Genomic DNA, 144,179 nt, shown 5'->3' with positions numbered 1-144,179 from the left:
AGACAGGGGCAGAGATGGGGGCTGGCCTCCCTCATCAGGCTTGGCGTGAGGGCCTGATTGAAGGTGTTATTCATGCAACGTATGCATATCCTGAACCAAAGCCAGGCTGATCCCACACCCCTGTCTGTGAGTCATCCCCCCAACCACACTGGGGCCTCGACTGCCTGTGAGAGTGCGGAATACACAGAGACACCAGCAGATGATGGGAAAGGCTGCTTCATTAGTGAGAGGGAGGATATGCATCACCCAGCGAGACAAAGGTCGTTAGATATTTACACTGCAAGTGAGAGAAGAGATTCTTGGCCACTTAACTAAGCAAGGGGGGGGGGGGAGAAAGGAAACACTTATTCAGCACCAGTCTCTTCATGCATGAGGATTTTTGCAAAGAAAGACTCAGTTTTACCCTGCAAGGCCAGGATGGATTCCAGCCTTACCCAATCCTTGCGGCCCCTTCCCTCAACGATTATCTGTCCCACCTGTGACAGGGACTGTGGTTCTCGTATTGGACTGTTCAACCACCGAAGAACTCATGTTAAGAGAAGAAGCAAGTCTTCCTCGATTCCGAGGGACTGCCTATCATGATGATGACATTGAGGTTTGCCGTCGGTTGTGTGGCACCTACACTTCCTTGCGCAAACTCCCCCCCTCCCGACACGGCTCACATCATAACTGATGAGGGTGTTCCCCCCCCCCACCCCACTTCTCTTTCCCTGTCTGCATTCTGCTCCGCTGAATAGCCAATACACACAGGGGGAGGAATTCAGTCGCACCTCTGCTGCGCCGATAATCCAGGTGGAGCGTTACTTTTAGCTTCTTGGAAAAGTCTGCGCCTCCCACTTGACAGAGCTAGGTCTTGGTCCAGTGGCAAGGATTAACCAAGACGACTGGAGACCAGCTCTGCTGCACGGACCTATCGCAGTGTGGGCTGGCCCGTGCTGCCCCTGGGCCCTCGCCTCTTCTGGGACCCGAACTCGCGCCTCTCCTGGGCCCCGATCACGTCGCTCCATGATCACTTGCCGCTCCTTCGCCCCGACCTCGCCGCTCCTGCTGTACCTGCCCCGCGCTCCAATCAGCGACCTGGATTCGGGTGATGTCAAATCGAATTGCTCCACCGTAAACCCTCTCCGAAGCACACACAGCGGGACGTGCTTTCAGCTACACGACAGAAACCCCCCACCCCCCCCCCCCGGTCAGGGCTACTGAAAGGGACACACTTTGCTTTTTGCTTTCGTACTGGTGCCCATGCAGTTTATTTGAGTAGCGGCTCGGTGTCAGACACTTAAAAAGATGTTAAAGTGTGCAAGGAGGGCTGCTCGATGTTTGCAAGGCTTGGTTGTGAACAGTTTTCCTCTGAGATGATGACTTACTCCCGGTCCTGGGGCTGTGGCTGCAGTCTTCTTGGGCTGCAGCTGGACACGGAGATGGAGCAGAGGTGGCAAAGGGGATAAGCTGCTCACAGAGGGAGGAGGAGGAGAGGAGGGAGGTGCTCTCAGCAGGGGGCCTTACCCACCTAGGGTCTTTAGGGAGTACTTGTCCTAACTATAAAGAGAGATCGAGTAGATTGGGCCTATAATCTTTCGAATTTAGAAGAATGAGAGGAGGTCTCATTGACTCTAAGGGGCATTGACAGGGTAGTTGCTAAGAGGTTGTTTCAATTGGCTGGAGAGTCTAGAACTAGGGGACAGTCTCAGGATATTCAAGGCGGAGGTAGACAGATTTTTGAATTATAAGGGAGCCAAGGGTGAGGGGGAACATGCAGGAAAATGGAGTAGAGGCCAAGATCAGATCAGTCATGATCTTATTAAATAGTGCAGCCAGCTTAAGTGGCTGAATGGCCTACTCCTGCTCCTATTTCTTATGTTGTTATGATAAAGCATTGGCCTTTTAAGACTGAGACGAGGAGAAACTTCTTCAGCCAGAGGGAATCTTTGGAATTCTCTTCCCCAAAGGGCTGTGGATGCAGAATCGTTGAGTATATTCAAGGCTGAGATTCATAGATTTTTGCTCAGTCATTGAGTATATTCAAGGCTGAGATCGATTGACTTTTGAACTCGAGGGGAATCAAGAGATATAGAGATTGGGTGGGAAAGTGTTGAGGTCAAAGATCAGCCATGATCTCACTGAACTGCGGGGCAGACTCGAGGGGCAGGCCCAGGCGACTCCTGCTCCTAATTCTTATGTTCTTATGTACCTGCACCTAAGCCAGGAGCATGACTGTACTTCATGGGACCCCCAACTTCTCTTGCTGGCCTACAGAGAGATGCCGAAGGAGTAATGTCCTGAGATGAAAGACTTGACACAAGGGGACTGGCACTGGAAGGTGTGAATGTCAACAAATAGCACAACATGGCTGATGCGCAACGCTGACAGTGACAGAAGTTAATCTTTCACACATAACCGTGAGGCGTGAGACAGATCAAGCTGATTGAGAGCAGAATGCTATTTGAAAGAGCGACGTGTGAGACAGCCCTGACACTACGTTCCATTCATGCTGCTGAACCGGCCGGTTCTATGAATTGGCAGGGGGGGGGGGTTCCTGGATTTGCCTTGGTGATGTCAGGGGAAGAGCCCCTACAGACGTGCATCTTGTGGCAGCCTCCTCTGCTGGCTGTGCTGCCAATCATCATTATCGTCGTCATCATAGGCAGTCCCTCGAAATCGAGGAAGACTTGCTTCCACTCTTAGAATGAGTCCTTAGGTGGATGAACAATCCAATACGAGAACCACAGTCCCTGTCACAGGTGGGACAGATAGTCGTTGAGGGAAAGGGTGGGTGGGACTGGTTTGCCGCAATCTCCTTCCGCTGCCTCGCTTGATTTCTGCATGCTCTCGGCGATGAGACTCGAGGTGCTCAGCACCCTCCCGGATGCACTTCCTCCACTTAGGGCGGTCTTTAGCCAGGGACTCCCAGGTGTCAGTGGGGATGTTGCACCTTATCAGGGAGACATTGAGGGTGTCCTTGTAATGTTTTCTCTGCCCACCTTTGGCTCGTTTGCCGTGAAGGAGGACCGAGTAGAGCGCTTGCTTTGGGAGTCTCGTGTCAGGCATGCGAACAGCATCAGTGAATGTCATTGCAATTTCAGGAAGAACTACAGGTAGTGGTGCTTTGAAGCTAGATGAGTTTGTGGGCAGCTGTTCCCCACCCCGCTCTAATCTTCCCTCCTCCCCTGCTCCCCTGAAAGTGTAGTCTCCTTCGTTGCCTCAACGACAGCAGTGATTCCTGAGATGAAGGTGTTGTCTTTTGAGGAAAGATTGAGCATGTTGGGCCTGTACTCATTGGAGTTTAGAAGAATGAGAGGTGATCTTATTGAAACGTATAAGATTCTGAGGGGGCTTGACAAGGTGGATGCAGAGAGGATGTTTCCCCTTGTGGGGGAATCTAGAACCAGGCGGCATAGTTTCAGAATAATGGGTCGCCCATTTAAGACGGAGATGAGGAAGAATTTCTTCTTTCAGAGGGTCGTGAATCTTTGCAATTCTCTGCCCCAGAGAGCGGTGGAGGCTGGGACATTGAATATATTCAAGACTGAGATAGACAGATTTTTGAGCGATAAGGGAGACAAGGGTTTTGGGGAGCAGGCAGGGAAGTGCAGTTGAGGCCAAGATCAGATTAGCCATGATCTTGTTGAATGGTGGAGCAGGCTCGAGAGGCCATATGGCCTACACCTGCTCCTATTTCTGATGTTCTTATATCCTGGGAGTGGGAAAAGTGCTAGTTAAGCGCAGACTCTTTATTTTGATGTTATGTGAGTCATGGCACCAAACCGACTGACTACATTTAGTGGGACAGGGCCAAAGGTTGATCTTCACAGGTACAGTAGAAGTTGGCTTGTTTATATTCGCCAGTGCAAACGGTAGCAAGGCAGGCGTGCGTTTGGGGTCGGCTACGCCCTTTCAACAGAAAGTCAGCTTCAATGGAATTTGAGCTTCTGATCAGACAAGGCCTTGTGGCTGTACAGTGTCTATTCATTGCTGGGGAAACGGTGTGAGTATTACTGAGGGAATGAAAGGGGACTGGTGGCCACCTGCCTCAGGGTGCCAATGTTTACAGTAGTTAGTGCCTCACACTGAATATGAAAGGTGATAATCGCTCACACAAAACTGTGAGCCGTTAAGTGTCTGAGATGCCTCCTGCAGTCGCAGACTGTTGTTACACCAGAGCTTTTCCACCTCGGCCTCCCCCCGACTCGGGGGTCCCCAAAGGTCCGGCCACACTTTGGGTTTTTTAATTCTTATCGTTGTTTTCAAATCCCTCCATGTTCTCGCTCCTCCCTATCTCAGTAGCCTTCACCAGTCCTACAATCTCCATGTCAGCCATGGCTCAGTGGGTAGAACCCTCGCCTCTGTTAGTCTGAAAATTGTAGGTTCAAGTCCCACTCCAGGGATTTCAGCACTCGAGTGCTGTCTTTTGGATGAGACGTTAAATCGCGGCCATGTCTACTTTCTCAGGCGGACGTAAAAGATCCCATGGCACTATTTCGAAGATGGGCAGGGGGAGTTATCCCTGGCGTCTTGACCAATATTTATCCCTCAATCAAAATAATAGTTCATCATCACATTGCTGTTTGTGGGAGCTTGCTGTGTGCAAATTGACTGCCGCGTTTCCTACATTACAACAGTGACTACACTTCATTAGCTGTGAAGCACTTTAAGATGTCCAGTGGCCATGAAAGGTGCCTTAGAAATACAAGTATTTCTTTTTTTAACCCTCAGCTCTGTGCTGGGAGTGTTTGACTAGATTCCTGTGCTTGAGTGGGACTTGAACCCATAACCTTCTGACACAGAGACAAGCGTGCTGCCCACTGACGCTGCAAAGGGACAAGAGATTGGGGATCAGCGAATGGACGGGAGGTTGGAATTTTACCCCAACCTTCCGGTTGAGAAGCTGACGGGATCAGATGCAATGCTGCTTTCACAGCCGGCCTGACTTTACTCTCGATTTGAAGTCAGTGGTGAGTATTATTGGTGCGGGGCTTAAAACTGGCGTTACACCTGATCCTGTGGGTTTCCCACGGGTGGGCGGGGGCTTAGGATAAAATTGCTTCCCTCGGCCTCCTGATCTAAACAAATGACAGGTGGGGGAATAAATGACTAGAGTGCCAACAAGTGGACCTGCTCACTGCAGTAACGTTGCTGAAAGCAGCTCCTTTAATCCGGGGGCCCGTTGACAGATTTATGTTTCCTGGACTCAACGATAGTTCGGCTCTCGGAGGCCTGGGGCAGAGTCGAGAGTAGGGGACGCACGTACCTCCCGTCATCCGGGCTGCTATTATATAAAAGCACTTCAAAAGCCTGTGGGAACAGTTCCATTCAAATGGGCTCAGTAACCCACGGACAGGAAGGGACTGGGAGGAAGGCAGTTGCTAAGCCTGCATGGGCCACACTCGCATTGTCCTGCTCCCATTGTGGCGCAGGAAATTAGTGTAACAAGTATTACAGCTCCTAAGCTGTGCTTCGTTTTTTTAAAATTATTCAATCAGGAAACTGGCAGGACTTGGAAAACACAAAATAATGCTTCCCCCTCAACACCAGTGATTAGAATGCAAATGGCCTTCACGCACTCTGGTGTCGAGTGGCTGAGACGGTTAATTGATGGTCGTTATTGAATTATTCTCAATGTGCTGCACAAGGACTGGATGGGGACAAGGCTGCCTGTTTTCAGTCGGGCTGGCTGGCTCGGGTCTCATTGCAACTTCAGGCCGGATTCTGTGGGAGCTGCCTCCTCCGTGAGCCAGCGTTCCGACTGTTAGATCTGAATTGCCCGCACTGTCGGGCCACACACAAAAAAAACACAGGTCCTACAATTCAGGATAAGGGAGAAAGGTTTAAAGACAAAGTACAGGCGTGGAACTGGCTCATTACAACAGTGGCTACATTTCAAAAGTACTTCATTGGCTGTAAAGCGCATTGGGACGTCCGGTGGTCTTGAAACATAAGAACATAAGAAATAGGAGCAGGAGGAGGCCATTCAGCCCCTCGAGCCTGTTCCACCATTCAATGAGATCATGGCTGATCTGCTAACTCCATAGACTTGCATTTTCTCCAAATCCCTCAATACCTTTGGTTAACAAGAATCTCTCAATCTCAGATTCAAAATTAACAATTGATCCAGCTTCAACTGTCATTTGCGGAAGAGAGCTCCAAACTTCTACCGCCCTTTGTGTGTAGAAGTGTTTCCTAATTTCACTCCTGAAAGGTCTGGCTCTAATATTTAGACTATGCCTCCCTAGTCCTAGACTCCCCAACCAGCGGGAATAGTCTCTCTCTATCTATCCTATCTGTTCCCCTTAATATTTTGAAAGCTTCAATCGACTCACCCCTTAACCGTTAATCTGTTGGTTTGGACTACTTCTATGTTGTTTATCCATGTCTTTGTTACCTCTAGACTTGACTATTTCAACGCACTCCTGACTGGCCTCCCACATTCTGCCCTACGTAAACTAGAGGTGATCCAAAACTCAGCTGCCCGTGTCCTAACTCGCACCAAGTCCCGCTCACCCATCACCCCTGTGCTCGCTGACCTACATTGACTCCCGGTTAAGCAGCACCTCGATTTTAAAATTCTCATCCTTACTTACAAATCCCTCCATGACCTCGCCCCCTCCCTATCTCTGTAATCTCCTCCAGCCACACAACCCCCCGAGATATCTGCGCTCCTCAAATTCTGCCCTCTTGAGCATCCCTGATTATAATCGCTCAACCATTGGTGGCCGTGCCTTCAGCTGCCTGGGTTCTAAGCTCTGGAATTCCCTCCCTAAACCTCTCCGCCTCTCTACCTCTCTTTCCTCCTTCAAGACGCTCCTTAAAACCGACCTCTTTGATCAAGCTTTTGGTCACCTGCCCTAATTTCTCCTTATGCAGCTCGGTGTCAAAGTTTTTGTCTTATAACACTCCTGTGAAGCATCTATACTTTAAACGCGCTATATAAATACAAGTTGTTGTTGTTTTCCAATGTGTACTCGACGGATTAGAAACTGATCACACGAGGTCAAAGTTGGCGTTGTTTCAAAAATAGGGAACGAGATAGTAAATCGCATGTCTGGTTAAAGGATCACCATTGTCATCCTGGGAGTGAGGGTGTTGGGGCGGGGTGGGGGGGGTTACGGGGGAGGGGGATGTGTCAGACCAAGAACAAACCCTTGTCCCTGTGATGTCGTCATAGCCAAGTAAAGAAATGAGGGTTGCATTCTGTGAGATAAAATATAGTATGTGTCAGGAATGTTGCCATGGTTATAAGGCACTGACTCATGCTGGGCTTGGGATTCGCTGCCCTCGGCAACCCTTTGGTACTCCCACCCAGGTGGTCATTCTTCGAACACAAATGGAGACAACAAGTGTCGCTAGGTTAATTAACTGGGAGCATTACAGCTGTCCCCTGCCAATAGCCACGCAACACAGCTCCAACAACGTGCATTCGTGTAGTGCCTTCAATGTAGAACCTGTATTTCCTTTCCCCCATCCCCATCATCATCATATACAGTCCCTCGGAATCGAGGAAGACTTACTTCCACTCTCAAAAGGAGTCCCTAGGTGGCTGAACAGTCCAATACGAGAGCCACAGTCCCTGTCACAGGTGGGACAGATCTTTGGTCAGGAACTCTCAGGTGTCAGTGGGTGTGTTGCACTTGCTCCTGGAGTCGCAGTGCGGATTTCGTCCGCTACGGGGCACAACGGACATGATTTTTGCAGCGCGACAGCTGCAGGAAAAATGCTGGGAACAGCACCAGCCCTTATACATGGCCTTCTTCGACCGTACAAAGGCTTTTGACACCGTCAACCGCGAGGGTCTATGGAGCGTCCTCCTCCCCCATCCATCAGGACCATCGCTGGCCTCTATCCCCAGCCCACTTCATGCACCTGGTGGCCACAGGTCCTGCGTCCCTGATGGATTTCTCTTCCAACGGGGCGGCCACTTGGTAACGATCAGGAGAAGGGGCCCCAGCTGCTTTCCTTTTCCTCTATAGTCCAAGGTGCGTCGTAGTCAGTTATAGTTCTTCTGCTTTTGTTCTGCAGCCGAGGCCCCAAGCTCTGGAACCCCCTCCCTGAACCTCTCTGCCTCTCTACCTCCCCATCCTCCTTTAAGACGTTCCTTAAAGCCTACCTCTTTGATCAAGGGTTTGGTCACCTGCCCTAATTTCTCCTTACGCGTCTCGGTGTCAAATTCTTATAACACTCCTGCCAAGCGCCTTGGGACGTTTCACTACTTTAAAGGCGCTGTATAAATGCAAGTTGTTGTTGTTGCTGTGACCGGGGCTGAGATCTGCCGACTCGGCGCCAAGTGGGGAGTTATACCGACAACGTTCCACTGCTTGAGAGTCGAAGCAGATCAAGCATTTGCAAACAACAACAAAAAGCGTGCTTGCAATTATATGGTGCATATAACACAGAACGATGTCCCCAAAATACTCCACAATCAAAATACAAATTGGAGGCTTGGTCAAATAGGTGGGATTTATGAAGGGTCTTAAAGGAGGTTTGGAGGGGGGGGGGTGGGGGGAGTTTAAGAGACGGAGAGGTTTAGGGCCTGAGGACTGAGCGGCTGAGGACATAGCCACCAATGGTGGGGCAAAGGGAGTGGGGCGCACAAGAGGTCAGAGTCAGTGGAACGGAGAGTTTGGGGTAAGGGGTTGTAAGGTTTGAGGAGGGTACAGATATAGGGAGTTCTGGGGCAGTTCCGTTGTCAATACTGTCCTCGCTGTATGATGACGAAAGAGGAAACATGTTATCTGAACAACAGTCGGTCCTGAGGAATTGTACAACCTGCGACTATCTTCAGCAAAATGAAACGGAGTTTGAGGAAATCCCTGAAGTTATTTCTTTCCTTGTAACTTGCTTTCCTGCTGCATGTGCCGTGTCATTACAAATAATCTCCGTGAAGCAATGATCTTTATCACCCCCACAATTAGCAGCCCACTCCCTGCTTTTGCCTTTCATCGCTGCAGGGAACAGCACAGGAATCTTCTCTTTTATGTCGGACCCCAGGGCTTCTTCACACAGTCTCAGGGAACGGCAGCATCCCGAATGTCACGGCACCATAAAACGCCACTCTCTGTCTACAGGTCCGAGCTTTCAGTTTCGACGGGTCAAGTTGGTGCAAAGACCAGCCCAAGCCTTTAGTGGGACATTGATTCCAATCTTCTGCCCCTTTACGGTAAGTACAGGAGGTGGAATGAAGGGAGCGAATGTCGTTACGAGACCATTCCATCGATGGGAGCACCCATGGGCCATGGTTGCTGCTTCCCGGGACTTATTATCACCTTCCCCATCTTATTCTTTTATTTGTTCACAGGATGTGGGGGTCACTGGCAAGGCCGGCATTTATTGCCCATCCCTAATTGCCCCTTGAGAAGGTGGTGATGGTGAGCCGCCTTCTTGAACCGCTGCAGTCCGTGTGGTGAAGGTGTTCCCACAGTGCTGTTAGGGAGGGAGTTGCAGGATTTTGACCCCGTGACGATGAAGGAACGGCCGATATATTTCCAAGTCTGGATGGTGTGTGACTTGGAGGGAAACGTGGAGGTGGTGGTGTTCCCATGAGCCTGCTGCCCTTGTCCTTCTAGGCGGTAGAGGTCACGGGTTTGGGAGGTGCTGCTGAAGAAGCCTTGGCGAGTTGCTGCAGTGCATCGTGTAGACGGTACACATTGCAGCCACGGTGTGCCGGTGGCGGAGGGAGTGAGTGTTGAAGGTGGTGGATGGGGTGTCGATCAAGTGTGCTGCTTTGTCCTGGATGGTGTCGAGCTTCTTGAGTGTTGTTGGAGCTGCACTCATCCAGGCAAGTGGAGCGTATTCCATCACACTCCTGACTTGTGCCTTGCAGATGGTGGAAAGGCTTTGGGGAGTCAAGAGGTGAGACACTCACCACAGAATACCCAGCCTCTGACCTGCTCTTGTTGCCACGGTATTTATGTGGTGAGCCATGACTATCTGGGAAGCAGCCATAACACAGGGCAGATGGGAGAGTAATCCATCAGGGACACAGGCCCAGTGGCCGTTCCCGCCACCAGTTCCATGAAGTGGGCGAGGGAGAGGAAATACAGGTCGGACAGTAAGATGGCTGTGTGCTTCCCCATAACCAATTTCTTTCATTCTTCGCAAAGACCCCACCCAACTAGGTGCAGGATCATGAGGCAGAGTCCCGGCCATTGTATAATACTCCTATGAAGCGCCTTTGTACTTTTTACTATGTTAAATAAATTGTTGTTGACGTTTTTTTGAATGGGGTGGCCGATGTTGCTCGTGATTTGTTCCAGCTCACGGAGCCCGGAGGCCTCGCGGTGAATGGCAGGCAATGTGGGACAACACCCGGAGTCACTCAGCTGGAGCCCATATCACTCCCGCATGGCTCGGTGAGATCAACAAACTCATCCGAAAGTATTTTACAATCTAGACGTGGCTGCCTCTCATTCCTTGCTTTGAGTGTGCAGTCACTGCACTGAAGTGATAGCTTCTGATTAATGAATAAAAGTTGGAAATTCCAAACGCTTCTCTATCTACAGCCATTGTATTCATTCCTGTATTAACAGTTGAGTAAATTCAACAGTTAAGCCTCTCGGAAGAATGTTATCCTCTCCCCTGATAACAATAAACAATTAAAAGGGAAGCTAGAAATAATTTATTTGCACAGGAAGTGAATAGAATGTGAAAAACTTTTTTATATTCGTTCCGGATGTGGGCATCGCTGGCAAGGCCGGCATTTATTGCCCATCCTTAATTGCCATTGATAAGGTGGTGGTGAGCCGCCTTGTTCAATACAACTGAGTGGCTCGCTGGGCCATTTCAGAGGGGCAGTTCAGATTCAACCACATTGCTGTGGGTCTGGAGTCACATATAGGGCAGACTGGGTAAGGGCGGCAGATTTCCTTCTCTAAAGGGCAAACCAGATGGGTTTTTACGACATTCCAGTAGTTTCATGGTGATCAGCTCTGCCTTCTTGAACCACTGCAGTCCGTATGGTGAAGGTACTCACACAGTGCTGTGAGTTCCGGGATTTTGACCCAGCGACGATGAAGGAACGCACGATATATTTCCAAGCCAGGATGGTGCGAAACTTGGAGGGGAACATGGAGGTGATGGTGTTCCCATGCACCTTCGCCACAAACCGTCGTTGTTGGAAGTTGGCTGAAAAGGAGAAACATGAAAAGGCCACGGGCAATTAGTAGCTGAGTGGGATTAGACTGGGTGGTTCAGACTGGGCAGAAAGACACTGACACAGACTTGAAGAGCCGAATGGCATCCTTCTGTGCTAGAACATGCTGGATTCAATAAGTAATTATAAAATAAATAACTTGTATTTATAGAGAGCTTCAGCACACCTCTGAGAAATATCTCAATACAAGGCATCACTTTGAAGTACATTAACTATTTTTTGAGGCAAATGTGGCAGCTATTGGGTGCACAGCAAGATCCTACAAAGAGCAATACAAACCGATTGCCGGCTCGGGCGGTGAACGCAGATTGGCTGAACTCATTCTAGAGAGGGCTGGACCTGCGACCGGCTGGGGCGGAGATCAACTCGTGCAAGAGGGAGGTTATCCCGCAACCTAAAGCAGGGCCGCTGTGATCTTCTGGACTCGTTTCCATCGTCTATAAAGGTCGGTGTAATGTATGCGCCTGCGAGTATGCTCACAGGTTTGTTGTGTTGGGAGTGGCTCAGTCAGTCACATGATGGTCACAAGGCTCAATAAAACCCCAGCCAATTGGGTTCGGGGGATCCGCGATGAGGCAGGTGGTTGTGAGCCTGCTGGATGAACTGGTCTCCACTCAAAGCCTCCCTGATAAAATGCAACATCCCCACCGACACCTGGGAATCCCTGGCCAAAGACTGCCCTAAGTGGAGGAAGTGCATCCGGGAGGGCGCTGAGCACCTCGAGTCTCGTCGCCGAGAGCATGCAGAAAACAAACGCAGGCAGCGGAAGGAGCGTGCGGCAAACCAGACTCCCCACCCACCCTTTCCCCCAACCACTGTCTGTCCCACCTGTGACAGAGACTGTAATTCCCGTATTGGACTGTTCAGTCACCTGAGAACTCACTTTTAGAGTGGAAGCAAGTCTTCCTCGATTCCGAGGGACTGCCTATGATGATGATGGATGAACTGGTAATGTGTAGTGTGATTTTTTATTTTTTTTTTAATCCAATTTTGTTCCAGATCAACTCTAACGCCAAAGATCACTTTGCGCCAATGTGTTTGATCTTAGGCCAAAAGGCCGAGAGGCGAAGTTGCACCGTTTCTGGAAATATTGCAATACCAGGTCGGTGCATGGAGTGGACAGGGCATGCCCCTGATCCAGCTCCCTGTCCAAAAATCAATTCAATATCATGTCCCCATAGGGTATATTAAACTGATAAGAACAGATACTACACTTGATCTTAGCCAAAAGGCCGAGAAGATTGCTAAACTTTTTGCTAATAAACCAACTAGTTCTTAATAGCAATTGCTATGAATTCTTAAGCAAAGAACCCATGAAGCTAATACATTACAGTCAGAGAAGAATTTTACAATTTCCCCCACCCCGCCCCCCCCTCTGCTAATTGGTTTTAACTGGGTTTCTCGCCTCTCCCAGGAGATTGCATGGCTCTGGACTGGGTGACGAGTGTCTGCCTTGTGACATCACAATTATACGGGACAGGCTGGACGGACCAGTGGTTTTTTTTGCTCTCCGACATTTCCGTACGTGTGACCATTCAGTTTAATCTGCTTTTGTTTGGTTGGTCTTGGTTGAGACAGGAATACTGGCTGGGACACTGGAAGTACTTTCATCAGTCAGTCATAGGCAGTCCCTTGAAACGAGGATGACGTGCTTCCACGCCTAAAAAGGATGAGTCCACAGGTGTTTCATGAAGGGAGGAAGATGCCTGTGCGTGAATTTTTTTTAACGTGGGGTGGCCGTTGCACACCAGCCACCACACGGGCTCGACAGAGCTAGGTCTTGGTCCAGTGGCAAGGATTACCCAAGGCGACTGGAGACCAGCTCTGCTGCACGGACCTAGTGCGCACACATATCGCAGTGTGGGCTGGGCCCGTGCTGCCCCTGGGCCCCTGGTCCTGAACTCGCGCCTCCCCTGGGCCCCGATCACGTCCCTCCACAGTCTCTCGCCGCTCCTTCGCCCCCTGACCTCGCCGCTCCTGCTGTACCTGCCCACGCTCCAATCACCGACCTGGACCTTGATGACGTCACTCTTCGCTGCCGTCGCCCTCCTGCACCAGCTCACGCTGCTCCCTGGAGTAGTACGCCTCCACGCCGCTCCCGAGGCCGCTGCTCACCGCTCCTTTTATGGCCCCGACCTGCCGCTGGTGTTCTCACGCAGGTCGGGGCCTCCACTGGAAGAACTTTAATGTCCACCTGAACAAGCGGACGAGGTCTCGATTTAAGGTTTCATCTGAAGGACAGCACCTGCAGCACTGCAGCGCTCCCCAAGTACTGCACAGGAATGCCAGTGGTGTAAATGTTCAAAGCTGGCTCTGCGGAATATTTTCCCCCAGGAGTCCCAAATTCTTTCGTTAATTGGTTCGAGTGGTGTGGAAAACCAGTTCTTCCATGAACAGGAGTTGACTGTACAAACAAATGCGTTCCTGCCTGCAGGGATTCGAAAGTTCATTATAACACATGCCTGCACACACTCCCGTGGAGCAGCAAGGCACGAGAATGCAGGAAATATAAATATAAACATCTGTGATTAACGGAAGTGGTCCCAAGTGAACTGTTGCCATAAAACAAGCCTTCAGAGCTGCTTACTCACGCCAGCCCAGTCCTGGTGCAGTCGATGACACTGTTGTTTGGCTGGATGATGGATGCCGTTCCTAATGCCGTGGTTACGGTGACAAAAGGAGGTCAGATCTGCCTCCAAAACTGTAGATCCCACAGTCACTATACAACAACAACTTGGTATTTATAAGAAAGAAAGACTTGCACACATAACGCCTTTCACGACCACCGGATGTCCCAAAGCGCTTTACAGTCAATGAAGTACTTCTTTGAAGTGTAGTCACCATTACAATGTGGGAAACGCGGCAGCCAATTTGCACACAGACAGCTCCCACAAAGAGCAATGTGATAATGACCAGATAATCTGTTTTTAGTGATGTTGATTTAGGGATAAATATTAGCCAGGACACTGGGGATAACTCCCTTGCTTCTTCCTCAAGATAGTCCCATGGGATCTTTTACATCCACCCCAGGGAGCAGACAGGGCTTCAGTTTAAAGCCTCATTCGAAAGACGGCACCTCTGACAGTGCAGCACTCCCTCAGCACTGCACTGGGAGTGTCATCCTAGATTTTTGTTTTCACACCTCTGGAGTGAAACTTGAACCCACAACCTTCTTGACTCAGAGGCGAGGGTGCTGCCCACTGAGCCACAGCTGACACGCAGAAAGCTCCTCTCAACGTACTAAAGTGTATCACAGGAGCATAATCATACAAGAGTTGGCACGGAACCCAAGAAGGAGATATTTTGACAGGAGTCCAAAAGCTTGGCCAAAGAGGCAGGCTTTAAGGAGCATCTTAAAGGAGGAGTGGGAGGCAAAGAGGTACAGGGAGTGATTTCCAGAGCTTAGGGGCCTAGACAGTTGAAGGCAGGACCGCCAATGGTGGGACAAAGGAAGTGGGAATTGCACAGAAGTCCAGAGTTGGAGTTAAGCAGAGATCTCTGGGGGGGGCGGGGGGGGAATTGTGGGGCAGGAGGAGGTTACAGAGATAGGGAGGGGGCGAGGCCACGGAGGGCTTTGCACACGAGGATAATCATGTTAAAATCAAGACGTTGGTCGACCGGATGCCAAGGCAGGTCAGCGGCCACTGGGGTGATGGATGCGTGGGGCTTGGTACGAGTTAGGACACGGGCAGCAGAGTTTTGGATGAGCTTAAGTCTACGGAGGGTGGAAAATGGGGTGGTCAGCCAGGAGAGCGTTGGAATAGAGGCACTCTAATATTGGCTTTTGTTTAGTTTCAGAGTAAGGGAGATTATTGCCCATGTAACAGCTTTCAACATTTACAGTGCTTCAATCAGTTCTTTCAGCAATTCAGAGGGAGAGGCGCCTTTGTTGGAGGTGCTGTGTTGTGGATGAGATGCAACACTGTGGCCACATACGCCTGTTCCGACGGATGTTAAAATTGGATGAGCGGGGAGTTCTCCCGGTGTCCTGGCCAACATCACCCTCTTGACCCCGGCGTTACTCTGGTCTTTGTGAGAGGAATGTCGGTCAGGATTCTGGGAGAATTCCCTGCTCTTCTTCGTGGGATCTTTGACGTTCTGCCTGAACCGCTGGAGCAGGGAGGCAGCTGATGTGGGAGACTTGGGGCCGATCGCACAGTCGTCATGCGAAGGCACTTACTGCCAACTGCCGGCACGCAAGCAACCCTCCCTCTGTTGGCTGCTCTCCAAAGTGTAGAGAGGTCCAGGAACCAGCTGCACTCTAGACCCCACAAGCCAGTTTCAGTTAGATAAACACAGAAAGCTGTTGCTGTCAGCTTGTTTGCAATGCTCTTATAAGAAAGAAAGGAATTGCATTTCTATAGCGCCTTTCACAACCACAGGACTTCCTAAAGCGCTTCAGAGCCAATGAAGTGCCTTTGAAGTGTAATCACTGTCGTAACCCCTGTGCTCGCTGACCTACATTAGCTCCCGGTTAAACAACGCCTCACTTTCAAAATTCTCATCCTTGTTTACAAATCCCTCCATGGCCCTCGCCCCTCCCTATCTCTCTAATCTCCTCCAGCCCCACAACCTCCCCGAGATGTCTGCGCTCCTCTAATTCTGCCCTCTTGAGCATCCCTGATTATAATCGCTCAACCATCGGTGGCCGTGCCTTCAGCTGCCTGGGCCCCAAGCTCTGGAACTCCCTGCCTAAACCTCTCCGCCTCTCTACCTCTTTTTACTCCTTTAAGACGCTCCTTAAAACCTACTTCTTTGACCAAGCTTTTGGTCACCAGCGCTAACTTCTTCTTATGTGGCTCGGTGTCAAATTTATCCGTTTTGCCTTATAGCACTGCTGTGAAGCACCTTGGGACGTTTTACTACGTTAAAGGCGCTATATAAATAAAAGTTGTTGTTGTGATGTCGGAAACGCGGCAGCCAACTCGCGCACAGCAAGCTCCCACAAACAGCAGCGAGATAGTGAGCAGGTAATCTGTGTTTTTTTAGTGATGTTGGTTGAGGGATAATCTTTTTAAGCAGTCCCCTCGGAGTCGAGGATGACTTGCTTCCACACTACTATGAGTTCGAAGGTGACTGATGAGATCGATGTGGGACCTACAGTCTCTGTCACAGGTGGGGCAGACGGTGGTTGGAGGGACGGGTGGGTGGGGGGCTTGGGTTGCCGTGCGCTCCTTCCGCTGTTTGTGCTTGGCTTCCACTTGCTCTCGGCGAAGGGCCTCGAGGTGTTCGGTGCCTTCCCGGACACTCCTCCACATTGAGCGGCCTTGGGCCAGGAATTCCCAAGAGGCGGTGGGGATGTTACATTTTTTCAGGGAGGCTTTGAGGGTGTCCTTGAAGTGTTTTCTCCTGGGACTCACTTGCCGTGACGTAGCTCGGAGCAGAGCGCTTGTTTCGGGAGTCTTGTATCAGGCATGCGCACAATATTGGCCCCAGGACACTGGGGAGTACTCCCTTGCTCTTCTTCGAAATAGAGCCATGGGTTTTTTTTTTTACAATCGGTCAAATTTTGGGAGAGCAGACCTAAAAGAGAGCGCCGCTCTGCCTCGCTGACAGAGCAGCCACGCCGCCGGGTTACCTCTGAACCGGCGGCAGAGTGCCCGTGACAAATTGGGCGTTGACGGTGCAAGATGCTCTGGTCCGCGTGCGATCGTGTCCCTGGGCGTCTCCGAGTCCACGAATCTGCCCAGTTCCCACGCCGTCAGTGACAGACTGTTGCACCTTCTCCTGACTGCCTCCTCACACTTACTGTGTGGATTTGAGTGACCCTTAATGTCTCACACGTTTGCTGCAAAGCACTCAGCCCCCTTTTCAGAGGCGGCTGACCGTTTCCAACACTGCCTTATGCACCAGCTTTCCCCCAGCCGCTCGCTTGCATGTTAATTTGACCTCCCCACCCATCAAATGATTACTTAGCGCCCAGTGATGACGGCCTACCCAGCTTCGAAACCACAAGCACGGCCTGTTTCACTACAGATAGCCAGAGGCAGCCTTATCCAGGCAGCAGAATCATAGTCCCTGCTCCGGGATCTAGCAATATAAGCACGGGCACATGGACACCATTCTCCTCTGAACTCCTTCTCTTCTGAGGCAGTCCCCCCCAGAGTCGAGGGTGACTTGCTTCCACACTAAAATGAGTTCTAAGGTGACTGATGTGACCAATGTGGGACCTACAGTCTCTGTCACAGGTGGGGCAGACGGTGGTTGGAGGGACGGGTGGGTGGGGTGCTTGATTTGTCGTGCGCTCCTTCCGCTGTTTACACTTGGTTTCTGCGTGCTCCAGGCGAAGGGACTCGAGGTGTGCGGTGCCTTCTCGGACACTCCTCCACTTTGAGCGGTCTTGGGCCGGGGATTCCCAAGAGTCGGCGGAGATGTTACATTTTTTCAAGGAGGCTTTGAGGGTGACCTTGAAGTGTTTTCTCTGCCCTGCCCTGGGGCTCGCTTGCCGTGACGTAGCTCGGAATGGAGCGCTTGTTTCGGGAGTCGAGTATCGGGCATGCGGGCAATGTGGCCCCGTCCATCGGAGCTGATCGAGCGTGGTCAATGCCTCCATGCTGGGGATGTTGGCCTGAGCGAGAACACTGTCGTTGCAGGATTTTGCGGAGGCAGGGTGGTACATCTCCAGTGCTTTGAGGTGCCTGCTGTATCGCAGAAGTGCTCGGTGCGTAAGCACCTCAGGAAAGCCCCAGGTTTGATCCCGTGGCTCTGCTGCGTTAGCTGATAGTGAATAATCCCTAGCAACCCCGATTTTAATCGATCCACCATTGGTGGCTGTACCTGTCTTAAGCTCTGGAATTGCCTCCCTAAACCTCTCAGCCTCTCTACCCCTCCCTTCTCCAGTAAGACACTCCTTGAAACCAACCTCTTTGAATCAAACTTTTGGTCATCTGGCCTAATTCCTCCTTATGTTGCTCAGTGTCAAATTTTGTTTGATGACTCTCCTGTGAAGCGTCTTGGGACATTTTACTACATTAAAGACGCTACATAAATTCAAGTTGCTGTTATCGATTTCAACCTGGGAATAGAGCCATTTGGCCTCAGTACCCTGGTTTAGTGTTACCCACTATCAGGCACCCTCCCTGCTATAAGCGCACATGCTTAGGCAGTGGGTGAGGACAGGATCAGAGCCAGCAGTGAGTGCCCTTGTGAAAGAACAAAATAAAGACTTGCATTTATATCATCATCGTAGGCAGTCCCTCGAATCGAGGATGACTTGCTTCCACGTCAAAAAGTTCACAGGTGTTTCAATGAAGGACCTAAAACTCCAGGTCCGAACTACATCCTGAAGGGTGGAAGATGCCTGTGCTTGGATTTTTTTTACCGTGTGGTGGCCGTTGCACACCAGCCACCACACGGGCTTGACAGAGCGAGGTCTTGGCCCAGTAGTAAGGATTAACCAAGATGACTGGAGACCAGCTCTGCTGCACGGACCTAGTGCGCACACATATCGCAGTGTGGGCTGGCCCGTGCTGCCCCTAGGCCCTCGCCTCTTCTGGGCCCCTGAACGATAAGGGAGTGAAGGGTTATGATGAGCAGGCAGGGAAGTGGAGCTGTGCCCAAGGTCAGATCAGTGATGATATTAAATGGTGGAGCAGGCTCGAGTGGCCAATGGCCTACTCCTGCTCCTATTTCTTATGTTTTTTTAAAGGGTGAATTATGGATGCAAACACAATCAGCATTATTTTTGTCTGACCATTTTCCCGTTGATTAATTGGTCAAATATCCACAATATTAAACTCCAGCAAAGTTCTAGGGGGAATCAATATTAGCAGAAAGCAACCCCAACTTCATTCAATCTGGGATAACAGCAGAATCCATTCCCTGCAATCACTTGTGAACTCACTGGTGTGGCATAAGAACATAAGAACATAAGAATTAGGAACAGGAGTAGGCCATCTAGCCCCTCGAGCCTGCTCTGCCATTCAACAAGATCATGGCTGATCTGGCCGTGGACTCAGCTCCACTTACCCGCCCGCTCCCCATAAGCCTTAATTCCCTTATTGGTTAAAAATCCATCTATCTGTGATTTGAATATATTCAATGAGCTAGCCTCAACTGCTTCCTTGGGCAGAGAATTCCACAGATTCACAACCCTCTGGGAGAAGAAATTCCTTCTCAACTCGGTTTTAAATTGGCTCCCCCATATTTTGAGGCTGTGCCCCCTAGTTCTAGTCTCCCCGACCAGTGGAAACAACCTCTCTGCCTCTATCTTGTCTATCCCTTTCATTATTTTAAATGTTTCTATAAGATCACCCCTCATCCTTCTGAACTCCGAGTAAAGACCCAGTCTACTCAATCTATCATCATAAGGTAACCCCCTCATCTCCAGAATCAGCCTAGTGAATCGTCTCTGTACCCCCTCCAAAGCTAGTATATCCTTCCTTAAGTAAGGTGACCAAAACTGCACGCAGTACTCCAGTTGCGGCCTCACCAATACCCTGTACAGTTGCAGCAGGACCTCCTTGCTTTTGTACTCCATCCCTCTCGCAATGAAGGCCAACATTCCATTCGCCTTCCTGATTACCTGCTGCACCTGCAAACTAACTTTTTGGGATTTTAGTGCCCAAAAAAAAACCAAAAAAAAAAAGGAAAAAAGGGCCTTGTAAATGTCTGGTGTGTCACCCAGGTCGGGTGGCACGGTTTAATGTTTTATGTTTTGCAGATAAACTCCAAAAAGAGTTTCATGCATAAGGACCCCCAGGTCCCTCTGCACCGCAGCTTGTTGTAATTTCTCCCCATTCAAATAATATTCCCTTTTACTGTGTTTTTTTTTCCAAGGTGGATGACCTCACATTTTCCGACATTGTATTCCATCTGCCAAACCTTAGCCCATTCGCTTAACCTATCTAAATCTCTCTGCAGCCTCTACACAACCCGCTTTCCCACTAATCTTTGTGTCATCTGCAAATTTTGTTACACTACACTCTGTCCCCTCTTCCAGGTCATTATGTATATTGTAAACAGTTGTGGTCCCAGCACCGATCCCTGCGGCACACCACTAACCACCGATTTCCAAACCCGAAAAGGACCCATTTATCCCGACTCTCCTTTCTTGCAGCCAGCCAATTCTCTATCCATGCTAATATATTTCCTCTGACTCCGCGTACCTTTATCTTCTGCAGTAACCTTTTGTGTGGCACCTTATTGAATGCCTTTTGGAAATCTAAATACACCACATCCATCGGTACACCTCTATCCACCATGCTCGTTATATCCTCAAAGAATTTCAGTAAATTAGTTACACATGATTTCCCCTTCATGAATCCATGTTGCGTCTGCTTGATTGCACTATTCCTGCCTAGATGTCCCGCTATTTCTTCCTTAATGATAGCTTCAAGCATTTTCCCCACTACAGATGTTAAACTAACTGGCCTATAGTTACCTGCCTTTTGTCTGCCCCCTTTTTTAAACAGAGACGTTGCATTAGCTGCTTTCTTAACTTCTCATCCGAAAGACGGCACCTCCAACAGTGCAGCGCTCCCTCAGCACTGCCCCTCCGACAGTGCGGCACTCCCTCAGTACTGCCCCTTCGACAGTGTGGCACTCCCTTAGCACTGCACTGGGTGTGTCAGCCTAGATTTTTGTGCTCAAGTCTCTGGAGTGGGACTTGAACCCACAACCTTCTGACTCAGTGGGGCATTTAAAATTATTTTATTTTAATTTTTATTCGTTCACAGGATGTGGGTGTCAACGGCGAGGCCAGCATTTATTGCCCATCCCTAATTGCCCTTGAGAAGGTGGTGGTAAGCTGCCTTCTTGAACCGCTGCAGTCCGTGTGGTGAAGGTGCTCCCACAGTGCTGACTTTGTCGTAGCAGTTTGGTACAACTGTGTGGCTTGCTGGGCCATTTCAGAGGTTTCATTAAGAGTCACCCACATTGCTGTGGGTCTAGAGTCACATATAGACCAGACCGTGTAAGGACGGCAGATTTCCTTCCCTAAAGGGCATCAATGAACCAGATGGGTTTTTCCGACACTCCAGTAGTTACATGGTCACCGTTACTGATACTAGCTTTTTATTCCAAATTCATTTAATTAACTGAACTTAAATTCCCCAGCTGCCGTGGTGGGATTTGAACTCACGACTCCAGATCATTAGTCCAGGTCTCTGGATCACTCGTTCAGTAACATAACCACTATGCTACCGTACCCATTATCAAGGGACTTGATAGGGTAACCGGAGAAACACTGGCCCAGAAATCCCGGTCGGCTGTTTCCCGCGGGCAATCAAGGGAAAAACTTTATAAAAAGAAGCGCACTTACCTGAAGCTGCTGTGCCCACGCTAATTCCCGGTCCTGAGGCCTCCACTCATTGCGCTTCGCAGCGCGTGCACGTCTGGACACGTGCAGGGCTGGAGCTGCAGTCACATGGCTCTGGCAGCCAATCCAGGTAAAGTATGTTCTCATTCATAATAATGGGAACTCCATAAGTTGGAATTCCCATTATTATGAATGGGAAATCCCCTCAAACACAAAAAACATCAATAAAGAATAGAAAAAATACACCACATATTTTAATTAAAATTATTTATGTAGTATTTTTCCAATTTTTAAAAAAGTTTTTTTAATTATGGTTTGTAATAAACTTTCCGTAGTGGGGAGGGTTTTTAACAATAAAATGTGCTTTTAGAATTTTATTTTAAAAAGTTTTTGTGTGTTTTAAAATTCTTACGTCTGTAACAGTCGGCTATGTGCCTGCTTTTATCAGGAGCAAGAGTTTTGAAGACATTTGCCGGGCAAAATATGGGAAAATACCGCAATCTTGCCAGTGCTAATGTCCTCGCACCCGAGGTATGGAGCTTGACAGATCGGAAAAGCCGGTTTTCAGCGCATGCGCATTGCGCGCTGAAAACCGGCTTTTGCGATGCCTTCCCGGGTCCGTACACGCTCCGTACACGCTCCATATGGACCCGGGGCGGCCATGATTTCTGGGCCACTGTTTCCTCTGATTGGGAGTCAGCGCCAAGGGCCGTTATCAAGTTAAAACCTTGACTAAGAGAAAGGTTAGGAGGAAGTCCTTCATGCAGAGCAGTATTGGAGCATGGAATGTTTTGCCACAGGGAGAGACGACTGCATATTGTTACGGGAAAATTGGATAAATATTTGAAGCAGAGGAAGATATGGGGAGAGAGCGGGGCACTGGGATTAGTTGCGGATTGCCGTAATAAGGAGCTGATGAGATGCTATAAACTTCTGTGGTTGTATTTAGATTTGTACGGGCCAATATTATTTGAAAGCAAAACAAAACTTCAGATTGCGCCAATGTATGATGGTGATCTGATTACTTCAGGTTAGCTTTTCCGTGGTCAGTTTATAGTCTTTGTTTCCCTTTCTTATTCGCAAAGCTTTGAATCCTGCCTTCTTTTTTCATTCCTTTGCACTCCTGGCTAGACTTTAATCTTGGTGACTTTTGTTTAGGGCTCTTGCCTCCTACCAGCGCCTGAGCATTAAGACAAAAGGTTGTTTACACTAATAGACTCCGGGCCTTTCAGGCCAGAAACAAATAGCACAGTGGTAACCGAATAGAATTGAACATTTCAACATTTTTCCATCTGTTCACAAAACCAATATTGACCCAAGCCCCCCACTGCATGTCTGCCTTAGTCAAAGTTTTACCAGACAAATAAGGTTTATAGAGAACAGACCCCGGGAGGTGAGGCTGAAGGAGAGAGGATAATAGAATCCCCAGGAAGGCTCTCTCCCACCAGCTCAGTGGATGGGCCAAACTTCCTTGTCTTAGCCCACAGGAGTGTGGCTGATTTGGAAAGGCCGGACGCCAAGCGGCCTGTCTCAGTGGGCCTGTCTGAGGACAATCATTGTTCTTCCCCCCGAAGGAGAAGGCTGGCCTAAGGTGATGGTGATCGTTTCTATCCAGTTAGCTTATGTTATCTGGAGAATTAGGTTTTAACAAAGCAGATCACGTTTAATTAGAATCCAATTCAAAATACCTCAAGTGAAATGGTCTGGGATGCAAACATATAAGGTCCATACAGGCCTCAGCTGCAAAAACAAGATTAATTCCCCTATTCAATATATATTATTTAAAATATATGTAATAATTAGATTTTTAAAAATAATTTTCGTCAGCAACTTACAATTATATAGCGCCTTTAATGTAGTAAATCAGCCCAAGGTGCTTCACAGGAGCGTTATCAAACCGAGCCGCATAAGGAGCTATTGGGACAGGTGACCAAAAGCTTGGTTCAAAGAGGTAGGTTTTAAGGAGTATCTTAAAGGAGGAAAGGGAGGTAGAGAGGTTTAGGGGGGGGCAATTCCAGAGCTTGGGGCCCGGCAGCTGAAGGCACGGCCGCTGATGGTTGAGCGAATATAATCAGGGATGCTCAAGTGGCCAGAATCAGAGGAGCGCAGACATCTCGGGGGGGTTGTGGGGCTGGAGGAGATTACAGAGATAGGGAGGGGCGAGGCCGTGGAGGGATTTGAAAACAAGGATGCAGAATAGCTGCTTAGGACAGGCAAAGGAGGGATGGGAACACCTATGGAATGGTAGCTGAGCTGGGATCAGAGTCTCCAGGAGAAGAAAGAAGAAAATAAAATTGTTTGTTCACTACTCTATTATGGCCTTATGTGGTTCGGTGTCATTCTTTGTCTGATAATCATTCCTGTGAGGCACCTTGGGATCTTTTACTACATTAAAGGCGCTATATAAATACAAGTCGTTGTTTGAAGTTTCTTCATCGTGTATATTGCGACAATCTAAACGCATGAGGAAATAAATGATTCCGCTGCATAATCTTTGCCTCTTGTAAGTTCGAGTGTGACACTGAAGTCCCACACTGCAGACAGAGCCCTCTATTACATGTTGTAAACTTAAGTCACTAATGCAAAATCCAAGGCTATAAACTAAGGCTCCCGTACATCAAATGCACCATCATTAGCTGGTAATGAAAGTGTTTTTAGTGTTTTATTACAGGCACTGTCTGGCCACGCTAATAACATCACCCTTTCAGAGGGAGTGCACCTTCCATTCATGGTCCGAGCACTACTTGCAAGCCTGCAGTATGTGTGGATAAACGCACTGCTTTTGTTGGTTACTTCAGTTATTAAAAAATCGCTCCCCTATTAAACAATTCGCTAGAACTCCTTTCTGATTTTTGCAACGGTAACCATTATATCGGTTAATAAGAACATAAGAACATAAGAAATAGGAGCAGGAGTAGGCCACCTGGCCCCTCGAGCCTGCTCCGCCATTTAATATGACCATGCCTGATCTGATCATGGACTCAGCTCCACTTCCCTGCCCGTTCCCCACAACCCTTTAATCCTTATCGCTCAAAAATCTGTCTATCTCCGCCTTAAATATATTCAATGACCCAGCCTCCTCAGCTCTCTGGGGCAGAGAATTCCATAGATTTACAAACCTTTGAGAGAAGAAATTTCTCCTCATCTCAGTTTTAAATGGGTGGCCCCTTATTCTGAGACTATGTCCCCTAGGGGTTTTAGTTTCCCCTATGAGTGGAAACATCTACACTGCATCCACCTTGTCGAGCCTCCTCATTATCTTATAAGTTTCAATAAGATGTTGTTTGAGGGATAGATATTGGCCAGGACACCAGGGAGAACTCCCCTGCTGTTCTTTGAAATAGTGCCGTGGGATCTTTTACGTCTACCTGAGAGAGCAGACGGGGCCTCGGTTTAACGTCACATCTGAAAGACGGCACCTCCAACAGTGCAGCACTCCCTCAGCACTGCACTGGAGTGTCAGCCTAGATTTTTGTGCGAAAGTCCATGGAGTGGGACTTGAACCCACAACCTTAAGACTGAGAGATGAGAGTGCTGCCCACTGAGCCACAGCTGAGACATTACACTTGTGCTGGATTAAGCGGGGGAAATAACCGCATAGCATTCAGTTCTGGCCACTGCACCTCAGAAAAGATTTAATGGGCTTGGAGCGAGTGCAGCACAGACTGACCAGAATGATAGCGGGGTGAAAAGGGTTAATCTCTGAGGACTGGTTGCATAGACTAGGCTTGAATTCCCTTGAGTATAGAAGATCTAATTGAGGTGCGCAAGATGATGAAAGGATTTGATAAGGTAGATAGGGAGAAACCATTTCCTTGGTGGGCGGGGGTCCAGAACAAGGGGGCGTAATCTTAAAATGAGAGCCAGGCTGTTCAGGGCTGATGTCAGGGAGCACTTCTTCATACAAAGGGTTAATGGGAATCTGGAACACTCTCCCCCAAAAAGCTGGGGGTCAATTGACAATGACGACAGTGACTACACTCCAAAATTGGCTGAACAGCGCTTTGTGACGCCTGGTGGTTGTGAAAGGCGAGCCCAGATGGGCAGAGGAAACGTTACAAGGGCACCCTCCCTGATAAAGTGCAACATTCCCACCGACCTGGGAGTCCCTGGCCCAAGACCGCCCTAGGTGGAGGAAGTGCATCCGGGAGGGCGCTGAGCACCTCGAGTCTCGTCGCCGAGGGCATGCAGAAATCAAGCGCAGGCAGCGGAAGGAGCGTGCGGCAAACCAGTCCCACCCACCCCTTCCCTCAACCACTGTCTGTCCCACCTGTGACAGAGACTGTAATTGGACTGTTCAACCACCTAAGAACTCATTTTTGGAGTGGAAGCAAGTCTTCCTCGATTTCGAGGGACTGCCCATGATGATGATGATCAATCCAATTGTTTCGTTTTTTTACAAAACTGAGATCGATAGATTATTGATAGGCAAAGGGTATTAAAGGTTATGGAAGCAAGGCGGGTAGATGGAGTTAAGATACAGATCAGCCATGATCCAATTGAATGGCGGAACAGGCAGGAGGGGCTGAATGGCCTCCTCCTCTTCCGATCGCCCTTTGTTGAAGCTCCACTTCCGATCGCTATCCGGTAACCTCTGCTGGAACATGCGCAGGCATGGACCTAGGACGATGCTCACACCCAGCACCCGTGGTCAAACATCCCACTGACGCCCATGTGAAGAACGGGCACCTGGGTGACGTGGGAGGGTGTCGGTGCCCGTTGGACCTTGACCCAGTGAGAGTGGCCATCTTTCAGAATAAGGAGCCACCCATTTAAAATGGAGATGGGGAGGAATTTCTTCTCTCAGAGGGTCGTGAATCTTTGGAATTCTCGACCCCAGAGAGCTGTGGAGGCTGGGTCATTGAATATTTAAGGTGGAGATCGACAGATTTTTGAGCGATAAGGGAGTCAAGGTTATGGAAAGTGGGCAGGGAAGTGGAATTGCGGCCAAGATCGGATCAGCCATGATCGTATTAAATGGCGGAGCAGACTCGAGGGGCCAAATGGTCGACTCCTGCTCCTATTTCTTATGTTCTTCGTGAGAGATGGGGGAGTCAGAAAAAAGTGAGCTGTTTGACGAAACGGTTCGAAGAGGCAGTTTAAGCTGCGTGCAACATACTCACGCATTGTCCAATGACGCGGGAGGTACAATGTCACTATTAATTCCTGACTTTAATTAAAAGCTTTAATCGCTTCAGCTTAAAGAAAAGGTCGTAGCAAAAAAAAATCAATCCATCTCAAGAACGTTCTTGTGGATTTAATACAACCTATACCCGCTCCATCCAATTTACTTGTTGATGGTTTTATTTTCTGGCTGTCTGATTTGTTGTTTCTCATTCAATTCGGAGTTACGAGTCTTAGGCTCCTGTGGAGAGTGAATAAAGAAGCCTGTGGTAAATACTGACAGAAAAAGTAAATTAACATTCCCACTGGCTACATATTTTACGCTGTGCTGAGGAGCCTAAGCTTCGAGTGGTCATTTTTTCTCCACTGAGAAAACACCTCAGGGTTGTGTGCTGTGGAGTTTATTAACTAGGCCGAGACACTCTGCCCAGCAGGGCTGAACCCCTGCTCCTGAGAGAGGCCAACAACTCAGATAAAACACTATCTACTGCTGGGTTTCGGGTAATGGTTCGTCGCCATGCTGTGCGTCCATTCAGGGCTGAAACGGAATATCAGCAACTTGCAGTACGGCACCACCCCCTGCGCACCCCCCTCCACTCCCTCCCCGCTGGGCACCTTAATCTTCTAACACCCGGGGCTGCGGCACTTCATCCCCCCCCCCCCCCACGACCCCTTCACTTCTGAAGTGGAGGAGGTGCGTTACTGCCATTATCCTCTTCCACTGTTAACCCTCTGCCTCCCTGCAAAAAAACAAAGCGATCGGCACTGAAATATGTTTGCGCCGCTTACCCGCCCCAGGAACTCACCTGCTCCGCCGCCCCCACCCCCCGGCCCCTCGCCCCCTCCCCCGCCAGCAGCCTGCGTTGGTAAAACCGGCGCTGGCCTCGTTTCTTGGCTCCTCCCTCACTGCCGAGCAGTTTAACCACAGTGAACCCGTGCTGACCGACGTGGCCAGTCGTGGCTGCTCCACTCGGGCGGCCAGCCCTCCAGGGTTGCCCAGGAGTCTCCGGCAATTCCAGGTTCATCTCCTGGACGCTGCTGCCAGCAAAACGCGGGAGGAAAAACACACAAGGGGAGAAATTTGATAGCGCCTCTGTGGTGGCATTAACCCAGGCGGGGCGGTACTTTTAGCAGCTTGAAAACGTTTGAGCCTCCCGCCCAGAAATTTGTCGGAATCGGTCGCAGAGCTGACCGGGGCACTAAATCACCCGTTGCACACCAGAGCTGTGGTGGGGGGGGGAACGCTAATGAAAATGCCGGTGCTAAATATAACCGAGCCATTGCGCATGCGCAGAACTCCGATTCAGATCTCGGGAAAAGCCGAGTCTTAAAGGCGCGGCGTAATAATGCACCCATTAACGTGTTCAAAATCATTTTTTCTCAAACTGAACTCTTATCTCTGTCTGCCGCTGCAAACTGGGAGGCTCACGCACCGTGCTGTGTGTAAACGTTGCACTGACTGTGACCTCCGAGGGAAACGCTTCCTCATCCCCTAAGGTTAACTACTCTGCAAGCCTGTACCGACTGTTTTTCCAGACGTTGTTCTTGGCGGGCACTCAATGAGGCGGCTGCACCCAATTTCATAGAAACATAGAAAATAGGTGCAGGAGTAGGCCATTCAGCCCTTCGATCCTGCACCGCCATTCAATAAGATCATAGAAACAGAGAAACATGGAAAATAGGTGCAGGAGTGGGCCATTCAGCCCTTCGATCCTGCACCACCATTCAATAAGATCATAGAAACAGAGAAACATGGAAAATAGGTGCAGGAGTGGGCCATTCGGCCCTTCGAGCCTGCACCACCATTCAATAAGATCATAGAAACAGAGAAACATGGAAAATAGGTGCAGGAGTGGGCCATTCGGCATTTCGAGCCTGCACCGCCATTCAATGAGTTCATGGCTGAACATGCAACTTCAGTACCCCATTCCTGCTTTCTCGCCATACCCCTTGATCCCCCTAGTAATAAGGACTACATCTAACTCCTTTTTGAATATATTTAGTGTTTTGGCCTCAACAACCTTCTGTGGTAGAGAATTCCACAGGTTCACCACTCTCTGGGTGAAGAAGTTTCTCCTCATCTCGGTCCTAAATGGCGTACCCCTTATCCTTAGACTGTGACCCCTGGTTCTGGACTTCCCCAACATTGGGAATATTCTTCCTGCATCTAACCTGTCTAAACCCGTCAGAATTTTAAACGTTTCTATGAGGTCCCCTCTCATTCTTCTGAACTCCAGTGAATACAAGCCCAGTTGATCCAGTCTTTCTTGATAGGTCAGTCCCGCCATCCCGGGAATCAGTCTGGTGAACCTTCGCTGCACTCCCTCAATAGCAAGAATGTCCTTCCTCAGGTTAGGAGACCAAAACTGTACACAATACTCCAGGTGTGGCCTCACTAAGGGCCCAAGTTTCGGCATCAGGTGAAAACGGCGCACCTCCGAGACTTACGTGACCTGCCTGGGCTCGAAGGTGCGCCGGAATATTTTGCTGCAATTCTCCGGTCCTCCTGGACCGTGGCGTGGCGCAGCGCAGTCTTCCTGGGGCGGAGAAAGCTGCAGGTGGGCGGGGCTAAGCCCCTGGGTGTCTGAAGACTGCCGGCTTTGTTGCGCGTGCGCGTTGCAACGTGCGCGCCTGCGCAATGGCTCAGCGGGGCGTTTTTCCCCAGTCTGTTTCAGAATGGTGTGGGTACCGGGGAGGGATGGAGGAGCGTAGAAAGAGGGCACTGGGGAGGTGATCGGTGGGGGAGAAACATGGGGAGGTGATCGGTGGGGGAGAAACATGGGGAGGGATGGAGGAGCGAGGCAAGGGATGGAGGAGCGAGGCAAGGGATGGAGGAACGTGGCAAGGGATGGAGGAGCGAGGCAAGGGATGGAGGAGCGAGGCAAGGGATGGAGGAGCGTGGCAAGGGATGGAGGAGCGTGGCAAGGGATGGAGGAGCGAGGCAAGGGATGGAGGAGCGTGGCAAGGGATGGAGGAGCGTGGCAAGGGATGGAGGAGCGAGGCAAGGGATGGAGGAGCGAGGCAAGGGATGGAGGAGCGAGGCAAGGGATAGAGGAGTATGGCAAGGGATGAAGGAGCGAGGCAAGGGATGGAGGAGCGTGGCAAGGGATGGAGGAGCGAGGCAAGGGATGGAGGAGTGTGGGTTGGGGGGCACTCAAAATGATCGAAGGGTCGGAGGAGAGAGCAGGGATGCCTCCGTCCAGCCTCCCCCCCCACCCCGCGTTCAGCCCTCCACACCACCCCCCCCACGTTCCGCCCCACAGCCCCCCCCGCGTTCAGCCACACCCCCCCGCCACACACCCCCACTCCCCCACCCCCAATGCCCCCACACACCCCCCACCCCTCACTGTCAGATACAGAGAGAGAGAGAGAGACAGTGACAGAAACACCTTCCCTTCACATAAAGTTAGGACTTCTATTTTTTTATTTTTTATTGATTGGTTGCTTATTACTTTGGTCTTGGAGCTTTAGGTGCAGGGATCCTTCTCTTTTTTATTAATTAATTGCTTATTATTTTTTGTGCTTCGTAAATGTACTGCTTTGTTTTGTGCTTACTGCTTTAAATGTATTTTGCTTCTTTAATGTTGTTGTGAAGGTGTTTATGGAAAATCCTCTAACTTCCCTCCTGCCCCCCCCCGTTGTGATGTTGATGTGTCCTTTGTGTTTAATGCTTCCCACCCCCTGTCTCTGGCTGTGCCTGCACTAAACTTAACTCTAGGTAAGGTTTTTCAGAACTTACAAAAGTGGATACTTACTCCATCCTAAGTTAGTTTGTAGTAAGTTTTCACTGCCGAAACTTGCAAAACAAGCCCGAGTGGCTGGACACACCCCCTTTTGAAAAAAAAAGACCTTACCTAAAGCCAATCTAAACTAACTCACTAGAACTGGAGCAAATTATTATCCGAGAATTGCAATTTCTAACATACTCCAAACTAAATTAGTTGCTCCAAAAAATTAGGAGCAACTCCACCCGAAATTTGGGCCCCAAGGCCCTGTACAACTGTAGTAACACCTTCCTGCCCCTGTACTCAAATCCCCTCGCTATGAAGGCCAACATGCCATTTGCCTTCTTCACCACCTGCTGTACCTGCATGCCAACCTTCAATGACTGATGTACCATGACACCCAGGTCTCGTTGCACCTCCCCTTTTCCTAATCTGTCACCATTCAGATAATAGTCTGTCTCTCTGTTTTTACCACCAAAGTGGATAACCTCACATTTATCCACATTATACTGCATCTGTCATGCATTTGCCCACTCACCTAACCTATCCAAGTCATCATCAATCATCATAGGCAGTCCCTCGAGGTCGAGGAAGACTTGTTTCCACTCCAGAAGTGAGTTCTCAGGTGACTGAACAGTCCAATATGGGAATTACAGTCTCTGTCACAGGTGGGACAGACAGTGGTTGAAGGAAAGGGTGGGTGGGGAGCCTGGTTTGCCGCACGCTCCTTCCGCTGCCTGCGCTTGTTTTCTGCATGCTCTCGGCGACGAGACTCGAGGTGCTCAGCGCCCTCCTGGATGCTCTTCCTCCACTTAGGGCGGTCTTTGGCCAGGGACTCCCAGATGTCGGTGGGGATGTTGCACTTTTTCAGGAAGGCTTTGAGGGTGTCCTTGAAACATTTCCTCTGCCCACTTGTGACTCGCTTGCCATATAGGAGTTCCGAGTAGTGCGCTCGCTTTGGGAGTCTTGTGTCAGGCATGCGAACAATGTGGCTCGCCCAACGGAGCTGGTCGAATGTGGTCAGTGCTTCAATGCTGGGGATGTTGGCCTGATCGAGAACACTGACATTGGTGCGTCTGCCTTCCCAGGGGATTTGTAGGATCTTGCGGAGACATCTCCAGCGATTTGAGGTGTCTACTCTATATGGTCCATGTTTCTGAGCCATACAGACAGGCAGGTATTACTACAGCCCTGTAGACCATAAGCTTGGTGCCAGATTTGAGGGCCTGATCTTCGAACACTCTCTTCCTCAGGCGGCCGAAGGCTGCGCTGGCGCACTGGAGGCGGTGTTGAACCTCGGCGTCGATGTCTGCCCTTGCTGATAGTAGACTCCCGAGGTATGGAAAATGGTCCATGTTGTCCAGGGGCGCGTCGTGGATCTTGATGACTGGGGGGCAGTGCTATGTGGCAGGGTCAGGTTGGTGGAGCACCTTTGCCTTACGGATGTTTAGTGTAAGGCCCAGGCTTTACATAAGAACATAAGAAATAGGAACAGGAGTAGACCATATGGCCCCTCGAGCCTGCTCCGCTATTTAATAAGATCATGGCTGATCTGATCATGGACTCAGCTCCACCTCCCTGCCCGCTCCTCATAAGATCACCTCTCATTCTTCTGAATTCCAATGAGTAGAGGCCTAAACTTGCTCAACCTTTCTTCATAAGCCAACCAAACCCCTCTTCTCCAAAATCAACCTAGTGAACCTTCTCTGAACTGCCACTAAAGCAAGTATATCCTTTCGTAAATATGAAAACCAAAACTGCACGCAGTATTCCAGGTGTGGCCTCACCAATACCCTGTATAAGACTTCCCTGCTTTTATACTCCATCCCCTTTGCACTAAAGGCCAAGATTCCATTGGCCTTCCTGATCACTTGCTGTACCTGCATACGATCCTTTTGTGTTTCATGCACAAGTACCCCCAGGTCCCGCTGCACTGCAGCACTTTGCAATCTTTCTCCATTTAAATGGCGCTTTCATACGCCTCTGTGAAGGTGTTGACGATGGCTTGGAGTTCAGCCTCTGAGTGTGCGCAGGCGCAAGCGTCGTCCGCGTACTGTAGCTCGACGACAGAGGATGGGAGGGTCTTGGAGCTGGCCTGGAGGCGACGAAGATTGAGCAGGTTCTCATTGGTTCTATAGTTTAGTTCCACTCCAGCGGGGAGCTTGTTGAGTGTGAGATGGAGCATTGCAACGAGGAAGATCGAGAAGAGGGTTGTCGCGATGATGCAGCCCTGCTTGACCTCGATCCGGACATTGATTGGATCCGTTGGTCAGGATCACAGCTTGCATAGCTTGCATTACTGACCGGGGCGCCAGTGTGGGCATTGCACCAGGAACACGTCAGGATCGGAGCAATGGTCAGCAGCCGGGTGTTACTGGTTTGCGCTCCCGGTCAGTCTCTGATGAATTTTCGGTCGGGGCGCTAAAAGCTGTGCGCCCGGTTGGTAACCTCTTACGCTTCCAATAACGCCCCCTCTGGTCGCTAACTGAGGTGTTAGACAACTGGAAATCCCACCCCATGGTGTTTCTTTTTCATTTTATTTTGAACACCTTTGTTTATTAGTTATAAAAATATTGGAGAAGGGGAAAAATGGCTGTTTTAACAGGCAGGGCGATTGGAGGCAGGAGACCATGTAATGAAACCACAAGGAATACGCCCAACCAGAATTGGTACCCCTGTGCTCGATGCATTAACCGATAAAAAGAAAGAACTTGCATTTATATAGCGCCTTTCACAACTGCAGGACGACCAAAAGCACTTTACAGCCAATGAAGTACTTTTTGGAGTGTACATACATATAGATAGGCAGTCCTTCGGAGTCGAGGATGGCTTGCTTCCACATTAAAAATGAGTTTTCAGATATCTGTAACGTACAATGTGGGAATATAGTCACTGTTACAATATAGGAAACGCGGCAATCAAATTGCGCACAGCAAGCTCCCACAATCTAACAACGCAATAATGACCAAATAATCTGTTTTTTGTTATGTTGATTGAGGGGAAAATATTGGCCCCAAGAATAACTCCCCTGCTCTTCTTCGAAATAGTGCCGTGGGATCTTTTACATCCACCTGAGAGAGCAGATGGGGCCTCGGTTTAACATCTCATCCAAAAGACAGCACTCCCTCAGCACTGCACTGGAACATCAGCCTAGTTTTTTCTACTCAAGTCTCTAGCGTGGGACTTGAACCCACAACCTTCTAACTCAGAGGCGAGAGTGTTACCCACTGAGCCACAGCAGAGATATCAAGTTCCTGTCAGTGCCCCATCTTTTTGTGCGTCTGAGGAATGTTCAGTTTAGGAAGACATCTGTGTGTCACTGGTTGCGGCCTGTTATGTTATTCATATTTAGTTTTTTTTCTGTCTCGCCAACTTCACCCACCCCCGCTCTCCTTGTTGGAATACAGGGGTAGAACTTGGTCTTCGATGCAGCCATTGTCCTGGCAGCAAACCCGGGCCTAAAGGTACCGAGTTCGCGGGGCTCTGTCCCATGTCCCAAGGACCCCTGAAACACGTCTAACCCCATATAGGCGGCCGCCTAAAACTAGCTTTAGGCCCCTTGCGCCTGCTCTTGGACCATCTCGGTCAAACTGGGCTGCCCAGAGTGGGGCAACCCTGCATCTGTTCCACACAGGCTTTCCTGTCGTGGATGCGGCCTAGCAAGCGGCCACCACTAAAACAGGAAAAAAAAAAATTCACAGCTTGTTGTGCAGTCAGGAGGAGCAGGAGTTCTCCTCCTAGCTCCACAACGTTCCTGAAAACATAAGAACATAAGAACTAGGCCCCTCGAGCCTTCAATAAGATCACGGCTGATCTTTGACCTCAATTCCACTTTCCCGCCCGATCCAAAATTCCCCCTCATCACGGTCGAAAATGGCTGACCCCATTAGCCTGAGACCATGCACCTAGTTCTAGACTCTCCAGCCAGGGGGAAGCAACCCCTCAGCATCCACCCTGTCAATCCCCCTCAGAATCTTGTGTGTTTCAATTAGATCACCTCTCATCCTTCTAAACACCAGGGGTTGACTTGTGAGGAAAGGTTGAGTTGGTTGGGCCTCTACTCATTGGAGTTCCGAAGAATGAGAGTTGATCTTATCGAAATGTATAAGATTATGAGGGGGCTTGACAAGGTGAATGCAGAGAGGATGTTTCCACTGATGGGGGAGACTAGAACTAGAGGGCACGATCTTAGAATAAGGGGCCGCCCATTTAAAACTGAGATGAGGAGAAATTTCTTCTCTCGGAGTTGTGGATCTGTGGAATTCGCTGCCTCAGAGAGCTGTGGAAGCTGGGACATTGAATAAATTTAAGACAGAAATAGACAGTTTCTTAAACGATAAGGGGATAAGGGGTTATGGGGAGCGGGCAGGATCCATGATCAGATCAGCCATGATCTTATTGAATGGTGGAGCAGGCTCGAGGGGCAATATGGCCTACTCCTGATCCTATTTCTTATGTTCTAGTAGGCCCGCTGTCCCTCCAGGATCGGCCTCCCCCGTTGCCCTTCCTGAGCCTTCATGGAGAGCACAAAATGTTAAATAGCCGTACCTCTTTGGGCCTCTTCTGACCCCAGCTCCTCTAGGTTTCACCGCATAAGCCCATCATTAAAATAACAGTTGGCCCCTTTGACATTGCCGATCTGCGTATTTAATTAAGGACCCCATCAGTTTCCGATGGGGGTCCAATGCTGCTGCCCAATAAAGCAAGTTAAAGACCATGGGTTTCCGCTGGGCAGGGCGAACATTCTGTGTACCACCAACGATGCCTCCGCAAAATCCTGCAAATCCCCTGGGAGGACAGATGCACCAACGTCAGTGTTCTCGATCAGGCCAACAACCCCAGCAGCGAAGCACTGACCACACGTGACCAGCTCCGCTGGGAGGCCACATTGTCCGCATGCCTGACATGAGACTCCCAAAGCAAGCGCTCTACTCGGAACTCCTAAACGGCAAGCGAGCCCAAGGTGGGCAGAGGAAACGTTTCAAGGACACCCTCAAAGCCTCCCTGATAAAATGTAACATCCCCACCGACACCTGGGAGTCCCTGGCCAAAGACCGCCCTAAGTGGAGGAAGTGCATCTGGGAGGGCGCTGAGCACCTCGAGTCTCGTCGCCAAGAGCATGCAGAAAACAAGCGCAGGCAGCGGAAGGAGCGTGCGGAAAACCAGACTCCCCACCCACCCTTTCCTTCAACCACTGTCTGTCCCACCTGTGACAGAGACTGTAATTCCCGTATTGGACTGTTCAGTCACCTAAGAACTCACTTTTAGAGTGGAAGCAAGTCTTCCTTGATTTCGAGGGACTGCCTATGATGATGATTACCCAACAACAACAACTTGCATTTATATAGCGCCTTTAACATAGTACAGCATTCCAAGGCCCTTCACTGGAGCGTTATCAATCAAAATTCGACACCGAGCCACTTAGCGAGATATTAGGGCAGGTGACCAAAAGCCTAGTCAAAGAGGTAGGTTTGGAGGAGCATCTTAAAGGAGGAAGGAGAGGTAGAAAGGCAGAGAGTTTTAGGGAGGGAATTTCAGAGCTTGGGGCCTAGGCAGCTGAAGGCACGGCCGCCAATGTTGGTGCGATTATAATCAAGAATGCTCAAGACAGAAAGAAAGACTTCTATTTATATAGCGCCTTTCATGACCACCAGATGTCTCAAAGCGCTATACAGTCAATGGAGTACTTTGGGAGTGTAGTTACTGTGCAATGTGGGAAAGAGGCCAGAATTGGAAGCGAGCAGATATCTGGAAGGTCTGTAGAGGTGTCAGCACATTTAAAACAAGTAGGTTGACCAGTCTCCAGGACTTCCCACAGTCCCTAGGTCGAACTAACCTCCAGGAACCAATTCTAGGTCAACCCCATGTTCTGCATTGCTCATGCCACACAGCCAGGCAAAGAGACCTAGGTGTATCATTGATTGCTTTTCACAAGCACCTTGCAATCAAAAGGTACAGTCGTCACATAAATATTTGTGAAACCGCATCCATCTCTGCACTGGCTCATAAATATATGTGACTGTACTCCTAAATATACAAATGGCTTCATAAAAAAAAGAATAAACAGATTGATGCCAGCATTAAAATAACAGACAGAGGAATGTTATACCCGCGTGTTAAGCATTCATTAGTTTATTGTCAACAGACCTTTCTAAGCTAAATTAACTCAAAAATAAGAGCAAGGAATAAAATAACTAACCCTCCCCCCACCCACCTTCTGACCCTCATAAGAACATAAGAACATAAAAATTTGGAACAGGAGTAGGCCATCTAGCCCCTCGAGCCTGCTCCGCCATTCAACAAGATCATGGCTGATCTGGCCGTGGACTCAGCTCCACTTACCCGCCCGCTCCCCGTAACCCTTAATTCCCTTAACAATAAATTATTTGTCGTAGCTTGGAGTGCGGATCCTTTCCACACCTAGGTGTCCACCGTGGCTCACTGGTTAGCACCCTTGCCTCGGAGTCAGAAGGTTGTGGGTACACAGTTCCACTCCAGAGCAGAGACTTGAGCACAAAATCTGGGCTGCCACTCCAATGCAGTGCTGGGGGAGAGCTGCACTGTCATAGAAGCATAGAAACATAGAAAATAGGTGCAGGAGCAGGCCATTCAGCCCTTCTAGCCTGCACCGCCATTCAACGAGTTCATGGCTGAACATGAAACTTCAGTACCCACTTCCTGCTTTCACGCCATACCCCTTGATCCCCCGAGTAGTAAGGACTTCATCTAACTCCTTTTTGAATATATTTAGTGAATTGGCCTCAACTACTTCCTGTGGTAGAGAATTCCACAGGTTCACCACTCTCTGGGTGAAGAAGTTTCTCCTTATCTCGGTCCTAAATGGCTTACCCCTTATCCTTAGACTGTGACCCCTGGTTCTGGACTTCCCCAACATTGGGAACATTCTTCCTGCATCCAACCTGTCCAAACCCGTCAGAATTTTAAACGTTTCTATGAGGTCCCCTCTCACTCTTCTGAACTCCAGTGAATACAAGCCCAGTTGATTCAGTCTTTCTTGATAGGTCAGTCCCACCATCCCGGGAATCAGTCTGGTGAATCTTCGCTGCACTCCCTCAACAGCAAGTATGTCCTTCCTCAAGTTAGGAGACCAAAACTGTACACAATACTCCAGGTGTGGCCTCACCAAGGCCCTGTACAACTGTAGCAACACCTCCCTGCCCCTGTACTCAAATCCCCTCGCTATGAAGGCCAACATGCCATTTGCTTTCTTAACCGCCTGCTGTACCTGCATGCCAACCTTCAATGACTGATGTACCATGACACCCAGGTCTCGTTGCACTTTCCCTTTTCCTAATCTGTCACCATTCAGATAATAGTCTGTCTCTCTGTTTTTACCACCAAAGTGGATAACCTCACATTTATCCACATTATACTTCATCTGCCACGCATTTGCCCACTCACCTAACCTATCCAAGTCACTCTGTAGCCTCATAGCATCCTCCTCGCAGCTCACACTGCCACCCAACTTAGTGTCATCCGCAAATTTGGAGATACTACATTTAATCCCCTCGTCTAAATCATTAATGTACAATGTAAACAGCTGGGGCCCCAGCACAGAACCCTGCGGTACCCCACTAGTCACTGCCTGCCATTCCGAAAAGTCATAGAATGGTTACAGCATGGAAGGAGGCCATTTGGACTCTTGAACCCATGCTGGCTCATTGCAAGAGCATATCAGCTAGTCCCTTTTCCCTGTACCCTGCAATTTTTTTTCTTTCAGGTACTTATCCAACTCTCTTTTGAAAGCCACGATTGAGTCTGCCTCCACCACCCTCTCAGGCCGTGCATTCCAGATCCTAACCTCTCGCTGCGTAAGAGAGTTTTTTCCTCATGTCGCCTTTGGTTCTTCTGCCAATCACCTTAAATCTGTGTCCTCTGGTTCTCGACCCTTCCGCCAATGGGAACAGTTTCTCTCTCTCTACTCTGTCCAGACCCCTCATGATTTTGAACATTTTGATCAAATCTCCTCTCAACCTTCTCTGCTCCAAGGAGAACAATCCCAGCTTCTCCAGTCTATCCACGTAATTGAGGTCCCTCATCCCTGGAACCATTCTCGTAAATCTTTTCTGCACCCTCTCTAAGGCCTTCACATCCTTCCTAAAGTGCGCTGCCCAGAATTGGACACAATGGCCCCAAGTTTCCACATGATTTGCTCCTGATTTTTCGGAGCAACTGGTGTAGAACGGAGTATCTTAGAAATCGGAATTCTCGTCATTTAGTTTGTTCCAGTTCTAGTCAGTTAGAACAATTTCACTTTGGAACAGAATTTTTTTTTCAAAAGGGGGCATGTCCGGCCACTTACGCCTGTTTTCAAAGTTTCGTCAGTGAAAACTTACTCCAAACTAACTTAGGATGGAGTAAGTATCCACTTTTGTAAGTTCTGAGATTGGGGCGGGGGTAGGAGATTGGGGAGGGGGTGGGGGGAAGGAGAAGGGGGAGGGAGGCTGAACGGGCCAGGCCCGAGACTTCGGGCAGGGCCCGTCCCCAGCACCAGATTTACAGGTAGGTGGCGTTGGGTCGGGTCGGGGGGGTGCTGGGAGGGAGGGAGGTTTGGTTCGGGTCGGGGGAAGGGAGGGAGGGAGAGGGAGGTCAGGTCGGGGAGAGGGAGGTCAGGTCGGATCCAGTCCAGGGGCGGGGGCGGGGGGAGCGGGAGTCGGGTCGGGTCCAGTCGGGGGGGGGGGACCGGGAGTCGGGTCGGGTCCGGGGGGGAGGGGCGCGGGAATCGGGTCCAGTCCGGTCCGGTCCGGGGGGGGGAGGTGGACCGGGAGTCGGGTCGGGTCCAGTCGGGGGGGGGGGGGGGAGCGGGAGCGGGAGTCGGGTCGGGTCCGGAGGCGGGAAGCGGGAGTCAAGTCGGGTCGGGAGGAAGCAGGAGCTGGCCGTGGGAGGAGCCTTATTCACGCAGCCCTAGTGAGGACATTCGGCCAGGGCTAGGGGCTGTGTGCTTCGGGCCCCTCCCACACAGTTTCGGGCGCCTGGAGCTACTGAACATGCGCGCCCACTGTAGCGCGCATGTGCAGAGGTCCCGGCACTGTTTTCAGCGCAGGGACCTGGCTCCGCCCCCTACAGCTCCAGCTGCGCTGCGCCGAGGGCCAGAGGTCCTGCAGGGTGGTGGAGAATACGGAGGGTTTTTTTAGGCGCACTTTGTGGCGCGAAAAACGGGCGTCCAGGTCGGGACTGTGCCGTTCTAGGCGCGGCTCGAAACTTGGGCCCAATACTCCAGTTGAGGTCGAACCAGTGTTTTATACAGGTGCGACCACACTTTTGTACTCTCTGCCTCTATTTATGAAGCCTAGGATCCCGTAAGCTTTTTTAACCACTTTCTCAACCTGCCCTGACCTTCAACAATTTATGCACATATATCCCCAGGTCTCTCTGTTCATGCACCCCCTTTAGGATTGTACCCTTTAGTTTATATTTCCTCTCCTCATTCTTTGTACCAAAATGTATCATTTCACACTTTCTTGCATTAAATTTCATCTGCCACGCATCTGCCCATTCCACCAGCTGTCTATGCCCTCTTGAAGTCTATCATTATCCCTCATTCATAGGCAGTCCCTTGGAATTGAGGAAGAGTTGCTTCCACTCTTAAAAATGAGTTCTTATGTGGCTGAACAGTCCAATACGAGAACCACAGTCCCTGTCACAGGTGGGACAGACAGTCGTTGAGGGAAAGGGTGGGTGGGACAGGTTTGCCGCACGCTCCTTCCGCTGCCTGCGCTTGGTTTCTGCATGCTCTCGGCGATGAGACTCGAGGTGCTCAGCGTCCTCCCGGATGCACTTCCTCCACTTAGGGCAGTCTTTGGCCAGGGACTCCCAGGTGTCAGTGGGGATATCGCACTTTATCAGGGAGGCTTTGAGGGTGTCCTTGTAACGTTACCTCTGCCCACCTTTGGCTCATTTGCCGTGAAGTAGTTCCGAGTAGAGCGCTTGCTTTGGGAGTCTCATGTCACTATCTTCCTCACTGTTCACTATATTTCCAAATTTTGTCATCTACAAATTTTGTCGGAGGTGCTGTCTTTTGGATGAGACTTTAAACCGAGTCCCCAATTGCTATCTCAGTTGGATATAATAGACCCCAGCGCACTGTTTTGAAGAAGAAACATAGAAACATAGAAAATAGGTGCAGGAGTAGACCATTCGGCCCTTCGAGCCTGCACTGCCATTCAATGAGTTCATGGCTGAACATGCAACTTCAGTACCCCATTCCTGCTTTCTCACCATACCCCTTGATCCCCCTAGTAGTAAGGACTACATCCAACTCCTTTTTGAATATATTTAGTGAATTGGCCTCAACAACTTTCTGTGGTAGAGAATTCCACAGGTTCACCACTCTCTGGGTGAAGAAGTTTCTCCTCGTCTCGGTCCTAAATGGCTTACCCCTCATCCTTAGACTGTGACCCCTGGTTCCGGACTTCCCCAACATTAATAAGAACATAAGAACATAAGAATTAGGAACAGGAGTAGGCCATCTAGCCCCTCGAGCCTGCTCCGCCATTCAACAAGATCATGGCTGATCTGGCCGTGGACTCAGCTCCACTTACCCGCCCGCTCCCCGTAACCCTTAATTCCCTTATTGGTTAAAAATCTATCTATCTGTGATATGAATATATTCAATGAGCTAGCCTCAACTGCTTCCTTGGGAAGGGAATTCCACAGATTCACAACCCTCTAGGAGAAGAAATTCCTTCTCAACTCGGTTTTAAATTGGTTCCTCCGTATTTTGAGGCTGTGCCCCCTAGTTCTAGTCTCCCCGACCAGTGGAAACAACCTCTCTGCCTCTATCCTGTCTATCCCCTTCATTATTTTAAATGTTTCTATAAGATCACCCCTCATCCTTCTGAACTCCAACGGGTAAAGACCCAGTCTACTCAATCTATCATCATAAGGTAACCCCCTCATCTTTGGTAGGGGAGTTATCCCTGGTGTCCTGGTCAATATTTATCCCTCAATCAACATCACTAAAAAACAAATAATCTGGTCATTATCACACTGCTGTTACAAAAGCAAAATACTGCGGATGCTGGAATCTGAAATACAAACAGAAAATGCTGGAACTCCCCGACCCGATTTTCAGGATTTTCGTTTTTTCTATCGCATTGCTGTTTGTGATAATTTGCTGTGTGCAAATTGGCTATTGTGTTTCCCTACGTTACAACAGTGACTATGCCTCAAAGAGTACTTGGCTGGTTGTAAAGCACTTTGAGACATGCTGCGGTCATGATAGGCGCAATGTAGAAATGCTAGTCTTTCTTAATTCCCCCTCAACTTTCCATTCTTCTGGTAAGCGATCTCTATATGAATGAGGGACTTCAATTACGTGGGTAGACTGGAGAAGCTGGGGTTGTTCTCCTTAGAGCAGAGAAGGTTGGGAGGAGATTTGATCGAGGTGTTCAATATCATGAGGGTTCTGGACAGAGTAGAGAGAGAGAAACTGTTCCCATTGGTGGAAGGGTGGAGAACCAGAGGATACAGATTTAAGGTGATTGGCAAAAGGCGACGTAAGAAAAAAACCTTTTTACGCAGCGAGTGGTTAGGATCTGGAATGCGCTGCCTGACAGGGTGGTGGAGGCAGACTCAATCGTGGCTTTCAAAAGGGAGTTGGATAAGTACCTGAAGGAAACAAAATTGCAGGGCTACGGGGAAAGGGCAGGGGGGAGTGGGACTAGCTGAGAGTCGGCACGGGCTCGACGGGCCGAATGGCCTCCTTCTGTGCTGTAACCTTTCTATGATCCCTTATAAGGCACTTTGAGATATTTCTCTGCGTGCTGTACCGAGGCAGGTTACTGTTGACTGGAAAGAGTTAAAGCTGTTGCCAAGCACTTGCACTTCCACAGTGACACGCTGCACAATAAGGAAGTGAATCAGGGAAAATTGATGCTGAGAATTTTTATGGCGCGCGAACGACAGGACCTCATCAAATTAATAGCGTCTCACTGTTCTCCAGGGTCAACCTGTGGGTTCCACAGACGGTTCTCATTTGACTGAGCTACTGTTTGCACGGTTTCTGACTTGCTCGAGTACATTGTGCTTTTTTTATTTCTTCAGGAATTTCAATAAGAAAGAGAGAGCGAGGGGGAGAGAGGGGGAGAGAGGGCGAGAGAAAGACACTGTTGCCGTGTTTCTCATCATTAAAGGTGCCTGGAATCCAGGCCAAGCCACAGTGGGAGGTGACACTAGATTCCAGCCTGCCTGGCCCTGACTGGTGACATAAATAACCTTCAGAGCGATATGTCAGCTGCTGAGTGCTGGCTTCGGCTGCTAATATGGAACTCTCATCGAGAGAAAGGCAAATTCATCTGCTCACTGGCGCGATGGTCTTGGAAACACAAAGCGATTTTAAGATCACTCTTTCCACACCTGAAAGAAAGACTTGCATTTATATAGCGTCTTTAATGACCACCGGACGCCCCAAAGCACTTTACAGCCAATGAGGTACTTTTTGGAATATAGTCACTGTTGTAATGTGGGAAACGCAGCAGACAATTTGCGCACAGCAAGCTCCCACAAACAGCAATATGATAATGACCAGATAGTCTGTTTTTGTTACTTAAAAAAGGAGGCAGACAAAAACCAGGAAACTGTAGACCTGTTAGCCTAACATCTGTGGTTGGGAAAATGTTGGAGTCCATTATTAAAGAAGCAGTAGCAGGACATTTGGAAAAGCAAAATTCGGTCAGGCAGAGTCAGCATGGATTTATGAAGGGGAAGCCATGTTTGACAAATTTGCTGGAGTTCTTTGAAGATGTAACAAACAGGGTGGATAAAGGGGAACCAGTGGATGTGGTGTATATGGGCTTCCAGACGGCATTTGACAAGGTACCACATAAAAGGTTACTGCACAAGATAAAAGTTCACGGGGTTGGGGGTAATATATTAGCATGGATAGAGGATTGGCTAACGAACAGAAAATAGAGAATCGGGATAAATGGTTCAGTCTCTGTTTGGCAACCAGTAACTAGTGGGGGGCCGCAGGGATCAGTGCTGGGACCCCAACTATTTACAATCTATATAAGTGACTTGGAAGAAGGGACTGAGTGTAACGTAGCCAAGTTTGCTGACGATACAAAGATGGGAGGAAAAGCAATGTGCGAGGAGGACACAAAAAATCTGCAAAAGGACATGGACAGGCTAAGTGAGTGGGCAAAAATTTGGCAGTTGGAGTATAATGTTGGAAAGTGTGAGGTCATGCACTTTAGCAGAAAAAAATCAAAGAGCAAGTTATTATTTCAATGGAGAAAGATTGCAAAGTGCTGCAGTACAGCGGGACCTGGGGGTACTTGTGCATGAAACACAAAAGGATAGTATGCAGGTACAGCAAGTGATCAGGTAGGCCAATGGAATCTTGGCCTTTATTGCAAGGGATGGAATATAAAAGCAGGTAAGTCTTGCTACAGCTATATAAGGTATTGGTGAGGCCACACCTGGAATACTGCGTGCAGTTTTGGTTTCCATATTTACGAAAGGATATACTTGATTTGGAGGCAGTTCAGAGAAGGTTCACTAGGTTGATTCCGGGGATGAGTGGGTTGACTTATGAGGAAAGCTTGAGTAGGTTGGGCCTCTACTCATTGGAATTCAGAAGAATGAGAGGTGATCTTATAGAAACATGTAAGATTATGAGGGGGCTTGACAAGGTGGATGCAGAGAGGATGTGTCCACTGATAGGGGAGACTAGAACTAGAGAGCATGATCTTAGAATAAGGGGCTGCCCATTTAAAACAGAGATGAGGGGAAATTTCTTCTCTCAGAGGGGTGTTAATCTGTGGAATTTGCTGCCTCAGAGAGCTGTGGAAGCTGGGACATTGAATAAATTTAAGACAGAAATGGACAGTTTCTTAAACGATAAGGGGTTATGGGGAATGGGCGGGGAAATGGAGCTGAGTCCATGATTAGATCGGCCATGATCTTATTGAATGGCGGAGCAGGCTCGAGGGGCCGTATGGCCTACTCCTGCTCCTATTTCTTATGACCAGATAATCCGTTTTAGTGATGTTGACTGAGGGATAAATATTGGCCCCAGGACACCGGGGATAACTCCCCTGCTCTTCCTTGAAATAGTGTATGTGTGATCTTTTACATATACCTGAGAGGGCAGGTGGGACCTCGGTTTAACATCTCATACAAAAGACGGCACCTCTGACAGTGCAGCACTCCCTCAGCCCTGCACTGAGAGTGACAGCCTAGATTTATGTGTTCGAGTCCCTGGAGTGGGACTTGAACCCACAACCTGCTGACTCAAAAGGCAAGAGTGCTACCCACTGAGCCACGGTTGACACCCTATGGGCAGAAAACACACGGGATCGGGTGGAGCGCCGGTTATAATCCCCGGCCCAATACAGCGTTCCGTGGACTTCAATGGGGAACAAAATCGGGCATTGCACCGATCCTGTCAACTTCCTGATGGGCAGGTGAGGTTGAAACTGCCCCCACTGGAATATGGAAGGCTAAGAGGTTATTTGATTGAGTTGTTTTTTACGATTTTGAAAGGCTAGATAGAGAAAAATGTTTTCCGCCAGGGTGGGTGGTGGGAAGTCTTGGACAAGGGGACATCTCCTTAAATCTGAGCTAGTCCTTTCAGGAGAGAGATTGGGAAACACTTCTTCATGTGATGTGTGGTAGAAGTATGGAATTCTCTCCCACAAAAAGCACTAGATGTGAGTTCAATTAATAATTTTAAATCTGAGACCGCTAGATTTTTTTTCTAGCCAAGAGTATTAAGGGATATGGAACCAAGACGGTTGGGTGGAGTTAGGATACAGATCAGCCATGATCTTGTTGAATGGCACAATAGACTCCAGGGGCTGAATGGCCTGCTCCTATTGTAATAGATGCACCTGTGAGAATGGTCACACTAGTCTGAAAACATCTGAATCTTGAAAGCTAAGCAAGGTCAGGCCTGGTTCAGTACTTGGATAGGAAAGTAGCCTGCCTGCCTGCCTCTCTTCCGTGGGTGCATCCGAGCCCGGGTGTCCCTGGAGTTGGAGCACGTGGTGCCCACTGGTACGTTCGTGGCCTTCCATGAGAGGTGGGTGCTGGAGGGACTGGAGTGCATAATCAGCCCTGGCAACCAAATTCTAATTTGATTAAAGGTTTTCGTTACAGTTTTAAATTGTTAATTTGTGGGTTCTAGTGCCAAAAGAGGGCACTTGATTTAAAGTTTCTACTAAAATAGTTGTGGAGCTGTTGAGTTGTGAGTGGCTGAGCCAGTCACATGATGTTCACAAGACTCAATAAACTCCCAGCCAGTTGGGTCAATGTCATCCACGATGAGGTATGCAGTTGTGAGCCTAGTGGATGAACTGGTAATGTGTAGTGTGATGGTTAAACCTTTGTTAATCAACCAACTACTTCTTAATAGCAATGTGTTGCAGGAACGAACTCATGAAGCAAATACATTGCAGCTATGTTGCGAGGAAAGCTTAGCTCAAGCCGCCCCTCCTTCCAACCCTGAGCAATGACATTGCGTGCCAGCCTCCCTCCAGCACCTCGCTCAAGTGACCATGCTTCATGGGTGAGCGAGATGCAATCCCCAGGGTTTTTCTGACCGTGATGGGCACCACAGCTCAGGCTTCAGGCTGCACTCGAGCCAACCTCTGCGCCCGTGACATCTCCAGCAGGGGCCATGGGATAGCGAGCAGTGGTGGCCAGCCTTGTTGATCGTTCCCAGCTGTGGCTCAGTGGGTCGCACACTCACCTCTGAGTCTGAAGGTTGTGGGTTCAAGTCCCATTCCAGAGATTTGAGCACAAAAATCCAGGCTGACGCTCCAGGAGTGCCGCATTGTTGGAGGTGCCGTCTTTCACATGAGACGTTAATCCGAGGCCCTGTCTGCCCTCTCAGGTGGACGTAAAAGATCCCATAACACTATTTCGAAGAAGAGCAGGGGAGTTCTCCCCGGTGTCCTGGTCAATATTTATCCCTCATCAACATCACAAAACAGATTATCTGGTCATTATCACATTGCTGTTTGTGGGAGCTTGCTGTGCGCAGATTGGCTGCTGCTTTTCCTACATTACAACAGGGACTACACTTCAAAAGTACTTCATTGGCTGTAAGGCGCTTTGGGACATCCGGTGATCATGAAAGGTGCTATATAAATGCACGTCTTTCTTTCCCTCCCCAGAAGTGAGGAGGTCAATCGTGGTGTGTCATTACATAGGATATACGGCACAGAAACAGGCCATTTGGCCCAACCAGTCCATACCGGCGTTTATGCCCCACTCGAGCCAATGCACCGGGCTGAGATCAAGTAGCCCAGAAAAACTCACGGAATAAACCCCCTATTTAATGGCAGCAGCACGTGTCCGAATTTCCAGCTTGCACTCCAGGCTTCCCACCAGCAACATCATCATCATCATCATCATCATCATAGGCAGTTCCTTGAAATCGAGGAAGACTTGCTTCCACTCTAAAAGTGAGTTCTCAGGTGACTGAACAGTCCAATATGGGAATTACAGTCTCTGTCACAGGTAGGACAGACAGTGGTTGAAGGAAAGGGTGGGTGGGGAGTCTGGTTTGCCGCACGCTCCTTCCGCTGCCTGAGCTTGATTTCTGCATGCTCTCGGCGACGAGACTCGAGATGCTCAACGTTCCCCCAGATGCACTTCCTCCACTTAGGGCGGTCTTTGGCCAGGGACTCCCAGGTGTCAGTGGGGATGTTGCACTTTATCAGGGAGGCTTTGAGGGTGTCCTTGCAACGTTTCCTCTGCACACCTGGGGCTCGCTTGCCGTGTAGGAGTTCCGAGTAGAGCGCTTGCTTTGGGAGCCTTGTGCCAGGCACGCGAACAATGTGGCCCGCCCAACGGAGCTGGTCGAGTGTGGTCAGTGCTTCGATGCTGGGGATGTTGGCCTGACACTAACGTTGGTGAGTCTGTCCTCCCAGGGGATTTGCAGGACCTTGCGGAGACATCGTTGGTGGTATTTCTCCAGTGATTTGAGGTGTCTGCTGTACATGGTCCACGTCTCTGAGCCATACAGGAGGGCGGGTATCCACTGCAGCCCTGTAGACCATGAGCTTGGCGGCAGATTTGCAACACCAGCAACTCGCCTCGAGGTAAAGACATATTTCGTTTGAAAGGCATTGCTCCCCATCTGCACACCACGCCTTTGAGCACGTTACTCCCATTTAAACACAGAGCCCGGCACCCAAAGTACAGAGCTGAAAGCTGCTGGCTGTCGTATGTAAGCAGGGAGCAGCCTGCACCTCCGCAAAATATGTGTCAGTCAACGAGGATGGAGGTCAGGTCAGAAAAAAGAACGCAATTCCTTGGTAACTCGCTTAAAATTGGAGCCATTCCCCCAGGCTCACGAGCCGGGCCTGTGTTTAGTGGGAGCATGATAATGACTGCTGTGCTGTGAGTGGCGTAAGGTTATCATTGAGTGAGCTATAATCAGCCCAGCTCTAGCATTAGGACCAACCTCACAGACAGACCCTGGTGGAAGGGGGATTCTTAAAAGCCGCGGTGACAGGAAGCACTCACTGGGCATCGGCTCAGATTGTTATCCTTTAAACTCAGGCCAGTTGCGAGGGAGCGACATCGAACCGGCCTTCTGAACCGCGTGCCTGTCATTTTGCCCCATTCTCCTCTGAGGCCCGTCAGAAACCGATTTGGGAATACTGGAGGCTTTGGTCTTCTGCAACAGGTCTGCAGGATGGAGGGAGGGAGAGGCCCAGATGATGATCATCAATCAATCATCATCATATCATCATAGGCAGTCCCTCGAAATCGAGGGAGACTTGCTTCCACTCCAAAAGTGGGTTCTCAGGTGACTGTACAGTCCACGACGACATGCAAGCCGTGATCCTTACCAACGGATTCATCACAGACCCAATCCACGTCCGGACCGGGGTCAAACAGGGCTGCGTCATTGCCCCAACCCTCTGCTCAATATTTCTGGCCGCCATGCTCCACCTCACAGTCAACAAGCTCCCCGCTGGAGTGGAACTAAACTACAGAACCAGTGGGAAGCTGTTCAACCTTTGCCGTCTCCAGGCTAGGTCCAAGACCACCCCAACCTCTGTCGTTGAGCTACAGTAACGCGGACGACGCCTGCGTCTGCGCACATACAGAGGCTGAACTCCAGGACATAGTCGACGTATTTACTGAGGCGTACGAAAGCATGGGCCTTACGCTAAACATCCATAAGACAAAGGTCTTCCACCAGCCTGCCCTCACCGCACAGCACTGGCCCCCAGTCATCAAGATCCACGGCACGGCCCTGGACACCGTGGATCACTTCCCACATCTCGGGGGCCTCCTATTAACAAGAGCAGGCATCGACAACGAGATCCAACACCGCCTCCAGTGCGCCAGTGCAGCCTTCGGCCGTCTGAGGAAAAGAGTGTTTGAAGACCAGGCCCTCCAAACTGCCACCAAGCTCATGGTCTACAGGGCTGCAGTAATACCTGCCCTCCTGTATGGCTCAGGGACATGGACCATGTACAGTAGACATCTCAAGTTGCTGGAGAAGTATCACCAATGATGTCTCTGCAAGAGCCTACAAATCCCCTGGGAGGATAGACGCACCAACATTAGCGTCCTCATTCAGGCCAACATCCCCAGCATTGAAGCACTGACCACACTCGATCAGCTCCGCTGGGCAGGCCACGTAGTTCGCATGCCAGACACGAGACTCCCAAAGCAAGCGCTCTACACAGAGCTTCTTCATGGCAAACGAGCCAAAGGTGGGCAGCGGAAACGCTACAAGGACACCCTGAAAACCTCACTGATAAAGTGCAACATCCCCACTGACACCTGGGAGTCCCTGGCCTAAGACCGCTCTAAGTGGAGGAAGTGCATCTGGGAGGGCGCTGAGCACCTGGAGTCTCAACGCCAAGAGCATGCAGAAACCAAGCACAGGCAGCAGAAAGAGCGTGTGGCAAACTAGTCCCACCTACCCCTTCCCTCCACGACTATCTGTCCCACCTGTGGCAGGGTCTATGGCTCTCATATTGCACTGTTCAGCCATCAAAGAACTCACTTCAGGAGTGGAAGCAAGTCTTCCTCGATTCCAAGGGGCTGCCTATGATGTACAGTCCAATACGGGAATTACAGTCCCTGTCACAGGCGGAACAGACAGTCATTGAACGAAAGTAGACGGGGAGTCTGATTTGCCGCACGCTCCTTCCGCTGCCTACACTTGTTTTCTGCATGCTCTTAGCAACGAGACTCGAGGTGCTCAGCCCCCTCCCGGATGCTCTTCCTCCACTTAGGGCGGTCTTTGGCCAGGAACTCCCAGGTGTCGGTGGGGATGTTGCACTTTATCAAGGAGACTTTGAGGGTGTCCTTGAAACGTTTCCTTTACCCACCTGCTCACCAGATGATAATATAATCTACGTGAAAGATTGCTGTTCTTGGCACGGTCCCTAATTGGATTCTGGGAGCGTGGGAATATCGAGACAGGCTTGTGGGAAGTATCGCCAAGCTAGTGTTCCGCCACAACATTATTTTACACCCTGACTCACACGTACCGACTCACACATACCGACACAGGCGTACCGACTCACACGTATCAACACACACGTACCGACTCACACGTACCAACTCACACGTACCGACTCACACGTACCGACTCACACGTACCGACACACACGTACCAACTCACACGTACTGACTCACAGTACTGACCCATACATATCAACTCATACGTACCGACACACACGTACCGACTCACACGCACCGACTCACACGTACCGACACACACGTACCGACTCACAGTACTGACCCATACATACCAACTCATACGTACCGACACACACGTACCGACTCACACGCACCGACTCACACGTACCGACTCACACGTACCGACTCACAGTGCTGACCCACACCTACCGACTCACACGTACCGACACACACGTACCGACTCACAGTACTGACCCATACATACCAACTCATACGTACCGACACACACGTACCGACACACACGCACTGACTCACACGTACCGACACACACGTACCGACTCACACGCACCAACTCACACGCACCGACTCACACGTACCGACGCACCGTACCGACCCAAACGTACCGACTCACACGCACTGACACACACGTACAGTCTCACACGTACCGACTCACACGTACTGACTCACAGTACTGACCCATACATACCAACTCATACGTACCGACACACACGTACCGACTCACACGCACCGACTCACACGTACCGACACACACGTACCGACTCACAGTACTGACCCACACATACCAACTCACACGTACCGACACACACGTACCGTCTCACACGTACCGACTCACACGTACCAACTCACAGCACTGACCCACATGTACCGACTCACACATACCGTCTCACACGTACAGACTCACAGTACTGACCCACACGTACCGACTCACAGTACTGACCCACACGTAACAACTCACACATACTGACTCAAACATACCGACGCATATGTACCGACTCACATGTACCGACTCACACGTACCGACTCACAGTACTGACCCACACGTACCGTCTCACACATACCGACTCACAGTACTGACCCACACGGAGCAACTCACAGTAATGACCCATATGTACCGACTTACTGTACTGACCCACACGTACCGACTCACACATACCGACGCACACGTACCGATTCACACGTACCGATTCACACGTACCGACGCACACGTACCGATGCACACGTACTGTCTCACACGTACCGACTCACAGATACCGATGCACACGTATCGACAAACGTGTACTGTCTCGCACGTACCGACGCACACATACCGACACACACGTACCGTCTCACATGTACCGACGCACTGTCCTGGTTCAGCGCATGTGGCCAGCAGCAGCGGGTGAGCGGGGCACACCAACAGCAGAATGTGAGACCCACCGAAGTTCTGGTGTTGGGCCTTGTACAGGTCAGACCACTTGTCTTCAGCGGCGACAGAACCGTGAATGAGCGGTTGATGGCGCCAGCGTAAAGGAAAAGTGTGTTCGGCACACCTTGCAGCTTCCTGTGTCTAATCTTTATCTCTCTGGCAGATATTCGTTATTCACCCCCTGTGCTCGCTGACCTACGTTGGCTTCCGGTCTAGCAATGCCTCGATTTCAAACATCTCATCCTGGTTTTCAAATCTCTCCATGGCCCTCGGCCATCCCTATCTCTGTAATTTCCTTCAGCCCCACAACCCCCCTGAGATGTCTGCGCTCCTCTAATTCTGAACTCTTGAGCATCCCTGATTAGAATTGCTCCACCATTGGCGGCCGTGCCTTCTGTTGCCTAGTCCCACTCCAAGGACTTGAACACAAAAAAATCTAGTGCTGTGCAGGGCTGAGGGAGTGCTGCACCATCGGAGGGGCCGTCTTTTGGTTGGGACGTTAAACCGTGGCCCCGTCTGCTCTCTCAGGTGGACATAAAAGATCCCATGGCACTCTTTCAAAGAAGAGCAGGGGAGTTATCCCCGGTGTCCTGGCCAATATTTATCCCTCAATCAACATAACAAAAAAACAGATTATCTAGTCATTATCACATTGCTGCTTGTGGGAACTTGCTGTGTGCAATTTGCCATGTTTCCTACATTACAACAGTGACTACACTTCACAAGTACTTAATTGGCTGTAAAGCGCTTTGAGACATCCGGTGATCGTGAAAGGCGCTATATAAATCCAAATCTTTCTTTTTCTTTCAAATGTTTATATAAGCAGCCCTGCTCAATTGCACAGCCAGAAGACCTGGGGCTCATGACCTGGGGAATTTGGGGGCCTCTGTTTAAGGAGATGAATTTCGCTTTTAGTCTTGCACAATGAAATTGTAATTGGATTGTGCTAATGCATTTGCGATGTGGCTAAACCAATCGCCTTCCTCCATGCTTCAAGTTGAAAAATTGAATTCTGCAGTGTTGTATCATAGGGTTTTAAATTTTTTTTTTATTATTTATTCGTTGCCAATCTTTCCAATTCTTTGTCAGATCACAAACGCCAGAGGTCACCTTGCACCTGTCAAGGATCACTCTGCGCTAATGCTCTTAGCCAAAAGGCCTAGAGCCCAAGCACCGTTCCTGGAAGTACTGCAATACCAGGTTCGTGCCATGGAGGTGGATGGGTCAAGCCCCCCACCCACCTCCTATTTGTTTTATTTACCTTGGTGACCATGACCTCACATTAATTGGGCCCCTTCAGTCAATGATCAACAATCACACCCATATTCTTTCCTGCCTCCAGTTTGTTAGTGCTGTTGATTCATTAGGTGCTGTTGCTTCTTGTGCAATGAACCTTCTCGTGCAGTATTTCAGTGTAAATCACATCTACCATTCTTTAGCATATCTATTTAATTTGTCCAAAGCTTGCTGAATATTATCAGTCTGACCAACAGCTAAGGTTTCATAATTAGAAGCGAGAAATGGCGATTGGAGATAGTGGATGGATGATTGGTACATTTGTATGACAGCTCTCTGTCCACTAATGGGTTAAGTAAAATAGTAGAAAGAGCAACATGACCAATCCTACCTTCTGCATGTGATCTTGATCAATGATATTCATAAATGCCTGGATCTTCCAACACACCCCTGGCTGGCCTCCCACCTACCATCCTCCGTAAACTTGAGCTCATCTAAAACTCTACTGCCCATGTCCTAACTCGCACCAAGTCCCGTTCACCCATCATCCCCTGTGCTCGCTGACCTACATTGGCTCCCGGTCCGGCAACGCCTCGATTTCAAAATTCTCATCCTCATGTTCAAATCCCACCGTGGCCTCGCCCCTCCCTATCTCTGTAATCCCCTCCAGCCCTACAGTCCTCCGAAACCTCTGCGCTCCTTCAATTCTGCCCTCTTGAGCATCCCTGATTTTAATCGCTCCACCATTGGTGACCGTGCCTTCTGTTGCCGAGGCCTCAAGCTCTGGAACTCCCTCCCTAAACCTCTCCACTTCTCTACCCCTTTCTCCTCCTTTAAGACGCTCCTTAAAACCTACCTCTTTGACCAAGCTTTTGGTCACCTGCCCTCATACCTCCTTATGTGGTTCGGTGTCAAATTTAGTTTGATAATGCTCCTGTGAAACGCCTTGGGACATTTTACTACAATAAAGGTGTTATATAAATACAAATTGTTGTTGTAGTGTACAGAGGGTGTCGTGAGGAGGAGGTTTAAGAATGGGCGAAACACAAAGTTGTCTCTAGTCCCTGCTGGTCTCATTCAGGCATGAACCCAGCACTATAAACAGCTTGATTCTATTTAACTTATGTAGGAGGTGAGAGATTGTCACGAAACAACCACACAGCACAAACTATTCTCCACTCCCCTGTTATTAGCTCTGCAAAATACCACTTACAAATGATCTATAATTTATTCTTTTGTTTCTTTAATTTGGAGCAAATATTTAAAGATTCTTTCAAACCTTGAGTTTGAAAGCTGGTTCATGGCTCTTGCAGCTGCTTGCAATGTGGTTGACAGCTCCTGTTTAGGAACTGCTCGTGTCGATGTGCTTCAGCCCCAGTATTAATGTACCGACCTTACAACAGTGACCACACCTTGAAAGTACTTCATTGGCTGTGAAGCGCAGTGGGAAGTCCTGAAGTCGTGAAAGATGCTATATAAATGCAAGTCTTTCTTACCTGCATGGACGTGGGACCAATGCTTCTGTTTACGTCACTGTGAATGACTGTCTCGTGTCTAAATCAAGACGAAAAAAGAAAGTAGAAACTTGCATTTATATGACCACCGGATGTTCCAAAGCGCTTTACAGCTAATGAGGCACCTTTTGAAGTGTAGTCACTGTTGACCACGCTCGCCCAGCTCCGGTGTGCGGGCTACATCGTCCGCATGCCCGATACTAGACTCCCAAAACAAGCGCTCTACTCCGAGGTACGTCACGGCAAGCGAGCCCCAGGAGGGCAGAGAAAATGCTTCAAGGACACCCTCCTTGAAAAAGTGTAACATCCCCACCGACTCTTGGGAATCCCTGGCCCAAGGCCGCTCAAAGTGGAGGAGGAACATCCGGGAAGGCACCGAACACCTCCAGTCTCTTCGCCGGGAGCAAGCAGAAGCCAAGCGCAAACAGCGGAAGGAGCGCACGACAACCCAAGCTCCCCACCCACCCGTCCCTCCAACCACCGTCTGCCCCACCTGTGACAGAGACTGTAGATCCCACATTGGTCTCATCAGCCACCTGAGAACTCGTATTAGTGTGGAAGCAAGTCATCCTCGGCTCCAGGGGATTGCCTAAGAAGAAGAAATCACTGTTGCAATGCAGGATTTACGCTCCAACAAACAGCAATGTGATAATGACTAGATAATCAGTTTCAGTGATGTTGATTGAGGGATAAATATTGGTCCCAGGACACCGGGGAGAACTCCCTTGCTCCTCTTTGAAATAGTGCCATGGTATCTTCTACATCCACCCGAGAGGGCAGACGGGGCCTCGGTTTAACGTCTCATCCGAAAGGCCATCTGCACACTTCCATTTTGTTACCACTGAGCATTTATAGGAAGCCAGTGTTTGCAGGTTTTGAGTAGAGTGGTGGAAAGCGAGTGCTGTGGGAAGGTGCAAAGAACCTCGAGGATTCGTCGAGTTTGGCCAGTTTTTTGGCACTGAGCTCCACTTGGGGGTGGGGGGTGGGGGGGGGGGGTGCGGGTGTTGAATGACGCCCAGGCAGGAGTGACCTAAAATTCAGCATGTCTGGCTGAACTAAGTGTTTTTCTAATTAACATACCACATCTGGGGGTCATTTTGAGTGAAATGCACATGCAGAACACACTTTGAAAAATTAGCAATATGAGGCAGCGGGAGGAACAGCTGCCTGAGAGGCTGCAACGCACATGTCGAAATTACGACTGACAGAAGTGGTTTTGGCGGCGAGATCAGGTGGAGCGTGGGCTGGAAATCGGGGTGTTTTTTGGAAGCCGCCAGCTCCTCATCCCAGGGGCCGCCCCGTGTGAAGTCACGGGGCCCAGTTGTCAGGCATGATGTTTCAAAGTCTCGTCGCGGCCGCCAAACGTACCACGCCAACGAGGAGAATCGCGGGGTTCACCTGCGGTGCCCAGATTGGGCGGGGGAGGAGGGGGGGAGCCGTAAAGATCCGTCACAATCTGACGGGAAAGCTTTCTTAAAGCTGAACTGCTCCAAGAACTTTTGCTGCGATTGACCTAAAGGTTTTGGGGACTGGATTCTATGCCATCTTCTTCTGTGCTGCTCCAATCCTGGCCTCTTGGAAATCCCCGATCTCCTTTGCCCTACATTGGTGGCCGTGCCTTCAGCTGCCTGGGCCCCAAGCTCTGGAACTCCCGGCCTAAACCCCTCCGCCTCTCTACATCTCTCTCCTCCTTTAAGGTGCTCCTTAAAATCGACCTCTTTGGCCAGGTTTTTGATCATCCCTCCTAATATCTCCTTATGGGCCTCAGTGTCAAACTTTGTGAAGCACCTTGGGATGTTTCACTGCATTAAAGGCGCTATATAAATACAGGTTGTTCTTGTTGTCGGTTTATTAGGATAAAGAGCAAGAACGTAATGCCGGGGAGACAAGAATTCACCATTTCCCCACTGCTGCCATTGTCCCAGCACCCATCTCCACAGGCTACCTGGCAATGTGGAAATGGAACTCGCTTCACAAGCCCAGGTGGAGCATCATAATCATCATAGGCAGTCCCTCGGCATCGAGGAAGACTTGCTTCCACTCCTGAAGTGAGTGCTTTGGTGGCTGAACAGTCCAATACGAGAGCCACAGACTCTGTCACAGGTGGGACAGTTAGTCGTTGAGGGAAGGGGTGGGTGGGGAGTCTGGTTTGCCGCACGCTCCTTCCGCTGCCTGTGCTTGATTTCTGCATGTTCTCGGCGATGAGACTCGAGGTGCTCAGCGCCCTCCCGGATGCACTTCTTCCACTGAGGGCAGTCTTGGGCCAGGGACTCCCAGGTGTCGGTGGGGATGTTGTTTTTTAACCAGGGAGGCTTTGAGGGTGTCCTTGTAGCATTTCCGCTGCCCCACCTTTGGCTCGTTTGCCGTGAAGGAGCTCCGAGTAGAGCGCTTGCTTTGAGAGTCTCGTGTCTGGCATGCGGACTACGTGGCCTGCCCAGCGGAGCTGGTCGAGTGTGGTCAGTGCTTCAATGCTGGGGATGTTAGCCTGGATGCGGACACTGATATTGGTGCGTCTGTCCTCCCGGGGGATGTGTTGGATCTTGCGGTGACATCGTTGGTGATATTTCTCCAGCAACTTGAGGTGGAGCACGGAGGCAGCTGCTGCAGACCTGCAGACCACCTCGATCACAGGAGTGGCAGTCAAGACTATCACTGCTTAGACCTGCTGTGCTTTCCACAGGGAACATCTGTAACATAAGGTGTAAGGTGACAGCCATGCTCAGTGGCTCTCACCTCTGAGTCAGAAAGCCTTGGGGGGGAAATTCCCCCCGTTGAACGCCTATCGTTAGCGCCTCCGACAAGGAGTGGGCAAAATTGCGTGGGAGATGGTGGAAGCATGAAACCAGTAAGCTCCGCACCCCGCAGGTAGCGCCCCGGGTCACCGCGCAGGCCTTGATGACCAGAGAGGCCGCATCGCGCTCCACGGTGCACCCGGGTAGCGCCCCCCCTCCCCCCCCCCGATCCCACCCCAAGAGGAAGTGGAGTGCACGGCATTCTGCTCCACTTCCTGTGAGGGGCGGTAACACGGATTTCGCTCCCGGAACGGGATTCCCGAGCCAGGCGCAGAATGTCCGGCCCCAGAGAGGTCACCGCCCCCAACCGGGGCGACGGCCAATTTTGGCCCCAAGGTTCTCGTCCCACTCCAGCGACCCGAGTGCATAATCTAGGGTGACACTCCCGGTGCAGTACTGAGCAAGTGCCGTCTTTCGGAGAAGGCGTTAAACCGAGCCCCGTCTGCTCTCTCTGGTGGCCGTAAAAGATCACACGGCCACTATTCAAACAAAGCAGGGAAGTTCTCCACAGTGTCCTGGAAAAAACATTTAACCCTCAACCAAAACAGATTATATGGCCATTTATTTCACTGATGTTTGTGGGAGCTTGCTGTGCACAAATTGGCTGCATTAGAATAGTGACTATCCTTCAAAGGTACCTCATTGGCTGTCAAGCGCTTTGGGATGTCAAGAGGGCGTGAAAAGGCGCTATATAAATGCAAGCCTGTCCGTCAAGCATGAGCGCACTTACTTTCACATACATGTGCACACGCAAACCCTTACACACAGCCACACATACAACAGCCCAATCTATTCCCTCATCCAAAGCTGCTTGGCATTTAGTGCCGCTTAATATATGGCAGGGGTGGGGCGGAGGGAGGGAATAGGCTTTACATCTTCCAGCAAGCAGTTTACTTATCACAACCAGTCTGTGTTTTCTTTGCAATGTGACCCTGGAGTTATCTGTAATGTCAGAGAGAAGTGGCCACCTTATCAGAGCCTGGGATCGGTGTTGGTGCAGCTAGTGTATTGGGAGAGTGGAATAACATTTCCTCCGCGGTGAAATAACCAGCAGGTTAATCCTCCCCGGGTACGGGCTGCAACGTCACTCTCACTGTGCTGCGCGCTCAACTAGCCCCACACTAATTAAACCCAGAAAGGGTGCACCGGTCGAGGGGGGGGTCTACCTCGGGGCGAAGGGTGTGGGGGGGGAGAGAGAGCGGAAGCCAGGATGTAAAGCCTCACCTGAGAAAAAGAGCAGCAATGCACAGGGTGCGTGTTGAAGAATCAGTTCGGCCGCAGCGAGCTTGGTTTACAAACTGCGAGGAAAATGTGACACACGAGATTAAGTTAATGCCATCCTGCAGATTTGGCAATAGTACAGCAGCGAGGGGGGAAGGGGAGGAGGGTTTACAGTCGACACACAATCTCACACTCGATCACCTACTTCCGGGTTCGATGTTCTTATCTCCCACTCACCTTTCACCCCTGCCCTCCCTGCTCGCCACTGGCTCCCGATTGTCAAGTGCATTGATTTCAAAGTCCTCCTCCCCCCCCCATGACCAATTTCCTACACGGCTTCAGCCCAGCCAAATGTTGCAACCTTCTCCAGAGCCTCGAGTCCCCATTCATAGCAACATAGAAACATAGAAATTGCCAGCGCAGAAGGAGGCCATTCTGGCCCATCGTGTCCGCGCCGGCCGACAAAGAGCCGCACGGCCCTCGGTCACCAGCCCTAAAGGTTACATATAAACCTATGAACAATGGCGGAAAGGTAAAGAGCACCCAGCCCAACCAGTCCGCCCCACACAACTGCGACACCCCTCACACTGAAACATTCTACACCCCACCCCAACCGGAGCCGTGTGATCTTCTGGGCAAGGCAAAAAAATAAGTAAAAAACCGAGGCCAATTGGGGAAAAAAAATCTGGGAAAATTCCTCTCCGACCCATCCAGGTGATTGAAACTAGTCCAGGAGATCACCCTGGCCGTATTCGATTCCCTGTAGTACTTACCATCGTATCTGCACTGGCCAACAAAAGGTTATCCAGTCTAATCCCACTTAACCAGCTCTAGGTCTGTAACCCTGCAGGTTACAGCACTTCAAGTGTCCATCCAAGCACCTTTTAAATGTGACGAGGGTTTCTGCATCCACCACCCTTCCAGGCAGTGAGTTCGAGACCCCCACAACCCTTTGCGTGAAGAAGCCTCCCCTCAAATCCCCTCTGAACCTTCCGCCAACCACCTTAAAACTATGCCCCCTCGTAATAGACCCCTCCTCCAAGGGAAATAGGCCTTTGCTATCCACTATGTCCAGGCCCCTCAAAATTTTATACACCTCACTGAGGTCTCACCTCAGCCTCCGCTGTTCCAAGGAGAACAAACCCAGCCTATCCAATCTGTCTTCATAGCTAAGATTCTCCATTCCAGTAAATCTCCTCTGCATCCTCCCTAGTGAAATCACGTCCTTCCTATAATATAGCGACCAGAATTGCACGCAGTACCCCAGCTATGGCCTAACTAGTGTTTTATACAATTTAAGCATAGCCTCCCTGCTCTTGTATTCTATGCCTCGGCCAATAAAGGCAAGCATTCCGTATGCCTTCTTAACTATCTTATCCACCTGGCCTGATACTTTCAGGGTTCTGTGGATAAGCACTCCAAGGTCCCTTTGTTCATCTACACTATTAAGTGGCATACGTTTAATGTGTATACCCTTTCCTTATTAGTCCTCCCCAAGTGCATTACCTCACTTCTCCAAATTAAATTCCATTTTCCATTGTTCTGCCCACCTGACCAGTAGATTGCTATCCTCCTGCAGCCCATGACTTTCCTCTTCATTATCAACCACACAGCCAATTTTAGTGTCATCTGCAAACTTCTTAATCATACTCCCTATATTCAAATCTAGATCTAGATATCACAAAAAGCAAGGGTCCCAGTATTGAGCCCTACAGAACCCCACTGGAAACATCCTACCAGTCACAAAAACATCCACCAACCATTCCCCTTTGCTTCCTTCCTCTGAGCCAATTTTGGATCCAACTTGCCACTTTGCCCTGTATCCCATGGGTTTTAACCTTTGTGACCATGTGGGACCTTATCAAAAACTTTACTAAAGTCCATATACACTACATCGTACACACTACCCTTATCGACCCTCCTGGTTACCTTCTCAAAGAATTCAATCAGTTTAGTCAAACACTATCTTCCCTTAAGAAATACGTGCTGATTGTCCCTAATTAATCCTTGCCTTTCTAAATGTAGATTTATTCTGTCTTTCAGGAATTTTTCCAATAACTTTCCCACCATTGAGGTTAGGCTGACAGGCCTGTAATTACTCGGCCTATCCCTTTTTCCCTTCTTAAACAAGGGTACCACATTAGCAGTCCTCCAGTCCTCTGGTACCATGCCCAAATCCAAAGAGGACTGGAAAATCATGGTCAAGGCCTCTGCTATTTCCTCTTTTACTTCGCTCAACAGTCTGGGATGCATTTCATCCATGCCTTGGGACTTATCCACTTTCAAAGCCGCTAAACCCTTTAATACCTCCTCTCTCACTATGTTTATTTCATCCAGAATTTTACACTCCTCCTCGAAAGCAGTATCTGCATAGCCCCTTTCCTTTGTGAAAACAGACGCAAAGTATTCATTAAGAACCATACCAACATCTTCCACCTCCACACACAGATTACCTTCATGCTCTCTAATAGGCCATACCCTTTCTTTAATTATCCTCTTGCTCTTAATATATTTATAGAACATCTTTGGCTTTTCCTTAATTTTACTTGTCAAGAATGTTTCATGTTCTCTCTTAGCATTCCTAATATCCTTTTTAATTTTACCTCTGAACTTTCTATATTCCTCCAAAGATTCTACAGTATTATGACATATGCTTCCCTTTTTTTCTTTATCCTCCCCTGTCAGTCCCGAGACAGTCAGAGGGCTCTAGAATTGTTATTCCCACCCTTTTTCTTTAAGGGCACATGTTTGGCCTGAGCCCTCTGGCTCTCCTCCTTGAACGCCTCCCACTGTTCTGACACTGATTTACTCACAAGTAGCTGTTTCCAGTCCACTGTGGCCAAATCACTTCTCAACTTAACAATGTTAGCTTTTCCCCAATTTGGGACTTTTATTCCTGGTCGATCCTTGTCCTTATCCATAACTACCTTGAATCTGACTGAATTATGGTCACTGGCACTCAAGTGCTCACCCACTGATACCCCTTCCACCTGCCTAGCTTCATTCCTCAAAATTAAATCCAAAACTGCCCCTCACATGTTGGGCTTGTTACATACTGACTAAAAAAGTTCTCTTGAATGCATTTTAAGAATTCCGCACTCTCTAGACCCTTCACATTATATTTGTCCCAATCAATATTAGAATAGTTAAAATCTCCTACTATTACTGCCCTATGGTTTTTGGACTTCACAGAAATTTGCCGACATATTTGGTCCTCTATCTCCCTCTCACTCCCTCTTTGGTGGTCTATAATACACACCCAGCAGTGCAGTGTGATCACCCCTTTTTGATTTTTAAATTCGATCCATATGGCCTCATTTGATGATCCCTCTAACACATCACCCCACCTCACTGCAGTAATAGTTCCTTTAATCAATACCGCAACCACGCCCCCTTTTACCCCCCTCTCTATGTTGTCTAAAAATCCTGTAACCAGGAATATTGAGCTGCCAAACCTGCCCCACTTTCAGCCATGTCTCTGTAATGGCTGTAATGTTATACTCCCAAATGTCTACCAGTGCTCTTTGCTCATCCACCTTATTTGCTATACTCCTTGCACTAAAGTATATACCATTTAGCACAGGAAAACCTCTACTTACTAACCCTTATTTCCTCTGTCTTACAGATTCTCTTTCTAAATTCTTGCTATCCATTCACATCCTGAACTCTGCCTGTTGCAGACTCCTGTACGTTCTCCTTCCCTCCCCTGCACCATCGGATGTCAAAGCCTTCACCCAACTTGCGCCCACACTCCGGAACTTCCTTCCTACATCTCTCGCCTTTTGATGCATTGCTGAGCTCCTATTTCCCTCACATGGAACGTCTCTTCGGGCCTTCGCAACAACAACAACAACAACTTGTGTTTATATAGCACCTTTAACATAGCAAAATGTTCCAAGGCGCTTCACAGGAGTGTTATCAAAGAAGATTTGCCGCTGAGCCACATAAGGAGAAATTAGGGCAGATGACCGAAAGCTTGGTCAAAGAGGTGGGTTTTATGGAGTGTCTTAAAGAAGGAAAGAGAGGCCGAGAGATGGAGAGGTTTAGGGAGGGAATTCCAGAGCTTAGGGCCTAGGCAACAGAAGGCAAGGCCACCGATGGTTGAACGATTAAAATCACGGATGCGCAAGAAGGCAGAATTAGAGGAGCGCAGACATCTCGGGGGATTGTGGGGCTGGAGGAAATTCCAAAGATAGGGAGGGGCGAGGCCATGGAGGGCGATTTGGAAACAAGAGATGAGAATTTTAAAAGCGAGGCATTACCAGACTGTGAGCTAGTAGACTTTCTCTAAGAGGGTGTGCCAATGTCAGGTGAGCCTTCCAGTACCACACACAAATGTGTGCGGGCAAGCATTTTGACTGGGGGATGGGGAGACTCCTGCTTTCACCCATCATCATCATCCTCATCATAGGCAGCCCCTCGGAATCGAGGAAGACTTGCTTCCACTCTTAAAATTAGTTCTTAGGTGGCTGAACAGTCCAATCTGAAAACCACAGTCCCTGTCACAGGTGGGGCAGACAGTCATTGAGGGAAAGGGTGGGTGGGACTGGTTTGCCGCACGCTCCTTCCGCTGCCTGCGCTTGGTTTCTGCATGGCTCTCGGCGATGAGACTCGAGGTGCTCAGCGCCCTCCCGGATGCACTTCCTCCACTCAGGGCAGTCTTTGGCCAGGGACACCCAGGTGTCGGTGGGGATGTTGCACTTTATCAGGGAGGCTTTGAGGGTGTCCTTGTAACGTTTCCACTGTCCACCTTTGGCTCGTTTGCCGTGAAGGAGTTCCGAGTAGAGCGCTTGCTTTGGGAATCTTGTGTCTGGCATGCGGACAATGTGGCCTGCCCAGCGGAGCTGATCGAGTGTGGTCAGTGCTTCAATGCTGGGGATGTTGACCTGGTCGAGGACGCTAAGGTTGGTGTGCCTGTCCTCCCAGGGGATTTGTAGGATCTTGCGGAGACATCGTTGGTGGTATTTCTCCAATGACTTGAGGCGTCTACTGTACATGGTCCATGTTTCTGAGCCACACAGGAGGGCGGGTATTACTACAGCCTTTAGCTTTCACCCAATGTCCATGTAAGTGGCCTTCAGTGGGTGTGAATGGCTGGAAGCTGCTGCTGATTGCTATCCAGCGAGTCCTGCAGCGAAGTGAAGGTGTGTGGGATGCCTGGTAAAGGACAGGATCGGGCTGGGCTGTGATGCCGTCCACAGTGGAAGAGGCTGGAAATACCCAGCCTGGGCCTCACATGAAGGTGGATGAGTTACCGAGCCTCTCGTGAAGCTGTACATGAACGTGAGTCAGCACCATCAGAAGATGCTAGAAAGGGGGTACAATTTAAATTAAAATAAATCTAATTGCAATTTATTTTAAAAGCTTTTGTTGTTACGAACATCCAATTACCCTTATGATAAGTGAAGGAAATCTTCCTTTGGGGCTGGACTGAGCTTGCTGACATATTCTGGGCAAAAGCTCCCTCTAGTGTTGTTAACGAAGAATAAAAAGAAAGAAACAAGTATGAAAGACTTGGGTGGGGGGGGGGAGTGGGGGGCAAACTTGCCCCGTGCCCCGATTGGGGGCGGTGACTTTCCGGGGGTGGGACTTTCAGCGCCCGCGCGCAAGCCCCGCCCCCTCCCCCCACCATGGAATGGCCCGTACCGCCCCTGAAAGGAAGCGGAGGGCGATGTAGGGCCGCTGCACACGGCCTCCGCCAGGCCGCCAGGCCAGCAGCAAACCAGGCAGACGGAGTGCCGGGCCGCACAGTGGCGGTGGGTGCCATTATCCAGAGAGTCAGCCCACAAAAAAAAAAAGATGGCGGCGAGGGGGCGCTGGAGCGCTCCCCGTTAAGCACCGCCCCGAGAGCAGGTGTCGGCCAGCTTCGCGACTCAGGCGGAGCAATTTCACCGGTGGGGCGGTAAGGGGTCGACACGGAGAGGTGGGGGATTGCCGGGCACGACGATGACATCATCGTGGGGCCATGGCAACGTCTCCGCAAATCCGGGAGGCGGTAGGGCCCCCCCTTCCCCCAGGCGAAAAGTGCCTCCGGGGGGCAATTTCACCCCCATGCAATTATATAGCGCCGTTCACAACCTCAAGACATCCCAAAGCGCCTTACAGCCAATGAAGTAATTTTTGGAGTGTAGTCACTGTTGTTATGTGGGAAACACGGCAGCCAATGTGCGCACAGCAAGCTCCCACAAACAGCAATGTGATACTGACAGGATAATCTGTTTTTTTGTTATGTTGATTGAGGGATAAACATTGGCCCAGGACACCGGGGATAACTCCTCTGATCTTCATGGAGATAGTGCCATGAGATCTTTCCAAATTAAAATGGCCAGCCTACCAACGATGACTGTCAAGGCTCACATATGAGTAACAGCTACTTAAGTGATGCACCAAAGCTCACCTCTCAACTATCCTAACATCTCCTTATGTGGATCGGTGTCAAATGTTGTATTATAATACTCCTGCGAAGCGACTTGGTATGTTTTACTAAGTAAAAGGCGCTATATAAATGCAAGTTGTTGTTGTCTGGTTACCAAGGACCAAGCACGGATTCGGTCTTCTCTTGATCCATAATTGCTTCATTTTAATAACTGGATAATTTACGAAAGCAACTTTTTATGACCAGGAGCTGACTGTATATGGTGCTGGGTAACCATGGCGCTACTGCTAGCCAGTGGCTCAGTGGGTACCACCCTCGCCTCTGAGGCAAAAATTTTGTGGGTTCAAATCCCACTCCAGAGACTTGAGCACCTAAATCTAGGCTGGCGCTCCAGGGCAGTGCTGAGGGAGTGCTGCACTGTCAGAGGCGCTGGCTTTCGGATGAGACGTTAAACTGTGGCCCTGTCTGCCCTCTCAGACGGACGTAAAAGATCCCGTGGCCACTATTTTGAAGAGGAGCAGGGGAGTTCTCCTCGGTGTCCTGACCAACATTTATCCCTCAATCAACATCCCACAAAAACAGATTATCTGGTCATTGTCACATTGCTGTTTCTGGGAGCTTGCTGTGCGCAAATTGGCTGCCGCGTTTCCCACATTACAACAGCGACTACATTTCAAAAAGTATTTCATTGGTTGTAAAGCGCTTTGAGACATCCAGCGGTTGTGAAAGGTGCTATATAAATGCAAGTCTGTCTTCGAAAACTTTACTGAGTATGGTGTGTTCAAAAGAGCACAGTTGTGCCACAGCATCCTCTAGTGTTGGCTTGGGAAATTAGTCACCAACAACAACAATAAAAAGAAAGAAAAGCACTTTACAGCCAATTAAGTTATTCTTGGAGTGTAGTCACTGCTGCAATGTGGGAAATGCGGCAGCCAATTTGCGCACAGCAAGCTCCCACACACAGCAATGAGATAATGACCAGATAATCTGTGTTTGTTATGTTGATTGAGGGATAAATATTGTCCCGAGGACACCGGGGATAACTCCCCTGCTCTTCTTCGAAATAGTGCCATGGGATCTTTTATGTCCACCTGAGAGAGCAGGCGGGACCTCGGTTTAACGTCTCTTCCAAAGGACGGATCTCTGACATTGCAGCACAACTTCAGCACTGGCACTGGGAGTGTCAGCCTAGATTTATGTGCTCAAGTTACTGGAGAGGGACTTGAACCCACAACCCTCTGACTCAGCTTGTATTTATGTAGGGCCTTTAACGTAGTGAAACGTCCCCAGGCGCTTCACAGGAGTATTATAAGATTAAAATCTGACACTGTGCCACATAAGGAGAAATTAGGGCGGGCGACCAAAAGCTCGGTCAAAGAGGTAGGTTTTAAGGAGCGCCTTGAAGCAGGAAAGAGAGGTAGAGAGGCGGAGAGGTTGAGGGAGGGAGTTCCAGAGCTTGGGGCCCAGGCAACAGAAGGCACGGCCACCGATGGTTGAGCGATTATAATCAGGGATGCTCAAGAGGGCAGAATTAGAGGAGCGTAGATATCTCGGGGGGGGGGGTTGTGGGGCTGGAGGAGATAGGGTGGGGCGAGGCCACAGAGGGATTTGAAAATAAGGATGAGAAATTTGAAATCAAGGCGTTGATTAACTGGAAGCCAATGTAGGTCAGCGAGCACAGGGGTAATGGGTGAACGGGACTTGGTGCGAGTTAGGACATGGGCAGCCAAGTTTTGGTCACCTGTAGTTTACATTGGGTAGAATGTGGGAGGCCAGCCAGGAGTGTGTTGGAATAGTCAAGTGTAGAGGTAACAATGGCATGGATGAGGGCTTCAGCAGCGGATGAGCTGAGGCAAGAGCAGAGACAGGCAATGTTACGGAGGTGGAAATAGGCGGTCTTAGTTATGCTGCAGATATGTGATCGGAAGCACATTTCAGGGTCAAATATGACACCAAGGTTGCAAGCAGTCTGGTTCAGCCTGAGACAGAAGTTGGGGAGAGGGATGGAGTCAGTGGCTAGGGAGCGAAGTTTGTGGCAGGGACCGAAAACAATGGCTTCGGGCTTCCCAATATTCAATTGGAGAAAATTCCTGCTCATCCAGAACTGTGTGTCGGACAAGCAATATGACAATTTAGAGACCGTGGAGGGGTTGAGAGGAGTGGTGGTGAGGTAGAGCTGGGTGTCATCAGCGTACTTGTGGGAACTGACGCCGTGTTTTCGGATGATGTCGCCAAGGGGCAGCATGTAGATGAGAAATAGGAAGGGGGCCAAGGATAGGTCCTTGAGGGACACCAGAGGTAACGATGCAGGGGCGGGGAGAGAAGCCATTGCAATGATTCTCTGGCTACTTACTAGCCTGTTTCCAATAGTTGAGGGCTCATGGATGAGGGACCATGAAGACAAGATTAAATGCAAGAGATATAAAATAGAAGGCAAAAAGAGAAGAAAGACTTTCATTTATATAGTGCCTTTCATGACCACCGGATGTCCCAAAGCGCTTTACAACCAATGAAGTACTTTTTGAAGTGTAGTCACTGTTGTAATATAGGATTTACACACAGCACGCTCCCACAAACAACAATGTGATAATGATCAGATAATCTATTTTTAGTGATGTTGATTGAGGGATAAATATTGGCCAGGACACTGGGGAGAACTCCCCTGTTCTTCTTCAAAATAGTGCCATGGGATCTTTTACGTCCACTTGAGAGGGCAGACAGGGCCTTGGTTTAATGTCTCATCTGAAAGACGGCACCTCCGACAGTGCAGCACTCCCTCAGCACTGCATTGGAGTGTCAGCGTTGGTGGTACTTCTCCAGTGCTTTGAGGTGCCTGCTGTACATAGTCCATGTTGCTGAAGCATAAAGGAGGACGTGTTAGCTGCTGCTCTGTAGACCATGAGCTTGGTGCCAGGTCTTCAAACACTCGCTTCCTCAGGCGACTGAAGGCTGCACTGGCACACTGAAGGTGGTGTTGGACCTCGTCATTGACGTCTGCCCCTGTTGACAGTAGACTCCTGAGGTATGGAAAATGGTCCACATTGTGCAAGGCCGCGCCGTGGATTTTGATAATCGGGGGGGCAGTGCTGTGTGGCGGGGGCAGGTTGGTAGAGGAAGCGTAAACAGCGGATGGAGCGCACGACAACCCAAGCACCCCCCACCCACCCGACCCTCTGGCCCACCTGTGACAGAGACTGCAGGTCCTGCATCGGACTCATCAGTCACCTGAGACCTCATATTAGTGTGGAAGCAAGTCACCCTCGATGCCGAGTGACTGCCGAAGAAGGGGAAGGAGTGTCAGCCTAGATTTTTATGCTCAAGTCTCTGGAGCGGGACTTGAACCCACAACCTTCTGATTCAGAAGCGAAGGTGCCACCCACTGAGGCAAACTGACATCCAAATAGAAACTTCTTTTTGCAGAGGGTTGTGCAACTCTGGAACTCACATCCAAGGTTATTGTTGAAGGCTGTGTCAACATTCAAGATTAGATTAGTCAGGAGGACGAAGGACTAGGGAATAAACGGATATGAGAACAGTGTAGATAAATATGATGAGAACTATATAAAAAACAAACCCAGCACTAGGTTTATTTCAAGAGGGATAGAATTGAAAAGTAGGAAAGTTATGCTAAACTTGTATCAAACCTTGGTTAGATCACACTTGGAGTACTGCGTACAGTTCTGGTCGCCATATTATAAAAAGGATATAGAGGCACGGGAGAGGGTGCAAAAAAGTTTTACAAAAGTTTTACTAGAAATGCGAGGGTATACATCTCCTTACCAACGGATCCATTATAGACCCAATCCACGTCCGGACCGGGGTCAAACAGGGCTGCTGTCATCACCCCAACCCTCTTCTCAATCTTCCTCGCCGCCATGCTCCACCTCACAATCAACAAGCTCCCCGCTGGAGTGGAACTAAACTACAGAACCAGTGGGAAGCTGTTTAACCTTCGCTGCCTCCAGGCCAGGTCCAAGACCACCCCAACCTCTGCCGTTGAGCTACAGTACGCGGACGACGCCTGCGTCTGCGCACATCCAGAGGCTGAACTCCAGGATATAGTTGACGTATTTACTGAGGCATACAAAAGCATGGGCCTTACGCTAGACATCCGTAAGACAAAGGTCCTCCACCAGCCTGTCCTCGCCGCACAGCACTGCCCCCAGTCATCAAGATCCACGGCGCGGCCCTCGACGACGTGGACCATTTCCCATACCTCGGGAGCCTCTTATCAACAAAAGCAGACATTGATGCGGAGATTAAACACCGCCTCCAGTGCGCCAGCACAGCCTTCGGCCGTTTGAGGAGACGAGTGTTTGAAGACCCTCAAACCTAACCAAGCTCATGGTCTACAGGGCTGTGGTAATACCCGCCCTCCTGTATGGCTCAGAGGCATGGACGATGTACAGAAGCCACCTCAAGTCGCTGGAGATGTCTCCACAAGATCCTACAAATCCACTGGGAGGACAGGCGCACCAACGTCAGTGTCCTCATCCAGGCTAACATCCCCAGCATTGAAACACTGACCACACTCGATCAGCTTCACTCGGCAGGCCACATAGTTCGCAAGACAGACACGAGACTCCCAAAGCAAGTGCTCTATGTGGAGCTCCTTCACGGCAAACGAGCCAAAGGAAACGTTACAAGGACACCCTCAAAGCCTCCCTGAAAAAGTGCGGCATCACCACCGACACCTGGGAGTCCCTGGCCAAAGACCGCCCTAAGTGGAGAAAGTGCATCCGGGAGGGCGTTGAGCACCTCGAGTCTCACCGCCGAGAGCGTGCAGAAATCAAGCGCAGGCAGCGGAAAGAGCATGCGGCAAACCAGTCCCACCCACCCTTTCCCTCAACGACTATCTGTCCCACCTGTGACAGAGTCTGTGGTTCTTGTGTTGGACTGTTCAGCCACCAAAGAACTCACTTCAGGAGTGGAAGCAAGTCTTCCTCGATTCCGAGGGACTGCCTATGAGGAAGATGAGACAAGCACATGAGGGAGAAGGGAATAGAGGGTGATGCTGATAAATTTAGATGAGGAAAGACGGGAGGAGGCTCGCGTGGAGCCCGAAGATTCATAATCGCGGAGGCTCTCCCCTTTAAGAGAAGGGGAGAGCCGTGGGGACGCGGCGCATCGATGACGTCATCGCGGTGGTCACTCCGCACCGCCCCCAACTTCCGCCCCTCAGTTGCTGTCACCACCGCGTATCTGCCCCTCTCGGGTAGTCACCCGCCCCCATTATGACCGACTTCCGGATCGAAACAAAACAAAACAAAGAGCACAATTTTGCGAAAGAGTCGACCTGAACCGCAGCTGCGGTAAAAGCCGCCGAAACGGGGTGGGAGGGGTGGGGGGGGGGGGGGCGCTCTGTTTCGGGCGGGGGCAATTTCTACACCATTATCTTTAGAGGGTGCTCCTACGTGGCATGGAGATGCCTAACCCTGAGTGCATGACACTACTCTGGTCCACTCATCAAATGATTCCCAGCCCCATATCGGCCCACTCTCCTCACTGAGCCAAAATGGGCGACTCCTCCGGGGTTGGCCTGCGGTCTCCAGGAATTAAGGATTCATCTCCAGGACACTGCAGCTGGGAAAAACCCAGGAGAAAATATTGGAGACGGGCAAAAGAGGCTGTGTGATTGACTGACAAGAATCACCCGAGCGGGTAATGAAGAGTTTAATTGCTTTCCGATTGGCCTGGGAGGATGGATGTGTCAGGCGATCAATGGCGGGAGTGTGGGGGAGGGGCGGTTGGAGGCGGGAGGTCATGTGATGACATCTCCAGAAATATGCCCGACAGCAACACGAGTGATTTATCTGAATTACGAACCACCGCTCACATTCTGTGTCCTCCGTGAATGTAAGAATGGCCTTGTTTAACCTTTCCAGTGCACCAGAGTGACCCGTGGAACTCCTCTCATTACTGGGGCCCCCAAACATGGAAATACTGCACGGAATGAAGTCAAATGGTGCGTACTGTTAAAATTCTCATCCTGGTTTACAAATCCTTCCGTGGCCTTGTCCTCTCCCCATCTCTGTAACCTCCTCCAGCCCAGCAAACCCCCCCGAGCTGTCTGCGCTCCTCCAATTCCGCCCTCTTGAGCATCCCTGATTATAATCGCTCCACCATTGGCGGCCATGCCTTCAGCTGCCTGGGCCCCAAGCTCTGGAACTCCCTCCCTAAACCTCTCCGCCTCTCTATCTCTCTTTCTTCCTTTAAGACGCTCCTTAAAACCTACCTCTTTGACCAAGCTTTTGGTCATCTGGCCTAATATCTCATTACATGGGTCCGTGTCAATTGTTGTTTGATAACATTCCAGTGCAGTGCCTTGGGACATTTTACTATGATAAAGGTGCTATATAAATGCAAGTTGTTTCTTGTTTTAGAATAATATAAACCGGTTTAAAAATCAGGGAACTTTCTTCTTTCATTTAAAGTCAAAACAAGTCTGGGCCAAGTCATGTGATAAACCCGTCCCCTGTCTCCACCTGACTTTCACACGCGCGCGCTTGCTAACAGGGGTCACTAGAAAGCAATCAAAAGTGTGAACCCTGTCTGATTTTCCTTTTCCCAATGTACAAGCCAACTGCAGTGACCTTGCTGCTCCCCTGACTGGAACGACACTAACTCAGTTAACAGACTGTGCAGCTCTACGCGCCCTGTAGCCTAACCTATGTTACCCCACGCACAGTGGCTACAGGGTGACAGATCGATGAAGTGAGGGGTTGTTACCACCACACAATAGGGTTTCAGCTGATGTCTCTAGCCTTCAGGATGAGGCGCAGACGTTTGAGTGCTTCATGTGCACCCCACAATGTGAAACAAATTACTACAAACATTTAACTGGGACCTAGGTTTGATCCCTGATCTGTGCTGAGTTAGAAATTGAAGGCTTGCATTTCTATAGCGCCTTTCACGTCCTCAGGACGTCCCAAAGCGCTTTACAGCCAATGAAGTACTTTTTGAAGCGTAGTCACTGTTGCAATGTAGGAAACATGGCAGCCACTTTGCGCGCAGCAAGCTCCCACAATCAGCAACGTGATAAACAGCGTTCTCATTCAGGCCCAGCATCGAAGCACTGACCACACTCGAGCAGCTCCGCTGGGCAGGCCAGACACGAGACTCCCAAAACAAGTGCTCTACTCGGAGCTCCCTCACAGCAAACATGCCAAAGGTGGGCAGAGGAAACGCTACAAGGACTCCCTCAAAGCCTCCCTGGTAAAGTGCGACATCCCCTCCAACCCCTGGGAGTCGCTGGCCCAAGACCGCCCTAAGTGGAGGAAGTGCATCCGGGAGGGCGCTGAGCACCTCGAGTCTCAAGCATGCAGAAATCTAGCGCAGACAGCGGAAAGAGCGTGCGGCAAACCTGTCCCACTCACCCCTTCCCTCAATAACTATCTGTCCCACCTGTGACTCTCGTATTGGACTGTTCAGCCACCTAAGTACTCACTTCAGGAGTGGAAACAAGTCTTCCTCGATTCCAAGGGACTGCCTATGATGATGAATGACCAGATAATCGGTTTTAGCGATGTTGATTGAGGGATAAATATTGGCCCCAGGACACTGGGGAGAACTCCCCTGCTCTTCTTTGAAATAGTGCCATAGGATCTTTTACATCTATCTGAGAGAGCAGACAGGGCCTCGGTTTAACATCTCATCTGAAAGCTGGCACCTCTGACAGTGCAGCACTCCCTCAGCACTGCACTGGGAGTGTCAGCCTAGATTTATGCACTCAAGTTCCTGGAGTGGGACTTGAACTCACAACCTTCATAATGCAGAGGCGAGTGTGCTGCCCACTGAGCCATTGGTTAGTGGATCCCAGCTGGGGTGTCAATAAGGATGTAACAATTGACGTGCGTGTCTTTCAGCTGGGGAGGCTGAGAGGAGCCAGGGTTTCTCCTCTATCTACAGTGACACCGGCTGAAAGTGGGTGCGGTAAGTTGGACCTGAATGGCGTATCCCCACATATATTTCTCTTGTGATCGTTTCTGTGTGTATTTTTGTTTCCGGTCACGGGATGTGGGTGTTGCTGGCAAGGCCAGCATTTGTCGTGAGATGGTGAGCCACCATTTCAGAGGGCAGTTCAGAGTCAAACACGTTGCAGTGAGTCTGGAGTCACAGATAGGCCAGACCGAGTAAGGACAGCAGATTTCCTTCCCTAAAGGACATTAGCGAACCAATTGTTTTTTTATGACAATCATGGTGTCATGTTCAGCATTACTGATACTAACCTTTCTATTCCAGATTTATTTAATTCATTGAATTTAAATTCCCCAGCTGCCATGGTGGGATTCGAACTCCTATCTCCGGATCAATACTCTCGGCCTCTGGATTGTGAGTCGAGTAAAAGGAATACGACGCTTTGGTTTCGCTGTGTCAAGCTCAGCTGGGATTCTCTCCAAATGGTCGAATACCCTCCCAACTTTCACTGACCATGGTCACACTCGAAGAATGGCCACTTGGACCAAGACCCTCGGGAGCTGGTGTCGTCGGCTGGATCGAACTTGACCTGGGCAAGCAGCTCCAGGGAAGGTGAGCTCCGATTTCTTTTATAAACAAGAGTTAGATAAGTTGTACCATTTTTGTCACGATGCCATCGCATTCAGGATGACGTGCTGTTGCTTTGTGACGCAGTTTACATTGCAAACATCAAACAGGTCCAACCAAGGAAAGTCAGCCAGTGCATACTTGTAAAGTCTAATTATATTTCCTGTGGTTAATTTGGTCACATAGCAACAGAATTAATCCACAGGTGTTTGAGTGACAAGCGGACAATGAAGATGGAACACGACAAACAGCAATTCATCTTCCAACTGTTGCGAAACCATGGGTTGTTCACATGGCAGCCTTACCCAACCGGCTTTCAGATGAGACATTAAACCAAGGCCCCGCCTACCCTCTCAAGTAGACATAAAATATTTTGAAGAAGAGCAGGGGAGTTCTCCCCGGTGTCCTGGCCAATATTTATTTATTTTTACTATTCATTCCAGGGATGTGGGTGCCGCTGGCAAGGCCCACCCCTAATTGCCCTCGAGAAGGTGGTGGTGAGCTGCCTTCTTGAACCGCTGCAGTCCGTTAGGTGAAGGTGCTCCCACGTTGCTATTAGGGAGGGAGTTCTAGGAATATTACCCAGCGACGATGAAGGAACAGCCGATATATTTCCAAGTCAGGATGGTGTGTGACTTGGAGGGGAACGTGGAGGTGGTGGTGTTCCCATGTGCCTGCTGCCCTTGTCCTTCTAGGTGGTAGAGGTCGTGGGTTTGGGAGGTGCTGCCGAAGAAGCCTTGGCGAGTTGCTGCAGTGCATCTTGTAGATGGTACACACTGCAGCCACGGTGCGCCGGTGGTGGAGGGAGTGAATGTTTAAGGTGGTGGATGGGGTGCCAATCAAGTGGGCTGATTTGTCTTGGATCGTGTCAAGCTTCTTGAGCGTTGTTGGAGCTGCACTCATCTGCACTCATCTCATCCCTCAACCAATATTGCTAAAACAGATTATCTGTTCATTATATCATTGCTGTTGTGGGATTTTGTTGTGTTCTGTAAGTTCTGTGTTTTTAGCAAATGTCTTTATGGAGACAATTTTACCCTGCCCACAAACCAGTTAGGTGGGCAGTTAAAATCGGCCAATGTCAGCCGTGGCTCAGTGAGTAGCACCCTCACCTCCGAGTCAGAAGATTGTGGGTTCAAGTCCCACTCCAGGAATTTGAGGCTGACCCTCTAGTGCAGTGCTGAGGGAGCGCTGCACTGTCGGAGGTGCCGTCTTTTGGATGAGATGTTCAACAGAGGCCCCGTCTGCTCTCTCAGGTGGACGTAAAAGATCCCATGGCACTATTTCAAAGAAGAGCAGGGGGAGTTATCCCCGGTGTCCTGGGGCCAATATTTATCCCTCTATTAACATAACAAAAACAGATTATCTGCTCATTATCACATTGCTGTTTCTGGGAGCTTTCTGTGCGCAAATTGGCTGCCGCGTTTCCTACAATACAACAGAAATTACACTTCAAAAAGTACTTCATTGGCTGTAAAGTGCTTTGGGACATCCGGTGACCGTGAACGATGCTTCCTATCCGCCCTGGATCTGATTTGCCGCAATTTCAATCTGCTCCACTGAGCAGGTAGCAAAGACACCCGCTTGAAGTCGGTGAGGTCCTTTAAAACATGTACAATGACCAAACCGGGACCCGACTGCAAATTTTTACTCAGAGGCCTGAACAGGAAAGGGCAGCGAGTTTCTCGGCAGGCAACCCCAGTGGATCGGGGCCAGGAGAGGCCCGAAAAAGTAAATTTTAATTAAAAAAAAAATGTCCTTGTGGGGCTTCCCCCGGAGCCCACAAAGCAACCTCCTCCCGCTCCCGATCACTCCCCCCACCTCCCCCTCCCCTCCACCGGTGGTGGGCCTGGCAGACTAATCCCGCGTACAGACCCCCTCAGCGTGAGTCGCACATGCCAGCCAATCTCTGCCCGGAATGGGCGGAATGTTGGCCAGAGAAATTTAAATGAGGCCTGGGAGTTGTAGCAGCCTGGGCCTCTATTCTGCTGCAACATGTGAATGACATCGAATTTACAGCACAGAAACACACCATTCAGCCTGGTATGTAAAATGTAAACGTACCTTCACCCATTCCGTGTACTGTATAGTGACACATGTAATGTAATTTGTTGAATGTACTACAATGTATCCCGTATTGTACCGAATTGTACTTGAACTGAAAAGCAAGGGAATGTATCGAACGGAACTGCCGTCAGCACCCAAATGTAGTGTATGGGATTGCTGACCGCAGCTAAATGGACTGAACTGCTTTTGAATGTACTGTACAAATTTTTATATGAATAAAGTATATTTTGAAATAAAAAAAAATGTATGTAATAACTCGATAGACTGAATACTGTAAACTAACACAGATACAAACCTGGCTCTGCTTTATTAGGGCTCAAAGTGCTTACATTACATGATGGCTTGCCTTTTATACCGGGGCTGCACACACGTGAGTACAGTCAAAGATGATCTCCGACAGTCGCGCCACCTGGTGGCTAGTAACCCCAAACATACATACATGACACAGCCCAACTGATCCGTGCCGGTGTTTATGCTCCACATGACTCTCCTCCCACCCTACTTCATCACACCTCATCAGCATCTCCTTATATTCCTTCCTCCCTTATGTAATCATCAAGCCTCCCTTTAATCTATGCTATTCATAGGATTACACCGGATATACGGCACAGAAACAGGCCATTCGGCCCAACCAGTCCATGCCGACGTTTATGCTCCACTCGAGCCTCCTCCCGTCTTTCCTCATCTAACCCTCTATTCCCTTCTCCCTCATACGCTTGTCCAGCCTCCCCTTAAATGCATCGATACTATTTGCCTCAACCACTCCCTGTGGTAGCGAGTTCCACGTTGTAATCACCTTCTGGGTAAAGAAGTTTCTCCTGAATTCTTTAATGGGTGTTTATTAGTGCCTGCCTTATATTTATGGCTCCTGGTGAGTTTTGAACTGACACCAACCAGCTCCATTTCCGGGCCGGGACGTGCAGGTGAGTCCATGATCGGATCAGCCATGATCTTATTGAATGGCGGAGCAGGCTCGAGGGGCCGAACGGCCGGCTCCTGCTCCTATTTCTTATGTTCAAAACTGACTCACCCTAAACTGCCTCCCCCCCCCCAGTTAAAATCAGGACCTTTTGTGCCTTATCTTCACTGACATTACGCCCAACAAATTAAAAGTGTCCATTAGCAGGGAAACTGATTCTGCGCTTTTCTTTCTGCTCTACCCTTCTGTTGTTTATTTATCCTCACAACTGCTGCAGTGCTGACCTAAAACCAGGAGAGGTCATGTTAGGGGTCAGGGGTCGGCCCTCCCCTGCATTGTGCAAGGGGGAGGAAAGGAGTCGGAATACGCTGCCCACACCTTTCGGGAAAATGGAAGAATGTGCAGCAACAGCGAGGTCAGTTGCTCACACTTTGTTTTCCTCAAATACACTGAAAGGGCTCAGCCAGGAGGTTAAACAAAGGTGAAAGGTTCATTCTATCGGATTTGAAAGGGGGCGTGTCGAAGGCTCCCCAGTTTGAGCTGCGACTCCACTCGCACGTTTGCTGGGATTTTGCAGAAAAGGAGTAGTTCTGGGTCCGCTGATTCTGGGTCAGAATCATGTTGTGTGTCAGCCGTGGCTCAATGGGTAGCACACTCGCCTCTGGATCAGTAGTTTGTGTGTGCAAGTCCTGCTCCAGAGATTTGAGCAGATAAAGCTACGCTGACACTCCCAGTGCAGTGCTGAGGGAGTGCTGCACTGTCGGAGGTGCCGTCTTTCGGATGAGACGTTCAACCGAGGCCCCGTCTGCCCTCTCAGGTGGATGGAAAAGATCCCATGGCACTATTTCGAAGAAGAGCAGGGGAGTTAGCCCCAGTGTCCTGGGGCCAATATTTATCCCTCAATTAGCATAACAAAATCACTGATTATCGGGTCGTTATCACATTGCTGTTTGTGGGAGCTTGCTGTGCGCAAGTTGGCTGCCGCGTTTTCCACATTGCAACAGTGACTACACTCCTAAAGTACTTCATTGGCTGTAAAGTGCTTGGAGACGTCCGGTGGTCGTGAAAGGTGCTCTATAAATGCAAGTCTTTTTTTCTTACAAGGACCCCATGCAGAGGTCCACCACCATCACCGGACGCTCTCCAACTTCACCCCTTCACTCACTTCTGATGGGCACGAAAGGTTCAAAAGGCCATTGCCACCGGGTCAAGTGCCATGACTTCCTCAATGTCGCAGAATATCATTCTTCAGCTGTCTAAATTCCTCTGGAATTCCCTGACTAAAGCTAGAGGCCATCAGTATAAGATAGTCACCAAGAAATTCAATCGGCAATTCAGGAGAAAGCTCTTTACCCAAAGAGTGGTGAGAATGTGGAATTTGCTACTACAGGGAGTGGTTGAAGCAAATAATCTAGAGGCATTTAAGGAGAGGTCAGACAAGCGTATGAGGGCGAAGGGAATAGAGGGTTATGCTGATAGTCATCATAGGCAGTCCCCGAAACGAGGATGACTTGCTTCCATGCCAAAAAAGGCTGAGTTCACAGGTGTTTCAATGAAGGACCTAATATTCCAGGTCCTGAACTACATCCTGAAGGGTGGAAGATGCCTGTGCGTGGATTTTTTTAATGTGTGGTGGCCGTTTTATGTTATGCTGATAGATTTAGATGAGAAAAGACGGGAGGAGGCTCGAGTGGGTCATAAACACCGGCATGGACTGGTTGGGCCGAATGGCCTGTTTCTGTGCCGTATATCCTGTGTAATCCTATGTAAAACTCATCACCTCTCTACTTCTCTTTCCTCCATCAGATGCTCCTTAAAACCTACCTCCTTGACCAAGCTTTTAGTCACCTATCCTAATATCTCATGTGGCTCGGTGTTAAATTTTGTTTCATAACGCTCCTGTGAAGTGCCTTCGGACATTTTACGATGTTAAACGTGCTGTATAAGTTTTTCTTGTAGTTCTTGTATTCCTTTGAGGTCTTTGTGTAGATTTTAGTGACGGTGCCAACAACGCATATACAACAGTCAACATCACTCCTTAAATGGAAGTGGTGCCAGCCTCTATTCTGGCTTGCCCCCTTTCCTGGTGCCAATTTATCGCAGGGGCAGAATAGGTAATGTGCAGACTTTTTTTTTTCCTCTTCTTAAGGTGCCTACTTGCGTACCACTTCAAAGGTGATAGCCACATTCGCATAACGTCTGGTACAGCATCCTGGTGCCTGGGCCCTAAGCTCTGGAACTCCCTCCCTAAACCTCTCCGCCTCTCTACCTTGCTCTCCTCCTTTAAGGCGCTCCTTAAAAACCTACCTCTATGACCAAGCTTCCTAATATCTCCTTATGTGGTCCGGTGTCAAATTCTGTTTGATAACGCTCCTGTGAAGCGCCTGGGATTACACAGGACATACGGCACAGAAACAGGCCATTCAGCCCAACCAGTCCATGCCGGTGTTTATGCTCCACTCGAGCCTCCTCCCGTCTTTCCTCATCTAACTCTATCAGCGTAACCCTCTATTCCCTTCTCCCCCATATGCTTGTCTAGCCTCCCCTTAAATGCATCGATACTATTCGCCTCAACCACTCCCTGTGGTAGCGAGTTCCACATTCTCACCGTTTCTTCTGAATTCCCTACTGGGTTTCTTGGTGACTATCTTCTATTGATGACCTCTAGTTATGCTCTTCCCCACAAGTGGAAACATTCTCTCTGTATCTAGACGTTTCAACAACAACAATAAGAACTTATATTTATATAGTGCCTTTAACGTGGTCAAATGTCTTGGGACTTTTACTACCTTAAAGACACTGTATTAATACAGTTCGTTGTGGTTGCTGTTGAAACATCTTTGCCCTCATTCCTATCAGCTTCTCCTGATGTTAAATGGATAGCTGGGCTGTCAATACCAGGCCCAGAATTGTTCTGGATTTTCCTCTAATGGGTTCTAAATGGAGAAAAAATAATGGCATAATGATGGGCCCTTTGCCTTGTGTGGCAGCACTTGATGAGCCCTGAGCTTACACAGTCACTACTGACAGATGGGAGTCATTCCCGATCCAGCAACAACCGGCCTGTTTCAATGCGGCATTGTCGAGGCTTTCATTGATCCCCAGGCCGCTCGGTTTTGTTTTCCACGGCAACAATGACTCTGACAAGTGGTTGTGAACAGGCTTCGAGAGGGGGGTGGGCCGTCAATGCACATGCAAGATTGATGGCTTGAGGTACTGAAAGCATAGTTTCGGTAGAGAGACACTGACCACGTCATGTAATCAGAGACTGCGGTAACTTTATCCACAGCGGATTCAAAAAGCAGAACCAGATTCCCACCCCCAAGGGCTCAGTGAGTAAATGCAAGAAAGAAAGAATGAACTTGCAATTATATCAAGCTTTTCACATTCACAGGATGTCCAAAGCAGTTCACGGTGAATGAATAACCTTTGAAGGGTAGCCACTGTTGTTCTGTGGCCTGCTAACAAGAACATAAGAACATAAGAGATAGGAAGATAGGAGCAGGAGTCAGCCATTTGGCCCCTCGAGCCTGCTTCGACATTCAATGAGATCATGGCTGATCTTCTACCTCAATGCAAGGAGGATGCTATGAGGCTGCAGAGTGACATGGATAGGTTAGGTGAGTGAGCAAATGCATGGCAGATGAAGTATAATGTGGAAAAATGTGAGGTTATCCACTTTGGTGGTAAAAAGAGAGAGATAGACTATTATCTGAATGGTGACAGATTAGGAAAAGGGGAGGTGCAACGAGACCTGGGTGTCATGGTACATCAGTCATTGAAGGTTGGCATGCAGGTACAGCAGGCGGTTAAGAAAGCAAATGGCATGTTGGCCTTCATAGCGAGGGGATTTGAGTACAGGGGCAGGGAGGTGTTACTACAGTTGTACAGGGCCTTGGTGAGGCCACACCTGGAGAATTGTGTACAGTTTTGGTCTCCTAACTTGAGGAAGGACATTCTTTCTATTGAGGGAGTGCAGTGAAGGTTCACCAGATTGATTCCTGGGATGGTGGGACTGACATATCAAGAAAGACTGGATCAACTGGGCTTGTATTCACTGGAGTTCAGAAGAATAATTGGGGATCTCGTAGAAACGTTTAAAATTCTGACAGGTTTAGACAGGTTAGATGCAGGAAGACCAGAACCAGGGGTCACAGTCTAAGGATAAGGGGTAAGCCATTTAGGACCGAGATGAGGAGAAACTTCTTCACCCAGAGAGTGATGAACCTGTGGAATTCTCTACCACAGAAAGTAGTTGAGGCCAATTCATTAAATATATTCAAAAAGGAGTTAGATGTAGTCCTTACTACTAGGGGGAATCAAGGGGTATGGCGAGAAAGCAGGAATGGGGTACTGAAGTTGCATGTTCAGCCATGAACTCATTGAATGGCGGTGCAGGTTCGAAGGGCCGAATGGCCTACTCCTGCACCTATTTTCTATGTTTCTATGTAACTCCACTTTCCTGTACTGTCCCCATATCCCTTAATATCCAAAAATCTATCGATCTCTGCCTTGAATATACTCAATGGCTGAGCCTCCACAGCCCTCTGGGGTAGAGAATTCCAAAGATTCACCACCCTCTGAGTGAAGACATTTCTCCTCATCTCAACCCCTTATTCTGAGACTGTGACCCCTGATTCTAGACTCCCCAGCCAGGGAAAACATCCTCCCTGCATCTACCCTGTCGAGCCCTGTAAGAATTGTGTATGTTGCAATTAGATCACCTCTCATTCTTCTAAACTCTAGAGAATATCGGCCTAGTTTACTCAATTTCTCCTCATAGGACAATACCCCCATCCCAGGAATCAGTCTGGTGAACCTTCGTTGCACTCCCTCTATGGCAAATAAGGTAAGTGACCAGTTAATTTGTTTTGTTGGTCTTGATGGAGGATATCTCCACTGCTCTTCTTCCAATAGTGCCATGGGATCTCTAACATCTACCTAAGCAGACAGAAAAAGCCTTTGTTTACTATCTTCTCTAAAAGGCAATAAAAAGAAAAGAAAGACTTGCATTTATATAGAGCCTTTCACGACCACCAAAGCACTTTACAGCCAATGAAGTACCTTTTGAAGTGTAGTCGCTGTTGTAATGTGGGAAACGCGGTAGCCAATTTATTACTTTTGAAGATATTATTGGTTTTATAGATCTGAGGTGTTTGCAGTGCGCACTGGACAGCACAGAAACCCGCGGAAGGGTATCGGTTATATTACTGGACCAGTAATCCAAAGGCCTGGACTAATAATCCGGAGACATGAGTTCAAATCCCACCACGGCAGCTGGGGAATTTAAATTTAGTTAATTAAATAAATCTGGATTAAAAAGCTAGTGTTAGTAACGGTGACCATGAAACTACCGGATTGTCGTAAAAACCCATCTGGTTCACTGATGTCCTTCAGGGAAGGAAATCTGCCGTCCTTACCCGGTCTGGCCTACATGTGACTCCAGACCCACAGCAATGTGGTTGACTCTTAACTGCCCTCTGAAATGGCCTAACCAGCCATTCAGTTGAACCAAGCCGCTATGACAAAGTCACTGTGGGAGCACCTTCACCACACGGACTGCAGTGGTTCAAGAAGGCGGCTCACCACCACCTTCTCAAGGGGCAATTAGGGATGGGCAATAAATGGTGGCCTTGCCAGCGACGCCCACATCCCGTGAATGAATTTAAAGTCGGAATGCTTTGCACTGCGTCTAATTTAGTGTAGTTATACTAAACCGGTATGGAGTGGCTTTACATAAATCCAGTCTATAGATACGCTGGTTTGTGTGGGAGCTGGCAGTTCTCTGTATACTTGTTTCTATGAAAAAAGTAAAAGAAAGACTTGCATTTCCATAGCGCCTTTCACAACCACCAAAGCGCTTTACAGCCAATGAAGTACTTTTTGGAGCGTAGTCACTGTTGTAATATAGGAGACTTGGCAGTCATTTTGCGCACAGCAAGCTCCCACAAACAGTAATGAGATAATCTGCTTTAGTGATGTGGGTTGAGGGACAAATATTGGCCAGGACACCAGGGGGAACTCCCCTGCTCTTCTTTGAAATAGTTCCACGGGATCTATTTTTACATTCACCTGAGAGAACAGACGGGGGCCTCGGTTTAAAGTTTCATCCGAAAGATGGCACCTCCGACAGTGCAGCACGCCCTCAGCACTGCACTGGGAGCGTCAGCCTAGATTTTTGTGCTCAGGTCCTTGGACTGGGACTTGAACCCACGACCTTCTGACTGAGGGGGCGAGGGTGCCACCCACTGAGCCACAGCTGACACGGGAAGACACAATTCACAATACCTGTGAGCACTGGTTCAGAATTGCACAGATGTAGGGAATGCTTTGCATTGTGTCTAATTTAGTCGTTATACTGGTCATTCACGGAAGGATGTGGCAGGATTGTTGGCCTTCCATAAAAAGCTGTGATCCCCTGCCTGATAAACAAGCCACGACACGTCACTTGTGATCACCAACAAAAATGTTCTCGGCCTGACACACAGAGATCTATGAATAGCTGCAGAGAGGCAGTCAGTCATAAAACGGAAATGTTTAAGACAAAAAATACCTAGACGCCCACATTTGCTGTGTACCAAGAGATTGTGGAATTCCGCGGTTGCTTGAAGCAAATTCTTCCGATTGTGTGATGTGAAAGTTGACATCAGCAAGTCTGCTTTGTAATTTTCCTTGTGGTACTGACTGGAATATCTTACAGGTGCCGTGTTGTCCGGCCGTGCCAGGGGATTCCAAACCTTGCGCTAAGTTTTGACAGGCTCACTCTGTGAATATTATGGGCTGGATTTTCAGTTGGCGTCTTCAACGGGCGCTAATGGCGGCAAATTTAGCGCCCAATAAAAATTTGCGCCTCCGTGCGGAAAATTCGGCCGAAACTCAGTGACAATGATCGGGGGGTGGGGGGGGGGGGCGCTAAATCCGGCATTACACGCCGGTGCTTGGCCGCCCCACCAAAACCGCCACGCAAAAAAGCTCCTTTCCTCACGCATGCGCAGGGGCGCCCAATAGTTCCCGAAGCCCAGCCAATGGTTTAGGGCGCGGCAATATAAGTTTGGCGCGTGCGTAGATCCACCTGAGGCCCGTAGGTCCGCGAGTTCGGGAGGTCCGAGAGTTCGGGAGGCCCGAGAGTTCGGGAGGCCCGGAGGTCCAGGGGTTCGGGAGGTCAGGAGTCCGAGGAGCAGGAAGCCCGGAGGTCGGCAAGGAGTCCACTTCTGGCAAGGAGCTCACAGCCCTCGTCTGGGCAGGTAAGTGATTGGCTGTTTGATTGGTAAGTAACTCTCTTTCTCTTTTATAATCAGGTAAGTCTAATTAGAGGGATGGCAGGGCAGCTCAGTCCTGTGGACTGCACATGCTGTGGGAAGTCTTGGACGCTTTGCACGGCCTAGACAACCATCTGTGTAGGAGGTGTCTCCAGCTTCAACTACTCGAGCTCCGCGTTTCGGAGCTTGAGCAGCGGCTAGAGTCACTACGGTGTATCCGCGAGGCTGAGAACTACGTGGATAGCACGTTTCAGGAGGTGGTCACCCCGCAGCTTAAAAGCGTGCAGGCGGAGGGCAAGTGGGTTGACAGCAGACGGAGGAAGAACGCTGGGCAGGCAGTGCAGGAGTCGCCCCCCACCCCCCCTGCCCCGCCACTCCATCTCGCTGTCCAACCGATATTCTCTTCTGAGCACCGGCGAGGGCGATGGTGCCTCTGGGGGAGTGCAGCCAGGGCCAAGTCCAAGGCACCACGGGTGGCTCAGCTGCACTGTGGGGGAGGGAAAAAGAATAAAATAGCTGTAGCGGTAGGGGGCTCAATAGTTAGGGGAACAGAGAGGCGTTTCTGCGGCCGTAGACGTGACTCCGGGGGGTGAGGGGGGGGCCATGTGCCACGTGGCTACGCCGTATCCTTTGTCCCCGGGCAGCCAGCCATTCCGTTCCCGTGGTGGCCGAAACGATTGCGACACAGTGCTCCCACGCAAGATGAAAGCGTCATGTGCGCTCCCTGGATAGCATGCTTTCGCTGCTCGTAAGCGCTGGGTGTGTGTGGTCGCACACCGGCTACACGTTCAAGGGGTGGCATCCCTTTCGGTTTCTGAATATCTCCGCGTTGTGGAATGGTGCTCACAAGGCCACGTGTGTGCAGCCAATGGCTCCCTGAACCTTCGGGAAGTCCAAAATGCTGCCAAAGTCAGATGCCCGCTTATTCTGGTTCTCCCTGCTCATTGGGAACGTTATGAAGTCCATTCTGCGGGCGTACAGGGCCTCTGTGACGTGGCGGATGCAGCAACGTGCAGCATATTGAGAAACGCTGCTCCATGTCCCCTGCTGCAGCCTGGAAGGAGCCGGAGGCATAGAAGGCCAGCGCCGCAGTGAGCACAAAAGAGGCACCGAATTTCCCGGCGCGGGCTGGAAGCTGGCCGCCAGGGCGGTAAGCATTGACACCCTTTACCGCCCCTCCAGGGCGCGAACAGAGGCGCAATCCAACTGGAAATCCAGCCCCTGGTCTTAGAAAAAGGGCTTGGGGCCTCGGCAGCCCTGAAGGCATGGCCACCAATGGATGCTCAAGAGAATACCTGGGAACGACTGCTTGCTGTGTGTACGTGCACATTTTATTTCGGTGAAAGTAATTAACAGCCAATGAAAGGCTGAGCCTCAAATCCATTCAACAAGAGCTGGAGTGGAACTGGTTTGAGGCAGAATGCCGGAGGCTTCAGTCCTGCCCGAATGTCTCCTTGTGCAACTCGATGTCAAATTTTTTTAATCCTCATAATACTCCTGTGAAGCGCCTTGGGACAGTTCACTGCATTAAAGGTGCTACATAAATACCGGTTGGTGTTGTTGTTGGGAGGTGTGGAATCCGGTTGGGTTGGCCGGCGCTGGGGTACAGGCCGTCGCTGCCTTCTCGTCTGCAGCAAGCGTTCCCGGCGGCTTTGACTGTGTGATTGATTCCTCACACCTGCATACACTGGGTTCCAGCAGGAATCGAACCTGCCTGTCAGCATACCGACGGAAATGTCGACTTGGCTGAAACGAGTCCAGCCCTCGGAAAGTGTGCAGTGCCTCATTCTGTGATGAATCATCACCACAGGCGGTTCCTCGAACGAGGATGACTTGCTTCCACACGAGTGCACAGATGTTTCAATGAAGGACCCGATGTTCCAGGTCCTGAACTCCAGTTGAGGAGGCGGAAGGTGCCCTGTGCGTGGATTTTTTTTTAACGTGGGGTGGCCGTTACACACCAGCCACCACACGGGGCTTGACAGAGCTGGGTCCTGGTCCAGTGGCAAGGGTTGAACCAGGACGACTGGAGACCAGCTCTGCTGCACGGACCTAGCGAGCGCACACATCGCAGTGTGGGCTGGCCCGTGCTGCCCCTGGGCCCTCGGCTCTTCTGGGCCCCGTATCCTCATTCACCGCACTTCTGCCACGATCTCTCACCGCTCCTCCGCCACAAACATTTGCCGCACCTCCACCACGATCCCTCACCGCTCCTCCGCCACAAAAATACTCGCCACACCTTGATATGCCCACATTAACGCACGTGATTACCGCCGCCAACACGTCCGAATCGGTGACAGTGAAAGATTTGCCACAGAGAAAATGTAGCCCTTGCTGCCTATGACGTCTCGTACATCAACGGAGGGAATAGTCTCCATTTATATTTCCCCCTTCCTCCCCTGAAGCTTGTCACCTTGCTCAGGAACAGTTTCACAGGCTTCTGTCGCCCTCATGCGTGGCCATGATTCACGGGCAAACATCGCAAATGTGTAGCTATTCGACTCCGCGGGGCATCACCACCCGATGCGGATTCCGTTCACGCCGGAGATCCATACAGATCGGCGTCCAGCACTGAGCCCTGGATAGCGATCAGGATCAGTCCTGCAACGTCCAAGCTGAATCCCCTGCTGTTTGCACAGGCCGGTCGTAGCTAATTCATCGTCAATGCCCAACTGAGAGCAGCCAACTCGGCTCAGATTGGGGAGAGAGCCTGGGGTCTTCCTGGCCCGTAGAGCCTTCTACGACTGCAGACGTGAAGTACATCCTCTGAATTATCTCGCTGTACAGCTCTTTGGGCCATGAAGAGGAGAAATAGTAATAGAACTGTTAAGGAATGTTCATAGGGCCCGAAATGCATCATATTACCACCCACTTACTGCCCAGAAATGCGAATTTGATTTAAAAAAATCCATTACTGCCCACTTACTGCCCACAATCCCACCGGCGGTAAATTCATCAGATATTTACCGCTGATGGTAGTCCATACTGCCCGCCCATCGGAAAAGGCCCAAAAACGCAAATTTGATCACTAAGATCCATTTACTGCCCGCCCTAAATACCGTCCCAAAAAGTAAGGTGTTACCTGATCTTAGCCTACCTTAAGTGGACGGTACTGACGCCATTTTGAAAATAGGGCGACCACGTGCAGCAAACACCGTCAACAGAACAAAAATAATCGCGTATGCGCAGACTTCGGACTCCGATCCTTTCAAAGATAAAATTGAGTCTGCCTCCTAACCACTCGCTGCGTAAAAATGTTTTTTCTTACATCGCCTTTGGTTCTTCTGTCAATCACCTTAAATTTGTTATCTCTGGTTCTCAACCCTTCCACCAATGGGGAACAGTTTCTCTCTCTCTGCTCTGTCTAGACCCCTCATGATTTTGAACACCTCGATCAAATCTCCTCTCAACCTTCTCTGCTCCAAGAAGAACAACCCCAGCTTCTCCAGTCTATCCCCGTCACTGAAGTCCCTCATCCCTGGAACCATTCTCGTAAATCTTTTCTGCGCCCTCTCTAAGGCCTTCACATCCTTCCTAAAGTGCGGTGCCCAGAATTGGACACAATACTCCAGTTGGGGCCGAACCAGTGTTTTATACAGGTTCATTATAACTTCCTTGATTTTGTACTCTTTACCTCTATTTATGAAGCCCAGGATCCTGTGAGCCTTTTTAACCGCTTTCTCCACCTGCCCTGCCACCTTCAACGATTTATGCACACGTACCCCCAGGTCTCTCTGCTTGTGCTCCCATTTTAAGATTGTACCATTTAATTTATATTGCCTCTCCGCATTCATCCTACCGAAATGTATTACTTCGCACTTTTCTGTGTTAAATTTCATCTGCCACGTGTTATATCAGGTTGATTCCGGAGATGAGGGGGTTGACTTATGAGGAAAGGTTGAGTAGGTTGGGCCTGTACTCATTGGAATTCAGAAGAATGAGAGGTGATCTTATCGAAACGTATAAGATTATGAAGGGGCTCGACAAGGTGGATGCAGAGAGAATGTTTCCACTGATGGGGGAGACTAGAACTAGAGGGCATGATCTTAGAATAAGGGGCCGCCCATTTAAAACTGAGATGAGGAGAAATTTCTTCTCTCAGAGGGTTGTAAATCTGTGGAATTCGCTGCCTCAGAGAGCTGTGGAAGCTGGGACATTGAATAAATTTAAGTCAGAAATGGACAGTTTCTTAAACGATAAGGGAATAAGGGATTATGGAGAGCAGGCAGGGAAGTGGACCTGAGTCCATGATCGGATCAGCAATGATCGTGTTGAATGGCAGAGTGGGTTCGAGGGGGCTGTATGGCCTACTCCTATTTCTTATGTTCTTATACAACGATCAGGAGGGACTGAACGGGCTGGGGCATAGTTTCTCTAGAAAAGAGAAGGCTGAGAGGTGACCTGATAGAGGTCTTCAAGATTATGAAAGGATTGGTAGGCTAGAATTAGAGAACAGATTTCCACTTGTGGGGAGCCCAAGACTCGAGGCCATCAATATAAAACAGTCACCACAAATCCAACTGGGAATTCAGGAGCAACTTCTTTACCCAGAGAGCGGTGAGAATGCGGAAATCGTTACCACAGGGAGTGTGTGAGGTATGTAGAACAGGAAAGTCCCAGGTTCAATCCCGAGTTAGCACGATCTCAGCCAGACAGGAGCTGAGAGGCTCCAGTTCAGCTCAGAGCCCTTGGGGCCCGTGCAGAGGGAAATCAGCCGGCGTTTGCACCGGGTTCAGTGGCCGGCCTGGAACCAGAACGTCTCTCCCAGCCTGGTGCAGCCTCAAAGTAAACTTGCCCGCACAGTAACGCCCACAGCCGAGAAGCTCTGTACCTGTACTTCCCCTCCCCCTTCATCAGTGGGCAGCGGGCACATTTTTACCACTTTTAAAAATGTATTCTCAGGTTGTGGGTGTTGCCAGCAAGGCCCACCCTAATTACCCTCGAGAAAGTGGTGGTGAGCCGCCTTCTTGAATACAACTGAGTGGCTCGCTGGGCCATTTCCGAGGGCAGTTCAGAGTCAACCACATTGCTGTGGGTCTGGAGTCACATACAGGCCAGACCGGGAAAGGTCATTACTGAACCAGATGGGTTTTTACGACAATCCAGTAGTTTCATGGTCACCATCACTGATACTAGCTTTTATTTAATTTTACTGAATTTAAATTCCCCAGTTGCCATGAGTGGGTTTGAACTCACATCTCCGGATCATTAGTCCAGTAACAGAGTCATTATACTACCATACCCCACTTAGTGACCCCCCCACTCCCAGCACAGTTTTAGCACAATGCCATCACATGTCAGGCGTTGAGTTGCCCGATTCTCATTACATGGTATTTACAGCACAGGATCAGGCTGTTCGGCCCAACTACTCTATGCCGGAGTTTATGCTCCACACGTGCCTCCTCTCTCCCTGCTGTGAACAAGTTGGTGATTGTCCAGTAATCCTTGGTTAACCCTTGCCACTGGACCAAGACCGAGCTCTGTCAAGCCCCGTGTGGTGGCTGGTGTGCAACGGCCACCACACGTTAAAAAAATCCACGCACAGGCATCTTCCACCCTTAAGGATGTAGTTCGGGTTCTTCATTCGAAACACCTGTGAACTCGTCCTTTATTTTGGCGTGGAAGCAAGTCATCCTCGTTTCGAGGGACTGCCTATGGGCTGATGATGGATTGTCCAGTGATACAAGTCGATCGAGCGTGTGCGAGGTTATCCTGGTAATGGGGCTAACAGATAACGCCCCCCACAAGCTTACTTTCTGCATTTCACACATGAATTACAGGAAGCCTTCTGTTGCACACCTTGTAGTTTTGAAACATCTAGAACTGTTCTGACACCCATCTTATATGCAACACACTTAATCCACGTTGAAAATCTGCTATCATATAAAAAAGGTCAAAAACTCCTCAACCAGCAGACAAGTAGTTAGCCCCACCCCCTCCCCCCAGATCACCCTGCAGGGTCAATCAGTCAGGGTCAGTCAGGGTCACGCCTCCTTTATGCTTTGCGATGGTTCCCTTAAAATCTACTTGTCAATCAATCAGTGGCCAGGTAATGGGAGCTCATCCCCTTCCGGAATTGGATCATTATACATAATTTTGTCCTCTTGAGCATCCCTGAATTTAATCGCTTAACCATTGGTGGCCGTGCCTTCTATTGCCGAGGCCCTAAACTCTGGAATTCCCCAACCCCCGCCCATACCTTTCCGCCTCGCTATACCTCTCTTTCCTCCTTCAATACGCTCCTTAAAACCCGCCTCTTTGATCAACCTGCACTAGTTTCTCCTTATGTGGTGGTGGGGAACATGGACCTCATTATCGGGATGCACGGGCACAATTTGCCAAGGAAAATGTGTTTCCCCGACTCCCGTGCTGTGTTAACTTTTAGCACACTCCAGAACTCAGCTTGTTGACACCCAAAGACAACCCAGAACGAAGAGAATCCATTCACTTCCCTCCCCACAAGACACGAGCGACAACCAGGTGCCTTGAAAATGCCGTCACTTGAAGAATGAAGAGGAGCTTACAAGGGAGCTGATCTTTGTTATATATGTAAACTTGTATTTACCCTCTACAGCCACCAGAGGGCTCATCCCCTGGAGTCCCAAGGGATCCCATAATCCCTTGGGAGCACAGGTATTTAAGGAGGCTTCACAGGTTGGAGAGGCTCTCTGGAGACCTGCAATAAAAGACTGAGGTCACACTTTACTTTGAGTTCACAGTGTTCAGTCTGACTCTTTCTTCATACACAACAGCTGGCGACGAGATACAGATAGCAAACTCAAAGATGCAGAGAACAGTGGGCATCCTGGAGAAATTCTCGGAGGGAGATGATTGGGAAACTTTTGTGGAACGACTCGACCAATGCTTCGTGGCCAACGAGCCAGATGGGGAAGAGAGTGCGGCCAAATGTAGAGTGATCCTCCTCACCGTCTGTGGGGCACCAATGTATGGCCTCATGAAGAATCTGCTCACTCCAGCGAAACCCATGGATAAATCGTACGACGATTTGTGCACACTGGTCCGAGAGCATTTGAACCCGAAGGAAAGCGTTCTGATGGCGAGGTATTGGTTCTACACCGACAGAAGGTCTGAAGGCCAGGAAGTGGCGAGTTATGTCGCCGAGCTAAGACGCCTTGCAGGATATTGCGAATTTGAAGGACATTTGGAGCACATGCTCAGAGACTTTTTCGTACTTGGAATTTGCCACGAAACCATACTTCGCAAACTTTTGACTGTAGAAACACCAACCTTGAGTAAGGCCATAGTGATAGCCCAGGCGTTCATTGCCACCAGTGACAATACGAAGCAAATCTCTCAGCACACAACTGTTGCTACAGGTACTGTGAACAAAGTGATGTTGTCTTCAAATCATAACGTACAGGGCAGGTCACACATACCTGCAGCTACACGTCCGCAGATGTCTCAGAGTCCACCATCAAGGTTGATGAATGCAAGGCCATTAACACCTTGTTGGCTCTGCGGGGGTGATCATCGTTTCCATTCATGCCGATTCAAAGATTACGTTTGCAAGGGCTATGGAACAATGGAGCACCTCCAACGAGTGTGCAGATGAGCTGCTAAGCCTGTTAAACCTGCAAACCACCATGGTGCAGAGGAGGACAGATCCACGGAGGATCACGACGAACCAGAGTCTCAGATCGAGGAGGCAGAGGTATACGGGGTGCACAAATTCACCATGAATTGTCCCCCGATAATGCTGAATGTTGAACTAAATGAAGTCCCAGTGTCAATGGAGCTGGACATGGGCGCGAGTCAGTCCATCATGGGCAAAAAGACTTTCGAAAGGTTGTGGTGCAACAAGGCCTCAAGGCCAGTCTTAACTCCAGTTCGTACGAAACTAAGAACTTACACGAAAGAACTGATTCCTGTGATGGAGGTCTCCTATGATGGAGTGGCGCACAAGCTATCACTCTGAGTGGTACCGGACGATGGTCCCACGCTGCTCGGCAGGAGTTGGCTGGGAAAGATACGCTGGAACTGGGATGATGTCCGAGTGCTATCGCCCGCTGACGACACTTCGTGTGTCCAGGTCTTAAACAAATTTCCTTCGCTGTTCGAGCTAAGGAGCAAAAGTGCAGATCCACCGAATTCCGGGGGCGCGACCCATCCATCACAAGGCAAGAGCAGTACGGTAGGTACATGGTGAGAGAAAGGGTAGAGATCAAGCTAGACCGGCTGTAAAGAGAGGGCATCATTTTCCCGATCGAGTACAATGAGTGGGCCAGTCCTATCGTCCCAGTCCTCAAGGGAGACGGCAGCGTCAGAATCTGTGGCGATTACAAAGTAACTATCAATCATTTCTCCCTGCAGGACCAATACCCACTATCAAAGGCCGACGATCTTTTTGCAATGCTGGTGGGAGGAAAGACGTTCACGAAGCTGCATCTGACTTCAGTCTACATGACGCAGGAACTGGAGGAATCATTGAAGGCCCTCACCTGCAACAACACGCACAAAGGTCTTTTCATTTATAACAGATGCCCATTTGGAATCTGATTGGTGGCGGCGATACTCCAGAGAAACATGGAAAGCTTACTGAAGTCGGTCCCGGCATACCGTGGTCTTCCAGGACGACATCTTAGTCACAGGTCGGAACACAGCTGAGCACCTGCAGAAGCTGCAGGAGGTTCTTAGTCGACTCAACCGCATGGGGCTCAGGTTAAAACACTCGAAGTGCGTTTTCCTGGCGCCTGAAGTAGAGTTCCTGGGAAGGAGGATTGCGGCGGACGGCATCAGGCCCACCAACGCGAAGACGGAGGCAATCGAGAACGCACCGAGGTCACAGAACGTGACGGAGCTGCGGTCGTTTCTAGGACTCTTGAACGACTTTGGTAACTTCTTACCGGGTCTCAGCACATTGTTAGAACCACTACATGCCTTCCTACAAAAAGGGGACGAATGGGTTTGGGGCAAAAGCCAAGAAAATGCCTTTGGAAAAGTGAGAAAATTGTTATGCTCAAACAAATTTCTTGTGTTGTATGATCCATGTAAGCGTTTGGTACTAGCATGTGATGCGTCGTCATATGGCGTCGGGTGTGTATTGCAACAAGCTAATGATTGGGAAACGGCAACCGGTTGCTTATGTATCCAGGAGTCTGTCTAAGGCTGAGCGAGCCTACAGCATGATTGAGAAAGAAGCATTAGCGTGTGTCTATGGGGTAAAGCTAATGCATCAATACCTGTTTGGGCTAAAATTCGAATTGGAAACTGACCATGAGCCACATATCCCTGTTCTCCGAGAGTAAAGGGATAAATACCAACACATCGGCCCGCATCCAGAGATGGGCGCTCACGTTGTCCGCATACAACGCCATCCGCCACAGACCAGGCACAGAAAACTGCGCCGATGCTCTCAGTAGGCTGCCATTGCCCACCACGGGGGCGGAAATGGCGCAGCCCGCAGATCTAGCCATGGTTATGGAAGCATTTGAGAGTGAACAATCACCAGTCACTGCCCGGCAGATCAAAACCTGGACAAGCCAGGATCCCTTATTATCTCTAGTCAAAAGCTGTGTGCTTCACTGGAGCTGGTCCAGTGTCCCAGTGGAAATGCAGGAAGAGATAAAGCCGTTCCAGCAGCGCAAAGATGAAATGTCTATACAGGTAGACTGCCTTCTGTGGGGCAATCGAGTAGTGGTCCCTAAGAAGGGCAGAGACACCTTCATCAATAACCTCTACAGTACCCATCCAGGGATCGTAATGATGAAAGCAATAGTCAGATCCCATGTGTGGTGGCCCGGTATCGATGCATAGAAACATAGAAACATAGAAAATAGGTGCAGGAGCAGGCCATTCAGCCCTTCTAGCCTGCACAGCCATTCAATGAGTTCATGGCTGAACATGAAACTTCAGTACCCCCTTCCTGCTTTCTCGCCATAACCCTTGATCCCCCGAGTAGTAAGGACTTCATCTAACTCCCTTTTGAATATATTTAGTGAATTGGCCTCAACTACTTTCTGTGGTAGAGAATTCCACAGGTTCACCACTCTCTGGGTGAAGAAGTTTCTCCTCATCTCGGTCCTAAATGGCTTACCCCTTATCCTCAGACTGTGACCCCTGGTTCTGGACTTCCCCAACATTGGGAACATTCTTCCTGCATCTAACCTGTCTAAACCCGTCAGAATTTTAAACGTTTCTATGAGGTCCCCTCTCATTCTTCTGAACTCCAGTGAATACAAGCCCGGTTGATCCAGTCTTTCTTGATAGGTCAGTCCCGCCATCCTGGGAATCAGTCTGGTGAATCTTCGCTGCACTCCCTCAATAGCAAGAATGTCCTTCCTCAAGTTAGGAGACCAAAACTGTACACAATACTCCAGGTGTGGCCTCACCAAGGCCCTGTACAACTGTAGCAACACCTCCCTGCCCCTGTATTCAAATCCCCTCGCTATGAAGGCCAACATGCCATTTGCTTTCTTAACCGCCTGCTGTACCTGCATGCTAACCTTCAATGACTGATGTACCATGACACCCAGGTCTCGTTGCACCTTCCCTTTTCCTAATCTGTCACCATTCAGATAATAGTCTGTCTCTCTGTTTTTACCACCAAAGTGGATAACCTCACATTTATCCACATTATACTTCATCTGCCATGCATTTACCCACTCACCTAACCTATCCAAGTCACTCTGCAGCCTAATAGCATCCTCCTCGCAGCTCACACTGCCACCCAACTTAGTGTCATCCGCAAATTTGGAGATACTGCATTTAATCCCCTCGTCTAAATCATTAATGTACAATGTAAACAGCTGGGGCCCCAGCACAGAACCTTGCGGCACCCCACTAGTCACTGCCTGCCATTCTGAAAAGTACCCGTTTACTCCTACTCTTTGCTTCCTGTCTGACAACCAGTTCTCAATCCACGTCAGCACACTACCCCCAATCCCATGTGCTTTAACTTTGCACATTAATCTCTTGTGTGGGACCTTGTCGAAAGCCTTCTGAAAGTCCAAATATACCACATTAACTGGTTCTCCTTTGTCCACTTTACTGGAAACATCCTCAAAAAATTCCAGAAGATTTGTCAAGCATGATTTCCCTTTCACAAATCCATGCTGACTTGGACCTATCATGTCACTATTTTCCAGATGCACTGCTATGACATCCTTAATAATTGATTCCATCATTTTACCCACTACTGAGGTCAGGCTGACCGGTCTATAATTCCCTGTTTTCTCTCTCCCTCCTTTTTTAAAAAGTGGGGTTACATTGGCTACCCTCCACTCCATAGGAACTGATCCAGAGTCAATGGAATGTTGGAAAATGACTGTCAATGCATCCGCTATTTCCAAGGCCACCTCCTTAAGTACTCTGGGATGCAGTCCATCAGGCCCTGGGGATTTATCGGCCTTCAATCCCATCAATTTCCCCAACACAATTTCCCGACTAATAAAGATTTCCCTCAGTTCCCCCTGCGGACTTAGAATCCTGCGTTCACAGATGTAATACATGCTCACAGTTAAGCAATGTACCCAGGGAGGCGCCGCTAAGTTTATGGCCTTGACCCTCCAAACCGTGGTCTAGGGTACACGTCGACTATGCAGGCCCGTTCTTGGGTAAAGTGTTCCTTGTGGTTGTAGACGCGTACTCCAAGTGGATTGAATGTAAGATAATGTCGTCTAGCACGTCCGATGCCACTACTGAAAGCCTGTGGGCCATGTTTGCCACACACGGCCTACCCGATGTCCTGGTGAGCGACAACGGGCCAGTGCTGAGTTCAAAGAATTCATGACCCGTAACGGGATCAAACATGTCACATCTGCCCCGTTTAAACCAGCGTCCAATGGTCAGGCAGAGAGAGCAGTGCAAACCATCAAACAAGGCTTGAAGAGGGTAACTGAAGGCTCACTGCAGACTCACCTATCCCGAGTCCTGCTTAGCTACCGCACGAGACCCCACTCACTCCCTGGGATCCCACCTGCTGAACTGCTCATGTAAAAAGCACTTAAGACAAGGCTCTCATTAGTTCACCCTGATCTACATGAACAGGTAGAGAGCAGGCGGCTTCAACAAAGTGCATACCATGATAGCGCAAATGTGTCACGCGAGATTGAAATCAATGATCCTGTATTTGTATTAAATTATGGACAAGGTCCCAAGTGACTTCCCGGCACCGTCATGGCCAAAGAGGGGAGCAGGGTGTTTCGGGTCAAACTTTCAAATGGACTCATTCACCGGAAACACTTGGACCAAATCAAACTCAGATTCACGGACTCTCCTGAGCAACCCACCTTGTTTGATCCCGAAACATACACACCAGTGGCAACCGGCACAACGGTTGACCACGAAGCAGAACCCATTGTCCACAACAGCCCAGCAGGGCCCAACACACCAGGCAGCCCAGCAAGGCCAGCTGCACTGCAGCCCAGTGAGGACCCAACAAATGATTCAACAACACCAGCTTTCACACCGAGACAATCAACCAGGGCAAGAAGGGCCCCAGATCGACTCACATTGCAAATAGTTACATTATTGACTTTGGGGGGGGGGGGAAGTGTTATATATGTAAACTTGTATTTACTCTGTACAGCCACCAGAGGGCTCATCCCCTGGAGTCCCAAGGAATCCCATAATCCCTTGGGAGCACAGGTATTTAAGGAGGCTTCAGAGGTTGGAGAGGCACTCTGGAGACCTGCAATAAAAGTCTGAGTTCAGTCTGACTCTTTCTCCATACACAACAATCTTCAGTCGGGCAATCTCCACACACTGCTGGTGATTAACGAGGAGGATGGGAAACAGAGGCTTATGCGACCAGGAGAGACATGATAAAGTGATCATTACCCATGAATGCCACACTGCTGGTATACCCTAATCTGATGGGCATTCCATCTCAACAGCCAGGCTACCAATCAGAAGCTGGTAAGATCCAAGTCCAGGTCCTGATGGATCAGTTTACTGATTGGATCTGGCGCTGGTGCCGTCCATGAATAACACTCACTTTGATCAATTTGTCCTGGGAGCCGGAGAGTCTGTTCCCTTGCAGGGTCCGCCCTTCTCACCCTGAGTACCAGTTGGTCAGTGTCCAACAGTGTGTGCAGGATGTTGGAATGAAAAATAGATACTCTTAAAAAAAAGTAGGCTTGTCTTTAATCTTCAAATGACTCCTGTGAGCTTCTGAAGTCAGAGCGGCAATATTCAACACCAGGGTGTATGAGAAGCACGGTTTGTGAGGCAAGTAAAGGGTTAACCAGAACCACCTTCTGCTGCAATTCTCTGCAGCATCCTGGAGATCCGGCAACCCTGAGCAACAGAATCTAGAAACTAAAGAACGAAAGACTGTCCAGCCTCCGCCCTGACTGCCTGAGGTCCTTGAGCAGAGAGGTGATTGTCCGGTCCGGTGATACAAGCAAGTCGATCGATCTGGTAAACCCCCAAAGTGCTGAAGATATTCTGGACTACCTCAGTGTTGATCATCCACGGGTCAGGGTGAACCACAGAGCGGCTGACTGTAGTATTGTCCACCCTGGCCTAATGTGGCAACAAGAGTGTTACCCGCCGGTCAAGCGCCAATGGGAAGCAACACGTCAACTTGACAGAGGGACCGAGGAGGGAGTCCCAGACTGTTGAAATATCGGACTACTGTCATACTGTCTGTCTGTAGATATGCTGACTTACCCCTGACCGAGTCTGAAAGTGTACAATGTCCGATTATACTGTTCACAACCCGAGCCTGCCGAAATGCCAAGTGAACTCATCCATGTCCACTGGTCTTGAAGCCCGTTCATCCTGAATGTGGCCCTCCACACATGTCGCAGTATTACTTGAAAAGCCCGATGGCTGCAGCACAAACGCCGTGAGGGCACTGTGCCCCAAGACCACCATCTCTTGTTCCAATGCTGCGACAAAGGAGAACTGTGGGAACATTACTGGCCGAGTGATAGTCATCACGAACGCTTAACTGGAGACATATCCTCAACAGTTGAGCCTTCTGGATGACTATCTCTCACTCTCAGTGTGGATGGTGACCAGAATGCCCACTGGTAGATAGTTCCTCTGATGGTCAAACCAAGCCATGTTGTGAAAAGCAAGCTGCTAATGCAGAGGATACTCACTACTTCTGGTCTCCTGGACCCAAGCATGCAGAGTAATTCACTTCCACAGGGAAGTACTGGAAGTGACCCACCCACCCAGCTCTGTGGTGGGCTATCAGGCGGTCACTGCTTGGGGAGGTGGAGCTGGACAGGGCATCGAAGGTTACTTGTTGTGAGCTCCCTGCATTCCAGGTCCTAATCTGGAATGATGTGCTAGCATGGTACAAAGGACATTGTGGTCCGGATAAAGCCTTGTAAAGGCTTATGGAGGTGAATGATTACATAGGATTACATCGGATATACGGCACAGAAACAGGCCATTCGGTCCAACCAGTCAATGATGGAATTTATGCTCCACTCGAGCCTCCTCCAACTTTCCTCATCTAAATCTATCAGCATAACCCTCTATTCCCTTCTCCTCCATGTGCTTGTCTAGCCTCCCCTTAAATGCATCGATACTATTCGCTTCAACCACTCCCTGTGGTAGCGAGTTCCACATTCTCACCACTCTCCGGGTAAAGATGTTTCTTCTGAATTTCCTATTGGATTTCTTCGTGACAACTTATATTGATGGCCTCAAGTTATGCTCTTCCCCACAAGTGGAAACACTCTCTCTCTCAGTAACTAATCTATCAATACCTTTCATAATTTTAAAGACCTCTATTACATCACTCCTTAGTCTTCTTTATTTAAGCAAAAAGAGACCCAGCCTGTTCATCCTTTCCTGATAAGTATACCCTTGCCTTTCTAGTATCATCCTTGTAAATCATCTCTGCGCCTTCTCTAGTGCCTCGATATCCATTCTGTAATATGGTGACCAGAATTGTATGCAGCACTCCAGGTGTGGTCTAACCAAGATTTGATATAGGTTTAGCATAACTTCGCTCCTCGAGAGAGTAACCAGTTAGTCATAGTCAGTACAGCTCCCTTTCCTTCACTTAAACCGATTGTGCCTCAAGTTGGCCCAGTTTACAAACCTATTGTGATGTCTGATCTCACTGTGATGCACTTTGTGAGGATCAGGCTTGCCCTGTGCTGTCACGGTTTGACCTGTCCAGTTAAAGAGCCTCACCTTGATGCAACTGTGTTTGGCCAAAATCCCTTTGGCTTTAGGTTACAATGACTTTGTTAAGTATGCAATAAAGGTACAAACTGAGTACTGTTTAACTAAGCAAGGTACACCCTTGGCTCTGCTTTATTATGGCCCAAAGTGCTTGACTCACAAAATGGCTGGCCTTTTATACCAGAGTAGCACCATGTGCGTGTTGCTCAGTGGCCTCCAACAATGACACCATCTGGTGGCTACAAACAGCATGTACATACATGACAGACTTGATGCGCTAGAATGCAATAACAGCTTTGCACTTGGTTACGACCCAGAGAAGAGTGTACATGGGCGGTGGGCAATGGTGAGCTTGTTTGCCCTCTCCGTGCCCCCATCTCTGGGCGGAGGATGATTCCAGGGCTCCAATGTCCTTCTGAAACAGCGCGTGTGTTTCGGGGGTTTGTAGTGGTGTAGAGCTGGACCCTCAGATCGATGGTGGTGCAGCACACCATTGATCAGGACACACTGATGCTGTGTCGGTGCCAGGGAGATGGAGGAGCAGGTCAGAGCTTCTGGGTGGAGCCGAGACCAATTCTTGCTGGGCTCTACGTGTTGTTGGAGCCAAGGCTTCTCAATAAGACTTGCCCGAGAGAAGGGTCACGGGGGATGAACCAGTTCCTTTAATCCCTGTTATGTAGCTGCAGGTAGCTGGGGGTAAATGTCTGTCTGGGTCTTTAAAGTGGGGCCTAGTAAACATTTGTGACTATTGCCCACCTGCCAGACCTTGCCGTGTAATGCCATGGGAGATCTACCAATGATCAGTGGTTGTCTACATTTACAGAGCAGGGAGAGAGCACCAAATTCTCGGGCTGGGAGGAGCCATGCCCTGATGGAACAGAGAGTGGGGCTCAGTAAGCAGGCTGCAGGCTCCAGACTACCCATGAGCAATGCCATGGAAGATCTACCAATAACAAAATGAACTATTGCACCCTACTGTGCATCAATATTACTGTATCTGTTAAACTGTTCATATTGCTCATTATGACTTTCACAAAAGATGATAACAAGATCAACGGGTTAAGACAGCTTAAGACAAACCTTTCAAAGCTCACAACTTTCTCCCTAATCTTCTGGTTGATGATGTTTGTGACCTGCTTGTTTGCGCTCTCTTCACAAAGCAAAGATGTTCAGATGAAGATTCACCACCCTCTGAGTGAAGACATTTCTCCTCCTCTCTGTCCTAAATGGCCAAGCCCTTATTCTGAGACTGTGACCCCTGGTTCCAGACTCCTCAGCCCAGGGCAAACATCCTCCCTGCATCTACCCTGTCAAGCCCTGTAAGAATTGTGTATGTTTCAATGAGATCATCTCCCATTCTTCTAAACTCTAGAGAATATAGGCCTAGTCTACTCAATCTCTCCCCATAGGACAATCCTCCCATCCCAGGAATCAGTCTGGTGAACCTGCATTGCACTCCCTCTGGCAAGTATATCCTTCATTAGGTAAGGAGACCAAAACTGTACACAATACTCCAGGTGCGGTCTCACCAGGGCCCTATATACTTGCAGTAAGATGTCTTTACTCTTATACTCAAATCCTCTTGTAATAAAGGCCAACATACCATTTGCTTTCTTAATTGCCTTCTGTACCTGCATGCTAGTTTTCAGTGATCCGTGTACAAGGGCTCCCAGCTGGCCGTGCCTCAAGTTGCCCCTGTGTGTGGGGCAAACTGCACAGAAGCATTCCGTGCATAACTGTAAGGTTCCAAATGTTAAAAATAACGTTCACCACAACAGACGGAGGAGCTGAGAACTGCTGAAGCACATCACTGATAAAGTTTCATTAATGTTACTGGGCTGGGTTAATGTTGCTGGGCTGGATTAATTTAACTTTATTTCATTAATGTTACTAGGTTGGGTTAATTTAACTTTGTTTTATTAATGTTACTAGATTGGGTTAATTCAACTTTGATTAATGTTACTAAATAGTTTGATTAATTTTACTAGGTTGGGTTAATGTTGCTGGGCTGGATTAATTTAACTTTGTTTCATTAATGTTACTAGGTTGGGTTAATTTAACTTTGTTAATTAATGTTATGAGGTTGGATTAATTTAACTTTGTTTCATTAATGTTACTAGGTGGGTTAATTTAACTTTGTTTTATTAATGTTACTAGATTGGGTTAATTTAACTTTGATTAATGTTACTAAATAGTTTGATTAATTTTACTAGGTTGGGTTAATGTTGCTGGGCTGGATTAATTTAACTTTGTTTCATTAATGTTATGAGGTTGGATTAATTTAACTTTGTTTCATTAATGTTACTAGGTTGGGTTAATTTAACTTTGTTAATTAATGTTATGAGGTTGGATTAATTTAACTTTGTTTCATTAATGTTACTATAGTATGATAATGTTACTGGGCTGGGTTAATGTTACTGGGCTGGGGTAATGTTACTGAGCTGGGTTAATGTTACTGGGCTGGGGTAATGTTACTGAGCTGGGTTAATGTTACTGGGCTGGGGTAATGTTACTGGGCTGGGTTAATGCTACAGATGATGTTTCCAGTTTAAGAACCACTGCCTCGAAGGACAAACAACAACTTTTAAAAAATAAATTCACAATTTGAATTTTATTTAGAAATGAGCAGTTCAAACAGAATTCTCAAACTCCGCTTCTTTATTCCTCATTGTGGGAAGTCCAGCGCTAACATGCTCAAATTCATCATTCTGCACTCCCAGCGTCCAAAACCGCACTGTGAGTGCTAAACCGACACAAATACTGTTCAAAATGTTTTAATTGGGTCTAATGCCTATTTGGAGATCTGTCTCCGAGATCTGTAAACTTTTTGAAGATAACCATGTTTTAAAGAAAGAAAGCGCTTTGCAGCCAATGAAGTACTGTTGGAGTGCAGTCATTGTTGTAATGTGGGAAACGCAGCAGCTAATTTGTGCACAGCAAGCTCCCAGCTAATCTGTTTATTGCTATGTTGATTGATGGATAAATATTGGCCAGGGCACTGGGGAGAACTCCATTGTTCTTCTTCAAAATAGTCCCTCGGATCTTTTACGTCCACTCGAGAAAGCAGACGGGGCTTCGGTGTAACGTCTCATCCGAAAGACGGTACTTCCGACAGTACAGCGTTCCCTCAGCACTGCACTGGAGCGTCAGACTAGATTAGGAGGTTGGCAGTATTAAGGAACAAGTTTATGACAAAGAGATTTTCTCTCTTAACAAAAATCAGTACTCCTGCACTCCACACACTGCCACCTCCCCTCACCCCTTGTGCACAGACAGGCTGTAAAGAGCCTTTAAGTGCAGAATGCAGCAGACTGCAGAGTTTGTCAATCCACCGTTGCATGTGTCACAAATTAACCCTGGCAATGTACTCACAACATGTGGCCTGAATTCATCAGAAGCAGGTGGGTTGCATTAGTCAGAGCCATGGCTAACAGGCGATGAGGGGAGACAGGTGTGGGACACTGTCCCTCAGTGGAAATCAAAGAATAACATATAACCTTCTCCAAAAGGAGTTGTGATGGATTGCAAGCAAGGTCGCTAAACTTTCACAAACTTCGGTGACTTTGACAGATTGGTTTAATCTCCTGCTCATGAGATGAAACTTTGGAAGGGGAGAAATCTACCTTCAGGTAGATAAGATATTAAACGATATTAAGGAAAGGTACGTCCAGAACTACCTCAGGTTAAACAACAACAACTAGTATTCATATAGCGCCTTTAACGTAGTAAAACGTCCCAAAGCGCTTCACAGGAGCATTACCAAATACAATTTGACACCGAGCGACATAATGAGAAATTAGGGCAGGTGACCAAAAGCTTGGGCAAAGAGGTAAATTTTAAGGAGCGTCTTGAAGGAGGAAAGAGAGGTAGAGAAGCGGAGAGGTTTAGGGAGGGAGTTCCAGAGCTTGGGGCCTCGGCAACAGAAGGTACGGCCACCGATGGTTGAGCGATTATAATCAGGGATGCTCAGGAGGGCAGACTTAGAGGAGCGCAGACATCTCGGGGGGTTGCGAGGCTGAGGAGATTACAGAGATAAGGAGGGATTTGAAACCAAGGAGGAGAATTTTGAAATTGAGGCGTTGCTTAACCAACTGTGACAAGGAGCCATAGGTGCAAACTGATAAAAGGCAGCCTGTAGGAAGATCTTCACACGGAGCCTGCAATGGACTGCTACTTGGGATAGCGACAGCAAAAACTACAGAATAATTGAGCCTCACTTTTATCTATGTGAGTTGTGTCACGTGATCTGAGGCTTACCATGGCTTAAACTAAACAGTCGATTTTGTTAAACGGCGTTTCAGAAGATACATTTTTTTCCTTGCTCTTAGCCCCTAGAATCATGGAATCATAGAATAGGCCTTTCGGCCCATCGAATCTGCGCCGACTCTTTCGAAGAGCAATCCAGTCAGTCCCGCTCCCCCCTCGCTCTTTCCCCAGATGCCTGCAACTTTTTTCTCCTTCAAGTATTTATCTTGATGAGTGTCGGCTTTGGCTCAGTGGGTAGCACCCTCGTCTCTGAGTCAGATGGTTGTGGGGTTCAAATTCCCACTCCAGGGACCACCAGATGTCTCAAAACACCTTACAGCCAATGAAGTTCTTTTTGGAGTGTAGTCACTGTTGTGGGAAACATGGCAGTCAATTTGCGCACAGCAAGTTCCGACAAACAGCAAGGTGATAATGACCAGATCCAGTCAGTCCCACTCCATTTACTGAGGCGTACGAAAGCATGGGCCTTACGCTAAACATCAGTAAGACAAAGGTCCTCCACCAGCCTGTCCTTGCCGCACAGCACTGCCCCCCAGTCATCAAGATCCACGGCACGGCCCTGGACAACGTGGACTATTTCTCATACCTTGGGAGCCTCTTATCAATAAAGGCAGACATTGACGACGAGATTCAACACCGCCTCCAGTGCGGCAGCGCAGCCTTCGGCCGCCTGAGGAAAAAAGTGTTCGAAGACCAGGCCCTCAAATCTACCACAAAGCTCATGGTCTACGGGGCTGTAGTAATACCTGTCCTCCTGTATGGCTCAGAGACATGGACCATGTACAGTAGACATCTCAAGTCGCTGGAGATATATCACCAGCGCAGCCTCCGCAAAATCCTGCAAATCCCCTGGGAGGACAGACGCACCAATATTAGCGTCCTCGACCAGGCCAACATCCCCAGCATTGAAGCACTGACCACACTCGATCAGCTCCGCTGGGCAGGCCATTTTGTCCACATGCCAGACACGAGACTCCCAAAGCAAACGCTCAACTCGGAATTCCTTCATGACAAACGAGCCAAAGGTGGACAGAGGAAACATTACAAGGACACCTTCAAAGCTTCCCTGATAAAGTGTAGCATCCCCACCGACACCTGGGAGTCCCTGGCCAAAGACCGCCCTAAGTGGAGGAAGTGCATTCGGGAGGGCGCTGAGCGCCTCGAGTCTCATCGCCGAGAGCATGCAGAAACCAAGCGCAGGCAGTGGAACGAGCGTGCGGCAAACCTGTCCCACTCACCCCTTACCCTCAATGACTGTCTGTCCCACCTGTGGCAGAGACTGTGGTTCTCGAATTGGACTGTTCAGCCACCTAAGGACTCATTCTAAGAGTGGAAGCAAGTCTTCGAGGGATTGCCTATGATGATGATGATGAATGTGGGAAACATGGCAGTCAATTTGCGCACAGCAAGCTCCCACAAACAGCAATGTGATAATGACCAGCTCATCCGTTTTTTGTTACGATGATTGAGGGACAATTGGTCAGGACAGCGGGGATAACTCCTCTGCTCTTCTTTGAAATAGTGCCATGGGATCTTTTACATCCATCTGAGAGGGCAGACATATTTATCGGTTTAATATCTCATCCGAAAGTGGCACTTCTGACAACGCAGCACTGCCTCAACACTGCGCTGGAGCGTCAGCTTAGCTTTTCTGTGCTCAAGTCCCTGGAGTGGGGTTTGAACCCACAACCTTCTGACGACAAAGGTGAGAGCACTATTCACCGAGCCATGGCTCCACTGCCATTTCCTGAGCCCCTGCACCTGTACTGTGCATTCTGCAAATCGGCCCTAAAACTACCTGCATTCATGTAGCGCCTCCAACTTAGTAAAACGTCCCAATGCGTTTCACAGGAGCGGGTATCAAACAGAATTTGGCCCCGAGCCACATAATGAGATATTGGGCCAGGTGACCAAAAGCCTGGTCACAGAGGGTTTAGTTTTAAGAAGCATCTTGAAGGAGAACAGAGTGAGAGATAGAGAAGTGGAGAGGTTTAGGGAGGGAATTCAAGAGATTAGGATCGAGGCAGCTGAAGACACAGCCGCCAATGGTTGGCTGAAGAAAATCAGGGGCCAGAATTAGAGGAGCGCAGATATTTCGGGACTGGGGGCGAGGGATGGGAGGGGGGCGATGGTTGAAGGAAGTTACAGAGATAGGGAGGGACGAGGCCGTGGAGGGATTTGAAAAAAAGGATGAGAATTTTAAAATCGTGGCATTGACAGGCCAGCAGCCAATGTAGGTCAGCAAGTACGGGGGTGATGGGTGAACTATTGTGTAAAAGGCCCGAGAATCTTAGGCCCAGCTGTTGGTGAGTGTTCGAGGCTGCTGCCAGGATAAAGGAGCAGGATTTAGTAGTGACACCGGCTTCCTGCAATCTGACCTAGACAAATGGCAAGAGGAAGGCGACATATGATGGCCATCCTCATCTGTATTTACCCTGTGAAACCCATGACAAACACATTAACATGTCAGGACTCTGGGCCTACATTTCAATGGCGATGTTGAGTTGATCTGGTCTCGGTTTGAATAAGAATCAATTAATTGCCATTTACAGGCACAATTACAGCATCTACATGTGTAAACCTCATCTGATGACAGAAGGAGATCTAATTAGCAAAAAGGAGAGGGTAAATGAGATATATTCCAATGGTAGGTAGTGTGGCCTATTCTTTGGTATTTAGACTTTTGTAATGTGTTTCCATTATAATGGAGATTAAATGATGAATGGTGTCTTTAATTTTTCCCCTTCAGCTTTTCCCTCTTATCCCTGCTTGGGTCTGCTTCTTTGTCTTAAGGTGCTTTTTATATGGGCAATTTTTGCTGAAGGTGATCCCTTTAATGCAAGTCATCGTGATCATAGGCAGTCCCTCGAAATCGAGGAAGACTTGCTTCCACTCTAAAACTGAGTTCTCAGGTGACTGAACAGTCCAATACGGGAATTACAGTCTCTGTCACAGGTGGGACAGACAGTGGTTGAAGGAAAGGGTGGGTGGGGAGTCTGGTTTGCCGCACGCTCCTTCCGCTGCCTGCGCTTGTTTTCTGCATGCTCTCGGCGACGAGACTCGAGGTGCTCAGCGCCCTCCCGGATGCTCTTCCTCCACTTAGGGCAATCTTTGGTCAGGGACTCCCAGATGTCAGTGAGGATGTTGCACTTTATCAGGGAGGCTTTGAGGGTGTCCTTGAAATGTTTCCTCGGCCCACCTGGGGCTCGCCTGCCGTGTAGGAGTTCCGAGTAGAGCGCTTGCTTTGGGAGTCTCATGTCAGGCATGTGAACAATGTGGCCCGCCCAACGGAGCTGGTCGAGTGTGGTCAGTGCTTCGATGCTGGGGATGTTGGCTTGAGCGAGACCATGACGTTGGTGCATCTGTCCTCCCAGGGGATTTACAGGATCTTGCGGAGACATCGTTGGTGGTATTGCAAGTGCCATCCCTTTGGCATTATTCCATTTAATATGCATTGTCCCTTTAAAATCAGCGCGGTTCCTAAACACCAATGCCCCTTTAACTCCACCACTCTGTGTGAACTCTGCTGCCCGTGTCCTAACTCGCACCAAGTCCCGCTCACCCATCACTCCCTGTGTGCTCGCTGATCTACATTGGCTCCAGGTCTTGCAACACCTCGATTTTAAAATTCTCATCCTTCTTTCCAAATTCCTCCATGGCCTCGCCCCTCCCTATCTCTGTAATCTCCTCCAGCCCCATAACCCCCCGAGATATCTGCACTCCTTCAATTCTGCCCTCTTGAGCATCCCTGATTATAATCGCTCCACCATCAGCGGCCGTGCCTTCAGTTGCCGAGGTCCCTAAACCTCTCCGCCTCTCTACCTCTCTTTCCTCCTTTAAGGTAGCTCCTTAAAATCTACCTCTTTGATCAAGCTTTTGGTCACCTGTGCTAATTTTTCCTTAAGTGGCTTGATGTCAAATTTTGTTTGATAACGCTCCTGTGTTTCAGGTGCTATGTAAATGCAACACTGATGCTGTACACTGCCAATTCACTGTGAAGAAAGAAAGACTTGCATTTCGATAGCACCTTTCACGACCACCAAACGTCCCAAAGCGCTTTACAGCCGACGTAGTACTTTTTGAAGTGTAGTCTCTGTTGTAATGTGGGAAACGCGGCAGCCAATTCTGCGCACAGCAAGCTCCCACAGACAGCGCTGTGATAATGACCAGATAATCGATTTTTAGTGGTGTTGGTTGAGGGATAAGTAATGGCCCAGGACACCGGGGTCACAGTTCAAGCAGTTCATCTAAGCAAAGGATGATTTTCCCCATGGCTGACCTGGTCATTGAGTGAGTAGGTTGGACTGTTGTCACGTGGGTTGGGCTGGGTGACCTCCAGAACATCCTGGCACGTGCGGCTAAAGTCAGCGACTTGACAAATGGGCGAATTAAACGACACACAAAAGAAGGGGAAAAAGAAACCAGCTGCGTTGACAGTAGGAATAACGTCTGTCTCCCACGAGCTCCATCGGAAGTGTACTGTATCCCAACTGTGGTCAAGATGTGTGGCAGCTGCCTTGTTCACCTGTTACTTAGAAGGGAATGCATTGTACAAACACGGCGGAATACAGAGATACAGCTGTGCATGTGACTGCAGTGAATGGGTATGACGGAGAATGTTGTGACCAAGGGAGTCAATCGCACTTTCACTTCAGCGGCTCATTTCAGTCCAATGGTAGGATTTACAACTTCGTGCTCAGAGCTCAGCTTCATGCCAGGAATGTAAGCTCAGGGCTCCAAGCGTGAATTTTCAATATGCTGTCCACGCACAAGAATCCCCAGCAAATTTGCAAAAATCTACCCTCAAGCTAGACCCTGTGCCAATTTTCTCCCCTCCTTCTCTAATGAAAGTGCTGCTCAATTGTTGGGATACTGTGTCACAGCACTGTGCATCCTTTCATTAAGTGGCCTTTTTTTCCTATTCGTTCACGGGATGTGTGCGTCACTAACAAGACTGGCATTTATTGGCCATCCTTAATTGCCCTTGAGAACATAAGAACATAAGAAATAGGAGCAGGAGTAGGCCATACGGCCCATCGAGCCTGCTCCGCCATTCAATAAGATCATGGCTGATCTGATCATGGACTCAGCTCCACTTCCCTGCCCGCTCCCCATAACCCCTTATCTTTTTTTTTATTTATTCGTTGCCAATCTTTCCAATTCTTTGTCAGATCATCTTGTCAGATTACAAACGCCAGAGGTCACCTTGCACACATCAAGGATCACTCTGCGCCAATGCTCTTAGCCAAAAGGCCTAGAGCCACTGCACCGTTCCTGGAAGTACTGCAATACCAGGTTCGTGCCATGGAGGTGGATGTGTGCCCTCCACCCACCTCCGTGGAGGTGGATGGGTCAAGCCACCCCACCCACCTCCTATTTCCTTATCCCCTTATCGTTTAAGGTGGTGGTGAGGAGAATGTGGTGGTGAGTCAACTTCTTGAACCGCTGAAGTCCGTGTGGTGAAGGTGCTCCCACAGTGCTGTTAGGGAGGGTGTTCCAGGATTGTGACCCAGCGACGATGAAGGAACGGCCGATATATTTCCAAGTCAGGATGGTGGTGTTCCCATGCGCCTGCTGCCCTTGTCCATCGAGTAGAGGTCGCATGTTTGGGAGAGTCCAGTCAGGGAGTATGAGAGGACAACTTAGCTGAGATGATCCGGGAATGGTTGGGAACTGGGGCACAAGCAGTGCGATGTGGATTCCACACACAAAACAATGGGGACAACCAAACACCTGACGGGAGCTACAATGGAAGTTTGAGATGTTTATAGATATCGGAAATACACCAAAGAAAAGAGCAGTGTTTTCCCCTTGTCTCCTGAACACTCATGTTCCTGATTGTTGGTACCCCAACCAAGTGGCCTTTCGTCACGTATGAACGCAGACGAGTGTCAACGGACTATTCGATTGGGGGAGGCCAGCTGAGCTCCACCTTGTCCACGCTTGACGTCCCATTTCTTCCAGCAGGAGCCACCAGGCAGCGTTCAGATAGAATCATGGAATTTTCTATCGGAGTGCCTTGGAACCCTTTTTCCACCAGGCGAAAGAATCCAATGATCAAGAAAATCAGAACAGCACAGAATTGGCTTGGGTTTTTATCTGGTTTTTGCCTCTCCCAGGAGATCACACGGCTCCGGTTGGGGTGGAGTGTAGAATGTTTCAGTGTGAGGGGTGTCGCAGTTGTGTGAGGCGGACTGGTTGGGCTGGGTGCTCTTTACCTTACCGCCATTGTTCATAGGTTTATATGTAACCTTCAGGGCTGCTGACCGAGGGTCGTGTGGCTCTTTGTCGGCCGGCGTGGACACGATGGGCCGGAATGGCCTCCTTCTGCGCTGTAAATTTCTGCGTTTCTATGTAAAGAGACCACTCGGCCCATCATGCCTGTGCCAGCTCTCTGAAGGAGCTACCAATTAGTCCCACTCCTCCACCCCCCCCACCTCCCCCCCCCCCCCCCTTCTCTTTCCCCAGATCGGGAATGCTGACTGATATTTTCCCTCTCAGGGGCTATGAGGTCATTGGCAGTTCCTTACAGGCTGATGTGGCCGAGATCCACCTGACTCCGCACAGACCAGGGGGTTAAACCTAGGACCTTAGGACCTTGCTGGCCACTGTGCTTCCTAACTGAACAATAAGGAGATCAAAAGTGAATAGTTTACATGACAAAAAAAGAATAACAGAGAGCATCAATGGTTTCAAGGCAGTATTTTAACCGCGGGCTTCAGACGACAGTTAAAGTTAGTTGCTGGTTAAGCGATTTAAGGGTGGTGAATCTCTGGAATTCTCGACCCCAGAGGGCTGTGGATGTTCAGTCGTTGAGTATATTGAAGACAGAGAGCGATAGATTTTTGGATATGAAGGGAATCAAGGGATGTGGGAATAGTGCGGGAAGGTGGAGTTGAGGTAGAAGATCAGCCATGACCTCATTGACTGGCGGTGCAGGCTCAAGAGGCATGTTTCCGACTCCTGCTTCTAATTCTTATGCTCTTACTGATGTGGTTTACAAATCTGGTCAGTCATTACTGATCAGTAATTACTTCCAGCTCTCCATTAGTGCCTGTAAATAATTTTATCTGGCCCATAATAATAATTTAAAAGGCTGAGCCACAATACTGCTGCCTCAGGAATTTCAGGGGAAACCACAATTTCAGGATCTGAGACAGCGACAATTCGAGAGATGAATCGGCCCATTAGCTGCCGATAGCTGGGCGGAGGATACAGCCAGCAGCTGTCCCAAGGGTGGTGTAGCAGCCTGAGATTTCCTTTTACTCCATATGGTTCCAGCTAGTGGCCGCCTACATACTCGATGCAAGCACATGGCCGACATCTGGAGGGACAGGAAAAAGCATCAACCGTTCCCATGGTAACCAGCTGTCGCTGCCGGAGAGCTGAAGAGTCGGCTGAAAGAGGAATTGCAACCATGGTGCCCAGAAAGAGCGATACAGCACAGAAGGAGGCCCATTCGGCCCATCGAGCCTATGCCGGCTCTTTGGTAGAGCTGTACAGTAGACACCTCAAGTCGCTGGAGAAATACCACCAACGATGCCTCCGCAAGATCCTGCAAATCCCCTGGGAGGACAGGCGCACCAACGTCAGTGTTCTCGATTAGGCCAACATCCCCAGCACTGACCACACTCGACCAGCTCCGTTGGGCGGTTCACATCGTCCGCATGCCCCGACACGAGACTCCCAAAGCAAGCGCTCTACTCGGAACTCCTACACGCCAGGCGAGCCCCAGGTGGGCCGAGGAAACGCTTCAAGGACACCCTCAAAGCCTCCCTGATAAAGTGCAACATCCCCACTGACACCTGGGAGTCCCTGGCCAAAGACCGCCCTAAGTGGAGGACGAGCATCCGGGAGGGCGCTGAGCACCTCGAGTCTCATCGCCGAGAGCATGCAGAAAGCAAGCGCAGGCAGCGGAAGGAGCGTGCGGCAAACCAGTCCCACCCACCCTTTCCTTCAACCACTGTCTGTCCCATCTCTGACACAGACTGTAATTCCCGTATTGGACTGTTCAGTCACCTGAGAACTCACTTTTGGAGTGGAAGCAAGTCTTCCTCAATTCCGAGGGACTGCCTATGATGATGAGAGCTATCCAATTAGTCCCACTGCTCTTTCCCCATAGCCCTGTTATCTTTTTCCCTTCAATTATTTATCCATGGGTGGCAACAGATGAAGTATTTACCAGGTTTTTTTCTTTCCCAGTGACATTTTACCATTTTTAGTAGGTAACCTTGACATAAACTTTGCCTCAATCAGTGCTCCCACAATGAGGCATTTGTCAGATTTAGGTGTACACCAGCCCGACTGTACTACAACAAGGTCCCAGGTTCAAGTCCCTGACCCTTACTGAGGCGCAAGTATTAGCCTCGGGCTAAGTCGTGGGAAATCAGGCAGGATTGCAGTTCCCTGATCGTTATCCAGTGATCCCTGCCTGAACGTCCACGGATGTAAGGACGTAAGTCCCTGGGGGCAATACTGTCCATCATGGTCGCCCCAGTGCAGGGGCCCAATCATGGAAAACAACAACAACAACAAAAACTTGCATTTATATAGCGCCTTTAATGTCGCAAAACATCCCGAGGCGCTTCACAGGATCGATTTCAAACAAAACTTGACACCGAGCCACACGAGGAGATATTAGGACAGTTGCTTGGCCAGAGGGGGAGGTTTTAAGGAGCGTCTGAAAGGAGGAAAGAGTGGCGGAGAGGTTTAGCGAGGGAGTTCCAGAGCTTGGGGCCCAGGCAGCTGAAGAACTGGTCATTTGAGCAAAGGCGTGCTCCCCTTAACCATGGAACGGTACGTTTGCACCTTCAGGAGAGAAAGGGAGAAAATTCACAGAGCTACCGGACAAGTGGGATTCCCCCTTCCTCTTGAACCTGCTTGCCGGCAGTATCCTTTGTTGCTGGGTGTTGTTGTCATGTGATCCCCAGCTGTTCGCCAGGCCCAATGTGACAGATGAACCTCTCATTTCGTTGACATCAAAAACAAAGCAAATGAAAACATTGTAAACTCCTCATGCCGTTTAAAAACACAACAGCCTTGTGTACTCGCGGCTGATAGCCTGCCACCCACAGTCATCTGCAACCTGATAAGAAGACAAACAGGGTCAGGCGTGGGTCAGAGGGCATTTACTCCCACTATTGTCCGACGGGCCAAGTCACATCCTTCTGCTTTCTTCCCCGACTCAAAATGATGAGGAAAGAATGTGGCTCAAGTGACAACCGGGACAGGACCCCAGCTTTGTTCTGCTGATGGAGGTCTTTCATAAAAAGGTTAAACTGGGGGTAGAGAAAAAGGTCCTTCTGTCAAATTACTGTATTGGAGAAGAAATGTCCCCAGTGACCTTTGAGGTCAAAGTGCAACTTCCCTTGTAGTGCTGGCACGCTTTGCCTTTGTGAGCTGGCTCTGATTATGAACCTTCCATGTATTAATCAAGCTGCTTGCAAACTGAGTGTTGGAGACGTCAATGATTAAAACAGTTCAAAGCCAATAATTAAGATGTCTGCTAATCTCCAGCGAGCATACCTTGTGTGTTTATTGTATTTATTTTCCACGATTGCCGCTTTGTTATCTTTTGCCACATTCTAAATGAAAGCGTGTATTTCAATGTACCACCCCCCCCCCTACCCTCGCCCCCTTTCTCCCGGAGGCTCCGACTCCTGCTGGGAAACTGTTCCTCCGCAGTCTCTCATCTTTCACGCCGCTTGTCCAACATCCTGTCCTGCATGGGCAGAAATTTCCTCCAATGAAATATTGGGGTTGAAAACGAAGACACGACCACATAATCTGTTTTTAGTTATGTTGATTGAGGGATAAATATTGGCCCCAGGACACCGGAGATAACTCCCCCGCTCTTCTTCGAAATAACGCTGTGGGATCTTTTACCTAAGAGAGCAGACGGGGCCTCACAGGGATTGTGAGATCCTTATATGCAGCGTACTTCAGGGCCAGCGGCAAACGTCTTCACATCGCCGCTGACAGCAAATTTCAGGCCCTCAGGCACTCCCTCAGTGCTGCACTGGAGTGTCAGCCGAGACTTTTTTGATCAAGTTTCGGGAGTGGGATTTGAACCCACAACCTTCTGACTCATTAACATTGTCATGGACCTGCCTGGCTCTGGTATTGGATTAAAAAGTCTGTCACAAAGGGTCAACTTGGTTCCAATCTCCCATCACTGAACAAGCCACCTTGGAGTCAAGCCCAAACCCAACCCCAAAGTGACACCACTTGCCTTCCTTTCAAGGATAAGAACATAAGAATTAGGAGCAGGAGTCGGCCATTCGGCCCCTCGAGCCTGCTCCACCATTCAATGAGATCATGGCTGATCTTCGACCTCAACTCCACTTTCCTGCACTATCCCCATATTCCTTGATTCCCTTAATATCCAAAAATCTATCGATTTCTGTCTTGAATATACAAAGACTGAGCCTCCACAGCCCTCTGGGGTAGAGAATTCCAAAGATTCACCACCCTCTGAGTGAAGAAGTTTCTTCTCATCTCAGTCCTAAATGGCCGACCCCTTATTCTGAGACTGTTCTAGACTCCCCAGGCAGGGGAAACAGCCTCCCTGCATCTACCCTGTCTAGCCCTGTAAGAATTTTGTATGAGATCACCTCTTTTTCTTCTAAACTCGAGCGAATATAGGTCTAGTCTACATAATCTCTCCTCATAGGACAATCCCCCCCATCCCAGGAATCAGTCTGGTGAACCTTCGTTGCACTCCCTCAATGGCAAGTATATCCTTCCTTCGGTAAGGAGACCAAAACTGTACACAATACTCCAGGTACGGTCTCACCAGGGCCTATATAATTGCAGTAAGACATCTTTACTTCTTATACTCAAATCCTCTTGTAATAAAGGCCACTGTTTAGTGATTATTTTACAAAGTCAAGTCTGGCTCTTGTCACTCTTACAAAAGTGTCAAAATAATTGAAATGCTCATTTTGATCCATTTTTCCTTTGCGATGGACTAGCGGCATAAAGGAGGGTAACTGTTCTTGGATCTCCAGCATAGAGAGCGTTCTCAGTATTGCACGGAAAGCAAACATCAAACCACATGCCACAGAAAGCTCTAAAGGCAGACGGGCTGCAGTTCAAATGTGTTGCAGTTAATCTAATCCTGACAGTTGTTAAATCAAATTGGCCACAAACCCTCACTCTGTTCAGAGGGTGCGTGCCAGGAGAAATAATCTCTTCCGTTATTTCTTATCCCTCAAGAAATTACCTTCTTTTTTTAGCAGCCACCTTTTATCTGTGCAGCCTTTGGGCCTCAGAGAAAATGCTTCTCTGTACAGCACGCATCCTGTTGAGCTCCTCGTTCAGTGTGAATCATAGAAAATTACAGCACAGAAGGAGGCCATTTTGGCCCATTGTGTCCGCGCCGGCCGACAAAGAGCCATCCAGCCTAATCCCACTTTCCAGCTCTTGGTCCGTACCCCTGTAGGTTACGGCACTTCAGGTGCACATCCAAGTCATTTTTAAAATGTGGTGAGGGTTTCTGCCTCTACCACCCTTTCAGGCCGTGAGTTCCAGACTCCCACCACCCTCTGGGTGAAAAAAGTTCTCCTCAACTCCCCTCTAAACTCCTACCAATTACTTTAAATCTATGCCCCCCTGGTTGTTGACCCTCTGCCAAGGGAAACAGATCCGCCCTATCCACTCTATCTAGGCCCCTCATAATTTTACGCACCTCAATAAGGTCACCACTCAGCCTCCTCTGTTCCAAAGAAAACAACCCCAGCCTATCTAATCTTTCTTCATAGCTAAAATTCTCCAGTCCCGGCAACATCCTTGTAAATCTCCTCAGTTGAATGAAGTAAAAAAAAAGAGTTATTTTAATGAATAGATTTTTGTCCTTCATGAAATATTAACGAATGCCTACAGTATTTGTACACCTTTCTGTGTGGGTTTTCCCTCCAGTGAGCTAGGAGCTTTTAGCAAGTATATGTTGACACACGTTTCCCTACAGCTATGCTCAACAGGAAAGAAATCAATTTCAAGACTATTTATACAGCACATTGCTGGAGTTTTAGCAATCACCTGGCAATAGTCCACTCTAGTGTGAATTAAATATAGTTTTTCCTTCATATTCTGATTTAAATACTATGGGCAAAGCATCTTGAGTTCTTGTTATATTTAATTTTTTGCGCCTTTTTTTGTCAGTTTTGTGAGGGTAGGAATCTCTCTATTTCTCTCCAATTTCTGAGGCCTTAAGAGGCCTAACGGCACTTGGAGCTGTGGACAAGGGTCACCCGTCTCCCAGGCCTCCACAGGCCGAGCTTCACTTGGAGCTGTGGGCACGGGTCCCGAGTCTCCCAGGCCTCTAGACCTAGAGGCCTAGCTTCACGTGGAGCTGTGGGCACGGGTCACCCACTCTCCGAGTTTCACCACTGCAGCTCTGAACCAGCTTTTATGTAGAAGATGCTTAAGAATGGCCCAAGATAATTCCTCCCTCGATTTTCCCTCTCTTCCCGTGATAAGCTGTCTGATCCCCCACCGCCCTTGACTCCTCCCAATCGTGGTCGGGAGGAGAAACTCAACGCTGTTAGGAGCCACGGCTGCGTTCAGTACTGTTGTGGAGTCACTGGCTGGTGTTGCAATGCAATGTCCTCCTCCACCTGTTTATAATCTTCTAGTCATTTCCCTCTCCATCCGAATTTCTCCCCTCGACTCCCGAAGGCGACGACTGGGCTACAGCTGCACAGGTGGCCACCACTCTCTCATACCTCACCCAAATGGCCATTCTTTATGTCTGAGCCTAAACCGTGACAAATGGCATGCTATTCAACTATGGGGGGCATTACAGTTAAGTCCCATTCTGTCCTCACCCAACATTCACACACATGCACTTTTGGGGAAAATTGTCCTGTGAGGCTTAGCTGAGCAAGGTCTTGGTCCAGTAGCAAGGGGGTCCAAGATGACTGGAGACCAGGCACTGCTGTAGGGGCCTAGTTGCCTACAGCCCGATGTTGGCTGCAAGCTCATCGCTGAGTAGCGCCCTTCATTGAGATGGGGTAGGTGGTCCGAGGCTTGGCTGGGGGAAAGCATTGAGAGGGTCAGTGGTCCACTGGTGTTCAGAGTGGAGGGAGGCCAGGGTGGTCACAGCTATTGTGCTCACCACGTGCTGGAGGAGAAGAGGCCAGGTCTTCAATGGAGTAGGAGAGGCCTAGTCGTTGGGAAGAGGAAGAAGTTCTCATATTGGACTGTTCAGTCACCAAAGAACTCATTCTGAGGGACTGACTATGATGATGATGTCCTATGAGGAGAGATTGCGTAGACCATGCCTATATTCTCTAGAGTTTAGAAGAATGAGAGGTGATCTCATTGAAACATACACAATTCTTACAGGGCTTGACAGGGTAGATGCAGTGAGGATGTTGCCCCTGGCTGGGGAGTCTAGAACCAGGGGTCATTATCACATTGCTGTTGTTGGGAGCTTGCTGTGCACAAATTGGCTGCTGCCAATGGAGTGTCAGCCTGGATTTATGTGCTCAAGTTCCTGCAGTGGGACTTGAACCCACCACCTTCTGGGACTGAGATGAGGAGAAATTTTGAGGTGGTGAATCTTTGAAATGTTCTACCCCAGAGGGCTGTGGAGGCTCAGTCGTTCAGTATATTCAAGACAGAGGTGGTTGAGTTCCGAGATGAAGGGGTTGTCTTATGAAAAAAGGTTGAGCAGGTTGGGCCTATACTCATTGGAGATCTTATTGAAACATATAAGATTCTGAGGGGGCTTGACAGGATAGATGCAGAGAGGATGTTTCCCCTTGTGGGGGAAGCTAGAACTAGGGGGCACAGTTTCAGAATAAGGGGTCGCCCATTTAAAATGGAGATGTGGAGGAATTTCTTCTCTCAGAGGGGTGTGAATCTTTGGGACTCTCTATCCCAGAGAGTTTGGAGGCTGGGTCATTGAATATATTTAAGGCGGAGATAGACAGATTTTTGAATGATAAGGGAGTCAAGGGTTATGGGGAGTGGACAGGGAAGTGGAGTTGAGGCCAAGATCATATCAGCCATGATCTTATTGAATGGCGGAGCAGGCTCGAGGGGCCGAATAGCCGATTCCTGCTCCTACTTCTTATGTTCTTATATAATGTTCTTTTTCATAATTGGAGATCAATTTAGGATCGAGAACCCAAGTTGATTGTGCCTTGCTCCAGGCCGCGAGCATCATCTCAGACAGATACATGCAGCTCTGTTTGATTTCATACCTCATGACCCAATAAACTGTAGGATTGACTATTGTGGCCTAGTTTCTCCTCCATCCTCTGCATTAGAGCACTAGTTGGGAGTAGTGCACCCAACCTGCACTGGCCTGATCGGACCTCACCTGAACCCTTCTATATTTGAAGGTTCAGGTCAGTAAAAGAAAGAAACTAATTTTATACCTCTGAGAAATCTCAGAAAAAAGGAGATCTTGCACTTATATAGCACCTTTCACAACCTCAGGACGTCCCAAAGCGCTTTACAGCCAATGAAGTACTTTTTGGAGCGTAGTCAATGTTGGAAACGCAGCAGCCAATTTACGCACAGCAAGCTCCCAAAAACAGCAATGAGATAATGACCCAGATAATCTGTTTTAATGATGTTGACTGAGGGATAAATATTGGCCAAGACGTAGGGGGAACTCCCCTGCTCTTCTTCAAAGGAGTGCCACTTGAGAGGGCACATCTGAAAGACGAAACTTGACCGTGCAGCATTCCCTCAGAACTGCACTGGGAGTGTCAGCTTGGATTTTGTGGTTAAGCCTCTGGAGTGGGACTTAAACCCACAACCTTCTGACTCTGAGCGAGGCGAGTGCACAGCCCACTGAGCCACGGCTGACACCTTCGCTGGGTCTGACAGCCTTGGCATGGGCCCGAGGCTGGACCTCCATACAGGGGCCCTTCTGACGGGCCTTGAGGAAACTAAGGAGGAGGGCCCAGGGAAACCCCTTCCCGCCTCACTTACATACCGACCCAGGTAGCTCTCTCGCCTCTGAGTCAGAAGGTAGTGGGTTCAAGTCCCACTCCAGGGACTGGAGCACATAAATCTAGGTTGACACTCCATTGGCAGCAGCCAATTTGCGTACAGCAAGCTCCCACCAACAGCAATGTGACAATGATCAGATTATCTGTTTTTGTTATGTTGATTGAGGGATAAGTATTGGCCAGGATACCGGGGATAACTCTTTGAAGTAGTGCCATGGGATCTTTTACGTCCACCTGAGAGAGCAAATGGGGCCTTGGTTTAACGTCTCATTCGAAAGATAACCAAATTTATAATAGTGCAAAGCAAATCTCTTACCCGTAGACAAGCAGTATCAAAATTATAATATAAGTTCTTCAAGAAAGTTTCATTCAAATTTGTCCTCCCTCAGCACTGCACTGGGAGTGTCAGCTGAGATTGCTTGCGCTCAAGTCTCTGGAATGGGACTTGAACCCACAACATTTGGACTCAGAGGCGAGGGTGCTACCCATTGAGACACAGCTGATACTTAGAGCTTACGGACATCCTTCTCCTGGTCTCTTGTAAGGAGCCTGAATAATTTATACAGAGCTGAAAATTTGCTATTGCCAACTGTTCTACGCTGAAAGAGAAACAGACATCAGCCCCAGCTCACCAAGCCTCCAGACAATGGATCCTCACAAACAAGCAAACCGGATAGGGAAAGAATTCTTCAAAATAATCCGTCCAATCCAAAACTCCATTGATTACTTCCAGGAAAAGCATGTGAAAAGCAGATTGTTTGCGTGTAATCAGCATTCAAGTGGTTACTGAGTGCTCAGGATTTTAAATTGATTTGTTTGTGGTCACTTGACCATCAAGTTGGCCCAACAAGGAGCTGTAGCCTTCTTAATAAGCTATTCCTGTTGTTATGTAGGCGAACCTCACCTATGTGTAATAATTGCCACTAGGGGGCACACCTGTGGGAGACCTATGGGTCACCTGTGCACCCTGGAGCAAGCAGGTATAAAAGGCAATCCAGCAGGCTGCTGCCTCACTTTGGAGTTATATTACAGAGACCAAGGTCACAATGATTTGCGCTTACAACACGGTCTCGTGGAGTTACTCTGAACTTAACAACTGGCGACGAGTTACAGATCACGAACTTTCACGCGGAAATGGCTACAATTGGTATTCTTGAGAGATTTCTTGAGGGTGATGATTGGGAAGCCTTCGTTGAGCGCCTCGACCAGTACTTTGTGGACAACCAGCCGGACACGGCTGAGATGGCGATCAAGCGCAGGGCGATTCTCCTCACTGTATGTGGGCCTTCGATATATTAAAGAGACCAAGGTCACAATGGTTTGAGCTTACAACACAGTCTTGTGGAGTTATTCCGAACTTAACACCTGTCTCCAGTAAATGCCATGGCGATGGTGGTCTGGATATCCATTGGTGCCAGCATGCTGTCTCGGTTATGCACATCAGCGTGGTTTTCCGCACGCTCCTTCCACTGCCTGCGCTTGCTTTCTGCATGCTCTTGGCAACGAGACTCGAGGTGCTCAGCGCCCTCCCAGCTGCTCTTCCTCCACTTAGGGTAGTCTTTGGCCAGAGACTCCCAGGTATCGGTGGGGATGTTGCGCTTTATCAAGGAGGCTTTGAGGGTGTCCTATAGGATAAAGGCGAATATATGGAGTTAGGTCGCAGATTTGCCGTGATCTCATTGAATGGCAGAGCAGGCTTGAGGGGCTGAATGGCCTCCTCCTGTTCCTCTACATTTTCCCTTTCCCATGGCTGGTGGAGTTGGCTCAGGCTGGGTGAGAAATGGGTAGAATATTGTCCCGAGACCCATATTACCAGACCTCCCGCACAGTCTTTAAGCTGGAAATGTGTGAGGCCTGGTTGACATATTTAAATTTATTTTAATGCATTTAAATACGGCACCCTGCGATTCCCCATCTGTTTAGGGTGGGATTGCGCTCTGCCCGCCCATCTGGAGTGGACAGAAAGAGAAGTTCCATGTGCAAGGGAGCTCCGAAAAGGGCAGAAAACCTTTACGTAACTTTAAAAAAATGTTCTTCATGTTGCTTGGATTTTTTCTAATCCGAATGTTTTAATCTCTGTTCTCCTTATATTTTTTAATGTAATTTTGGATTCTTTTTGAAACTTTGTAGGGGAACGGTTGAAAAATTGCCTAAAAGTCAAATGTAATTGAAACAGGTACAAGAGTATAGCAGAGCAGGAAGAGCAGGCAACATATCCAGTTCCATGGACAGACTGGAGAAGCTGGGGTTGTTCTCCTTGGAGCAGAGAAGGTTGGGAGGAGATTTGATCGAGGTGTTCAAAATCATGAGGGGTCTGGACAGAGTAGAGAGAGAGAAACTGTTCCCATTGGCGGAAGGGTCGCGAACCAGAGGGCACAGATTTAAGGTGATTGACAAAAGAACCAGAGGTGACATGAGGAAAAACCTTTTTACGCAGCAAGTGGTTAGGATCTGGAATGTGCTGCCTGAAAGGGTGGTGGAGGCAGACTCGATCGTAGCTTTCAAAAGGGAGTTGGATAAGTATCTGAAGGAAAAAAAATTGCAGGGCTACGGGGAAAGGGCGGGAGAGTGGGACTCGCTGAAGTGCTCTTGCAGAGAGCCGGCACGGGCTCGACGGGCCGAATGGCCTCCTTCCGTGCATTGAAGCTTAAGTGCAAGTGCGGAATCCCACAGTGGCCTCCAAGCTCAAATGAATGAAAGGATAGGTTTCACTCTTCATGATATGCGTGGTTGAAATGGGACAAGGTGAAAGAAGGATTGTCGGGGAGATCAGCAAGTGCCAGAACCAGACCTCTTCTCGCTGCCACCAACCACATATATCATCGGGCACCAACACAAGCCAACGTAAAGGATAAATGTTGGCCAGAACAGCACGAGGACTACCCAGCCCTTCTTCAAATAGAATCAAGGAACAGTAGAGTGCACAAGGGAGAACCAGTTGATCTGGTGTATTTGGACTTTCAGAAGGCTTTCGACAAGGTCCCACACAAGAGATTAATGTGCAAAGTTAAAGCACATGGGATTGGGGGTAGTGTGCTGACGTGGATTGAGAACTGGTTGTCAGACAGGAAGCAAAGAGTAGGAGTAAACGGGTACTTTTCAGAATGGCAGGCAGTGACTAGTGGGGTACTTGCAAGGTTCTGTGCTGGGGCCCCAGCTGTTTACATTGTACATTAATGATTTAGACGAGGGGATTAAATGTAGTATCTCCAAATTTGCAGATGACACTAAGTTGGGTGGCAGTGTGAGCTGCGAGGAGGATGCTAATGAGGCTGCAGAGTGACTTGGATAGGTTAGGTGAGTGGGCAAATGCGTGGCAGATGAAGTATAATGTGGATAAATGTGAAGTTATCCACTTTGGTGGTAAAAACAGAGAGACAGACTATTATCTGAATGGTGACAGATTAGGAAAAGGGGAGGTGCAATGAGACCTGGGTGTCATGGTACATCAGTCATTGAAGGTTGGCATGCAGGTGCAGCAGGCGGTTAAGAAAGCAAATGGCATGTTGGCCTTCATAGCGAGGGGATTTGAGTACAGGGGCAGGAGGTGTTACTACAGTTGTACAGGGCCTTGGTGAGGCCAGACCTGGAGTATTGTGTACAGTTTTGGTCTCCTAACTTGAGGAAGGACAGTCTTGCTATTGAGAGAGTGCAGCAAAGGTTCACCAGACTGATTCCCGGGATGGCGGGACTGACATATCAACTGGGCTTGTACTCACTGGAGTTCAGAAGAATGAGAGGGGATCTCATAGAAATGTTTAAAATTCTGACGGGTTTAGACAAGTTAGATGCAGGAAGAATGTTCCCAATGTTGAGGAAGTCCAGAACCAGGGGTCACAGTCTAAGGATAAGGGGTAAGCCATTTAGGACCGAGATGAGGAGAAACTTATTCACCCAGAGAGTGGTGAACCTGTGGAATTCTCTACCACAGAAAGTTGTTGAGGCCAATTCACTAAATATATTCAAAAAGGAGTTAGATGTAGTCCTTACTACTAGGTAGATCAAGGGGTATGGCGAGAAAGCAGGAATGGGGTACTGAAGTTGCATGTTCAGCCATGAACTCATTGAATGGCGGTGCAGGCTCGAAGGGCCGAATGGCCTACTCCTGCCAACTAACGGAGCAAAGTGGGAAGTCGGTGCTCAAAACAAATTAGAAGCACCAGATAATGTGGGTGAAGTGACTTTGAATTGAGAGGAGTCGACTGGAATCTGTGGTGTTGGTTGAGCGAGGTAAGTCTGTCAGGAGACCAGGATAACTTCCTGCTATTTCACTGCTCTTCTTCTTCGAATCACGGGATCTATTACATCCACCTGAGTAGGCAGACAGAGCCTTGGATTCAATGACTTTTCTGAAAGATGGCACATAAGAACGTAAGAAATAGGAGCAGGAGCAGGCTTGAATGGTACCAATTTGCAGCAACCTTCTTCCACGTTAACCTCTGTACTGATTGCAGTCGTCCTGATCCTCACCGGTTGTTCTTTTCCATACCACTCATCGATTCCGACAGACTCCCTTTGGAGAATTCGGACTGGTGTTCCCCAAGTGCAGTATATGCAACCCCCCCGGCCCCCCGCACACCCCCCACCCCCACAATGCATTTTGTGCTCATTGAGGGGATCCTGGGGAATGTATACCATGCCCTTAAGGCACCCGTTGTTGAGCATTGCTAGATCAGATAATTGAACACAAGAACATAAGGATTAGGAGCAGGAGTCGGCCATTCGGCCCCTCAAGCCTGCTCCACCATTCAATAAGATCATGGCTGATCTTTGACCTCAACTCCACTTTCCTGCCCGATTCCCATAACCCTTTATTCCCTTAATATTCAAAAATCAATCAATCTCCGTCTTGAATATACTCAACGACTGAATCTCCACAGCCCTCTGGGGTAGAGAATTCCAGAGATTCACCACCCTCTGAGTGAAGACATTTCTCGTCCCCTCAGCACCTCTGACAAGGCAGCAGTCCCACTGTACTCCATTGATGTGTCAGCTTACATTATACAAGGTCATACTGTGATGCTTGTGAATCATTTACATTGCAACCATAATACTGACGTTTCAACAGTAGTTTTATTGGGCCCAAGTTTCGGATGTCCTCCCAGAACGGCGCACACCAAGAGGCCCGCCTATTTTTTTAGAATAAAAAAAATCACCTAAAACTTCTCCGAGTCCAGCAGCGCAACACAAGCAAGCTGGGGGCGGAGCTACAGCCCTGCGCCAAAAAGAGTGCCGGCAGCTGCGCGCGTGCGCACTGCGCCCTCCCAGCGCGTCCTGTCTCCGGGCGACCCTATCCCTGGCCGAAGGGACGTCGCCGCTATCCTGGGCCGAGTGGCCTCCCTGCCCTTACCTCCTCGATGGCGGGGCCCCGCCCAAACACCTCCTCGGCGGCAGGCCCTGCTTGAACTCCTCCTCGGTGGTGGGGCCCGCCCGACCAGCAGCTCCTCGGTGGCGGGGCCTGCCCGAGCACCTCTTCAGCAGGCTGTTGGAGAGCTCCCGGTGCTGCAGTAGGTGAGTAGAAACGATTAATTTTTTATTTATTGATTGATTTTTAATTTTTTTTTATTTTTAATTTTTGTTTGATTGATTTATTTATCATTTATTATTAATGAAGGCTCTTTATTGGTAAAAGTGAAGTGTTTAATGCTTTGTAAAATCCCCTAACTTCCCTCTAACTTCCCTTCCCCCGCCCCCCCTCCATCTCTTGCTACCTGCGTCTAATTTATAAAGTGTAGGCAAGGTTTTTCTGAGTGTACAAAAATCAACACTTCCTCCGATCTAAGTTAGTTTGGAGTAACATTCGCTGCCTAAACTTGCAAAACAGGTGTAAGTGGCTGGTAACGCCCCCTTTTGAAAAAAAAAACTGTAATAAAACGAAACTATTCTAACCAACCAGAACTGGAGCAAACTAAATGCCGAGAATTGCGATTTCTAAGATACTCCATTCTAAACTAGTTGCTCCAAAAAAAATAGTAGCAACTCGAGCCGAAACTCGGGCCCATTACTAGGCGGTTCATCAAACATATCTCTGTTCCCAGATTCCTCCTTTTTCTACCGATGGCACTGGCTGTCGCTGGGATGCAATTCCGATCAGGAAGCCTATCCGATGGAAGTTAGAAATGGAAACCCTGACTGATTTTGCCCCCTGCCCTATTCCGAGTGGTACTGAGCCCAATTATTGCTGCCTCGGCTAACTCAGCCCGAGCGAGGATCAAAGCTGGCCTGAATGGGTCAGCTCATCGTTGGATATATTTCATGTTTTGTGTCCAGCACAAGGAAGTATCTTGTTGAGGTCTGTAACTATCCAAACTGTCTGAGGGGAGGTTGACAGGGTAGATGCTGAGAGGTTGTTTCCACTGACTGGAGAGTCTAGAACCAGGGGTCACAGTCTCAGGATAAGGGGTCGGCCATTTAAGACCAAGATGAGGAGGAATTTCTTCACTCAGAGGGTTGTGAAACTTTGGAATTCGCTGCCCCAGAGGGCTGTGGATGCTGAGTCTCTGAGTATATTCAAGGCTGAGACCGATAGATGTTTGGACTCGAGAGGAATCAAAGGATATGAGGATCGGGCGGGAAAGTGAAGTTGTGGTAAACGATCAGCTATAGTCTTATTGATTGGCGGAGCAGGCTCAAAGGGTGGTATGGCCTATTCCTGCTCCTAATTCTTATATTCTTAAACCAGGGAAGGGATGCGTAAGTCAGGATTTCCCCCTCCCGGTTCCTATCGAGTGACTCCTCACTGAATAATCTCGCTCAGCCGCTCACCCATCACCCCTGTGCCCGCTGACCTACATTGTCTCCCGGTTAAGCAACGCCTCGCTTTTAAACTTCTCATCCTTGTTTTCAAATCCCTCCCTGGCCTCTCCCCTCTCTATCTCTGTAATCTCCTCCAGCCCCACAACCCCCCCCGAGATGTCTGCGTTCTTCTAACTCTGCCTCTTGAGCATCCCTGATTTATAATCGCTTCTAGGGCCTTCAGCTGCCTAGGCCCCAAACTCTGGAATTCCCTCCCTAAACCTCTCTGCCTCTCTACCTCGCTTTCCTCCTTTAAGAAGCTGCTTCAAACCTATCTCTTTGGCCAAGCAATTGGTCATCTGCCCTAATTTCTCCTTATGTGGCTTGGTGTCAAATTTTGTTTGATAACGCTGCTGTGAAGCGCCTTGGGACGTTTTACTATATTAAAGGCGCTATATAAATACAAGTTGTTGTTGTTGTTGCAGCCACTAGGGGAGCTGGAGCAAGTTGCCTCAGATTGCATTTAAAACTCTGCTTCCCACTCCACTCACAGCCCAACATCAGGCCTAAATTTCATGCTGTACGACCAATGTGATTATCTAGAGTTTAATAAATATTCATAATCTTCAGCACAAGACCTCAGATCCAATCTCAGTGTTGCTATTCACTGCATCAGTACAGGAGAGGAAGGATATGTGACCTTAACTCATCCATCCAGAAAAGCCTCCAGATCCCCTCATCGCACCACCCCATGTCTCACATAGGGTCTGCTACACTTCTGTGCATGCCTTCCCAACTGCTGAATATTCTTTACATAAAGAACATAAGAAATAGGAACAGGAGTAGGCCGTACGGCCCCTCGAGCCTGCTCCGCCAGTTAATAAGATCATGGCTGATCCGATCATGGACTCAGATCCACTTTCCTGCCCGCTCCCCATAACCCCTTAATCCCTTATCGTTTTAAGAAACTGTCTCTCTCTGTCTTAAATTTATTCAATGTCCCGGCTTCCACAGCTCTCTGAGGCAGCGAATTCCACAGATCCACAGTCCTCTGAGAAACTAAATTTCTCCTCATCTCAGTTTTAAATGGGAGCCCCTTATTCTAAGATTATGCCCCTTAGTTCTAGTCTCCCCCATCAGTGGAAACATTCTCCCTGCATCCACCTTGTCAAGCCCCCTCATACGTTTCGATAATTGTCCTAAATTCGCCTGGAAAAAATTGACCAAAGTGGCTTTGAATTAAGTTCACAAATATACGACATGGAGTCATAGAATAGTAGAGCACAGAAAGAGGCCATTTGGCCCATCGAATCTGTGCTAGCTCTTTGGAGGAGCAACCCAGTTAGTCCCACTGCCCCTCTCTTTCCCCAAATCCCTGCAATTTTTTCTCCAAGTATTCAGCGGATTCCCTTTTGAAGATTACTATTGACTCTGTATCCGCCACCCTATCAGATAGTGCATTCCAAATCCTAACCACTCGTTTCATAAAAAAGCTTTTCCTCCGGTTCTTTTGCCAATCACCTTAAATCTGCGTCCTCTGGTTATCGACCCCTCAGCATTCGGAATCGGTTTCTCTTTATTTACTCTGTCTAAAAACTTCATGGTTTTAAACAGCGCCATCGAATCTCCTCTCAGCCTTCTCTGCTCCAAGGAGAACAATCCCAACTTCTCCAATCTATCCACGTAACTGTATTCCCCCATTCTGCGATACTGTTCTGTGATTCCATTGTCTGTATATTTGTGAACTTAACTCAAAGCCGCTTATTTCAGTTATCTGATTGTACGATTGTATGTAAACAAAAAGGACAGGAAAAGGCCAACAAGGGAATTCCCACTATTTTTCCAGGAACAGAATTTTGCTTTTTTAGATTTGTGTGTTAGTAGGGAGTTGGGAATGGCATTGGAAGAGCAGGACGTTTGTGAGCAATGCTGAGCACTTAACAGTGTAAGGTTTAAACGTTAGCCATCCGTGTGAATGAGGCTCGCTGTGCAGATGTACGTGAGTCACTCACCAGAAGCATGGGACCTCAGGGGACTTTGCATGAGTGAAGTAACAATCTGTCTCAGTGATGTCTGAGCAACTTAAGCACCGTCAATTCCTGCTAAACATTACCCCAGTTCTTTAAACTATTTGCTTTCCTTTCTTGCTCTCCTCTCCTGAAACCAATGACTAATACCACATTGCACAAATGCTGACACCCAACAGTACTTTGCCCGTGTGGCCAATTAACAACAACAACAACAACTTGTATTTATATAAAGAGAGAAAGACTTGCATTTATATAGCGCCTTTAACGTAGTAAAACATCCCAAGGTGCTCCACAGGAGCGATCCCAGACAAAATTTGACACCGAGCCACTTAGAAAGATATTAGGGCCGTTGACCAAAAGCTTGATCAAAGCGTTAAGTGAAGTGTCTGTAAGCACTTTAGTAATGACTCCACGAGGTATGGTATTGCACTTGAACTGTTGTGACTTTAGTCCATTTATTGCAGCTCCTGAATGAGGTTACAGTAAGGTGAGCTCCCTTTTATACTTGGTTACCTGCCGTGTGCAGGTGACCTCTAGGTCTCCACCAGTTGCACCCTCTGGTGGTACAGACATATTGTATACTGTGTGAAGATATATTCATTGGTCTTATGTAACTGTACATTGAGTGTACAGGGTATATACGTACACAACAGTAGGTTTTAAGGAGCATCTTAAAGAACGAGAGAAGTGGAGAGGTGGAGCGGTTTAAGGAGGAAGTTCCAAAGCTTAGGGACCAGGCAACATAAGGTACGGCCATTAATGGTGAAGCGATGAAAATCAGGGATACGCAAGAGGTCAGAATTCTTCGTGTGTTAACCGGCTATTCAACCTAGAGAGGTGTCCTTGCCGAGTGCTAATCTGTACTCAGCCGACATCCACGCGAGAGTCACCGGATAGCGACTGACTGCAGAAGCCTAGGTTTATTTTTCTTCCTTCCAGCCAAAGTGTGCCGAGGCTGATTCTCGCACTTTTACCTGTTGACCCGGTTAAGATCAGCAGACTCAACACAAACCGTAGGTTGAACCCGGGGCCGTCTGCGACCAGCACTGCAGCCAGCAGCGTTTACACCCGGTGAGCCTGGTGACAGTGGGCTTCTTCACACTGCTGCACTTCGGGCTAGAGATTCGGCTGCCTTGCGTCTCCCGTCATCGCCTGGTGGGGGCGCTAGCGGGGCACTAAGGGGCTGGCCACTGGGCGCGGCGAATACAGTGATGGCCGCCAACTTCAATGCCGCTGGCCGCTCATGCTTACCGCCTGGGGCCTCTAGAGCCCCGCAGATCATGACATCATAAAGTGCGCAGCGCCCTGTTACCGCCCCGGATGTGAAATTGCCCCCCCAGCCTCCTGCTGTATCGCCAGGTGTCAGCAACGGCAGGAAGAGGAGGTGTTGTCAACTCAGCTGGCCACTTGGGGAGCGCTAATTAAAGGGAATGGTTTTCAGGTAGGCCAACCTTTATTATTTGCACCAGTCTGGTACCTGCGCAAAGTTTTTCATGTTTCACTGGTGCGCGATGTCCCAGCCCTCCGCTCTCTGAGAGTGTTTGGACTGTAATGGCAGTCGCGCTGGTCGCCTGGCAACACGGAACTACCCTAAAGTAGGTTGTGTACCGTCAATGGCCCTTCCCTTTAAGCGAGGGAATTAGCCGCTGGTGCCGTTAGCAATGCGCTCCACATTGTTCAGCGCTCTGCCGCTACCATCTGCTCTGACTTTAGCGCCCCAAGAGAAGTGGTTAGCACTTGATTTAGCTCTCCACCTCCCTCTTGGAGCGCTGAAGCTGAATTTCCCGGCAGGAGAGCATCATTTGCGCCTGGTGCTATTTTCTCTACTTTTCAAAAGTTAACGCCCCAACTGGGCCGCTACAAACTTCCTAGCCCTCAGCTACATATTGGAAGTTGACAGTGAAACTTTAGTTGAGCTTGTTGAGTTGTACCAGAAGATTTGCTGGAATATGGCCAGTTCCCGGATATTATTTCTTCTTGTTTACTGTAATCGTAATTCTTATCAAATAAGAATACATGGAAAGCCAAATACTCATCATAAGAACATAGGAAATAGGAGCAGGAGTAGGCCATTTGGCCCCTTGAGCCTGCTCCGCCATTCAATAAGGTCATGGGTGATCATCGACCTCAACACCACTTTCCCGCCCGATCTCCATGGGCGAGAACCTGCACTTTTGTGGGCCGGTATTTCCAGCGTGGGCGTTAAAAAAGGGTTTTCAGATCTCTGGCTTCTCGCCAATTCTCAAAAAAATAGTTTCCACTTTTGAAAATGAGCGTTACCACGAGCGATATAAAATGGGCGGTAGCGTTAAATTTTTTTGACCTTTAGCCGTAAAGTGTGGCCGTCCTTAGCAACGGCATGGCAACGCTTGATTCCCGCAATTCTGGAGGTCAAGGGTCATCATGACACGTGCAGTTGAGGAAACAGAGAGAGAGGGAGCTCAGAGAGACTGAAGGCATATCTGGGTGTGGTGTGGCTGCTTTGGGAGGAAGGAGGGAGACTTTAGAGCTTCACAGCAAGAAGGCAAACAACAAGTAGCTGTTACCAGCCACATATTTGACCGAATTTGCCCTATAATAGAGAGAGAGGAGACATCATGGCACGTGGGAAACTGACGCTGGAGAGAGCAGTGAGGTGGGAGAGGAGCACATTGGAGGCCGCAAAAGAGCCAGGAGGTTCTCGGACGAGGCAAATGCCTCCCTCCTGCAGGAGGTCGAGTTTTGGGGTGATTTAACACAAGGAGGGCGTGGGAAGCCCACCCCAAAGGCATACCAGAAAATATGGACTGAGATAGCAGAGATAGCAGTGGTGGTCTCGTCGGTGACCAACGAGAGATGCGTGAGGGCAACCAATGCCGCAAACAATGGAACGACCTTGTGGGATCTGCAAGAGTAAGTATTACATTGACTTACATGTACTTATGTATTTATATAATTTGATTTGCAACAGTCATGAGTGACTATCAGCAGATGTGAGGTCTTTCACTTTTACCGGGAATGTTTTACTCAAAGCCTGCGGTCACAGTGTACATCATTCGGTAAAGAATGATAATAATCATAATAATCATGATTACATCTGTCGGTTATGTGTTGTATCAGTTTCTGTGACAGTGCCTAGCAATGATATCACGCCATGTCGTCCTGTCATCTTTTACAGAAGAAGCTATCGATGATGAGGTCCGTGCCGAGGCGAACGGGGGGGGGGGCCACCAGTCCCCAGCGATATCACTGAGATGGAGGAGCGTGTGCTCGCACTCGTGGGGAAGCACCCCGGACAGCCATGGACGCATCTGCAGACCCTGAAGTAATGCCACGTGAGTAAAGCTTACACCATTGCGTGATGTAAAGTCAATACATGCCATACCCACTCATATCCGAACAATCATATATGATAGACGATTTCTAAAATTGTCATAGGAATAATGATGTCCCAATGAAAATCATTGTAATGCAAATGTATTGATGGTCATGAAATGTGATGTCTGCGATGATTTTGAGAGCGGTGGTGCTTTTGTCGTGCATATGCTGTGTGTAGCGCTGGACTCACCTTGTCACCCTAGCACCCCCTTCTCCTCTAATAACCTCATTTGTGTTTTGCAGTTCAGCCAGCAGCATGTCCCAAGGCAAGACCACAGAGGCCAGAAGGTGGGGGCGCGGGGCAGGAGTCGGCAGACGATCCTACTACATCTGGTGCTGAGGGGCTCCGATTCTCGCCCGTCAATCCGCTGGGTCTGTTCTCCACGGATGAGAGCGAGGACTTCGAGGAACCTGCATCGCCACACTCCAGAAGCCATTCCACCCCAAGGCCATCTACTGGTCCTCTGCTCATTCCCGCCTCCACTCTGGAGGTACCGGGCCCAAGCACCTCGCCACAGGGCACCTCATTTATCCCCAGGACGGCGTCAACCCTGCAGAGGTCCCATGGACGCAGCAGGTCTATTCCACGAGCGCCACATGACAGCGGAGAGATGGTACCGTTGTCCAGGAGGATTATAGACATTGGTGACCAGCTTATCAAAGCATTGGGGGGCATATTCGGACAGCTGTCCACCATCTCCGGCACCATGACCGAGTACATTCCGTGGATGGCGGAGTCCCTGGATGCGATAGCCAGGAACACTGCTGGCACAGGCCTCCCAGTGGTCCCCGAGCGCGGCACTCCACCCCTAGGTACCGCACCACCACTGCGAACGACAGATGAGAGCAAGGACCAAGATCCTGCTTCTGCATCAGAGAATGTTGCCCCCTCAGCACCCTCCGCTCCCGTACCCGTCCAACGACCACATCTGCCTTCATCCCCCCCAATGAGGCACCACCTGAGGAGCACCTCGGCCAGGTGCCGTGGAACGAGGAGGGGAAGGGGTAGAGGTGGGGAGAAGAAGGGGAGGGGGAAGGAAAGTGAGGTGCATGTGCGCAGGTGATGGCTGTGTTATATCTCCATCTGGGTGTATGCAATTTGTTGCAATGTATGGGGGCTGGGGACCACGCTCCTGCTTTGCCTTTGTATTCTGTGTTGCTGGACATGTTGACCATGTGATTTATGTCAACGTTGGAAAAAGTGGGGTGTGGGCGGGGGGTTGGGTGGTATTGTCTGTGATGCTTATGATTTCAGACCAATGTTGGTATAAAATTTTTGTTATTGAACATCACCTTGTTGCGCATTGTCTCAGATAGCTGCACCATTACACACTGGTGATTCCTTAACATGAAAGGGTTAAATACAACTTAACATCAATCAACGTAAACTTTAACTGGCACCAAGGTGATGGGCACCATTGATGTCTGAGCTGCACACACACAGCAGTGTGTCAGTGTTGTCACTCACATCAACGCTCTTTCAGGCAAATCGTTCAGATATCAGCTCCTCACATAAGAGTGGGATTTTAAAAATGCCAGCCACACTGTTCAGAACAGTTCCACTTTTTGTGGGCGTATTTTTGGGCGAGCGATATTGTGAGTGATATGTGCGCGAGGTGGTGAAATTGACGCTGGGCGATCTGCTGGGCGTTAGTTTCGGTAAATATGCTCTTCACGACAAAAAAAAGTGGGCGGGCGTTAATATTGAATCTTGGTGTTAAATCAGTGCGGAAATTAACGCTGGGCGATATTATGGCTGTTGACTTCGCCCATTCTGATGATTCTGCCCAAAAAAAGTGGGCAGGCGGTAATATTTTTTCCTGGCGTTAATCACATGGGGAAAGTAACGCTCGCCGATAAGTTTCCTAAAAATGAGCGTTAGTTGGAATTTGTGCCTAAATGGGCAATATATGGGTGTTATATGTCATTCCAGCAGTATAATGGGCGTTAAGTGGGCGTTAAACATTCAAAAAAAGTGCAGGTTCTAGCCCATTATCCCTTGATTCTCCATGACTCCAAAATTCTATTGATCTTGACCTTGAATATATTCAGAGACTCAACATCCACGGCCCATCAGGGGCAGATCATTAAAGAGGACATGGCAGTCAGTCCAACCATCCATCTTCCCAGTGCACTGAACAAGACTACCTGTCAGACTACCCAGCCTAATCCCACTTTCTAGCTCTTGGTCCGTAGCCTTGTAGGTTACGGTTCTTCAAGTGCACATTCTTTTAAATGCGATGGGGGTTTCTGCCTCTACCACCCTTTCAGGCAGTGAGTTCCAGACCCCCACCACCCTCTGGGTGAAGAAATGGTTCCTCATCTCCCCTCTAATCCTTCCACCAACTACGTTAAGTCTATACCCTCTGGTTATTGATCCCCCTGCTAAGGGAAACAGGTCCTTCCTATCCACTCTATCTGGGCCCCTCAGAATTTTATACACCTCAGCCTCCTCTTTTCCAAGGAAAACAACTCCAGCCTATCCAATCTTTCCTCATAGCCAAACTTCTCCAGTCCAGGCAACATCCTCGTAAATCGCCTCTGCATCCTTCCTGTAATGTGATGACGAGAACTGCACTCAGTACTCTAGCTGTGGCCTAACTAGTGTTCTATACAGTTCAAGCATAACTTCCCTGCTCTTGTATTCTATGCCTCGGCTAATAAAGGAAAGCATGTGGATAAATGTGAGGTTATCCACTTTGGTGGCAAAAACAAGAAGGCAGATTATTATCTGAATGGTGACAGATTAGTAAAAGGGGAGGTACAACGAGACCCGGGTGTCATGGTACATCAGTCATTGAAGGTAGGCATGCAGGTACAGCAGGCAGTAAAGAAAGCAAATGGCATGCTGGCCTTCATAACGAGGGGATTTGAATATCGGAGCAGAGAGGTCTTGCTGCAGCTGTACAGGGCCTTGGTGAGACCACACCTTGAGTATTGTGCGCAGTTTTGGTCTCCTAATCTGAGGAAGGACATTCTTGCTATTGAGGGAGTGCAGCGAAGGTTCACCAGACTGACTCCTGGGTTGACAGGACTGTCATATGAAGAAAAACTGGATCGACTAAGCTTATATTCACTGGAATTTAGAAGAATGAGAGAGGATCTCATAGAATCATATAAAATTCTGACGGGATTGGACAGGTTAGATGCAGCAAGAATGTTCCCAATGTTGGGGAAGTGCAGAGCCAGGGGTCACAGTCTAAGAATAAGGGGTAAGCCATTTAGGACCGAGATGAGGAGAAGCGTCTTCACTCAGAGAATTGTGAACCTGTGGAATTCTCTACCATCGAAAGTTGTTAAGGCCAGTTCATTAGATATATTCAAAAGGGAGTTAGATGTGGTGGCTAAAGGGATCAAAGGGTATGGAGAGAAAGCAGGAATGGGGTACTCAAGTTGCATGATCAGCCATGATCATATTGAATGGTGGTGCAGGCTCGAAGGGCCGAATGGCCTACTCCTGCACCTACTTTCTATGTTTCTATGTTTCTATCCCGTATGCCTTTTTAACTACCTTATTGACCTGTCCTGCTATCTTTAAGGATCTGTGGACATAAACTCCAAGGTCCCTCTGTTCCACTACACCTCTCAGTGTCCTCCCATTTACTATGTATTTATTGTCTTGTGTGTGTCGTACTCATCTCAATCTGTGTGTACCATTCTGTTTGCTTCATTTCCCTTTGTATGTCACTCTCCCTGCCTGCGTCTCTCTGTCTGTCTCATCTCCCGTCGTGTGCATCAACTCTCTCCATGTCTGTCTCACCCTCCTTCACATGTGTAACTCTCTCTCTCTCTCTGTGTCTCTCTGATCTCCTTTTGTATGTGCCACACTCTCAATCTCATCACACTGTCTCTATCTGTGTCTCTCTGTCCATTCTCTGTCTAAGTAATCATATATTGCATCCCTAATGATTCCCTCAAACATCTTCCGTACGACAATTGTCAATTGAATGGGCCTATAGTTACCCCGGTCTGGCATATCTCCTTTTTTAAAGATGAGGACTACATTAGCCTCCTTCCAGTCTAAGGAAACAGTCCCAGTAATGTATTCACTTCATGAGTTCTTTGCTTAAGAGTTCATAAAAATTATTAAGAACTAATTGGTTTATTAGCAAAGGATTAACAATCACACTACACATTGTCAGTTCATCCACTAAGCTCACAACCACCTGCCTCATCATGGATGACCTAGACCCAACTGGCTGGGGTTTTATTGAGTCTTGTGAACATCACGTGACTGGCACAGCCACTCATAATGCAACAGCTCTACAACTATTTTAAATATAACTTTAAATCAAGTGTCCCCTTTTGTAAGTGCCAACAGCTCTACAACTATTTTAGTAGAAACTTAAAAAAGTGGCCCCTTTTGGCACTAGAACCCATAAATTAACAATTTAAAACTGTAACAAAAATCAAATTAAAATTTGGTTGCCGGGGGTGATGATGCACTCCAGTCCCTCCAGCACCCACCTCTCGCGGAAGGCAGCGAGTGTACCGGTGGACACCGCATGCTCCATCGCCCTAGCTCGGATGTAACCGTGGAAGAGAGGCAAGCAGTCAGGCTGAACGGCCCCCTCGACCGCCCACTGCCTGGACCGGTTAATGGCCATCTTGGTCTCCTATGAGGAGGCCTGTGAGCATCCTCACAGGTGCATACGTTGCAAGTCCCAGAGTGCAACGAGCGACTAAAGATATGGGCCAGGGGTTCGCACAGAATGTGTTGTATCTCCTTGAGGACCCTTGAGTGGATATCATCTGGACTGGCTGCCCTATCTATTTTAAGGTTCCTAATTCTTTCTAAAATAATATGTTGATGTCTGTTAATAGTAACAGTTATACTACTAACAATATCATTGAACTCTGACAGTCGAGCATCGCCTTCAAGAGTGAAGACCGATACAAAGTGCTCATATAATATTTCCGCTATACCCCCTGAGACCTTCATAACCAGTCCCTGAGCATCCTTCAATGGCCCAATACAGTCTTTGATAGTTCTCTGACTCTTCACATGCTGAAAAAGCTTTTCCCATTACTACAACAATTCTCTTTCCACTATCCTTTTACCTAATCTAATCTAGTTTCCTTTAGCTGTTCCCAGTACCTAACTCTGTTTCGTTGAGTATTGGATGACTTTGGTTTGTAGAAACATTTTTGTTTATGTTAAGTATGAAAGAACTCCACAAGACTGAGTACTGTGAGCTAAAACTGATGTGACCTTGGTCTCTTTAATACAACTCCAGAGTGCCTAAGCAGCATGGCAGACAACCTTTTATACTCCCTTGCACAAGGTGTGCAGGTGACCCTTGGGCCTCCAACAGTTGCGCCCTCTGGTGGCAAGTCTTACACAGTTACAGTGTTTACGTACATAACAGTTTACATTTTATTTGTCTTCGTACGTCACCAGTCGGCCACATTGGTTACCACACGGAACGCTTCCTCTGACTTGGGCTGTGTACATATGTCTTCCATATGTTTCATTTGGTTCTTAAAATCTTTGCATCTGGTTTCGCCACTACTTTGGCAGCAGTCGCCAGATGTTAGTGAGGAGGACGCTGGCGGGTCGACTGGGCTGAGTGTGCCTTTGTCATGATTCGACGTCTAGGAGCCACTGAGTGGTCCGTCCAGTTGTATTCTAGTTTCCCTGTCCAGTGGCTCGCTAGGGCCACTTCGGAGGGCAGCTAAGCATCAACCACAACGGCGTGGCTCGAGAGCTGAAGTCACTTGGGCCTCACGCTGCGGAATGCTGTGCCCCACACGAGCTTCCTATCTTTTCCTATTCGTTCATGGGATGCGGGTGTCGCTGGCAAGGCCGGCATTTATTGCCCATCCCTAATTGCCCTCGAGAAGATGGTGGTGAGACGCCTTCTTGAACCGCTGCAGTCCGTGTGGCGAAGGTGCTCCCACAATGCTGTTAGGGAGGGAGTTCCAGGATTGTGACCCAGCGACGGTGAAGGAACGGCCGAGATATTTCCAAGTCAGGGTGGTGTTTGACTTGGAGGGGAACGTGGAGGTGGTGGTGTTCCCATGCGCCTGCTGCCCTTGTCGTTGTCCGCCCACCCCTCTTCATCTAACCCCATCAGCGTATCCTCCTATTCCTTTCTTCTCACATACTTATCTAGCCTCCCCTTAAATGCATTGATACTATTCAACCACTCCCTGTGGTAGCGAGTTCCACATTCCCAACACCCTCTGGGTAAAGATGGTTCTCCTTAACTCCTTACTGGATTTATTAATGACTATTTTATATTGATGACCCCTAGTTTTGGACTAGGTTTTATATATTGTTTTTTAAGAGTTGGTTGGATGGATGGTTGAAGGAATGGGGGATAAAGGGATACGGTAACAAGATTGGCACATGAGATTTGGACTGCTGATCATGCGGAGGATAAACACCAACACGGACTGGTTAGGCCAAAAGGCCACTTCACATAAAGAAAAAAAAGACTTGCATTTCTATAGCGCCTTTCACGACCACAGAACATCTCAAAGCGCTTTACAGCCAATGAAGTACTTTTGGAGTGCAGTCACTGTTGCAATGTGAGAAACGCGGCAGCCAATTTGCACACAGCAAGCTCCCACACACAGCAATGTGATAATGACCAGATAATCTGTTTTTGTGATGTTGATTGAGGGATAAATATTGGCTCCAGGACACCGGGGATAACTCCCCTACTCTTCTTCGAAATAGTGCCGTGGGATATTTTACGGCCACCTGAGAGGGCAGACGGGGCCTCGGTTTAACGTCTCATCCGAAAGACAGAACCTCCGACAGTGCAGCGCTCCCTCAGCACTGCACTGGAGTGTCAGCCTAGATTTATATGCTCAAGTCTTTGAAGTGGGACTCAATGTAGAATATGGACAGAGATGGGGCTGCAACAACAACTTAATTTGTTCAGCCATTCAGAAGGAAAGAAAAGGCGACCATCAAAAGGGGATTGGCGGAAACCGGTGTTGCATGTCAGGAATGCTGGAGACGGGAGTCGGGACATCAGGGAACCAGATGGGTTCCCTTCAGGAACCAGTCGTTGTACAGAAGGGAGAGAAAGAGAGATTGAACAGGCACATCCAACCCTCCCCTCCCCTCCCCCCCACCCCCCAAGGACTGACTCAAAGTGCACTGAGCTCAATATGGTTCCAGCATTTGGCACTGTAAGAACAGTGAGCAGGCACATTGCCGGCATCTGGAGGGGCAGGATATTGACAGCAGCTGTTGCCATAGTGACTGTGTGCCATAGCAGGAGAACAGCTGAGACTCCAGCAGGAAGCTGTTTTAACTCAAAGCTGAAGTAAGTTTTCTTGGCATTGGTTAATGCATGCTGTCCCACTAACTGAAAGCACCCAAAGGACTCTGGCTGTCTGTAACCCATGCTTTCAATTCAGAAGACAATTGCTATTCAGGAGTAAATGGAGCTATAAATCCCTCTTCAATCCTTCAATTGCTTTTGGAGGCTACATTTATTTGGACTGCATTTCATTTACAAACATTCACATTTTGGGGATAGATTTGGGGGCAGATTGACCTTCTATATCCCACTCCAGAGACTTGAGCATAAAAATCTAGGCTGACACTCCAGTGCAGTGCTGAGGGAGTGCCGCACTGTCTTTTGGATGCGACATTAAACCAAGACTCTGCTCTCTCAGGTGGGTGTAAAAGATCGCATGGCACTATTTCGAAGAAGAGCAGGGGGAGTTATCCCCGGTGTACTGGTCAATATTTATCCCTCAATCAACATAACAAAAACAGATTATCTGCTCATTATCACATTGCTGTTTGTGGGAGCTTGCTGTGCACAAACTGGCTGCCGTATTTCCCACATTACAACAGTGACTACACTCCAAAAGTACTTAATTGGCCATAAAGCACTTTGAAACGTCCAGTGGTCATGAAAGGCGCTATAGAAATGCAAGTCTGTCTTTCTTTCTTCAATTACTTTTGGAGGCTACATTTATTTGGATTGCATCTCATTTGCAAATGTTCACATTTTGGGGATCGATTTGGGGCAAAGTGACCTCCCTATCTGAACCCCTGAATTTACTGATCCCACACTTGAAAGGGAGTGTGAATCGGATGACTGGCACTACAGTGTTGTGGCTTAATCTCCGAACTGGAGATGTAACGTCTCATCCTAAAAGGTAAACTTCAGAATTGTAATTCAACCTAAGATTATGTAGTGCGATGGTGCTGGCATTACAATTGCACCTCTTAACCTGGGAGAGGGAAAATCAGCCAGAGTTGCTGCTTCAGAATTCTACCCAATGCCAGAAATGTGGCCATTGGACGAGGAAACAATCAGGCTCAATTCTGATGCTATTGTAGTTGAATATCTTAATCCAACTTCCTGCTTTGGCTCACTCTTGAAGGATGGTTACTTCGGCAAGCTACTAGACGATTGCAAGCACCTCTGTAGGGGAAAATTGGCCAGGGTACCTTCTCCTGAGCACCATACAGTGACCCCCCCCACTGGTTGTCCGCACCATGGGCAACAGGTGAGGACAGAACCAAGCTGAGCTGTAATGTGCCTCATGATCAAACGATAAGGGAGCTTTCGAACGATAAGGGAGTCATTATGGGGAGTGGGTGGGGAAGTGGAATTGAGGCCAGGATCAGATTAGCCATGATCTTATTGAATGGCGGAGCAGGCTTGAGGGGCCAAATGGCCGACTGCTGCTCCTATTTCTTATGTTCTTAAACCCTGGTGCCATTCACTGTCAAACTCACACTTGAAGAATGTCCAGCTGAATGAGGTACCAGAAGGCTTCCAGCTCGAGTGGAGCAGTACCCCAACAAGGCTCAGAAAGTTCCACACCCACACCCCCCCCACCACACACAGCCGCCCAATTGCTGCACTCTCAACTACCACTCTTGCATCAGTTAGAATCATAGACATTTATGGCACAGGAGGAGGCCATTCGGCCCATCGTGTCCGCGCCGGCCGACAAAGAGTTACCCAACCTAATCCCACTTTCCAGCTCGTGGTCCGTAGCCCTGCAGGTTACACTTCAGGTGCATATCCAAGTACTTTATAAATACAATGAGGGTTTCTGCCTCTACCATCCTTTCAGGCAGCGAGTTCCAGACCCCCACCACCCTCTGGGTGAAAAAAATCTCATCAACTTCCCTCTGATCCTTCTACCAATTGCTTTAAAGCTATGCCCCCTGACTATTGACTTCTCTGCTGAGGGAAATAGTAATTCCTATCCATTTTGTCTAGGCCCCTCATAATTTTATGCACCTCAATCAAGTCTCCCTTCAGCCTCCTGTGCTCCAGCCGATCAATCTTTCCTGAGCACAGATCGGAGACCGAACTCGAGACCTTCTGGCGTCCTGACCAGCATTGCTTCCTCGACCCAAAACCATCCAAACAGCAGGTTAACTGGTCACTCGCCTCATTGCTGTCTGTGGGATCTTTCTGTGTGCAAAAGGGCAGCTGCATGTGTCTATAAAACAACAATCACTCTACTTCAAAGTAATTCATTGTACCTTTGAAGCACATTGGTGATTAATGAGAGTTATGTTGAAACGCTGCATAAATACAAGGCTGTTCCTTCCCTTTCTTTTTGATCTGCACAACTTAACCGTGACATCGAGCTGCGTGCTCCCTCAGCAAACATAGAAACATAGAAAATAGGTGCAGGAGTAGGCCACTTGGCCCTTCGAGCCTGCACCACCATTCAATAAGATCATGGCTTATCATTCCTTCAGTACCCCTTTCCTGCTTTCTCTCCATACCCCTTGATCCCCTTAGCCGTAAGGGCCATATCTAACTCCCTCTTGAATATATCCAATGAACTGGCATCAACAACTCTCTGCGGCAGGGAATTCCACAGGTTAACAACTCTCTGAGTGAAGAAGTTTCTCCTCATCTCAGTCCTAAATGGCCTATCCCTTATCCTAAGACTATGTCCCCTGGTTCTGGACTTCTCCAACATCGGGAACATTCTTCCCGCATCTAACCTGTCCCGTCCCGTCAGAATCTTATACGTTTCTATGAGATCCCCTCTCATCCTTCTAAACCCCAGTGAATAAAGGCCCAGTTCATCCAGTCTCTTCTCATATCACAGTCCAGCCATCCCTGGAATCAGTCTGGTGAACCTTCGCTGCACTCCCTCAATAGCAAGAACGTCCTTCCTCAGATTAGGAGACCAAAACTGAACACAATATTCCAGGTGAGGCCTCACTAAGGCCCTGTACAACTGCAGTAAGGCCTCCCTGCTCCAATACTCAAATCCCCTAGCTATGAAGGCCAACACACTATTTGCCTTCTTCACCGCCTGCTGTACCTGCATGCCAACTTTCAATGAAACTGTAAAGTCCTGTCCCCTCAGTACAGATTCACACGAGGCATGTAGTGAAGTCAAGGTCACTCTGGACCTGCACCTTTATTTCACAGCTCTGGAATGCTGCACTTGCCTGAGACCTGCCCTTATATACCTGTCTCTTGCAAGTGCACCCCTGGTGGTAAGGTATATGCTGGTGGTTACAGGTCATATCTTATTACAGTCATGTATAGCATGTCAGGATACAGTTATTATATATAATAATGTAAGATACATGACAGAAACCACAGAGAAAGTGTGTCATTTTAATCAATTATTTTTTTTTAATCATTTGTTAAAAGTGAAGCACAAAGAGTGATCACAATGTGTTTCCCCTTCCCTCTCCTGGGGTCAATTGTAAGTGAACAAGTTGTGACTCTGTATTATACACCCCATATGTGACAGTAAAATTCCCAGGAAGTTCCGTGTCAAAATCCGTCTGAACCACAAGCCAACACATGGATGAGTTGCCCCTTTATTTGAACATCACTTTTCAGCGATGCAAGTCACCACCCTGCTCCCCGGCACATTTTTGGAAGATATGAACGGTGCAAAGTCGGATTCTTTATCCGCGGCCCGAGTATTTTAGGGTGGGCGGCCTGCCGGACTCCAAGCCTGACCTTTTAACTACCGAGGTCCTGTAAAGTTCGGAGGTCATTGCTGCCCACCATTGTTCGCCGGAGATCGGGAATGTGCCCAATACATGACTCAAAGGCAGCAGACAGCGCGAGACCGCAGTTCAATCTGATATGGAAGGTTACAGGTCCTCATAAACTTGGGAGTAAAAAAAAACGATGTGAAAAAGGTCATAATTCCCGAGCAAGCTCTCCAATGTTCCCACTGAACGAAACCCAGGGGTAGGACCGCCTCTGATCACTATGGTAACGGAACCATAAACATGCTCCAAAAAAGCACATTTCCAAGTTTGTTAGAAATACTGAATGCAGAAAATCATTCTGAATACATTTACAATGTCGCTGCACAGCGACCAGAGCAGTCCTTGCCCCTCCTGTCCAACAGCAGCAACTTGCATTTATATAGAAACGTGGAAAATAGGTGCAGGAGTAGGCCATTCGGCCCTTCGAGTCTGCACCACCATTCAGTTCATTGGATATATTCAAGAGGGAGTTAGATATGGCCCTTACGGCTAAGGGGATCAAGGGGTATGGAGGGAAAGCAGGAAAGGGGTACTGAGGGAATGATCAGCCATGATCTTACTGAATGGTGGTGCAGGCTCAAATGGCTTACTCCTGCACCTATTTTCTATGTTTCTATGTAAGATCATGGCTGATCATTCCCTCAGTACTCCTTTCCTGCTTTCCCTCCATACCCCTTGATCCCCTTAGCCGTAAGGGCCAAATGATTGCCTGCTCTAGGTGAGGCGCCTTTAACATAGTAAAACATCCCAAGGGGCTTCACAGGAGCGTTATCAGACAAAATCTGACACCAAGCCACGTAAGGTGAAATTAGGGCAGAAAAAATAGGTTTTGAGGAGCGTCTTGAAGGAGGAAAGAGAGGTGGAGAGGTTTAGGCAGGGAGTTCCAGAGCTTGGGGCCCAGGCAACAGAAGGCACGGCCGCCAATGGTGGAGCGATTATAATCAGGGATGCTCAAGAGGGCAGAATTAGAGGAGCGCAAAGATCTCGGAGGGTTATAGGGCTGGAAGACGCTGCAGAGATAGGGAGGGGGCGAGGCCATGGAGCAGTTTCAAAATTAGATGAGAATTTTAATATTGACGCGTTGTCAGACCGGGAGCCAATGTAGGTCAGCGAGCACAAGGGTGATGATACTGATGATGATGATGGGTGAGCAGGACTTGGTGGGAGTTAGGACACAGACTGCAGAGTTTTGGATGACCTCAAGTCCACGGTAACTTAGAGGTAAAAATGTGCTGCTCCTTGGCATAAGCCAGGTGCATATATCGCAAAACCAGAGTCTCCCAGGCTGTGATTTTCTGTCCATTAACTTTTATGGATTTTTTTTTTTGAAATTCGTAGCCAATCGTTCCAATTCTTTGTCAAATCACAAACGCCAGAGGTCACCTTGCACACATCAAGGATCACTCTGCGCCAATGCTCTTAGCCAAAAGGCCTAGAGCCACTGCACCGTTCCTGGAAGTACTGCAATACCAGGTTCGTGCCATGGAGGTGGATGGGTCAAGCCACCCCACCCACCTCCTATTTCCAAAAAAGCAAGCATATACCTTCCTGATCCAGGGAGAACCACCCGGAGGTCATGGTGGCTACTCCCCTGTCAGGTCAGTTACGCATGATCTTAGCCAAAAGGCCGAGAAGCGATTAACTTTTATGGATGGAAAGTTGCAGGCTGGAATTGTGCTAGTCTGCAAGATGTGCTGCTGGCATCTCCCAAGAAGACTAGCAGTGAAACTTTCACCCCTTGGTTACTATGTTTACACAGAGTGATCATCATCATCATAGGCAGTCGCTCGGAATCGAGGAAGACTTGCTTCCAGTCCTGAAGTGAGTTCTTTGGTGGCTGAACAGTCTAATACGAGAGCCATAGACTCTGTCACAGGTGGACAGATGGTCGTTGAGGGAAGGGGTGGGTGGGACAGGTTTGCCGTATACTCTTTCCGCTGTTTGCGCTTGATTTCTGCATGCTCTCGGCGTTGAGACTCGAGGTGCTCAGCGCCCTCTCGGATGCACTTCCTCCACTTAGGGCGGTCTTTGACCAGGGACTCCCAGGTGTCAGTGGGGATGTCGCACTTTATCAGGGAGGCTTTGAGGGTGTCCTTGTAACGTTTCCTCTGCCCAGCTTTGGCTTGTTTGCCGTGAAGGAGCTCCGAGTAGAGCACTTGCTTTGGGAGTCTCGTGTCTGGCATGCGAACAATGTGGCCCTGCCCAGCGGAGCTGATCGAGTGTGGTCGGTGCTTTAATGCTGGGGCTGTTAGCCTGAATGAGGACGCTGATGTTGGTGCACCTGTCCTCTTAGGGGATTTGTAGGATCTAGCGGAAACATCGTTGGTGATATTTCTCCAGCAACTTGAGGTATCTACTGTACATGGTCCATGTCTCTAAGCCATACAGGAGGTCGGGTATTACTGCAGCCCTGTAGACCATGAGCTTGGTGGCAGTTTTGAGGGCCTGGTAAGAGTGAACCACATCACTGACTCCCTACGTCTCTTTGGGGGAGGAGAAGGTCTTATCCTGTATTATATACATTTAACAGGCACTAATTCTAAGCAGCTATATTATGAATGTTTTCCTGATCCGTAGTCCCCTCCTCTCCTCCACATAATGATGAGTCCTTGCTGGGGTAGGGTATCACAGGTGGCAAAACGTCAGTGCCTTAAGGAGAGGAAATGTCTGTATGTGAGGGGGAGAGTGCGATGTCCCCATTATCAATGAATTTGTGTCTGGACCTGGACTCCCATGTGTGGGTTTCAGGATCCCTCTGGTGGAGGTGTGGCGTATATCTGGTCAATTGCATAACATAAGAAATAGGATTAGGAGTCGGCCATCGTCATTCAATAAGATCATGGCTGATCTGATCTTGGCCTCAACTCCATTTCCCTGCCCGCTCCCCATAATCCTTGACTGCCTTATCATTCAAAAATCTGTCTACACCATCTTAAATATATTCAATGACCCAGCCTCCACAGCTCTCTGGGGTAGAGAATTCCAAAATTTCGCTACCCTCTGAGAGAAGAAATTCCTCCTCATTTCCATTTTAAATGGGCGACCCCTTTTTCTGAAACTATGCCCCCTAGTTCTAGATTCCCCCACGAGGGGAAACATCCTCTCTGCATCTACCCTGTCAAGCCCCCTCAGAATCTTATACGTTTCAATAAGATCACCTCTCATTCTTCTAAACTCCAATGAGTACAGGCCCAACCTGCTCACCTTTGTTCATAAGACAACCCCTTCATCTCAGGAATCAACCTAGTGAACCTTCTTTGAACTGTCTCCAATGCAAGTATATCCCTCCTTAAATAAGGAGACCAAAGCTATACACAATACTCCAGGTTTAGTCTCACCAACGTACAGTTGTAGCAGGACTTCCCTATTTTTATACTTCATCTCCCTTGCAATAAAGGCCAACATTCCATTTGCCTTCCTAATTACTTGTTGTACCTGCATACTAATTTGTTGTGTTTTATGTATAAGGACCCCCAGATCCCTCTATACCATTGCATTTTGTAATATCTCCCCATTTAAATAATAATTTGCTTTTTTATTTTTCCTACCAAAGTGGATAATCTCACATTTTCCCATATTATATTCCATCTGCCAATTTTTTGCACACTCACTTAGCCTGTCTATATCCCTTTGTAGATTCTTTGCATCCTCCTCACAATTTGCTTTCCCACCCATCTTTGTATCATCAGCAAATTTTGCTACATTACATTCGG

The 144,179-nt window shown here is 48.9% G+C and overlaps 1 long non-coding RNA gene and 2 pseudogenes across 1 annotated transcript; all 3 read right to left on the bottom strand.

The window, feature by feature from the left end:
- Window positions 1-12,208: 12,208 nt before the first annotated feature.
- LOC139229408 (U2 spliceosomal RNA) lies at window positions 12,209-12,387 on the bottom strand (annotated as a pseudogene).
- A 20,689-nt stretch (window positions 12,388-33,076) lies between these two features.
- LOC139229328 (uncharacterized) lies at window positions 33,077-125,774 on the bottom strand. The gene is made up of 3 exons (XR_011587706.1): window positions 125,629-125,774; window positions 122,723-122,874; window positions 33,077-33,113 (listed from the first exon to the last, which is right to left on the bottom strand). It is a non-coding gene; the product is annotated as an uncharacterized lncRNA (long non-coding RNA).
- Window positions 125,775-141,902: 16,128 nt separating this feature from the next.
- Window positions 141,903-142,105, bottom strand: LOC139229432 (U2 spliceosomal RNA; annotated as a pseudogene).
- Between the last annotated feature and the right edge of the window lie 2,074 nt (window positions 142,106-144,179).

This window comes from Pristiophorus japonicus, chromosome 18 (genome assembly GCF_044704955.1).
Source record: "Pristiophorus japonicus isolate sPriJap1 chromosome 18, sPriJap1.hap1, whole genome shotgun sequence".
Taxonomy (NCBI): domain Eukaryota; kingdom Metazoa; phylum Chordata; class Chondrichthyes; family Pristiophoridae; genus Pristiophorus; species Pristiophorus japonicus.
The sequence above is the reverse complement of the archived record's forward strand: the minus strand, read 5'-3'. Positions and strand labels throughout refer to the sequence as shown.